This window comes from Cnephaeus nilssonii (genome assembly GCF_951640355.1).
Source record: "Cnephaeus nilssonii genome assembly, chromosome: 5".
Classification (NCBI taxonomy): Eukaryota; Metazoa; Chordata; class Mammalia; order Chiroptera; family Vespertilionidae; genus Cnephaeus; species Cnephaeus nilssonii.
In genome coordinates, this window is record NC_137076.1 from 18,338,441 (window position 1) to 18,458,124 (window position 119,684).

Sequence of the window (119,684 nt, forward strand, 5' to 3'; positions counted from 1 at the left end):
CAATGGACTTTGACAACTTCAACAAGTCCCGTGACCTCCTGAAGCCTTTGTCTTCCATGGATAAAGTGGGCTCTTTGTGAGGGTCACATAATTGTAATAACAGGTAACATGCCGAAACCGGTTTGGCTCAGTGGATAGAGCGTCGGCCTGCGGACTGAGAGGTCCCGGGTTTGATTCCGATCAAGGGCATGTACCTTGGTTGCGGGCACGTCCCCAGTGTGGGGTGTGCAGGAGGCGGCTGATCGATGTTTCTCTCTCATCGATGTTTCTAACTCTCTGTCTCTCTCCCTTCCTCTCTGTAAAAAAATCAATAAAATATATTTAAAAACAAAACAAAACAGGTAACATTTGAGGAAAGCATGTCCTGAGCTCGGCACTGAGATACACGCCCAAAGTACAAATCAACTTTGCCTCTTCCTTCTTCCATTTCACAGATGTAGAAACTGAGGTCCACAGAGGGGGTGACTCCAAGTCCCCCATGTTATGCTGTTCAGGGTCCTTGCCTTGGTGGCCCACCCTAAACCCCAAGAGGAGGGTGGGAGAACGTCTTTAGGGCCCCTTGGAACATTTAGTTCTTGTGGCCCCTTAGGGTGACTCTCAGGGCCTTAGTTTGCCTTCCGTTAAGGGGAGAAAGTTGCCTGCTCCACCTCCCTCACAGAACTGGAGAGGAGCTGTCCCCTAAGCTTGCCTAGTGAGTTCCAGCCTCAGGGCTGTTCCCTCACTCTCCCTGCGGCCAATTCCTCCTCCTCCTTCAGGTTCCTGCTCAAATGTCACTTCTCCAGAGAGGTCTTTCCTAAACTCCCTGGTCAAAGTCACCCTCCCTCCCTCCCTCCCTCCATTCATTCATTCATTCCTGTCATACCATAATAGACACCTACTGTGTCACAGGTGTAGGTACTCTCAGAGCTCATAGATGGCTAATGGATAAACACATCAACATAATCATTTCTGATGTGTCAGGAAAGAAAGATATGATAGGAAGCGACAGGGTGCAATAGGAACCTCTGGAAGGAGATGGTGGTGTTGATCAACCTGAAGGGGATGCGAGAGCAAGGGGAGGGGACAGCTGGGGGGAAAGTGCTCTAGGCACAGGGAACAGCAGGTGCAAAGGCCCTGAGGCCGGATCGCACCTGGAACCAGTGGAGGAGTGTCTGACTGGAGGAGAAAGATGAGATGGGGGTAACTGGTGGGGACTTTGTGGGACCTGGGTTTCAGGGAGGAGTTTGGACTTTGCTGAGTGGGGCGGGACCTGGGGGGGGGAGGCGGTTGGGGGTGCTTCTCGCCATCCAGCTCTGTCTCTTCTGCCAGACAGGAGACCACCCCAAACACAAAGCTCCCCTCCCCCGGTCAACCATCTCTAGAGCCAAATGCTGATTCTTAGTAAGAAAGGCCTTGTGTTATTTTTATGTTAAAATGCAAATTTGTCTGGGCAGAAGCTGTTGCACATTGTTGTGGTGTTTTCCCCTGAGGAAAAAGCAGGTATTTCCAAGTGCCACCCACACACGAAGCGGAAAGCAGGAGGGTCAGGGAGCCAAGTGGCCTCACACGTCCTCGCTCCCACTGGGTGCCTGGACCAGCCACACCAGAGCTGGGACCCTACTGCCATCTTTGTGTGCGGGGAACCTGGGGTGGAATTATTTATTTATGTATTTATTTCCTGATTTTTCACAATTCTCTGCAGTGGGTTTGTGATACTCTTGCAGTCTAAGTGGGGGAGATGGACAAAAATGTTACCCGTAAGTAAAACAGATTTCCCAGATGCAAGCAGAGCAGGAGGGACATTCTGCACTTCCAGGGCGCTGGGGGCAGGCGGGGATTGAGGGGGCGGCCTCCAGGCGCAAAGTTATTCTGGTTTCTCCTGCCTCCGCAGCTGGAGAGCTTTTTATAAACAGGACGAGACTCTCCCCATTCCCCGCCTCCTGGGGGCAATTAGGGGAATGAGGATTCTCCTGGGGACCGGAGGGAGTTGGGGCAGGGACCTGGAATGAGGGCCAGGTGTCTTTCTCCCTCCCCCCGCAATTCTGACTCCCCTCGCCTCAATATTTGGGGGGAGGGGGCGATGGAGCATCTCAGCCCCCAGAGTCTCACTGAGTCTTGTTTCCCCAGGATGGAGGGGGGCTCTCTCCGGCCCTGTCTTTAACTCAGGAACCAGGGAGGGGAGAAGCCTCTTCCAGCCCCGCGTCTGCATTGCTGGGCGTCTAAGCCTCGCTGGTACCCTCCTTGCTTCCGGCTCTTTTATCAGTAGGCTTTGCAGGTTTGGGGGCCGGGCAGTTTCTCTGCCCTACTTCTGCTTTTTCTTAGAATTTTTCTCTGAAAAGTGGGGGTCAGGCAGGAGTGGGGTTATTGGAGCGTCCATCAGCCCCTTTCCTTTTTCTGGGAATTGGTGGGGTGACTCTATTGGTCCCTGTTTCTTATTTCATCTCAGCAACAGGGTGGTGCACCTATCAGCCCAGCCCACGTTGGGGTCTTTCATCTCTGAAAATGGATGGGGTCTCTCAACTCTTATTTCCGCTTTTTCTTCTTTTCTACTTTTTTGAACCCTATAAATAGGAGGTATGGAGCAGCTCTCGACCTCTGTTTCTCTTTTCTAAGATTGGAAATGGGGGGAGGGGGGGGTTGACAAGAGAACACAGCTTCCGGGTCTGGGTAGGGGCCGCCAGAGTGTCCCACCTGGGGTGAGCGGTGGTGGGGAAGGGAAACGCCCCAAAACACCCAGACCCCCTCAAGGCCTCGGCCTCGTCACCGACGACTCGGGAGCCACTAAGGGACAGGAGGAGGACGATAATAATCACTGATTGGCTAATCGGCCCGTCGCTCGAATGCTTAAGCCAGTTAGAGGTCGCTGCGCAGCCCCGCCTCCATGACACTTACAAGAAGCGGAGCCGGAAGGCGATTCCGCCCCTCCTGTTACGTTCCCGCCCGCTACTGGGTGCGCACACTGGGCCCCGCCCCATTTGTGCGTCAATCTGTGCCAGAGTCCCGCCCCTTCTAGCTCTGAGGGCGTCAGTGGGCCACCTCTTCCAGCGCGGCTCCGCCCCAGGATGGCGTCACGGTCGTATCTGCATGTGAGGCCCCGCCCCGCTCTTTGCAGGACGTCACCGCAGACTGCAGGGGCTCAAGCTGCTGCCGCGCAGCCCTCCATCCTCGCACGGGAGGCTCATCACCGCCACTGCCAAAAAAGTCGCCGTTGTTGTGGTCGTCACCGCATCGGTGCAGGGCAAGGTGAGCTCCTGGGAGGCCTGGTGCGCTCCCGCTGAAAACATCTAAATAAACTTCATTTGGATGATGGACTGGCAGGGTTAGGGGACGAGGTTGGTGGGGGTTAAATAGAAGGAGGATGAGGTAGTCGCAGGCCTGGGGAGGAATAGGGCCCTGGCTCCCCTCACCTGGCCTACCCTCATCCTTCTCACCCCCGCCTCTGCGGCGGAGGGGGAGGGGAGGCGAGTGCCTTGCGGGAAACTGCGTGCGCGTGCGCGGGGTGTGCACACGCGTGTGCGCGCCCGCCTGTGTGGGCGGGTCTGTATGCACCCTTGCATGTACTGACTATGCTCGTGTGACTCCGTGTGGGTCCTGACCCAAATATGTCCTTGTTGCACGCTTGTGGAGAGAAACGCATGGATTGTGCGTGTGCGTGCACGGCTGTGTGCATACGTACAGGGGAATGCGTGCCTGTGTGGGTTACGTACATGCACCTGCATGTGTGAAGGGCGCCGTGTGCACGCATGGGTTTGCACCTTTGTATATGCATGCCGGTGTGCAGACAGGTGTCTGCGTCTCTGTTCTGTGTTCCACCCTCATGTGCACGCACATTTACCGGTGTATGCCCTGTTGTGTGCACGTGAGTGTGTGCACGCTTCACCCCTATCACGTGATGCAGCTGCCTCAGCTTGAGCTCCCCCAGCCTGGAATTGGGGCTGCAGATTTGCATCCAGGCGGACTGTCCAGGTGTGCCCGCTTTGGGTTCTGAGGAACATAAATGATAGATGCGGGGCGGGGCCGGCCGCAGTTACCCCCTCCGGGCACAGCCATAGGGTGTAGGGTTACAGCCTGACCTGGGGCACAGGTCTACTGGAGGGGGCTGGAGGGGTGTCCCCATCCCGGCTTCTCTGAACTCCTTTCTGAAATACACTCCCCTTCCCCCACCTTTCAAGGTCACATCAGGCCCTCTGCCCTGGGTTCCACAGTTAGTTGTACTGGGGCTTCTGGTGGAATGCTAGTTCCTCTCTGTGGCTCTAGAATTTTCTCCATCCTGGTCCTGGGCCTGGGGATGGCAGAGGACCCCTCACACTAGCCTGTGCCCCACATTCCCAGATGGCGTCAGCCACAGACTCTCGCTATGGACAGAAGGAGTCCTCGGACCAGAATTTTGACTACATGTTCAAGATCCTTATCATTGGTAACAGCAGTGTGGGCAAGACATCATTCCTCTTCCGCTATGCAGACGACTCCTTCACACCCGCCTTTGTCAGCACTGTGGGCATAGACTTCAAGGTCAAGACTATCTACCGCAATGACAAGAGGATCAAGCTGCAGATCTGGGTGGGTCCAGCTGGGGGGCTCCTAGCTCCATCACTCTCCCTCCCTTCCCGGAAAAACAGCCCCAGCTTTGCCTATCTCTTTCATTCATTCACACAACTGGGCATTTACCATGTGCCTACAGTGTACCAAAGGCACGAGAGAGTCCCTCCTCTTCCATTGGAGCTTAAATAGTGCTCTCCAGGGCTGAGGGATGAGCCAGTGCTGGGTTCTTCCGACATATCTTCCTGATATCTGCAGGAGCATCACTGGGCTGGGTGCCTCAGTTTCCTTATCTGCAAGTCCTTCAGTGAGTCTGTTTGAGGTTTCACCAGATGTTGGCCCCCAACCTCACTGCCTGGGACAGGCACCTCCCCATGGTCACCTGGCTGCCTCCCACAACCCCACAGAGATCTGAAGGAGCTTCCATGGGCTCCCACCTCACACCGGGTAAACCCCAACCCCACCCTGGCATAGGAGACCCTGCCTGGTCATTCCCTGTGCTACCTCCACCCTGTCTCCCCCCATTGCTGCCTCTGCTTCATTATTCCTCAGACTCACGGAGCAGTCCCACGTCAGCATCTTTGGCCTGGCTGTGCTCTCTCTTCCTTCAGGTTTTTAAACCCTGCCCCGGCCCACACTTTACTTTCCTCCTCAGTCCTTTCCGCCCTCTGACATAGTATACATTTTCTCCCATGTGTTTATTTTCTGTTTCCTGCATTGAGCTGTCAGTCCCACAAGGGCAGTGATTTTTATCTACTTTTACAGCTGTGCCCCAGTGCCCAATGTGGTATATGGCACAGGGCAGTGCGCTGTACACGTGCAGTGATGAATGAGGGGACAATTCTGCAGGTGCTGGACTCTATAGGATGAATGAGCACCACATTCTTGGTGCAGGTGGCTGGCTGGCTCTCCCTGGCCCCCTGTGCCTCTGGGCAAGCTCTGGGTCTTGCGAGAGCTGGACCGGACTGTCTCAGAGCTCATTTCCACTGAAGAACTTGCATGTGGGTCCTCTCTGACCCTGTCTCTTCTTCCTCAGGACACAGCAGGGCAAGAGCGGTACCGAACCATCACCACAGCCTACTATCGGGGTGCCATGGGCTTCATCCTCATGTATGACATCACCAACGAGGAGTCCTTCAACGCTGTGCAGGACTGGTGAGCACCCCTTCACCCCCTCTCTCAGACTGTCTTCTGAGCTGGGTTTGTTGCAAAGCCTGGGGGGTAGGCGGATGAGGGATCCCCAGTCCCCTGGCAGATATGTAAATAACAATATTGGGGGCCCAGACTTGCTGTCAATCTATAATCATTAAAACAGCAGGTCTGTTCCTGTGATACCTCCACCCTGTTCTGTCTCCCTCCACTGCTGCCTCTGCCTCATTATCCCTCAAACTGTCTTCTGAGGAATAACAAGGCTCAAAGTAACAGGGGGCGGTGGGGAGATTTCAGGTGGAAAAATGAAACTAAACATATAGAAAAAAATCTGAGGGGCTGGGGGGAGAACAGAAAATATAAGGACAGTTAACACAGGTTAAAGGACTTAAACATTTACATTTCTGCCCAGAAGTAATGATAAATTTTAAGAAAATTTCTGATTTTGCTGAGGAGAGAGAAATTGTCTCTGGGGGCAGGGATCTGGGAAGGTGAAGGATTTTGAAGATCAGGGAACTGCTGAAACAGACACCCACAGACAGCAGTGTTTCTGGCAGGACAAAGGCTGGAGGAGAAACCGAACCTGCCAGGTTCAAGGGAAATGAGGAGCTGAGGGCTGGAGAGGGGTGAAGGAGTGGGGCTCAGGTCCTCCAAGCCCTAACCTGCCCATTGCCTTCTCCTCCAGGTCAACCCAGATCAAGACCTACTCGTGGGATAATGCCCAGGTGCTGCTGGTGGGGAACAAGTGTGACATGGAGGATGAGCGAGTGGTGTCATCCGAACGCGGTCGGCAGCTGGCCGACCACCTTGGTGAGTGCCCGGAGGGGCTGGACACCTTCAGGCTAGAAAAGGGATGCTGAAACCCTGAGGGGAAGGGACACACCCAAGGTCTCTCAGCAAAGCCAGATGAGGTCTGGATGCAAATCCAATCTACCCTTTCAGCAAACTGGCCTTGACCCAGGAACCACGTAAGGTGGGTCTTGGTAGATTTATGTTCACTACGCAGGGGGTTACTGATTCATTCTGACACTTTCGCTGCCCAGCCTCATGCAGGGTGTTGCTGGGCCTCCAGCTTTGTGGAATGTAAGGACTAGGGCTGGGGAAGCCCAGTGGGGATTGCCTCAAAGGCTTCGTGGAGGAAGGACATTGCGCCTTTAAGGGCGGTCCTTTAGGCAGAGGAAACAACTTGGGCAAAGGCCAGAGTGGGAAAGACCCTATGCATTTTGGCAAATACTTTTACACAGTTGCAACATGAGGCTAGTTGGGATGAAATGTGGCCAATGATGCAGGGTCTGACCACATGCTGAAGAGCTGGGCTCTTCCTAGGGCAATAGGGAGCCACAGAATGTGAGCAGGAACAGGCATGGCTGGATTTGAATGTCAGGGACAGTGTATGGGACTGGGCCAGGTGGTGGGTCTTACCAGGGAGTTTTATGTGTTTTTTATTTTATTTTTATTTTAGAGAGATAGAGAAACAGCACTTTGTTGCCACTTATTCATTGGTTGTTTCTTGTATGTGCCCTGACTGGGGATCAAGCCCACAACTTTGGCATATCAGGACGACACTCTAACCATTGAGCTAACCAGCCAGGGCCAAGAAAGGGACAGTTTTAGGGTGAAGAACGGAGTGCAGAAAACACAGCACTGACCCAGTTAAATGTTACTTCCCCATGTTACTTGCCAGTGCCTTTATGGTGCAGCAGGCACTAGGAACCTCCAGTTATTTCTGACCTCAGGGAGGGTCTTTGGGAGTGGGGGCCCAAGGTCTTCACCCCTTTCTTCCCTGACCACAGGGTTTGAGTTCTTTGAGGCAAGTGCCAAGGACAACATTAATGTCAAGCAGACCTTTGAGCGCCTGGTGGACGTCATCTGTGAGAAGATGTCCGAGTCACTGGACACAGCTGACCCTGCTGTCACAGGCGCCAAGCAGGGCCCACAGCTCACGGACCAGCAGGCGCCCCCACACCAGGACTGCGCCTGCTGAGAGCTGGCCCACCCACCCCCGCCCTGCTCTCCCCAACCACCAGGCCCCTCCTGACCATGGGCACAAGACCCAGCCCCGACTTAGCCCTAGCCCGTCACCCTTATTTATTATTGTAGCTATTTATTTATTTATTGGCGATATCCCCTGGGGGCTTGGCACCACCACCCCCTGCACCCCACCCTGTACATACAGCCCTGTCTCTGCTCTGCTGTGGCGTGTTGTTGCCCCGCGAACTCACCACTCATCCTCTCCTCCAGACCCGACCTTTTTAAAAATTCACCCCATCTATAGTTCTCAGTTTTGAAGAGGGGGCCAGGTGACACCTGAGGGCAGGGTGGCCAGGTGATGTAAGGCAGCCAGGTCTGTCAGCCCCTTGGCCACAGTGGGATCTTGGCATGGACCACAGGATGGGTCAGAGCCTGACAATGGCCCCCTGGCTCCTGGCCCCGAGTTTTACCTTTTTATTTTTAAGCGGGGGCTGCAGCGGTCACTCACGAACCTGGGAATACCCCCCCAGATCTGACGTCACGAGTGTCAAATGTGCTCCCAGTTCTCCCAGGAGATGTCATGACAACACTCCACACACCCAATAAAGCGGATGGACGATGCTATGTCTACGAGTGCTGCCTGCCAGCGCTGGTTCTGCTCATCTGTGAGACTTTAAATTACAGAGAGAATGCAATGCAGTTTCCACAGCCCACACTCAGAACATGACCCTGGTGCTGCCCAGCTCCAGATCCTGGGGGCTAGCTCCAGGCGAGGCCCTGCTGAGTGGACAGGCAATGCCCCCAGGGCTCAGAGCCCAGCCCAGTAGTGTTGTGTTTTTTTTAATATATATTTTTTATTGATTTTTTTACAGAGAGGAAGGGAGAGGGATAGAGAGAAACATCAATGAGAGAGAAACATCGATCAGTTGCCTCCTGCACACCCCCTACTGGGTATGTGCCTGCAACCAAGGTACATGCTCTTGACCCGAATCGAACCTGGGACCCTTGAGTCCAAAGGCCGACGCTCTATCCACTGAGCCAAACCAGTTCGTTTTGAGGGCTTGGGACTGGCTGGGTGGCTGGGGCCCAGTGCTAAAGGTGGGACATCCTGGTCATAGAGGCTCCCAGTGAGAAGACCTGGGGGATGACTGTCCCTCTTCATGGTTATGTTCCAGGTGGGAAGACTAGGCCTGGTAGTGGGCTTGGAAGGGGCAGCCCAGCCAGATGCCCAGGAGGGGAAGTGGGGCTGGAATTCAGCCCAGGACCCTGCCCTGCTTTGGGCCCATCCCCCTTCCCACCCAGGTGGGTGGTCAGCTGGAATCCGTTTTGCCTCATCTGGCATCTAGTCGAGAGGGTGGGGCAACTCAGTCCGCACCGAGCCACTCATGCTGGGGTGTCAGGGGGCCTGGGATCTGTCCACACGCCATTCATCCCTTCCTTCAGGCTCCTCACCAAGCCCTCCACTGGGGGTTGGAGTCAGCCTCTCTGAGAAGATGAGGCAGGGACCTGGCTCAGGTCCTGGTAGACAGCCGAGAGGGGCTCGGGCTTCACCCTGCTGGTGATCAGCTTCCCGCCTGCCAACCATGGGGTGCGGACTGTCAAGGGCACAGGAGGCCCTCACCCTGGAGGGGAGCGGTACTGCCATTTGGGGCTCACATGTGTGGCCCCTGAGAAGTTTCCTGGGCGCCCGGTCTGACCACTGCGTTCACCCGGTACTTCAGATAGGAAAGGTATGTGTCCCAGCCCAGTGTCAGGCCATTGATGTAGGTGACTCGGAACTGGGGGGGCACAAAGAGGAAGTTCACCAGCTGCGCAGCAGGCCACACGCACCAATCAGCCTGTGGGGAGGGACAGAGTGGTAAAGGGTGGGGCCAGGAAGCTGCGGGGGGAGGACAATGAACGGGGGTGGGGTGGGGTGGGGGTGGGGCTTAGGGTAACATGCCCACCTTGTAGAATTCCCAGAACTTGTCCCGAAGCTCCTGGCAGCTCTCTTCCAGGGACTGGCCCTCCAGGCTGCCAATACCTGGGGAAGAGATGAGTGTCAGAGGTCAGGGAGTCCAGATGATGGAGCCCAAGGGGAAGGACCCCGGAGAGACACAATGTCCCAGGCAGAGGAACCTGACATTTAAAGGCCTGTACAGCAGTGTGGTAAGTTGGAGAAACACAGTGAGGGAGACAGGTGCATCTGAGGGACAGAGACACACCCCTCCTGATGCTCAGGCTGTTTTATTACCTGTCCTTCACAGATGAGGAAACTAAGCCTGTGGGGTGGGGAATAGGTGAGGACTTTCTTCCTAGAGGCAAAGGCTGGGGTGACTGACCCATCAAACCCCAGTCTCAGCTCTTCTTCCTTCAGGTTATTCCTCTACCTGCTGACTCCTTCAAGTTTCAGCTGAGTTCCTCTCCTCTGGGAACCCCTTCCAACCCTTCCCCTCAGGGCAGCCCCATCAGACACTGTCCTCATCCCTCCTACACTTAGTACCACTTCTGTGCTTCTGCGTTCACACCTGCCCCCACTAGGTCCTGTCCGGTGACCCAGCCTCCAGTCCGGGACCACCCACCACGGGAGGTGCATCAGCAATGTACCTCGGCACCCTCCTTAACACAAGGCTGGCTCTGCCCCTCCTGACCTATGAGGGTTTGCAAAGCTCAAGCTTATGGGGCTCCTTACCCAAGAAGTACCAGACACCCAGCAGGGGAGAGGCCACCAGCTGGTCGACGAGGACCTTCCTGAGGACGTTTGGAAGTCCACGGAGGCCAGACGCAGGGAGCAGGCGGTCCAGCCAGAGGTACCAGTAGTGTAGGAAGGGGCCCATGCTGCAGCCCACAGCAAACATGCTCACTGAGGGCAGTCCAAGAGTGGGGGGCAGGTCAGTACCTTAAACCTCCCAATCCACTCTCTCCCTGGGTAAGCCCAACGCCCTTCCAGAGACCACCCAGATATTCTCCCACTGCCAGGCACCATTCCAGGGGCCGCTTTTACATCTCACCTCATCCCTTCACCACCCTGCGAGAGGATTCTACCATCGCCCCTATTTCCAGAGGAGGAAACCGAAGCACAGCAGAAAGGGAAATCTGAGGCCAGGGCACACTCCCAGGCTGCCGGGGTCCAGCCACCATGTGTCCTTGACTACCCCGGGTGCAACTTCCCAGGCTGAGTGCTCAATCCCTCAAGGCAGGGGGGAGGGAAGCAGACGAAGGGGTGGGCGGGGATGAGACCCGAAGGGTGGGAGTGGATGGACACCTTCCAAGCTGGAGGAAATGGATACTGGGGAAGGGATGGGGCAGAGGCCCGGGTGGGAGGAAACCGAGAACCCCGAGTGGGAGGGGAGACCCGGATAGGGGCTGTCAGGTTATAGGGTGCTTGAGATCAAGGGTCCTGCCGGGGACTCGGCCCACGGATTAGGGGTCATGGCCCGCGGGTACGGTCCAGGGGTTTCCAAATCTGAGGTCGGGTCAAAGGTTCCCTGGGGTCAAGGACTAGCAGCATCGGCCTCCTCACCTGAGCGCCGTGGGTCGAACTTCTGGCCGGGCCGGGCGCGGATCTCCCAGGACTGGCGCGCGCCGTCGCCAGCCGCCATGAGAACGCCACAACCCAGCGTGTTAGTGAAGAGTAGCGCACGGCCTTGGAACATGGGCTGCCCCGCTGCCCACAGGCCACGCAGCCAGCGCCAGCCACCCGACGCCATCGCGCGCGGGGATCCAGGAACCGGCGCTCCGGGCCAGCCTGCCCGTTGCGACCAATCGTGCGCCCCGGCTGCGCCCGGGATGTGCTGACGGCTCGGCGCTCCACTTTGCCCGCCCTGAGAGATGTTATCCAATAAAAGACTGACATCCTATCCCTTGGCCAATCCCTAAACGAAGACACGCATAGCCGTATGGACCAATCACAAGCGTCGCACCACACCACGCTTGCCAATTGCTGACATATCACTCGCGTTTCCCCGCCCCTTTCTGCACTGGCCTAAGGGTAACCATCGTCACACTCTTACCATCTCAGACCGCACTGACCAATCTCAGGCCACCATTACGCCTGTCGTCCCACCTCTCGCATTGAGATGGCCAATCTTAGACAGTTATCACGCTCTATGGTTTTTAGCCCTCCCTATTTCCAGAGTCTCGCGAGATTCCTGAGCAGGAATGCAGACCAGTGGCCATGTCAGCTACCGGGGCGGAAGTCTAATCCCACAAAGACTCACGGTATTGGAGGTGGGGCTACAGTTCCACTACGCACGCAGCCGTGTGGGAGCCTCAGGTCCCGAACTTGACCTTGGTCTTGACTTTTAGCTGGGCTTCTGACCTTAGTTCCACAATAATAATGGAAGTGTTAGGCACTGTTCCAAGCACATTACGTGAAGTAACTTATTTGGCAGCAACTCTGCTGCTGCACAAATAATTATATACCCATGTTACTTCCCGTGTTACTGTAAGGGAAAATGTGAGTTTCAACGGAAACCTATGCGTTCACCTACAGGAATAGGATGTCACAAACTGCAGCCTGCGGGCCAAATCCTGTCACTGCCTCTTTTTGTGAAGCCCACGAACTAAGAATGTTTCTCATATTTTTGCATTGGTCAGGGAAAAATCAAAATAATATGGGGCATGTGAAAATTACATGAAATTCAAACTTCTGTGCCCATTCGTTTCTGTGTTGTTTACTGTCATTACAATGAGGAGTTGTAACAAAGACTTTGGCCTGTAAAAACTATAAACTATTTATTATATGGCACTTTATAAAAAAAAAATAGCCTTTCAGCATATTCTGGTTCTGATTCTATGGAAACTTTTGTTAACGTAAAAACATTCAAACCTGTAAAGAATTTTTATGAGTTTATTTGAGCCAAACTGTCGACAATGAGGAAGCAGAGCCTCAACGGATTGAGATAATGCTCCAGAGAGTGGCAGGTTTTTTTCATCTATTTTATACACTGCAATCAAAGGAGGGGACATAGATGAGTTACATGAAATCCATTGGTGATAGATTAGAGAGGTGGGAGAAAGCAAAGGGGGGCGGGTACCTCTGGGATTGGATGAAAAGTAAAATGATAGACACATACTTAGGTGGGTGCAGATAGATAACAGTCAACAATTAACATGATAACAAAAACAATGAAGGAATTTGTGGTATCTGTCCTGGTGCCCAGGCACATTAGATCGTGCCCCAAGAGCTCCAGAAAAAGGGAAGTTACAAGTTACGCAGACATTTCAAGGATATATTGTCATAGATGCAAAAAGACAGATAGGCTCAGTTAAGGTAAAGCTTGACCTTGCCAGTGAAGATACCGGCCTAGGAGGTGACTACCCACCATAACTGCTTTTATTCATTTTTTAAATATATTTTTATTTATTTCAGAGAGGAAAGGAGAGGGAGAGATAGAAACATCAATGATGAGAGAGAATCATTGATCGGCTGCCTCCTGCATGCCCTACACTGGGGATCGAGCCGGGAACCCAGGCATGTGCCCTTGACCAGAATTGAACCTGGGACCCTTTAGTCCGCAGGCCAATGCTCTATCCACTGAGCCAAACCAGCCAGAGCCATAACTGCTTTTAGTTAAAGTTTAATTTCAGACCATCCTTTGTGGTTACTTTAGGTCTTTGAGTTTGCAAGCCCACCATGCAGGTCTTCCCTGAGCTGCTTGTCAGGTCAGCATGTGGCCCCTTTCGTCCACACCTTTTTATAAACTGTAGTTATAACTGATAACTGCAAAAAATAATTTTTGCCTATGGACATGCAAATGAATTCTGCCAGGTGGAAAGACATTCTCCCCCAATTATTTTTGCCTTACTTTGCATATTCATTTTAATATTGCTGATATGTTTGTTCTTTGGAACTCCTTTAAAATGGTGTTAACACCTGACCATTTGTCCTCATTAATAATAAGTTAACAATTTTTAACACATGCTCATTTTTACATCTGTGTGAGAGTCATGATTTTACCTTTTTTGGCAAAATTATCCTTCAGCAATTATTGCTGTCAAGTACCTCAGCCTGGTATTACAGACTTTAGATTTTACTGCATCTTGGTGGAAATCTTCCAACATGGTTTAAAATGTCAAATTTTTGTTCACAGGACAGTCAGGTAAACTTCATCAACAACCACATTCAAGAAACCAAGTTTCACTTTGGGGAGCTGATGTTTACAAAATCTTCTGTTAACGTAAAAAAACAACATTGAAACCTGTAAAGAATTTTTGTGAGTTTATTTGAGCCAAACTGTCGACATATGCAGGGAAGCAGAACCTCAACGAATTGAGATAATGCTCCGGAGAATGGCGGGTTACATTTGTATTTATATATTGCAGTCAAAGGAGGGATGTAGGTGGGTTACCTGAAATTCATTGGTGGTAGATTAAGGAGGTGGGATAAAGCAAATCGGGGGGGGGGGGGGGGGGGGGAGAGAACCCTGGGATTGGATAAAAAGTAAAATGATGGACACATACTTAGGTGGGTGCAGGGACAATTAACATGATAATGAAGGAATTTGTGGTATCTGTCCTGGCACCCAGACACATTAGGTTGTGCCCCAAGGGGTCCAGAAAAAGGGAAGTTACCAGTTACCCAGACATTTCAAGGTATGTTATCATAGATGCAAAAAGGAAGATAAGCTCAGTTAAGACCGGCCTAGGACATAACTGCCCACCATAACTGCTTTTAGTTAAAGTTTAATTTCAGACCATCCTTTGTGGTTCCTTTAGATCTGAGTTTGCAAGACCGCCATGCAGGCCTCCCCTGCACTTGTCAGGTCAGCATGTGGCCTCTTTCGTCCACACTTCACAGGAAAACTGATTCATAACTGCCTTGCAGGTTCAGTCTCACAGGTGGATCCTGGCCCACCATGAACCTTGTAATATTTGAGGGATGTAAGAAATAGGCCTCTGTGACCCATCTTCAGCATAGTCAACGTGTGATGGAAACGGTTACTGAATTTCCCCAGGGCAAACAGAATGTAGGGAGGAGGGAAGGGGTATAAGAACAAAGAACTGTGTACATGAGCCAGCGTCATGGTGGAAATCCCCAAAGCGCTGCCTCAGCTGGACCGGGGTAAGTGGAGACAACTAGAAAAGGCCTCAGCCCATTTTAAAAAATAACCCAGTAAGACCTAGGCGATGTGTGAGGAAACTGTAAACCCCATAGTGCTCAGCCAATGAGGAACCGGAGGAGGGACTCTCGCACCTTGGGGATAAGTAGGCTGTGATCCCTACTCCATGTGTGCCTGTGCAACCGAGGGACACCGCTCCGGAGAACGTATTAAAGACCTCATTTCGCCATACTTCTGTCTCCTAGTTCATTATTTTAAGTTGGACAGGTGAACATTTCTCACAGGGGCTATCAAGAAGAAAGAAGCCTAGCCTGGCCAGCGTGGCTCAGTGGTTGAGCGTCAGCCTGTGAACCAGAAGGTCATGGTTCTAGGTTCTATTCCTGGTCAGGGCACATGCCTGGGTTGCAGGCTCGGTCTCCAGGAGGGGGCATGCAGGAGGCAGCTGATGTTGATTCTTTCTCATCGATGTTTCTATCTTTTTCTCCGTCTCCCTTCCTCTTTCTGAAATCCACTTAAAAAAGAGAAGAAAGTAGCCCTGGCTGGGTAGCTCAGTTGATTAGAGCGTTATCCCAAAACACATAGGTTATGGGTTCTATCCCCAGTGAGGACACATACAAGAATCAACCAGTGAACACATAAATAAGTGGAACAAATCAATGTTATTTTTTCTCTCTCTCTCTAACCAATAAAATAATTAAAAAAAAAAAAAAGAATTTGCGCCCTAACCGGTTTGGCTCAGTGGATAGGTTGTCGGCCTGCGGACTCAAGGGTCCCAGGTTCGATTCCGGTCAAGGGCATGTACCTTGGTTGTGGGCACATCCCCAGAAGGGGGTGTGCAGGAGGCAGCTGATGGATGTTTCTCATCAATGTTTCTAACTCCCTATCCCTCTCCCTTCCTCTCTGTAAAAAAAACAATAAAATATATATTTTTAATTTTAATTTTATTTTTCTATATTTTATTGATTTTTTTTACTGGGAGGAAGGAAGAGGGATAGAGAGTTAGAAACATCGATGAGAGAGAAACATCCATCAGCTGCCTCCTGCACACTCCCCACTGGATATGTGCCCACAACCAAGGTACATGCCCTTGACCGGAATCGAACCTGGGACCCTTGAGTCCGCAGGCCGACGCTCTATCCACTGAGCCAAACCGGTTTCGGCAATATATATATATATATATATATATATATATATATATATATATATATATTTAAAAAGAATTTGCCAAGAAGCATAGATATTGCAAGGTTAAACCTGGTCCGGTTTCTCATTTTTAGCCAATGATAGAGGCTTTTCAAAGTCCAACCTGAGATTCCTTACCGAAACTTCCAGCAAAGCAAACTGAATGCCTGCTGCATCCTGGTAAATTATCAGGACAAATCTAATTAGATCTGCCAAGGAAGTTTTCTTTGATAATCTTTTATTAATATATATTTTTATTGATTTCAGAGAGGAAGGGAGAGGGGATAGAAACATCAATGATGAGAGGGAATCATTGATTGCCTGCCTCCTGCACGCCCCCTACTGGGGATTGAGCTCACAACGGGAGCACATGCCCTGACCAGGAATGGAACTCTGATCTGGCTCGTAGGTTGACACTCAACCACTGAGTGACACCGGCTGGACATTATTCTTTTTAACAAAAGGGGCAACACAAATATTATTCGACCATAAAAAATAGAAGGCAACCTTGCTATTTCTGACAATATGGGGGAACCTGGAGGATACTATGCTGAGTGAAATAAGTCAGAGGACAAATATTGTATGATTTTATTTATATGTGGAATCTAAAAAAGTAAAACTCATAGAAACAAAAGAACAGCAGTTGTCACAGGGCGGGGGAAATGGAAGTATATTGTCACAACATCTAGAAGGGTTTATTAAACTAGTTTCAATGTAGCACCATTCTCAGTGGTAGATTCTTGATCTTGGGGTAAAATGTTGAGTCTGGACTTGATGGAATGTGTAAGTTATCTGGATGATGAGCTATAGCTGCTGAGTCAGGGATCACAAAAATGAAGGCGGGTGGGAGCTCATTCTTCCATCAGCTCCCTCCAAGGGCAACAGCTGTCACTTGAAGCAGACGTCCCTGTGGGAGCTGGCCTGGAACGGGCAGCCATCTGGCTTCTCACCCTGGGGGAGACGGTCGTGAGTTGGGGGCCTGAAAGAGACCCTACCCCCACCTGATGACTCCCTCTGGCTTACCTGGTACAACTGGCACACGATGGGTAGGAGCTGGCTCATGTCTTTCAAAGGTTTCTGCACAAAGCAAGACAGGAGGTCACAAGTGCTACCTGCCCTGACCAACCCATGCCAGGCCCACAAGGGGTTGCAAATGGCCCCAAGTCTGGCCCCTGCCTCCCAGTCTTCCAGACTGGTGGGTACATCCATCACCCTGGTCCCTGCCCCAGGGCCAACCTGAGGGCCACAAGATTCTTACCCCATTGACGAGGACCCAAGGCACATACTCATGGGGCGGCTGCAGAGCGTCTGTAAGTTGGGCATTCATGTGCAAGAGCTGTGTGCCGCGGTCCCCCATGGCACACTCCATGATGGCATCTGGGGACTCCTTCGGGGCATAGATCTGTAGGCACTGAGGGCAGAGGAGGGCCAGTGAGCCTTAGCTATCTCCTTGTTATCTCCCCAACAGTCCCCCGTGGGCCCCCCCCCAAGCCAAGTGTCTGTTTCCTCATTGGCAAGAAGGGACAGTTGGGTCCACAACAATGGAACAATGCATGTAAACAGCAGGTGCTTCATACATGCCTGAGTGGAGGCCCCTGAGGCAGAAGCTCAGGCTGCTCCTGAGTCCACTATGACCAGACCTTCAGCCCCTGACTCCGACATGTTCTCAGAGCTTGTATCTGTGCGGTTCCCTCTAGCGGGAACACCCAGCCTCCAGCTTCCTCAGCATCTCCTCAGGGCTCCCCCCTCCTCTGTGCTCCCCTAGCCCCAGTACGGTTCCACAGGGCTGGGGTGCCTCAGGGTGAGTCCTCCCGGGTGGCCTGAATATTTGATGAGTGAATAAATGATCAGGGCAGGTGAGTCATTCCTTTGGGAGCTCTTTTTCGTAACTTTCCAGGGAGGTGGGCGGGCCCGTCTGGTCATCCCCACACCCCAGCGGAGGGTCATCCTCCGTGTCCCTGCACATTCCTGTTCCTGGAAGCCCAGCTCAGAGGCTCCTCCTACAGAAAGCACTCCCTCAGCTACCCGGGCCCCAGGAGGTCTTCCTTCCCTTGATTCACAGATTGAGGCTTAGAAAGGAAACAGCATTTCCCTGGGGCCATACAGAGAGTGGCTGTTGGGGACAGGACTTGAACCTGGGTTCCCTGAGTGTAGGGAAGGCCAGGGTCCCCCAGCCCAGGCCAAGTAAGGGTATCACTCACTGGCTTCAGGTTGCTCTCCATGTCATCAATTTCCTCTAAGCAGACAATGGTTAGGAAGGCTGCGCTCCACTCCAGCTGGTCCAACAGGCAGGCCTAGGGGTGGGCAGGCAAAGGCCTGAGAAGGGCCCAGAGCATGCCAAGACCGCTCTGGTAATAACCATGGGCCCCCGTTAACAAAGCAATGAATGGAGACACATCGGCAGGGGAGAGAGCTGGTTCCAATCCCCCTCCGAGCCTGGATTTTACCTTCATTACCCCCTGAAGCCTCCCAGGCCTCCGTGTCCCCCACATGGGACTCTGGGGGCTGCTCACCTCCACCTTGTTAAACTTGCACTCCTCCTCTCCATGCTGGCAGGTAAACTCCCACTTGCCGCTGACATTCTGTTCCTGCAAGGCAGTGAGGTGAGTACTGGCCAGCCCACCACGGGTGTCTCCCAATCCTGGCCCCGTGCCTCAGGTTCCCCGGCGCCCATGTACCTTGGCGTTTCCATAGGGCACCAGAGTGACATTGAGGATCTCATAGACCATCAGCCATGTTGGGAACAGCTCTCGGACCAGGAAGGACCTGCAGCCACCGCACAGTGCCTCGTAGTAGAGACTCACGTTGACAGGTGGTGCGGGGGACTTTCCAAGGGGCACCTGTGGGCACAGGTAGCCAGCCTGTGCAGGAGGGAGGGGTATGGAGTAAGTGTAGCTCTGCTTGGTTCTCTCGCAGAAAGGGAGATGCAAACAGTAAGCGCCCCATCCTGAGCGCACTCTAGCCTCTAAGGCTTTACTGCGCCCTTAAATCTGTTTGGCTGCAAAACAGACTTGTATACCGAAGGCAACTAATTCATGCACAGCTCTTGCTTTTCTCCAGGTGAGGTGAAACCTCTGGCCCAGGGGAACCGTTTACCGTAAGGACTCAAGGCAAGCACATTTCTGGCCCCTGACCTCAATCCTGCCTTCCCCGAGGTGCATACCGCAGGAGACTAATGGATGCTCATTTGTTGCCACTTCATGCCCAGAGCCTTGGCCCTACACCTGCTCTGACTCCTCTTCCTCTCCAGGGGCCCACTGAACCCCTCCCACGTCCACTGCGGAGGTGGCACCTAATAAGTGCTGACTTCCGGCTTCAGCCGAGGCGGGGCGGGGGGCGCAGGCACCTAGGGTTGTGAGCAAGTCGCCCAGCCTCCGAGGCGTGTGTTGTCTGGGCACCAGAAACACGGGGAGCTCTTCCTTGGCCGAAGTGCATCCAATAGGGATGCGGGTGCCAGGGGCAGGCTGGTCTGGGCTTCCCCTGGCCTCCAAGAGGAGACCCCGATTCCCACCCCAGAATACACAGGTGTTCAGTGCACCCTCGGGCGGGGCGGGCGGGGACGGAGTGGGGACCGCCGAGCGTCTCAGCCAGAGACAGGAAAGCGAAAGTACTCCGAGCGCGGCCGCAGAGCCTGGAATTACACGGGGGGATTTCGGCACTCACGGGGCGAGTCCCCTCCAGATCGCGGGCTGCCGGGCCAGGTCTAGGGAGGAGGCGAGCCGCCCGCCCGCCGCCCGCCCGCCGAGCTGCCGTCCCTACCTTGCAGGGGGCCGCCCCCTTAAGGAGTGTGTCCAGCGGGGACGCGCGCGCCACCGCGGGGACCTGGAGCAGCAGCCCCAGCAGGAACGGCAGGAGTGGCGACCAGGCCATCACGGCGTGGGCACAGGCGCGGCGACAGGAGCAGTCCGGGGGAGGGAGCAGCCTTTAACCCGGTCGTGGCCCTGCCCCTAGGCCGGACCCGCCTCCCGGGGCCCACGCCCCTCGGGGCCGGGCTGGCGTCTCTGGTGTCTGCAATTCCCTGGGGTCTCCCCCTTTCCAACCTGCCCCTGCCCCCACCCCGCCAGGTGCTGGGACAGCAATCACTCGGCCATCCGGCCGCTCAGCGATTCGCCTCACCCTCACCCCAGCCCCGCAGTCTGCCCAGCCCAGGGACGTGAAGCTGGGATCAAGCTCCTGGAGCGCACGGGGTGGGGGTGGGGCTTCAGAGACTGACACAGAGAGGGAGAGGAAGGGTCTTCTCGCCCCAGAGCCCTTTGGGGCAGCTAGGGTGGTCTAGCCCCCTGCCCTGGCCCGGGCATCCCTGCACTAGGGCGGGCAGGGGAAGGTGGGCGCGACTCCCTCCCTGGGAGTGGGCGCTGCCTGCACAGCCCGGGACCTTTCCCTAGCCTGGCTCAAGACCCCCGTTACTCCTAACCCTTGGGCCCTGCCCCTCACCCCTGCCCCAGCCCAGATACAGTCCCGAGGGGCTGACTCAGACTTGGCCACAGCTGGGCCAGAAAGCAGAAGCCAGAGCAGTGGGGCCGCTCACTTCTCTTGGCCCCCACCCTGACGCGAGGGGGTGGGAGGAAGCTGGTGGTCATTCTTCCCAAGGGCAGGGGTTTGAGGGGGAGGGGCGGCGGCGTGCATCCCGACTCTCAGCTCCCGTGGGGTTGGAGCAGTAATTTCCGAACCCTGTACTATGTCCATGGGGCGGGGGTTGGGGATGCCCATGTAGGACCCAAACCAGCAGTCAGCCAGACCAGGTTAGCCCCAGGACTGTGCTGGGCACCTCAAGTGATGGAGCCTCAGTTTCCCAGTCTATAAACTGGGAGAAGAGGGAGGTTTGGGGAATGAAGCCACCACGGAAGACTCAGAGGCAGAGGGAGAGTTGCCTGGGGTGGGGGTGGGGCAGCTGGGCGGTGCCCCTGGGAGACACGGGACAGCAGTGAAGGCACAGAGTAACCCTGCTGAAGGGCTGGGAGCTGGGAGGACTGGGACAATGACTGAGATGGTCACACTTCGCAAGGTCTCACATTCCAGTCGTGACAAGGAATCAGACCTCACAGGAGGAAACGCCCACAACCTGGCCTGGAATACAGCCAGCGCCCCAAGGCCACAGCTCCCACAGCCCGCGTCCCCCTCCAGGCTGGGGAAGCTCCGGCCTGCACACACAGGCTCACAGCCACAGGCTGGGAGCCAGGCTGTGCCTGAAGTCCCCATGGCTGGATGAGCCGCCCATACCATCCCTTTGGACCCGTAACAAAGCCCATGTCCTTCCTGAAGTCTCTGCAAAATGAAGCAACACAACGTTGGGAGCTAGTCGGGTGCTCTCTGTGCTGGGCGGGATGGAAGAAATAGAGAAATACAATTGTCAGGCTTATAGGGCAATACAATCCTTAATGGCCATCGGTAAGCTTCCCGCCTCAGGAGAACAAAAGCCCAGAAGTCAGGCCACACAAGGACTGGAAACTGTCCTGAAGGCCCTGACTGTACACCTGCATTCCAAACCCTCCAGCTCAGCCCCCAAACCTACTGATGACAAGTTTCCCACCAGCGACTGCATATAAAGATGAAACTCGAGCTACTGGGCGCTGCCATCATGGACCCCGTGTCCCCTTGGCTCAGCGCTGTGCAGCCCTTCCCTTTGGATATTTCGTCCCCAACCCCTTCCCTTAAATAATTTCAGTTTTCCTTAGTCACCATCGGAGATGGCTATTTAGCCTGCCCACGTGCACCACCCACCATGCTCGCCTTTCAGTAACTGCTTACAATTCTGGATGGACTCACACACATAAGCCCAGCTCACATGGAAGAACTCCTTGGGTGGCGTGGTAGGGGTTGTGACTATTGACCGCACGTGGCAACGGGGAAGTTGCACATCAGGGTATGGCCGGTGGCCGAGTGCTGGGACTCAAACCTAGGGCGCCAGTAAAGAGCTGGGTTGGAGTCTGGGGTCCCCTGATCAAGCCAGAGTTCAGGGTTTGAACCTCTCTGCTGTGTGACCTTGGTCAGGTCTCTCAACTTCTCTGGACATAAGCAGCTACACTGAGGGGTGGGGGCTGGGGTTGTGGGCCCTCACGGGCAGCCCGAGTTAAACCCAAGCCCACCTCTGTGTGACCACGTGAATGCCAGGGCCCCCCGCGGCCCTGGGGCAGCCCCGCCAATAACAGAAGCACCCACGGAGTTCAATGTTTTATATCCACATCAGTGTCAACGTACCATACAAAACCCACCTGCCAGCCTCGCTGGGCAGGCAGGGGGGGTGGGTGTCCATGGCAGCATAGAAAACCGGGGTTCTTGTCCCAAAAGAGGAGAAAATGGGTTTACAGTCAAGGAAACAAAATCAGAACCCAACATGATCAAGAAGAAGCCTTGTCGCTGCATCGAGCGGAGGTGCTGTGGGCAGCGGTGCGTCTCGGCTGGCCCAGCAGGACCTGCAGCAGCCTCGGTTCCCGGGAAGCCTGGCGTCAGATAGGGCCCAGCTCTTGAGGTTATTTTTAATCATTTTGCTTTTGGGGGAGGAGGGCTTCTGGGCAGCAGCTCCATGTGGGGGTAACCGGTGCGGGTTTCACTTCAGGGTTTGGAGGGGGAAGTTGCGTCTGTGGGGCTTCGGGACCCGCCCGGCCCCAAATGTCACAGCTGAGGTTCTTGGAAGTGGCCCAGCGAAGTTCCTTCCTGCCTTCTTCCTGCCCTGACCCCAGGTCTATGGCTTAAAAATCAGGGCACCAGGCTGGGGCTGAGCACCCCAGGGGCCTTTGTAAACATGGCAGGCACAGGCAGGGGGAGCTTGGGGGGACCCGAGGAACTGGTGGGGGCAGCCAGAGCCAGGGGAGGGCAGTGCCCATGGGGCAAGGGGGCATGGGGTGGAGGAGGTATGCTCCTCTAACAGAGACTTAGAGAGACAGAAAGGACAGAGATGGGGATAGAAAGAGTGACAGGAAGAGAGAGACTCAGAGAAAGCAAGCGAGAGAGATTGAGACAGAGAAAGATTCACAAAGAAGAGAGACAGACAGACAGAAAGATGGAGTCCTGCTCTGTATGAGTCAGCGGGCGGTGGGGGGGGGCCCGGGGCCCGGGGCCCGCACGGGGTGTGCCAGTGTGACGGTGAGGGCGTCGTTGTGTTGCACGAGGGAGGTGTGCTGGTAGTGCAGCACCAGCTCCTTCAGGGACCCGTACAGGTTGTAGGGCTCCGCAAAGCCCAGGCCGGTGGCCGTGCGGTAGATGACACAGTGCTTGGTATCGCCGTCCACCCTGTGGTGTGAGCAGACAGGCGGTCAGGCGGGCACCTCCGGGGCTCCCCCAGCCGCTCCCTCACTTCTCAGACCCTGTCCTGGTCCAGACCCCAACATCTCTGGCCTGGACAGTGTCCCAGCTTCCTCCCCTGTCCCCAGGAATCCCTTCTTCCTGTGGCAGCCACGGGGATCTTCTTCCCAACTGTCTTCCCCAAGTCTAGCGCACAGTAGGTGCTCCAGAAGAGCTCCTGGAAGGAACAGGTGGCTCCTCCACCCCCACAGGCACTCACACCACAGAGCAGGCGTAGCAGCCCCGCTGGCTGCTCTCACGGATGAGGAAGGTCCCATCCCGCTTGCCGTTCAGCATTTCCTCAGCCTGCGTGCGGTTGATCTTGCCCACATACCAGGTCCGTTCCTCATGGTGGGGGAGGTCATCCTCGTCCTCCATCAGTGCATACTGGCTGTGGGGGAGGTGGGGAGGGGCGCTGGTCACGTACCCGACAGCCTCCTCTGAGGCCCCCTGCCACCCGGACCACACTCCCTTCCTGGTGACCTCCTCCTCGTTTGGCAAAACCCACCCAAAATGGCCCTTCTCCTGGGAAGCCCTCCCTGCCACCCTTCGTGTGGTCACTCACTCTTCAGTCTCATTTTTGATTCCCAACCACTCGTTGATTTTCTTCTGCCGGGCGCCTTTCTGGGTGAGCCAGCTGGGAGGAAAGGGAAAGGTGGGTGGTGCAGCAGAGGCAGGGCCAGGCCCCAGGGGTCCAGTCCAGTCCAGCCTGCCCCCAGGCAAGGGCTGACCAAGGAGGGTGGGTTTGGGTGCAATACCACCGGTTGCCACAAGGGGCCAGCCTGAAGGTGGAAGAGCCTGGCTGGCTCGGCCAGGAAACCCCCTATTTATTCTGTTTCTGTTAACCCTTGTGGAGCCACCCCGCAGGGTCATATCACCACCAGAAACTCCGTCTTAGGGGCTGCACACAATGCTGTTGGCCTTCGCACGCACAGCGCAGTTATCTGTTCTGCGTCTCAGTTTTCCTAGCTGGAAAGGGGAAAGTTTACAAAGGACTTGGAGACGACAAAATATGTGCGTGCAGGGTTGCTCAGCACAGTGCCTAGCATACAGCAGGTGCAGGTAAGCATCTAAGGCCCAGGTGGGAAGAGAGCCCTTGTCAAGGTCCTCATAATGGGGTCACAGGCAAGCGTAGGGCACTCACACCAGGTACTGGTCTCGGATCTTGCGCAGCTGCATGAGGTCTGGCTTCAGGCTGTTCATGCGCTTATCGATCTCCCGGTTGTCCAAGGCCTGCGTCCGCAGCTCCTGCTCCAGCTTCGTGCGGCTTTCGTGGATCTCCGCGATGCGAGACTTGAGCCGTTCTGAGTTCAGCAGGATCCTGGGGGAGGAGTGGCTCAGAGGCCGTGGACGGCTCCCAGCCTCTAAGCCTTTGCACATGCTGTTTCCCTGATTTCTCCTCTGGTGAACTCCTATTCAGCCTTCAAAGCCCATTTCAACTGACCCTCCCTCCCCCTGGAATCCCAGCTGCCCCCTCTACTTCTTTTCTTTTCCCACTTGCATTGCACTAGATAGGGTGGGGCAGGGCAGGACTCACCTCTGCATCTCTTTTTCATTGCCCTCACGCCGGAAGCGCTCCAGATACTCCTTGCTGCACTTCTCTTGAGTCTGGCCCTGCTCTTCGAAGATCTTGATGGTTTCATTGAAGGCCTCGATTGCGGTGCGCTTCATCTGCAGTTCCTGGAGGAGGGGGTGAATCTTAGCATCATCTGGGACTCCCCGCAAGTCCCGCATGAGGGAGATGGCAGATCCCAATTCTTTGTTCAAGCTGTTCCATCCACTAGGCATGTCATTCCTCTAGTTCTTACGGCACCAGACGAACTCCTATTCAACCTTCAATGCCCCATTTCCCCAAACATACTCCTCTTTTATAACCTCCTTTGGGTGCCTTACAAACACCTAGACTTGTTAGCACTGATGATAATTAATGATAAATCTAGTTGCTACCGTTCAAGCGGTTCCTTCTCAGAGTAAATGCTGTACCAAGCATTTCCCGTGCACCATTTCATAGAGCCTGCCAACAGCCCCCTACAAAGTCAGAAATGTTAATGGGGAAGCTAAGACTCAGGGAGCCTAAGTCTTGTCCAAGTCACGATGTTCCTAACAGATCCCAGGCAGGCATCTTGTCCACTCAGAGCCTCAGCAGACGCATCAGTACAAAGAGGACAAGAAAGAAATCCTTCAGGGACCACAGGGGAAGTAAGCCATTCTCAGCCCGAGAGGGACATTTGATCTGAGTAAGCTGCATCTCAACTTGCCAAAGGAGTTTTTCAACACAGTTCCAGAGTGAGAAAGCCTCCCCTTCCCTGTTTTAGAAGATGCTGTTCTTTAATGTGACCTCCTGACTGTCTGTCTAATCCCTCAGATTCCTGTCATCACTATAAATAACCTCTAGGTTGAAGGGGACGGAGAAGGAATTAAAACACACAGTTCCAGTTTACAGATGGGGAAACTGAGGTACTGAGAGATGCACAGGTGAACCGAGACATCTCTCATGTCCTAGCCCAGCTGCTCCTAAGAGGCTGACTGGCATCATCTCATTTGTTCTTAAAAAAAAAAAAAAAAAAAAAAAAGAATAAAAACACATACGCCCTAGCTGGTTTGGCTTAGTGAATAGAGCGTCAGCCTGCAGAATGAAGGGTCCTAGGTTCAATTCTGGTCAAAGGCACATGCCCGGGTTGCAGGCTCGATCCTCAGTAGGGAGCATGCAGGAGGCAGCCGATCAATGATTCTCTCATCATTGATGTTTCTATCTCTCTTTCTCTCTCCCTCTCCCTTCCTCTCTGAAATCAATAAAAGCATATTAAAAAACAAAGAACACCACATACATTTATTTCTATGTTGTTTTTAGGGCAGCTCCTGGTGCTAAGTGACTGCTTCGTGACCTGGAAGTAGTTGTCTGTCCCCATGGCCTTGCCACTGGCCTCCATGCCTCGTCTCCCCATGTGCGCAGGCCCGAGGTACCTGGGAGGTTCGTGTGTACTCCTCGTAGAGCTGGTCGTACTCGCGGCTCTTGTCCTGGTACTGCTGGTGGTAGACTTTGAGCTGGGCACCCACTGCCTCCACGCTATCTTCCTTGACAATCTGGTCCTGAGGACACCCAGGGTGACCAGTGAGGCCACCTGGGCCATTCAGGCCCGGGGCCACCCTCTCTGGCTCCTGCCCAGGCCCCAGACCTGCTGGTACTTGGACACGGGGTACAGGAGCCGTGTGTCCAGTTTGGCATTGTACTGGGCCAGTGACTCATGGCGGTAGTGGGTGATGAGGTCCACGACGGAGCAGAAGGTGAGCGGCTCTGAGAAGCCGTAATGCCCGTCACGGTGGAAGACCTTAATCAGCTTGTTGTTTCCACCTTTCCTAGGGGTGGGTAAGAGGGGGTGTCACCATCCAGGAGGACCCCAAGCCTGACTTCCAGGTTTCCTGGCCCTGACACAGCACATGGCCTCCTCCCACCTCACCCCAGTAGTCCCCAGAGGGGCAGGCCCCCACCTAAGGGTCAGGGTATACTCTCCCTGGATCTTGCTGGAGGCATCTCGGACCAGGAAGGTGCCATCAGGTGTGTCCCGGAGTTTGTCATTCACCTCCTCCCTGTGGGGACACCCAGGATTGGGGCCTCCCATTGGAGACCCTGTCCTCCAGGCCTTGCCTACCACATGACCCCACCCCACAACCCTACCTGGAAATGTCACCCCAGTACCACTCAGCATCCTGCAGGGAGGGCTGGCTCCCCCCATTAGCCAGCCCTGCTGGGGCGGGCTTTACTTTAGGCGGTTTAGGTGGCAGAGCTGGAGGACAGGAAAACACACACAATGAACACCAATTCTGTGCTGTGCTCAGCTCCCCCTGCTACCAAACCTGCTGATGCTGGCGGGGCCTGGAGTCTTCACTCACGGCCCTCCAACAGTAAGAGAGGGTGATACAAAAAGGGGGTCACCTGGGGGTGCGACCTCCTGCTCCTCCAGGTGCTCCTGAAGCAACTTCTCCAAAAGCAGGGCTGGGAAGTCGGGGTTGGGCTCAGTCCTGGGGGAGGGGAGGGGAGTGAGCAGGTAGGGGTATCTGCACACGCGTGTGCACATGGTCCTGGATGTGCTTGCACACCTGCGTGAGTACACATGAAGGCTGGGAAGCAGGGCTGATGACGCAGGCAGGTGTGGGAAGCCAACTGCGGCTTCTGAATGTGCAGTAAGCGCTCAATAAATACCCCGGACCTGAAGGAGTCCAGCACCTCGAAGGGAAGGTACAGGCACCACCCAGGTGCCTCTCCTCGGGTCCAGGCCCCAAGTCCTCTGGAGGGGTCTTCCTGAAGCCCAGGTTCACCCCTTATTATCCTTCCTACCACCCCAATCACAGCAGCTGTGCTTGCTACCCCCTTCCCTCCCACCCCCGTCTCGGGCCCTTCCTCCACCTAAACCCGCCCACTCGCCCCGTCCCTTCCCAGGCCCCGCCCCCACAGGCGCAGGCTGCTCACCCGACAGGTGCGACCCCTGGTGGCGGCGAGGGAGGCGCACGCAGCAGCAGAGGCCCGAACGCAACGCCCAGGGCTCGCACAGCAGGACCCGGGGCTGGGGCGCGCCGGGCCACCCGGCTCAGGTGCTGGAGCAGGAAGCGCAGCGTGAGCGCGTGGTGCAGTGGCAGCGTCGGGGGCTCAAGAGTTGGCCCCACGGGCCCCGCGGCCTCTGCGGACAGACAGCAAAGCGGGATGAGCTGGGCTTTCACGCTCCGGCCCCTCCGTGCGCAGGGTTCCCCACAAGGCTCACCTCGCAGGGCGCGGCAGGCCTCTGCAGCGGCTTCCAGCGGCACAAGGGGCGCAGGCAGTGCCAGGAGGAAGCCCTTGATGCCATCGGCCAGGGCTGCCGAGTCCCACTGCTCTAGGTCGCTCAGGGACCAGTCTGTGGGTGCAGGAGGGCGATGTCTGTGGGGCTGTTGGGGTCGACTCCCTGTCCCCCCACCCGTTGAAGCACTCCCTCACCTGTGCATGGGGGCGGCAGCTCAGGCCTGTAGAGGGATTCGCTGTCTAGACCTGGTGGGGGAGGAGTGAGACGTCTGTCAAATGCTGCTCTGATCCCTTATAGAGGTGGGGTGTGGCTACTCAACCTCCCAGAGATAAAAGCAGGGGTAGGGGAGGGGGATGGGGGCAGAGGACACCGCACATGCAAGGGCGGTCCCATCTCCCCTGGGAGTCATTCCTTCCCCAGTTCAACAAGGAGGCCCGGGGCATCTGGCCTCAGCCTTCTCCCATGCAGAGTGAGCCCAGCAGCCCTGTTAAGGGGTGAGTCGTCCATCACCAGAATTAAGCAAGCAGAATGCAGGGGTTGCATCAAGGCCCAGGCTCACCTGTCCGCTCAATGGCCTCCACAAGCTTTACCAGCAGCGGGGGAGCCACATCAGGTGGGGAGAACTGCTCAGGTAGGTCAGGGAGCGTGAGGCCTGGCAGGAGGGGACAGCATGTTGGCAGGATCCCCAGAAGGACCCCAGCCCCCTTCTTGGCCTGCTGCACCTCAGCGGGGGCAGCTCCGGGCAGGGCCCAGCTCAGGCAAGGGCCTGGCATCTGGACCACTAGCCCGGGCAAGCCAGGGGCCCTGTGGCTGAGGGTGGGAGGACCAAGTTAGTGGCAAACCATTTTCTGGGTCAAGATAGTCGCACCACCTCAGACCGAGCGTAGCAGTTTGATTAGTGTCCCCCCAAAATGATGTCCACATCCTGATCCCCAGTACCTGTGACTGTGACCTTACTTGGAAATAGGGTCTTTGCAGATATAATTAAGGGAAGGATTTTGAGATGAGATCATCTTGGGTTTAGAGCCCTAAATGCAATGACTGGTAGCTATAAGAAGAGAGCCACGTGCCCAGGCCAGTGTGGCTCAGTTGGTTCGAGGGTCAACCGGAACGTTGTGGGTTCGATTCCTCGTCAGGGCACATACCTAGGTTGTGGGTTCAATTCCTGGGTGGGATGCATACGGGAGGCAACCCATTGGTGTGTCTTTCTCACATGGATGTTTCTCCCTTTCCCTTCCTCTCTCTCTAAAATCAATTAAAAAAGAAGAAGAAGAAGAAGAAGAGAAGCCATGTTACAACAGAGGCAGAGACTGGGGTAACGTGGCGGCCATAAGCTAAGGATGTTTGGAGCCACCAGAAGCTGGAAGAGGCAGAAAAGATCCTCCACGTGGAGTGTGGCCCTGCTCACACTTGATCTTGGACTTCTGACCTCCAGAACCATGAGAAAATACACTCCTGTGGTCTGAAGCCACCTGGTTTGTGGGAGTTTGTGGCCCCGGAAACTCACACAACAAGTTTCAGCCCCTGCCACTGCTCACTGTGCAACCTCACGCCCGGGAACCACGTTCTCCGTGCCTCAGTTTCCTCAACCGAGAAACTGGCATTACCTCTTCCTTTTCAGTGGAAGGACAACGTGGTGGGCAGAGTCTAAAAAGAAAATATCCCCATCTACGTCAGAACACCTCACTCCAAAGACATTCCTCTACTTTCTAAGTCATGTTGCCTTGAAAAAGTTATCTCCCCGTTTTAAAAATGCTGAAATCAAACTCCCCCCCCCCACCCCCCACCCAGGGAAGGGGGCCTCCCTGGCCCAGCCCCTTCAGGCTCTGAGCTCCCCAGGGGGCCCTTTGTCTCCACAGCTCCGCCTGCATGGACACCATTGGATGCGGTTCTGGCCCTCGGCAGGGACGCCCTGGCACACAACAGGGGCAAGCAGGGGCCTGTGGGGCCTCGCTGAGTGATGGGCCAGGTGGTGCCTCAAGCTGGAGGAAGGCCCAGCTACAGTGAAAAAGCCCGAAAGATTTAAAAAAAAAAAAAAGTGAAAGAACAAGGGGCGAGAAGGTGGGGCTGCCACGGTTCTGTGACCAGTTTGTGACAGGGGGAGGGAGGGCCCATCAGAACAGCCATCACCCCGTTTTATGGACGAGGACCTGAGGCTCAGAGAGGGAGCAACCTCACCGTGGGTGTACAGCCCCGTGACACTGGGGTGCTGCACGCGGCACCCTGCATGGGATGGGATGGAGGAAACAACGCAGCCCCAGCATGCTCCCCAGGGGGGGTGGTCCCAGGATCCCGGTGGGGCAGGGTCTGAAGGCACAGAGAGACCAGTTCTCCCTGTTTCCAGATGAGGAAACTGAGGTTTGGAGAGGCCCCTCCCCACCAAGGCACCCAGCCTGGAAAATCTGGAGGGCAGGGCTACCGCCCTGAGCGGGGATGTGTGTGGGGGCTGGACCTGGGCCAGGCAGGGGAGGGAGGCGGCTGTTACCAGGGAGAGAGGCAGATTCTGGCTGGGAGCCCGGATGGGGCCACCTCCTGCTCTTCCAGGCCGACACAGGGCCCAGGCCCAGGCCCTGGAGACACCAGATGCTGCAAGTCCCAAGCCAGCACCACTCTGCCTGGGTGCCCCCATTCCCCCCTCTGTGGGCATCAGTGTCCCTCTGGCACAAAACCAGACAGGCCCTGGGTGGGGGCCATGGTGCGTCCCAGGACCTTCGCCTTCACTGGGTGGTCCCGAAAGAGTGACCTGACTCCCATGCACCTCAGTCTCCCCATCTGTACGTGGGCTCCCCCGGGCTGCTGTGGGGCTAGAGCAGACCATGCTGGGCACTCAGCACCCATCCATCTCTTCCCCACACCGGAGCCTTGATTTCCATGGTAGAACTCACCCCCCCGCCCCCGGCCCAGCATACAGCAAGTTCAACATATGCTCAGTGCCCATGAGTCTCTACCCCAGCACGCCCTTGAGAAGGGGGTGGCTGAGGGTCTTTCGGGAGGGTGTGCTGTCCTCACACGGCACCTGCTGTATGGCCTCCATGGAGCGTCCACCCTTTCCTGGTTTCATGGCTCCCTTCATTTCGAAACCAGGTAAAATCAGGGCAACAAAGGGGGTGCCTCAAGGAACCCTGGCTACAAACCATAGAATGAAGCCAAATTGAGCCTCTGAATGCTACTAAAAACTCCCCACTGTCTTCAAAATGAATCCCAGGACGTCCTCGAAGCACGGCCCCCGTTCCCTGAACCCATTACATTCCCACCTCATGGACTGTCCTGTTAGGCACATTGCCTAGAGCCCTTCACCCCAGCTCCTTCCTTACAGCCTTTGTTGTCAGCTAATCACAATCTTTTCATTTCTTGAACCAGGCTCATGCGGGCGGGGCCAGGCCTGTGTCTACCCCCGTGTTCCCAATACTGTGAGCTGCGTCTAGCCCTTGACAGCAGCGTAGCCAACACTTGTCAACTGACTAAACGTCCTTATTCCTTCCCTGGAAGAGGCACCATTGCTTACTGAAGAGGAAAATGAGGGTCTAAGGGGACTCCCCCCCCCCCCCATCCCTGACAGAGTCCCTGCCTACGGCTCACCTGGCTCAGGGGGCCCCTCTTGGGGCCTGGCAGGCAGTGGGCGGGGGCCGCGGGGGCGAGGGCCAGGCCGGGCCAGGGTCACGGGCCCCAGGAACTCCACGTAGGTACCAGGGAAGTCACCGCGCTGCCGAGTTCGCTCATTGAGGCCAGGTATCCAGCCCACGTTCTGCGGGCAGCGCTCGCTGCCCTCGGCCACACCCAGCCCCTGCAGGGCTGCCCGGCTTACCACCAGCACGTCACCGGGCAGCAGTTCCAGGTCCTCTGGCCGCTCCCGGCGGAACGGGTACAGTGCACGATATTGGAAGCCCTCAGCGCCAGCCATGGTGGGCGGGGAGGGTCTGTAAGGTCAGGTGGCTGCTCGGGGCCCCAGTGGCCCCATCAGCTGGGTGGGGGCCAGGTGGGTCCACTGGGTTGGCTTGAGGTGCTCAGACCTCTATTTCCGGCAAGAAGTTACAGGTGACTATAGGGGATGCTCATGCCTTGTTTTCTGTCATTATTCCATAACCCTTACAAGGGCCACTCGTTGCTCCGCCCATCATTCACCAACCGGTGGGAGGGGATCGCCAGTGTGTTCTCTGGTCATTCAGTTGTTGCGAAGCCCCTCAATCCGAAGGGCTGGACTGGGCCTGGCCACTCACTCTCTCACGTGGTAGGCCATAGGCGCCCGAGGCTGGCGGTTCTTCCAGCTGTGCCACATGAGGGGCCCGAGGGCACAGGCTGTCACCATGCTCGGCAGGGGACCGGGGGATGCTGACCTAGGGGGAGACAGGCAAGGCAGGGGCAAGGCCGCATAAGCCCAGTCGGACTCCTCCCACCCCCAACCCAGAGATAGGCCCAAATCCCGGGCTGGAATCCCCTGACTCACTTGGTACCCTTGGGCTATTTCCTGTCCCTCTCTGGGCCTCAGTTTCCCCAGCTGAAAAGTGGGTGCAATAATAGCTGTTCCTTGGGGTACCTGCCCCAGATGTACTGTATGCTGGGTAAACAAGCTTTGTTAGAGATGGGAAAACTGAGGCTAAGGGCGGGCAGGTCTTTGTCCTGCCAGGAAGCCACTACTCAAAACCCCAGATCTGCCTAACTTCAAGGCCCAGGATGGATGAGAGAAGGTGGCAGCCACATGGCCAGCTGGTTAGACTCAGAGGTGGTAATGCTCAGGGAGCTGGGGAGCTGAGGAGGGATCGGGCCAGCGGCGCACAGGAGGCAGTAGGGGCACAAAGAGGTAGGGAAGGAGGTCCCAGCAGATTACTCACCCCACCTTCCCACAGGCAAAGGGGTCTCTGATCTCTGCAAAGGAGACAGGAACAGATGAACAGGAGTCCTGGCTGACTCAGCGCAGGGCCCACAGTAGGTGCTCAGAACATAAGCAGGTCGGTGGGAGGCTGAGAAGACCTTAGCCCCAGGGTGAACGGTGGGTGGCAGGAGGGCATCGCGGCTGCCAATGGAGAGGCTGCTGTTTGCAGGGTGATGACCAACCCCCAGGAGTCCCCAGTCTCAGGGAGACAGAGCTCAGCAAACACACATTCCCAGTCTCAGCTCGGCAGGTTCAGTCCTTCTGAGAGGTTGGGTGTGTGTGGGGGTGCTTTTCTAGAGGGCAGGTCCCCACTAAAGACAGAAGCAGGCACTGGCCACATGCAAAGGCTTGAAAGTGGGAAGTTGCTTGGATGGCTCTAAGAAAGTCACGGACCACGCAGGACCTCTGCCCGGCAGAGGGTGAGAGGGTAGGAGCATTATTATTATTATTCCTCCTCCTCCTCCTCCTCCTCCTCCTCCTCCTCCTCCTCCTCCTCCTCCTCCACCACCACCACCACCACCACCACCACCGAGAGCCCTAGGAGGTGCGGAAAAGAGAGCAGAGGCTCCACATTCCGGGGGCCCCCCAATTTACCCGCTCCCTGGCCCCTGTATCCCCATGCTACAGGTGGGGAAACAGGTCCAGAGAGGGGACGTTTAGAAAACCGCCTGGATTCGCTTGTCTGCACTCGTTTGCACACGCCCGGTGTGCGCACCGGGGACCAAGGCTCCCCTAATCCAAGAGGCGGGGTAGCGGAGCCAGGCCTGGCTGGAAGCAGGGCCTGCGTGCTCGTGAGTGTCCAGACGCACACTCAGGCCTGCGCGGACCCCCGGAAGTGGAGCCGAATCCCGACCCTCATACCTCACTAGGCTCACATAATGCCTGGAGCCCCTCATTTCTGCTTGACGCCCCACTCCCAGCAGGGCCTCCCTCCGTTCCTGGCCAAGGCTCCAGTCCCTTATCTTTGCCTGGAGGCCCCCGATCCGCCCCCTCCGTGCGGGTGGCTGCACGGCTGCCAGGTTGAGTCCGAGGCCTCCCGCTTTCTGTGGTCTCCCCAGGTCCGAGGCGCCCGCATTTGCACGCACCCCCAGCCCCGCCTGTCACGCCGGCCGGCCCGGACTTACTGGTCGTGGCCACTAACGCCGACGCCGAGTCGGCCGTAACGCAGAGCCGAGCCTGACCCGTGGCTCCACCACGGTCGCCGTCAGCGCCACCGCGGGATCCCCGCCTCCGCCGCCGCGGTTCCGAATGACCCGGCCCACCCCCGGCGGAAATGGCCGAGCACATTCGGGTCGGGCGGGAGAAGGGAGGCTGAGGAGGAGCCGGGAGACGTCGGAGTGCTTCCGGAAAGAGCCGAACATACTCCCGCGGGACTGGAGAAGGTAGGTAGGGTGTCCCCGAGATGCTCAACATTTCCGGAAACAGCCGAGCGCGGTCGGGTCATGTGAGCGATCCGGAGCGCAGCCTGGGTTTTGGGACACCCGAGCGATTCTGGAAATAGCCGAGCGCAGTTGGGCCAGACGACTAATCCCGAGACTGGGCTCAGCTAGGCTCGCCTGAGCTTAGACGTCCCCGAGTGACCCCGGAAATGGCTGAGCATAATCGGGCCAGATGAGTGATCCTGAGGCCGGTTCGGCTGAGCTTAGACACCGAGCGGTTCGGGAACTGGCCCAGAGAGCTCCAGTAGGACTGGCGACGAGGCTGCGCCCCGAGACCGCGGGGTTTCTGGAAAGAACCTAGCGTCCTCGGTCCCAAATGAGGCCCTAGGAGTTCAGAACCAGAGACGGCCAACCAGGTTCTGGAAATTGCCTAAGAATGGACTGCTCTAGAGTGGGTGATGGGGCCCCGAGCTCGGGAAACAGGAGCCGGCGGAGACCGGAAGAAGCTACTACAGAAAGCTGTGATCTGAAGAGCCGGGGTTTGGAGGCGTTTCCATGGCAACCCAGAGCGTCTGGAAGCAGCTGAACCAACTCAGGCCCGGCTTGCGCGAGAACACGCCCTACACCAGACCAAATGCAGACAACTGTTTTCTGGAAGTGGCCGAAGACGCTCGGAAACGGGGGCGTAGCCAAAGGTTTTTGACCCTGAGTAGAGCTCAGTAAGTAACTGACGCATTTGGCAGAGCTGGGTTTGGGTGGAGATGGGGTAATTTTAGGGCACAGCCCAAGCGAGTATAAAAAGGACACAGAGCCCTAGCTGGTTTGGCTCAGTGGATAGAGCTTTGGCCTGCAACAGAAGGTTCCCCGGTTCGGCTGCAGTCAAGGGCACATGCCCGGGTTTCGGGCTGCATCTCCACTGTGGGGGGGTGTGAGGCAGCCAATCAATGGTTCTCTCTCATCACTGATGTTTCTCTCTCTCCCTTCCTCTCTGAAATCAATAAAAATATATATTTTTTAAAAAGGATACAGAAATGATTTATTAACAGAGCTCAGGGCCCCGAACGGGTGTCTGAATGAAACTTTTAAGGGCAGAGCCCAGGATGGGTACTCACACGGAGAGGGCAGCAGGAGGCCAGGATCAGAGGAGCCATCAGAAGGAATCTGTGAACTCCTACGCAGCATTCAAAACCCACTTTAAAGGACTTGGAGCCCAGGGTCTGTTTTCAGCCCGCCTCCACCCCTCTTCCCTTACTCATTTTGGGCCCCTGGTCACAAATCCAGACATTGGACCTCCTCTTTGTCAATGTGGGCTTTATTCACTGTCAGCTCCGTGATGGAAGGAAGAAGCAAGTCATGCATAGCCCCGGTCTAGCTCCAACACTTAGGCAGTGCTGGGGGAGGGGCAGGAGGATGCAGAGCAGGCTGCAGTATCCGGGGAAAATGCCTGAAACCATGTGGGGCACAGCGATCTTGCCAGCCACCTCCAAATGGGAAACAGGCTCTGAGATGCCCCCATGGGTCACACAGCAACATGGGCTGGAGTCAGCCGTATCTGACATCAGGCTGCATTCAAGCTCCCTTGCTGACAAGGCCCACAGCAGGGCCTGGCGGCATGACTCTCACCAAGCAATTGTGGGACAAGTCTCTGCCCCTCATCAGGCCTCCGTTGTCTGTCTGTAAATGGGGGTGACGACGCCAGCTCCAGCCTTCTTAAGGCTGGCTGAGGGACAAGACATGAGTAAAAGACCTTGGCACGTAGTAGGTGCTTAATAAAGTTACTGGGATTAGTTTTGTAAACACGAGGAAACTCAGGCACAGAGTGGAGCAACCCTTTTCCCAGAGCCAAACAGTGAAGCCAAGATTCACACTCAGACTTCACTACCCCCCATTTGGGTTTTCGACTCCATTTCATCCCAGGGAGGCTCTGACACGTTGAGGGAACTGTCAGAGGGTGTTTCAGACACATCATGTTCTAGTGCTCACCTTGATCCGCATCAAACATGTGAAATCTTGTCCAGGGTGGACACTCTGCCCTGGCAGTGCCCTCTGAGGCCTTCGCCTCCTAAGGCATTAGTGTCCCCCAGTGGAGTGGATGACCCCTCTGCCTAGATGTGGTGAACTCCTACTCACCAATGAAAGCCCCAGTTCCCACATCCCCTAAGCCCAAAGGACTACAGGCAGACTCTAGCCAGGCTGGTCTACAGATGGAGGCTGGATGGTGGGAAGCAGCCTTCAGCATCCAGATCATCATGGGGATGATTCTGTTTCGTGGTGGAGGGGAATCAATTAGACTCTCCAAGTCACAACCAAATTGGGCCCAAACAAGCGTCCCCATCGGTGAGTCTTAGATCAGGGATGGGATCAAGTAAAACACAAAAAAACTTTAAAAACAAACAAAAAATGTTAAAAATACAGAAAAACGAGAAAACACGAACACATGGGACTTGTCCAAAGTGCTTCCTGCAGAGGCCCAGAGGCAGGGTCTGCAAATGGGGTCCGAGCTGCCAGGGGTAGGAGCCTGGCAGCTCCATCTGGCCACCGCTGACCAAAAGCAATGCATTAGGTATGCTCTCCCTCCCGGGAGCACGCCTGCCCCTTCCCCTCCTCCTCTTCCCCCCAAACAAGTCACCTTTACCTTTCTCTCCCAAAGGCCCTTCTTTTCTTCTGTAACTTGTTCCCTGAGCCCCTTTCTTTCAAGGGCCTTTCTAAACTTTCTGTAACTTTCTAAACTTTCTCTTATACTTAAAAAAAAAAAGTAATAAATTACTCACAGGGATTTGCTGCTATTTACAGTGCCACCCTCATCTCCTATTCCTGCCCTACAGCCCCTGACCGATGGCACCAAAACATGCAGGTGCTTGACTCCACCTTCCAGCAACAAGACTGGTGCTTCCTGCCTTCTGGAGTCACAGGCTGGTGGCTTCGTCTCCGTCCAGGTGTCACTTGACTGGAAAAACCTTGCACAAAAAACGCACAACTTCCAGGCCAGCGTGAGGCCAGGTGGGAGGGATCAGTCCTTTTCGGCGGGTCCCAGGGCTCCGGGAACAGCCTCAGCGCCCTCGACGGCAATCTGAGGCATCACACCAGGCAGCCTGGCGGCCTCCTCGAGTGGCTCGTCAAAGCTCACCTCCTGCACAGCCTCCTGCTTCTTGAAAGAGTCACGGCGCTCAGACAGGTGCAACCTTCGCATGACTACCAGCTCGGAGTCTGGCCCGCGGTTGCGACGCCCCAACTCCCCCTCCAGCCGCTCACCTGCACCCAGCTTCTCCGCCGACTGGCCCCGGCGCAACCTTGGGGACCGGGTGGGCGCGGGCAGGGGTGAGGGTGAGCGGGGTGGAGGTGCAGGCACAGGCGGGCAAGCCAGTGGGGAAGGTGGGATGCTGCTGGTAGACTTGCGGCGGCCGGCCTTGGGACGGGGAGGCCCGAGCTTGGCGGCCAGGCCATGAAGGGAGCTGGGGCGGGTGTGGCCAGCAGTGGCTGGAGAGGCAGGGCTGCTGGAGCTTGGAGATGCATTGGGTGGAGACGCGGTATCTGTGGATGACAGGTAAAGGTCAGGCCATGGCCCTCAAGTCCCTACCCTGAGGGACTTGACACCTGGAACTGACTGCACATGCCAAAGCCCACATTGTACAAGTGACCATTTAGCCTGCTTTTCCCGCCTCTTGTTTGCACAGGCTGTTCCCGTGGCTTAGATCTGGTGAACAATTCCTGCTCATGCATCAAAGCCCTAGTTCTTTTTTATTAATTCACTAGAGGCCCAGCGCGTGCACAGGTGGGGTCCTTCTGGGTGGCCTGCAGGGATCGGGCCGAAACCCGCAATCCAACACCACCTGCAGCTCCTACCTGCTGCTCCCGCTCATCCAGGCCCCATTGTGCCTGCCAAGGGCTCGCGCTGCTGCAATAGCAGCAGCAGCAGCGCTCGCCAGCCCTGCATCTGGCGCCCTCCCAAGGGGAGTGGCCTGCGGGATGGGGCAGAAACCGGCTCTCTGACATCCCCCAAGGGTCCTGGATTGTGAGAGGGCGAAGGCCAGTTTGAGGGACCGCACCAGTACACAATCGGGCCGGGGAGGGACCACGGGAGGGCTCCAGGGCATGTCCGGCACATCTTGCTCATTCCTGATCGGCCAGACCCCAGCAGCAAGCTAACCTACAGGTCAGAGCATCTGCCTCCTGGTGGTAGCATATTACGCTTTGATTGGCTGTTTTGCCATTCGGTCTATTTGCATATTACCCTTTTATTATATAGGATTTTTTTTTTCTTTTTTAGAGAGGGAGAGAGAGAGAGAGAGAAACATTGATGTGAGAGTGAAACATCAATTGGCTCCCTCCTGCATGCCCCCTACCGGGGATTGAGCCTGCAACCCAGGCATGTGCCCTGACTGGGAATTGAACTGGCAATCTTTCAGTGCACCAGACAACATCCAACCAACAGAGCCACACCAGCCACGGCCAAAGCCCTAGCTCTTATTCACCCACTTCTCATTTGATGACTCGTTACTCACTGGGCTAAAAATGCCCATTCACAGCCCATCTGTCCACTGGTCCCCAGAGTTATCCAACAAGGGCCCTCCTCCTTGCCGGTGCTCACTTCTCCACTCCCAGGCCTCAGCCCCAGAGGATGCTTGGTCTTAGGAAGGCAGAGATGACACAGATAACCCCTGCCCCACAAGGTAAGGGGGGGGTGGGCAGAGGGAGAGAAGTAGTTGGGATCCCCAGGGGGGCAAGGAGGGCTTCCTGGAGGCATCCCCTGCCTCTCCTCAGCCTCTCAGAGTCCGGGGGCCCTCACCATCCTTTCCCACACCAAAACGAGCTTTCCATGCCCTTTGGGGCCCACATACTCTCTGTGGTTCCCTACTGCCCACCAATTTAAGCCCAGCTCTTAGGCCTGACTCATCCTGCAATGTCCTCTCTTCGGCCTCCCCCAGCTTTCACATCCCTCCAGTCTAGACCCTTTTACTCATGATGTTCCCTCTGCTGAGCACACACTTCCCTGTCCCTGCACCTGTCTCTGCCCACCTCCAGGTTGCCTCTTAGACTCCAGGCAATTGGAAAGGCTCTTCTGATCATCTGCTTCCTACATCATGTCATTCCACCTTCCCATCTCTGCCTGCTCCCTCCTCCCCCGCTGGTCCTGGGTGCACCCACCTGCCAGGGCATCAGAAGCGGGGCTGCGGCAGGGCATGGTGGGGCTGGGGGAAAGGCTGTGGGTGGGTGAGCCTGGGAGGCTCTCGCTGGACGACAAGGAGTGGTGGAGGCCGGATGAGAAGCTGCGGCTTGTGTGCAACACCGACGACTGTTTCGAGATCTTCTTGAAGAGCGACTTCCGCCTGTGGGTGAAAACCCCAGGTGCTCTGGTACCCCTGCCCTCAGCGGGAGCTTCCTGACTGCTACACCCCAGTGCCCCCCGCCCCCTGCCCCAGCTGATACAGGCTCCCCCCGCACACGCCCTGGCTCTCACCGGTCCTGTGTCTCACGCCGGCGGCTCCGCTTGCTCCTGCGTGCCATGCGGCCTTTGGCCACGTTCTTCCGGGCGGGGCCCACCCTGATGGACGTGTTTTCCAGGGCTGTGGTCCGAAGGGTGATCTTGTTGCTGCTCTGCAGGAACGATGGCAAGGGGTCTTCTGGGAGCCTCCATCCCGTGAGCACCCCCACCCACTCATCTCCTATTTATCCTTCAAAGTCCCAGATCCCATCCAGCCACGTCTCGTCTGATCTACCATTCACTGGGCCAAAAATACATGCCCACTGTCTGTGCCCATCCAATGAGCTGTCCATCTATATGCTGGTTCCAGGAGCTACTCAACCTGGGGCCTACCTCCTCCCGTGACCCCACCCCCAGGCCTGAGCTCCCGAGGACCTCTGTCTGATGGAGGCAGAGATGGCACAGACCCCACGGGATCAGCAAGGGCTTCTGGGAGGAGGGGCTCTGGGGGTGAGGTTAGGAGCCAAAGAAGAAAGCAGATTCTAGTCCGAGGGGAGGGTGAGTGCAAGGCCTGGGCTTGGGAAGAGCAGTGTGGGTAAGGGAGACTCAGCAGCAGAGGCCAAGGGGAGGTGGGGATCCTGGGAGCCCTGAGGGAGGACAGCGGGTGGGGGTCTTGGGCGTCCTGACAGCAGCGGGGGTGGCACCTTCAGCAGCAGCTCCACGACGTCCATGTGGACCAGCCCCAGGACCGACTCCCCGTTGACGTGGGTAATGAGGTCTCCAGCTCGCAGGCCCGCCTCGTGGGCAGGACTCCCCTCCTCCACGCTCTAGGGGGAGACGATAGGGTCAGCAGTCCAACAGCCGGAGACACCAGCAAGCTGCTGCCTCTCACGCTGCCTCAGTTCTCCTGACCTGTGGAGAAGGGATGTGCCAAGCCCTGGACCGGGGGGAGGGAGGACAACCCGCCCACTGTGCACTTGCTAGCACGAGCCATAAGCGTCATGCTCACCGAGGGTCTCTGTCTCGCTGTCCAGCCTGTCCTTCTTGCCCAACCCTCTCCCTATAACTGACAGGGATGGCAAAGACCCAGGAGGCATCAGCTCTCCGTCCTGGGCCCCCAGACCTCACAGACTAGAGAACGCACCTTGCCAGGGCACAGCCAGCCCCAAACAGAGTCAAGCTGTCCCCACCCTACCCCCAAGACAACTCACCCAGACAACGTGGTGCACAGTGTAGACATCACTGTCGCCCATGTAGACACGGATGGCCCTCAGGCTGAAGCCGTACTTCTTGCCAGAACAGTGGATGACAATGGGGGGGCGCAGGCTGCCACACACGGGGGACGGGTCTCGGCTGGGAGAGGAGTCACGCGATGACGGGTTCGAGGACAGTGAGCGTGGGGAGAGGGGGCTCATGAGGGGGCCGCCGCTGCCATCATCTGCAGGGATGAGGGTTAGGGTGTGGGTCCCTCCCTTGTGGCACCTCCTAACGGTGCCTTCCCCTCCCATCAGGCTGACCCCTCTGGCTGCTTCACTGCTGCTCCCATGTCCCAATGCCAGGCCTCGGCACATGCAGCGCCCTCTGCCAGGAATGCCAGTCTCTCGGGTCTCCCTGTTTCTAACCCCCTCTCCTGGGGCTCAGGCCAAATATCACCCTTAAGGACCCTCCAGCTCCTGACACCCCAGCCAGAGAAGACCCTACTCCATGACTAAAATGGGAACAGACAGACAAGCAAAGGCAGGGCAGGGCCACGGACATTACCGGCCGTGATGATGAGCGACAGGGCGGACACGGAGGCTGACTTGGGCATGCAGCCCCCGCTGGAGGCGGCCCTGGGCTTCTCGGGGGCCAGGTCTTTGGGGCCCCTGAGGCGGTGGCCCCGGCTGGCATCCAGGGCCCGTGGCGTAGAGTGTCGGGCACCAGTGCTGTTGCTCCGTAGGCGCGTCTGACTGAGGGCGGTGGGGTCGGCTGGGAGGTTAGCAGGGTGAGAGGGTCAAGGTCGACCGACGTGGACATGGTGCAGCCTCCTGGCTTTTGCTCGGGCAGCTCCCTCTTCCTGTGCACCCTTCCCACATGCCTCTCCCTAGAAAGCGCCACTCTTCAAGTTCTCTCTTCCAGGAAGCCTGTCCCCCCTCATCTGACGCCGATCTCCCCCTCTTAGAGCTCCCTCGCCCCATCCCTCTCTCCAGTCCCATCCTGACCCGATGACCTAGAGGCTCCTGGGGGGCCGAGCTGAGGCCCAAGGCTTCTCCAGAACCTTGGCCTCTCCTATCTTAAATGTTCTCGGAAGAACATCTCATCCTTCAAAACCCATCTCAAACAGTCCTTCCTCTGGGAAACATTCCATGATACCACTCCTTCCACCCTGGGCCCCACCTACCAGAGAGGCCCGAGGGCTTGGGCACCACTGGGGTGGCTGCTGGGGGCAGATCAGGCTCCCCCAGGACGAAGACAGGTCTCTTGGGGCCCACAGGCCCGGGGCCAGCTCCCTCGTCCTCCGATGAGAAGGCAAACTTGGGCATCGTATCCAGGCTGATGGTGCTCATGAGAGATGGGCTGGGTCCCCGCTCAGGCTGGGAAGAGGATGAATAGCAGGAAGAACCTGAGGATGTCCAGGACCTCAGCCTGAGCAGGAAAGAGTCCAAGTCACGCTTGTCAGACGCCCTCACCCCAGGACACCCAGTCACCCCCAGCCATCACATCTTACTAGTAACGCTTAGCCTAGAGCCAGGGGCACTTTGTAAATACACGGTGAGTTCCCTTTGCCTGCTCCATTCTCTGTGTCTACCTAGGGAACTCCTATTCACCTTTTAAAACCCACTTTCCAATGCCCATCCTCTAGCAGACATGGATTATTTCTGCCGAGTCTGGACTTTGAAGGATGAAAAGGGTGTTCTGGGCCGAGGGAACAGTGCAAGCGAAGCCTAGCAGTGTGATGGCGCTTTATGTTCAGTGGGGTTAGGAGTGCAAAGCCAAGGGGCTGACGATAGGAGCTAGGTTGGCAGAAGTCTGACAGGTTGGCCAATATGTTTGACCCTTTTCAACTGGGCCGCTAGGAAGCTCTTTCCAATGTTAGATTTTGTGGCTCCACCTCCCATAAGGCGTGGAGGCTAGATACGCTTATACTGCCCAGCCCACCTACCGGACCTCAGTGCTCAGCTGGCGGCCATACTCCCCTTCACTGCGTTCCCATCCTTCCTCCCGGTCCTCACTGAAACTTCGTTCAGTGAAGGGGAGGGTGGGCTGCACAGCCAGGAACTCCGAGCTGCTGTAGACCTGGGAAGTAATAAATAACAGCAATGAACACGGAGGCAGGAGCTGCATCCGCTCTCTACATGCCCAGTGTTTTTCTGTGATTCACTTTATTAAATCCTTACTCAGCATGTCCCTAAAGGTAGCAGACTCTATAGCCCACTGTACTGGTGGGAAACTGAGGCTCAGAGGGACCCAGACACCAAGGGGGCCACAGCTGGGGTTTCTGTTGATGATCAGGACAACCTGCCCGGGGCCCAGGCCCACAAGAGATGCAGAGGAGTTTTTGAGCAAATTATAAACAAAGGAAGGAACTTAAGTTAAGCTTGTGACATTATAAAGTGACACGCATCCCGGCCGGCGTGGCTCAGTGGTTGAGCGCCGACCTGTGAACCAGGAGGTCACAGTTCAATTCGGGCACATGCCCGGGTTGTGGGCTCGATTCCCAGTGAAGGGCATGCAGGAGGCAGCCAATCAATGATTCTCTCTCATCATTGATGTTTCTTTTTCTCCCTCTCCCTTCCTCTCTGAAACCAATCTACATATATAAAAGCCTAATATGTAAAGTGTTCCCTCAGGAATTCAATGGACTGGGAGTTCGATCACTCACTATGACGTGTGCTGACCACTAGTGGGTGGTGTGGAATGAAGGAAGGCCCCGACCGGCAGCTGGCAGCCACTGGGGACCCTACCCATGCACAAATTTTGTGCACTGGGCCTCTAGTAAATATATATATGTGTATATACACTGAGTGGCCAGATTATTATGATCTCTGAACGCATAATAATCTGGCCACTCAGTATATATATTAAGAGGCCCGGTGCATGAATTTGTGCATGGGTGGGGTCCGGCCCAGTCCGGGACATGGGCAGTTGGCTGGCCTGCCTGCTGGTTGAACTGCTGGTTGAGGGGACAATTTGCATATTAGCCCTTTATTATATAGGATATACACTGAGTGGCCAGATTATTATGTGTTCGGAGATCATAATAATCTGGCCACTCAATGTATTTTTAAATCCTAACTAATAATAGACAAATATGCAAATTGACCATACCTCTAACACACCCACAAGCCATGCCCACCATCCAATCAGAGCTAGTATGCAAATTAACTCAACCAAGATGGCTACAGCCACAGAGAGCAAGGTTTCCTAGGTAACAGAGGAAGCCAAGCTTTCCACCTGCCCTTGCCAGGCCTAAGCCTCCACTCAAGCTACAAAGTTTCAATTATAGAAGGTAAACAAATTCAAACAAATGGCGGCAGGATAGAGCTTGAGAGAGCAGGCCAGCGTTGCCGGCGGCAACAGGGGAAGCAAAGCTTTCCGCACACCCTGGCCGGGCCCACCCACTTAAGGCAACAAAGTTTCAATTATAACCCCAACACAAATGGCTGCCGGCCTCGGAGGGAGCCCCAGGCTTGGCTCTGCTCCAGGCTACAAAGTTTCAATTGTAGAAGGAAAATAAATTCCAGATACCAGGGCCTCCGCTTGGGTTGCCAGGGGGCGTGGCTGGCCTGCAAACCACCACAGGCCCCTCGCTCAGGCCGCCCCACACCCCAAGGGAACCCCCACCTGATCCAGGATGCCCTTCAGGGCAAACCAGCTGGCCCCCACCCCTGTAACAGGCCTCTATCCTATCTAATAAAAGAGTAATATGCAGATTGATCATCACTGCAACACACAATATAGCTGCCCCTATGTGGTCAGAGATCCTGCCCCCAAGTGGACACAAGATGGCCACCACAAGATGGCCAGCAGGAGAGGGCAGTTGGGAGGCACCCGGCCTGCAAGGGCGGGCAGTTGAGAGGGACCAAGCCTGCAGGGGAGGGCAGATAGGGGTGACCAGGCCGGCAGAGGAGGGAAGTTGGGGGCATACAGGCTGGCAGCAGAGTGGTTAGGGGGTGATCAGGCTGGCAGGCAGAAGCGGTTAGGGGCAATCAGGAAGGCAGGCAGGCAAGCAGTTGGGAGCCAGCAGTCCTGGATTGTGAGAGGGATGTCCGACTGCCCGTTTAGGCCCGATCCCGGTGGATCGGACCCCTTGAGGGCTGTCCAGTCGGACATCCCTCAAGGGGTCCCATATTGGAGAGGGTACAGGCTGGGCTGAGGGACAACCCTCCTCCGTGCACGAATTTCATGCACCGGGCCTCTAGTTTTACCATAATAAAAAAATGCAAACAAACAAACATCCTGAGTACTAGCTCCATCCAGGGCCCGGGCCTCACCTTGCTGAACCGGTGCGAGCAGGATGAGAACTGGGGGATCTCCGTGGATGACTCCTCATCGTTGGTTTCATCGTCCTCAGAGCCCAGGTGCCGGTACCGTTCTGAGCGCGCTGCAGGAGGGAGAGGCACGGCCAGCCCACGTCAAGGGGCTGTGAGGGTCGTGGGATGACGTGGAGAGGGTGGGGCAGGGGCACCAAGTGGGACTATGCCCTGTGTGTTTAGGGACAAGGGCTGGGGGCAGAGTGCATATCTGGGCGTCCCTCCTAGCTGTGTCCATGAAGCTGTGGGACCATGGGTGGGAGCTCTTGTGTCTGAGGGTTCGTGTCTTCACCCTTGAGATAGGTCACCCAGAATTCGGAAAATGGTGCACCTCCAACGTAAAGTACGTTCCCTGTCTTACAGAGGAAGGAACAGACACTCAGAGAGGACTCGGCATGCCCGAGATCATACAGCACGTTCCGGAAGAGGCGCTGGAAGCCAAGGGCGTTGGCTGTGTTTGGCCGAAGCCCTGAGCGGGACAAGCCCCCTACAGCAGCTCGGCAAGGTGCCCACCCGGTGCGACACGCTGGGCTCCATGCTGGAAGGCCGACCTGCTGGAAGACCCCGCGCAAGGATCTGCCACATTAGTGCTTTGCTGTCCTCTCCCACAACTTGAGGGGGTGCTGCACCCCCTGAACCCAGAACAGGAAACCCCAGCCAGGAGGCTGCTGGCAGACCTGCCCCGGTGTCTCGGGAAGTTCGGAAGTTGGAAGCTCTAGGCCCAGGGTGAGGGGACACACCCCGCTTGTACTCACTGTCGAAGTAGCTGGTGTCGTCCTCGGCTTCCAGCTGTGGCACGAACTCGGCCTTGTGGCGCAGAAGCCCTGCCCAGTCCAATGTCCGGAAGAAGGGGTGCTGCTTGACCTCATGGGTGCCACCTGCAGACATGCCAGCTGAGCACTGTGGGCCCTACCCCAAACTTCCCAACACAGAACCAGAAAGATGGGACGGGGGAGCCGGCCGCCGTTTAAGAGCCCCGAGAGGAAGAGCTGGGGCTTGAACCCAGGCCCTGCTCTTCCTTCTGGTGGGTTCTGAGACCCCACCGCCCGTAGAAACCCCAGAGCCTTGGAAGGGCTTCCTTCCTGGGCCGTTCCCACGTTTCTACTCCCTGGAGTAGAGCTGACTGCGTGAAGGCGTCCTGTTCCCCAACCTCAGCCCCACTGTTCTCTCCAGGGCCAAGCTGCATTAGGAACATGACCCAGTGGCCATGTTAATGGGTGGCTGCACCCGTCTCCAACAGTTCCTTAACCATCCACTAGGGCCGTGGTTGGCAAACTGCGGCTCTCGAGCCACATGCGGCTCTTTGGCCCCTTGAGTGTGGCTCTTCCACAAAATACCACGGCCTGGGCGAGTCTATTTTGAAGAAGTGGCATTAGAAGAAGTTTAAGTTTAAAAAATTTGGCTCTCAAAAGAAATTTCAGTCGTTGTACTGTTGATATTTGGCTCTGTTGACTGATGAGTTTGCCCACCACTGCACTAGGGGACTGTGGGATCCACTGGGCTGAGGACCTTAGGACACGGCCCCCGGTGATCTTGCAGGCTCACATACTCACTCAGCCTCAGTGTTCTCCCCCTGCACCGGAACCAGCTACCTGCTCTTCCTTCAAGGTCTTGTGCTAATTCTTGGCAAACGCCTATGCATCCTTCAAAACCCCAGCTCCAAGTCCCTCTCCTCCATGCAGCCTGTCGAGTAGTTCTTATTGACCCCAGCCTCCACACATACCAGTGCCAAGACGGTCCAGGGGGCTCTGCCGAAGGAGCCTGGTGATGAGGTCCTGGGCATCGGCTGGAAGGGCCTCCTCCCCCTCTGGCCACATGATCTCATCTAAAATAAAGGGAGGGAGGGAGGGGGTTGGGATGGTCCTGCCTCGAATCTCCCCTCACTCACTGTGCTCCAGGCCATTAGCCTCCTCCGCCCCTTCCACACACCAGGCTTGGTGCCACCTCCCAGCCTCTGCTCTGGCTGTGCTTCTGTCCAGAGCACCTTCCCCTCTTCCACGCGCAGCTCCCTCTCACACCTTCAGGGCTTTGCTCACGGGTCCTCTGGGGCCTCCACAGCTCTCTACTTAATGCAGCACCCCCAGCACCCTGCCCCCTCTCCTTTCTGCGTCTTCTCCTTCTTGGCATCTAATTGCTCCATAATTTGCTTATTTATCTTGCTAACTTGCCTACCAGACAGTGAGTGCCAGAAGAGCTGTCCATATTGTCCCCAGTGTCCAGCTGGGGCCAGGCATACCACAGGTGTATGGCCCATACCTGGGGCGGCCCCCCTCTCTCACACAGGGGGGCATACTGCTGCCCTGAGCCCCAGTGTTGCAGAGACTCAAACCCGTGGCCCCCGGACGGGGGTGGGGTGGGGGGAGAACGTACCACTGACCACCTGGCCAAAGAGTTCCTCGGGGGTGTCTCCGAAGAAGGGCACACAGCCCACCAGGAACTCATAGAGGACGACGCCCATGGCCCACCAGTCCACCGGCTTGCCGTAGCCCTGGCGGAAGATCACTTCAGGTGCGATGTACTCGGGCGTCCCGCACACCTGGGATAGGCGGAACGGGGAACTGAGGATGGCCCCGGCCCGAGAGAAACCCCACAGAGACAGGGAGCCGGGGCCAGGCGGGGAATAGGGGTGGGTAGAAGTACAGGGGGCAGTTCATTTCCTCCTTTTTTACTGCCAAGTCTCCACATGTCCTGGGGTCAGGCCCCAGGTGGAGGGGGCCCAACACTCAGGGGCGCCTGCCCACCCACCTGCTTGTCCATGAACTCCCTGGTGTCCTTCTCAATGTGGCCCTCGTAGAGGTTGGTGGCCATGCTCATGAGCCCGATCTTGGACAGGCCGAAGTCGGTCAGCTTGATGTGGCCCAGCGAGGTGATAAGCAGGCTGCGGGTGGGCAGGCGGACGGCTCAGGGCTAGGGGCCCAGCGGCCCTTGCACTTGGCTCCACCCAGGATGGGCCAGAGCCCCCGGGGGATTAAAAAATCCTTCCGGTGCACAGCCACATTATCAGAAGGACCAGCGGGTTTCAGACAGTATTACAAATCTGGCAAACGTCTCTGTGCACCTATAGGGTACATTCGGTGTTGCTATTGAGCACCTTCTGTATACTTTGCTGTGCAAAACTAAATTTCCTGGGAATCACAGCATCTTCCAACTGCGTGTTAAACCATCTCCTGAACACCTGCTGGGGGCGGGGGGTATCTAGTGTATTTTTGTAAACACATCCATTACTGTAACAAATTAAATACTTTGCAAGCACCTATTGTTTACATTCCATGTTGAAAATTGAGCCCGGCCAGTGCAGCTCAGTGGTTGAGCATCAACCTATGAACTAGGTCACAGTTCAATTCCCAGTCAGGGCACATGCCTGGGTTTCTGGCTCGATCCCCTGGGGCGGGGGAGGGGAGAGAGGGTGTGTGTGTGCAGGAGGCAGCCAATCCATGATTCTCTCTCATTACAGATGTTTTCTATCTCTCCCTCTCCCTTTCTCTCCAAAATCAATAAAAATATGTTTACAGAAAAGAAAACTGAATATATCTCAAGCACCTGATGCACACAGAAATATATCTGTGCAACTCATGAGTGGATCCATTTCTTTTTAAATATATTTTTATTGATTTCAGAGAGGAAGGGAGATGAGAAAACGATAGAAACATCAATGATGAGAGAGAATCATTGATCCGCTGCCTCCTGCACGCCCCCCACTGGGGATCGAACCCACAACCCAGGCATGTGCCCTTGACCAGTATCGAACCTGAGACCCTTCAGTCCACAGGCTGACGCTCTATCCACTGAGCCAAACCGGCTGGGGCTGTATCCATTTTTTAAAAACTTGCACATCTAGCCCTGGCCGGGTGGCTCGGTTGGTTTAAGTGTCATCCTGTACACCAAGCATGTCAAACTCGCCACTCACAACGAATATTTTTGCGGCCCAGACAATATAATGGTATGTAAGAAACATTTGAATAAAAATTTCATAACTTAATTTTTACAATTCTGTTATACATAATTATTAATAACAACTACAACGTTCGCTAATGACCGATTACTATAATCGTGTTGCATTCATTTCCCTTACACGCAGGTGCACCATTTCTCTCCACTTACACTAGCAGCGAATATTTTAGCAGCCAATTGCCACGTCATTAGTCTTGTACTGACTTGTTTGGTGTGTGCAACAGGAAATACTTTGCTTTCGGAGAACAAGAAAAATAGGTTTATTTGCGTTACGCTTATTAATTTGTGTAATTATTCAGTGTCTGGTAAGTTAATGTTCAAGAAAAAAATATTAATTTTTATTAAAATGTTCTATTATTTTATGTTAACGATTACTCATTTATTTTAGCCCTTTATATTCAGCATGTCTCTATTGAAATAAACCTACGTTTCTATGAAAATTGAAGCTTTTTTTTTTTTTTTTTTTTGCGGCCCACATAAACTTAAACTTCGTTTGTTTGGCCCGTGTTAGCCTTTGAGTTTAGACATGCTTGCTGTATACCCAAAGACAGTGGTTTCGATCTCCAGTTAGGGCGCATAAGGGAGGCAACCGATCTATGTTTCTCTCTTACCTCGATCTTTCTCTCTCTCTCCCCCTCTTGTTCTCTCTCCTTTCCTCTCTCTAAAAAATAAAAAAATAAAAAATCAATAAAACATATCCTTGGGTAAGGATGAAAAAAAAAAAAAAAACACAAAGAAACTTGTACACCTACCATGTATACTGCTGTTTGTTTGCTTGCTTAAATAGAGAAATGATTTGCTAAATGATCGAATCCCATGCTCCATCTTTATAGTCACATTTTCATGTACCTCCTAGAAACCTCTGCTGCTTAAAAATAAATTTCTGTAGAACTCACTGTATATACCCAAGGTGTTGGATGAACCATCTACTTGGCACCACGTGTTTACCTCAACTCTGTAAAAAACAATTCTGCGCACTTGTTATATGTATTCGCTGTTTTTTTAAAAATAAGGTTGTTTCTTGAGCAACCACTGTGTGCAACAGCTGCGTAAAAAACACTTGGTGTAGCTCTCAGGTGCAGCCACATGCTCCGACACCAAGGCCGTGCTAAGACTACCAAAATTTCCTGAGCTCCTACGGGCACACTGTCTATAAAAAAACGTTCATTTTGTAAATATATACATAAATATAATTGATTTCCGAGAGGAACATCAATGATAAGAGAGAATCCCTGATCGGCTGCTTCCTGCATGCCCCCCACTGGGGACTGAGCCTGCAACCCAGGTATGTGCCCTGACGGGGTATCGAACCATGATTTCCTGGTACATAGGTCAACGCTCAACCACTGAGCCACGCTGGCCGGGCAAAAACGTTCATTTCTTGAACGCTGACTATATCTGCTATTAAAAAAATTTTTTTTTCTTCTTATAAATGAAATGATACAATGCCTGGGATTTCCTGGAAAGGGGCAGGCTCTCCGTTGGGGTCTGGCCTGAGACACTCGGCAGAAGACCCCATCCCACCCCACCCCAGGATGATCTCAAAGAGGCCTGTTGGGCCCTAACTGGTTTGCTCAGTGGGTAGAGCACCGGCCTGCAGACTCAAGGGTCCCAGGTTCGATTCCAGTCAAGGGAATGTACCTTGGTTGCGGGCACATACCCAGTAGGGAGTGTGCAGGAGGCAGCTGATCGATGTTTCTCTCTCTCATCGATGTTTCTAACTCTCTATCCCTCTCCCTTCCTCTCTGTAAAAAATCAATAAAATATATTAAATAAAAAAAAAAAAGAGGCCTGTTGGGCACAAAGCTTCCTTAGAGCATTGAACACAGGCCAGGTATACAGCAGGTGCCAAATACATATCTGCTTTGTTTTCTAAACCACTCGCAAATTACAAGGTGCTCTGAAATCAGACAGGGCTCTTACCACTTACGTTCACACCTCCACATAGCAAGTACCTAAGAAACATGTGGTTCTTGCCTCATATCCAGAGGGCACTCAATATATGGGTGGCCTTTTCCTCTGTACACAGCAGGTGCTCAATTGCAGGGGAGAGTGCTTTGAAAATTATGTAGGGACTACAAAGCATGAAGGATTATTCACATTCACGCTCATGTCTCCCAGCCACCCAGAGAGAAAATGGCACACAGTAGGTGCTTACTAAATGCTAGAATAAAACAAATATCCCAAATAAAACCAATAAACATGGTCTCTTCCTTTCTTTCCTGAACTAAAACACAACACGTGCTCAAGACACGCACAGTCCCTTTCTTCACATATAAGGTCTTGCAACGTGCATGTTCCTTTTCCCTGTATATAGCTGGCGCCTCATAAGTGCATGTTCTTTCCCCTTGTGCAGTAGCAGCTCTGAGTGCATGATCCCTTCCCATGTACAGTTCTGCATCCTAAGTGCACATTCCCTCCCCTTTCCTGGCACCACCTCCTAAGTGCAGTCCTTTCCCTGTATACAACAAGTGCCTATTAAGTAACTGCTCTCCTCTGTACACACCAGATGCTCAAGATGTGCAAGTTCCCTGCCTTCCTGACAGTAGGGGCCCCATGTTGCCAACAGAATCCAGATAGGTGGGGCTCCTGAGCAGCCCCAGATGCCACTGATGCCCCGCCCCTCTGCATGGCTCCAAACCCCACCCCCAGCCCTCCGGGGACCCGCCCTGAGGCCTCAGCAGCTTACTTGTCAGGCTTGAGGTCTCTGTGCACAATGCCATAATTGTGCAGGTACTCGAGCGCCAGCACCGTCTCTGCGAAGTACATGCGGGCCATGTCCACGGGCAGCGGGCCCATGTTCTTCAAAAGCGTGGCGCAGTCACCGCCTGCAAGGGGCAGACGTGCTCAGAGGCATGGTCTCTACAGCCCTGCCCAACGCCTCTGTAACGCCCCGCCTGGTGCATAAGGCCCCCAGTGGGTCCCGAATCCGAGTGGGGAACCAGATGGGGGTTTGGGGAGGACAGACCCTGCCTCCTGATTTTCCCCGGACAGAGGAGCAGCTGTCAAGTGCGCAGTTTTCCCCTGTACACAGCTGGTGCCCCAAAGCGCATGCTCTCTCCTTGCCTGGCAGCACCTTGGTGCCTGTTCATGCACTTACCTGAAGGCACTGCTCCATCCTGAACTGCAAACCTGAAGCGTAACTCCTCACCCTGACCCTCCCCTGTTCCTCCAGCCTCCAGGCCTCTGTGCACCAGTCTCCCCTGCAAGGATGTACATCTTTCCCCTCTCCTCCAGGGGTCCCACCCTAACACTCTTCTTTGGGCTCCCCCTGCCCTGATCCCCCATCTTAGACTGAGGGCCTCCAAGGCAGGCTGGGACCCCCTGGAGGACAGGACAGATCCCAACCTGGCCCAAGGAAGGCCTTTCTCCCGGGTAGAGGGAGCTCCCTGCTGCTGGAGGCATGCCAGCCCCGGGGACCGCACCTTCCACGTACTCCATGACCATGCAGAGGTGGCGCCGGGTCTCAAAGGAGCAGAACATGCTGACCACAAAGGGGTTCTCGGCGAAGGTGAGGATGTCGCGCTCCACGAAGACCTGCTGGATCTGGTTGCGCAGGATCAGGTTCTGCTTGTTGATCTTCTTGATGGCGAAGCGCTGGCGAGTGTCCCGGTGCCGCACCAGGTAGACGGCCCTGGGAGGAAGGCCGGGCTGGCTGAGGCCTGCGCGCGAGGCCCTGGCAGGCACAGGGAACCAACCTGGGCCTAGCACCCAATCTGCTGGGCTCTCCATCTGGGACACCTTTCTCCACACCTGGCCCCTCTCCCAAAGCAGCCACCATAGGTTTACGCTGCCCCCCGTGGTGTCCTACACATGAACCAGACGTGGCCCTGGTGTACTGGCCCTCAGAGTATTTATTCATTCCCAGCAGGCTGAGACCCATTACACAGAATCCAAATGAGCACATCTTTAGCCATGTGGTGCCTGCTGGCTTTATATACCTGATGAAACTGTACCCAACGGCTCCCAGACACAGATAAACCCTGGGATTGTAAGGAACCTACACCTGCTGTTGCTGCCCTTCGGGGCTCTCTGACCCAAAGACTCCCCACATGGCCACTGGCGCCCTCTCCCATCTTGCTCTGATGGTCTCATGCTGTCAGGGACTCCCCACTCCCACCCCTCTGCAAATCTGTCCAAGTGGCAAATAATGCTCACTGCATGCTACTGCCACCATGTGGTCATCTTTTTTCCTGACCAGAACCCCCTACACCTGATCAAGGATGAGGACATTCAAGGCCATGCCCGCTGAGTTGCATCTCCATATCCCTCTGCAGGCCTCCGTTTCCCTGCCTGTAGACTCAGGGGCTGCTGGGCCTTAGCCATCTCTGTGGGCATCTGAGAAATGGGTTTATGGGGGACCTGAGGACTCACCCATAGGCCCCGTTGCTAATGAGCTTGATGGTCTCGAAGTCACTCTCACATGGCTTCCTCCGTGACGGGCCAACCAGGGCGCGGCTCTGTGGGACAAGAAGGGCTCAGGGTCCTGACTCCCTGAGGAGTGGTTTGGGCTCCTCCGGCCCCCAAGTCCCGGTGCCTGATGCCACTTTCTCTCGCATCTAAACTTCTCCAACTCAGTGTCCAAGTTTCTGAGCTTTGGCTCAAGATGTGCCCTTTACCCAGAAAACTCCTACACATCCTTCAAAACCTTTCCAGTGCCCCCTCCAGCCCTGCCCAACCTACACAGCACAGCAATCTAACTTCCCCCACCTTCCCCGCATAGTCACAGGCATTTATTAAGCACCCGTCATGCAAAAACTTCTGCAAACCCAGCCCCCCCCCCCCCCCCCACCGCAGCTGCCTGGAAAGAACAAGACAGGTGTGGGGACCCAAAACTCTGTGCCTCACCTCCAGGGACTCAGGTGCTGGGGGCTGTCCTTTGTCATCAAGGTGACTCAGAGGCACCATCTCTGCAAGACAAGGGAGGAGCCTTGAACGGGGCCTCTACACCTTGCCTGTCACCCAGACTTCCTGAGGCCCCCCAAGGCTCATCTGGGGCTAGGGATGGGGAGCTTCCCCTGCCCAGCCCCCATGATACTGCCAACGGGCCCTTCCCGTGTCCAAGTCTGAGCGAAGCTCAGGAGGCTGGACTAAACAACGGAGGAACTGTCTAGAAGGACTAGCAGGCAGCCCAAGCTCCAGCTCCTCAGCTTTCATCAAACCCTGGCTCCAAACTTTGGACCAGTTTACACCAGTTGTGACACGGGCTCCTAAAAACCTCCTAGCTCAGGGCGTGGCCAAGCGGGAGGAGCCCCCTTACAGTCCCGCCCCAGGTCTTGGCAAAAGGCTGGTCACGGTGAGTGGCCCATGAATTGTGAGCTGTGACCGTGGCAATGAAGTCTCACGGTCCCGGAGTTCGTCTGGAATGGGGCGGTGGAGCGTCAGGGGTGAGAGACCTGGCTCAAATGCAGCCCCTTCCACTCTCAGCGGGCCCCCCAAGGTATTGGGGAGGTGTTCTGCCCCCACAGCCTCAGCCGCCACCTGCCTCACCACTTCCTACACCCTCTGACAGCAGCCCCCCCCCCCCCCCAGCGCTACCTGAGTTATTGTCACTGGACAGACAGGAAGCCAGCTTCAGCCACAAGCCCAGTCCACCAGTGGTCTGGCCTCGGGCACACCTGTGTCTGATCCCCTGCTCTACCTCGTCTGCCTAGAGCCTCAGTCTTCCCAGCTTTAAATGGGGACAATGGCAGCTCAGTCCCATGTTAGCACAGCAATAACGCTAGGTGAACACTGGCCACTGAAACCAGGCCCTGCCAACCCCCTTGCCTCCAGCCAGCTCCCCTTCCCTCAGCTATACCCCTCTCCGCTGCTCTTCCGACATGCCAGGCATCATCCCACCTCCGGGCCTTTGTAGTCCCCCTGCCTAGCTCCCCCTTTTCCTCTCCCAGATCTGCATCTGGTCACCTCTCCATCCTCAGCCTGAACATCACCTCTTCCCAGAGCCTGCCCTGACCACCCCAGGACAGGCCATCCCCAGTTCCATCTTGGCTCCCCTATCCTGGCCGTTGGGGGGAGTTCTTGTCTGCAGGTGGCCTGAACTGACTCTGAGTCCACCCCCGGGGCCGCCGTCAGATGAGACTGGAAACAGGCTTTGTGAACTTGCAGGACGATGTCAATGTCAATGCCAGTGGTGGTCCCTGGTGCCCTGGCCCATTTCAACGTGGCATTTGAGAACACAGAGGTCCCAAGGCCCTGGAAGGTCAGGGGCCCAATGTGCAGCCACCTGACCCTGGAATCTCGGGTCCTTTCCCCATAGCGGGTCCCCTAGGTGACCACAGGCAGGAAACAGAGAGACAAGGATAATATGACTACACCCCCTCCTCTCCTCTGTCTCCTTCACCTCCCTGCCCCACGTCAGCTCACCCTCCAGAGGGTCCTTAGCCAGGCCCAGCTGCCCAATGATGTACCGCGGCAGGTCCGTCTTGATGCCCTGGCCCTCTCGAGCCTGGCCCTCGGCGGCCTCCAGCAGGTGGTAGAATTCTTCAGGGTCAAACTCCTGGGGGTGCAGAGCTCTGGTCAGCCAAGGCTTGGTCTCTCCTCCAGGCCTTTGCAAATGCTGTTTTCTCTGACCTGTGGTTCCAACTTGTCCCTGGGGTCCCCTCCTACCGGAAGCCCACCCCAGGCCGGCAGCCTCTCCAGGCCCTACACCATGAGAACGGTGTCTTGTCTCTTGGGGGCCTGGTCTGAGCTCTGCTAGACCTCTGCGTTGAGGAGACTCACGAGGCACTCAAGGAGCCTTGCTGGTCGTGAGATGATGATCAGGAGCTTCCGGACCAGCTGGACAATGACGCCGACCTCCTCACTGTCCGAGCGCTCGTGGGCCTGGAGGCAGGTGGGCGGGGCATCACTCACAGGCCCTTGTCCCTGTCCCCGCCCTACCTGGGGACCCCCAGCCCCACACACACATCCTGCAGCAGCCTCTCCAGCTTCTCTTGCATCTCCAGGAAGTAGCGGGAGGTGACAAGGGCCTCTCCAGACTTGGCCAGGCAGTCGCGGGCCAGCTCAACAATCTGGTGGTGGATGAAGCCCAGGACGCCATCGGCCAGTGCCAGCTGGGCACCGGGCGAGAAGGCAGCGAGGAACTCCTGCAGACGGCTCTCCATCTGGGCCGTGGCCTGGCGGGGGGAGACGGGTGACCTGGTCATTGGACGGGACTGGGGAACAAGACACGCAGTCGGAGGGCAGGAGAGACAGTGGGGAGAGAGGTGACCATGAAGCTGATGGGGTCGGAGGACTGGGGGAGCATCCGAGACCCAGAGGGAAAACAGGAATGGACAGATGTGGGGACACAGCCAAGACAGAGGACGCCTGTCTGTCAGTCACAGAGGGGCAGCACGTGGAGGGGTGTTGGGGCCCATCCAGCACAGGGCACTGCCCACCTTTGGGAACCTCTCCCGGTACACATGATTCATCATGACGATCTCATTGTCGAAGGTTCCTGTGGTGCGTCCGGGGCTGAAGGGGGGTGATGAGCAGCTTGTGACATAGGACCTGAGACCCAGCCCAGGGGAAGGGGGCTGAGCCAGGCTAGGGCAGGGTCGAGGCCAGAAGGGAGGAGGAGCCATGTTTTAATCCAAAAGCCAGCCCAGGGAGGTGCCAGGGCATGGGCTAGAGGTCAAAGCCCACCTGAGGCTACGGGAGCGGGGTCGAAGGCGGGGTGAGCGACCGCCACCCTCCTCATCGGCCACACTCTCTGAGCTGCGGAAATGCTTGGACAGGAAACGCAGTTCGTCCGGCGTCGGCTGGAAAGGAAGCTGGTGGAGATGCTCCCGGGAGGACGAGCTCGACTGGGAGGAGGGTGTCAGAGTCACGGGCTGATGGTCAGCCCCACAGCCAGGACCCCAGCACTACCCCTCAAGGCCCAGAATGCCCGGCTCCTATCCCTTAATACCCCAGCCTTGATGCCCCCCTCCTCCAACAAGTCCTCTCTGCCTGTTCCCCACGGCAGCGCCAAGATCCCCTCTGGCCAGGCCCCGTGAGAATTTGTGTACCCTAGGGGAGCCCCGGGGCTAAGGCCGGGTCCTCTCAGGGTCCCCCACATCGCCTAGAACAGTGGTCGGCAAACCGCGGCTCATGAGCCACATGCGGCTCTTTGGCCCCTTGAGTGTGGCTCTTCTACAAAGTACCACGGCCTGGGCGAGTCTATTTTGAAGAAGTGGCGTTAGAAGAAGTTTAAGTTTAAAAAATTTGGCTCTCAAAAGAAATTTCAATCGTTGTACTGTTGATATTTGGCTCTGTTGACTCATGAGTTTGCCGACCACTGGCCTAGAACACAGCACAGAGGCAGCGGCCAGGAACCTGCTGACGGCGCGGCTATCTGACCCCTTGTAAAACACAGAGATGCCCCCTCCAACCCTGCACCCGCTGTCTGCCCGCCAAGGCGGGACTGGAGGTACCGAGACGGTGGAGCTGGGTGTGTTGGTGCCATAGCCAGAGGACGGGAGGGATGCGAGGGACCACCTTCTGCCGTCAGCCCTGGAAAGGAGAACCAGGATTGGAAGGAAGACAGGGCCCCTGTGGCTTGTGGGGACAAGGGCAAACGCTGTGGCTGCCAGCTTCTGGCCCCATGGGAGGGAGGGCTCTCTGAGGCCGAGAACAGCAAGTCCGGGTGGCCAAGTCCACTAGGTTTCTCCCTCGTCCTTTAGACATCTCCTCCAGAAGTCCTCCCTGACGCCAGCAGCCAGTGCCCACCTTCCCCCCGTCCCCCCCCCCCCACCCCGCCACGCAAAGCTGCCACCTCTCGGAGTTGTACCTCCTGGGGTACATGCTGGCTGCCTCCACCAGACTGAGGACTCCCCAAAAGCCAAAGGCCAGCCCCCAGCGGGCACTCAATAAAGGCTGAATGAATAAGTGACATGTAAAAGCCTGGCGCACGTGCCCTGGCTGGGGGAGCTCAGTTTGTTAGAGCGTCGTACCAATCCGCCAAGATTGCGGGTTCAATCCCTAATCGGGGCGCACATACAAGAAGCAACCAAGGAATGCATACATAAGTGGAACAACAAATTGATGTTTCTCTTCCCCACCCTCCTAAAATCAATCCGCAAATTAAAAAATAAAAGCCTGGCACATAACAGATCCTCCATGAACTCTTGTTAAACTCCTACTAAATGAGTAAATTGCTTTCACTCAATTAGTATTTCTTAGACCCGGGGGTGTCCCCTCTCACCCCCACCCCTAGAGCTCGTTGACATTACCTGTCTGTCCGAGAGATGTGGCTGCAGAAGACCGAGGCAGGGGCAGAAACCAGAGGGAGGGACCAACACAGGGCGGGGCCGGGGAGGGGAAAAGGCCAGTGAGGAGGCAAGTCCATCAAGCGCACACACCCTGCCTGTCCCCTCAGCCGTCATGAGGACACCATCCCCCAAAGCCAGGGACCACTCACCTCCGGGCAAAGGGGAAGTTGACAGCTGACACAGCCGAGAAGTTCCGGGGACTATCCAGGGGGCTGTTGCCTGCTGATCAGGAGGCCAGGGGAAACTGAGTCATCGGGGTGGAGAGAGGACCCAGCACCCACCCGCTGGCTCCCATGCTCACCAGTTGGGACTGACAACGGTGACAGGGGCCTGGACAGGGTCGGTGAGGGTGTTCCCACCACCAGGCTCTTACGGTTCCCACTGCGGCAGCTGTAGGGGCAGGTGGGGACAGGGTTAGGCGCTGGCCCGGCCTCTGGGCTCACACGCCCAGGCTGGAGCACACATGCAGCTGGCTTTGGGGCCGGATAGGAAACTGGGCACGACCACTCCTGTTCCGCCCCTAACTGGACTCCCCCATGGCCCTTCCTTGGAGGCCCAGTGGGAGTCATATTTGACAAATATTATTTTTATTATTTTTTAATATATTTTATTGTTTTTTAGAGAGGAAGGGAGACGGATAGAGAGTTAGAAACATCGATGAGAGAGAAACATCGATCAGCTGCCTCCTCCACACTCCCCACTGGGGATGTGCCCGCAACCAAGGCACATGCCCTTGACCCGAATCGAACCCGGGACCCTTCAATCCACAGGCTGATGCTCTATCCACTGAGCCAAACCGGTCAGGGCAGACAAATATTATTATTATTAAATCTGCTATTACTGTTGTTATCAGTGGTGGCATGAAGCACTTTCCGGCCTCCTGGTGGTCACTGCACACAGCCAGGAGCTCCTGGCCTGACTTCCCGGGCTTTGGTGTTCACACTCACACCCCCACCCCTTTCCCACGCTGTGGCCACTGTCAGGAGCTCTGGGAAATAAGGCAGAGGGTGGAGAGGACCCTGGAGCCTACAGGTGGGTTAAGGCAGGCCCCCACCCCAATCCATGCACTGTTTCCCAGGGCCACTGCCCCATCTCTTGGCAACATTCCTCCCCAAGACCCCCCCAAAATGCCAGCCTGACTCTTAAAAACCCTAAAGTCACTGGGCCGCCGTAGCTCAGTGGTTGAGCATCAATCTATGAACTAGGAGGTTATGGTTTGATTCCCGGTTAGGGCACATGCCAGTGTGGGGTGTGCAGGAGGCAGCCGATCAACGATTCTCTCTCATCATTGATGTTTCTATCTTTCTCTCCCTCTCTCTCCCTCTCTGAAATCAATAAAAAATATTTAAAACAAAACAAAAACCTAGAGTCAGGATCTTGTGCAGTTGTGCCCTGTCTTCTGTTCTGCCAACACATTTCCTTCCTTCCTTCCATCCCAGCTCCTCTGGCCCCCAGCCCCCAGCTCAGGCCGAGCCCACCTGTACCTTGTGCCCTGGCCCCAGTGCCCACCCTGACAGAGGGAAGTTGGGAACAACATTGTCACCAGCCACCGCCCCCCCCCCCCCCCCAACTCCCCCAGAACAGTCGCCCGGCAACAGCTCTACTTGTTCAGCAAGTGCATCAGCCCACACAGCCCAGCTGCCAACGCAGCTCAGCCACAGCACTCTGCACAGGGAGGGAGAAGAAACCTCAGGCTTCACAGGGCCAGGAATGGGGTCCCAGGGAGAAGGCACAGTGCAGGACAAGGCGTGGGGAAGCGTGGTCAGCCACTAATCCAGGCGACAAGAAAAGGCGTGGGGGCTGGTGTTTAGATCCAGCCTGCCCATAGCTGTTCCTCTGAGCCTCAGTTTCCCCATCTGTACACCAGGCAAGGTGCTGGGAAGATGTGATAAAACCAATGCACCAAGCTCAGCTTTGGGCCAGCGCTGGGTAAACGGTGGTGGGTACACGTAGTACTGTTGGCTTGCGGGGCCTGGTGCATTGTCAGAGGGCAGGTCATGCCTCCCCAGATAATCAAGTCACCATTTGTCAATTCCAACAGGCCAGGAGGTGGGAGAGACCAGATGTACCCATTTCCCAGCCTGGGAAACTGAGGCCATAGATCAACAGCCACAGGGATAGTCTTCTAGACTTGAGGTGCAGGAGCAAAAGTGAAACCCACAGGTTCCTGCAAAACTTCCTGCCCACCCCCACCTCACACACAAACCAGGTCCCACATCCTCTCCCTGCCCCTCACCTGGTTCCTTCCCCCCACCTCCACTCCCATCATTTGTCACTTTCAACAGCATTTGGGAAAAATACTTGGCAGCCTACCGCTTCCTCTCAGGCGGGGTCTTCTTGAAAACAGCCTAATTGGAGATGCCAGTGGGGAAGTGGGCCCGATCTGCTCACTTTCTGAGCGTCTATTGAGTGCTGACCATTTGCACGGCCCTCCCCGGAGAAGGCCCAGGACCCTGAAGTTCAATCATCACCCATGTGGCTCCACAGAGGATGAGAATATGGGAGAAAACAGGCGCCTGAGGCCAATTCCTGCACCCAACCCCTGAGGTGCTCATAAGCCCTCTATGGCTCTCCAGGGTCTGGGAGAAGAGCCTAAACCCTTGGACTTGGCACTCAAGGTTCCCCCGCCCAGCCTCTGCCTGTCGCACCCCTTTGGGAAATGTCCCATCCCAGCACGGATGAGACACCCAAGCACAGAGAGATAAAGGAACGGGTGGAGGTCACACAGCCTGGCAGTGGCTGAGCTGGCATGTGAATCTAGGTCCGGTAGAGCCCACAGCCCTCGCTTAGTCTCTGGTTTTCAGAAGGGGAAACTGAGGCTCCAAGTCAGGCCAGGCTTTGTTCCAGGTTAAACCCAGCGGTTGGCGCTCCTGACACACGCTCGCCAGCCGCGTGCTGTAAATGTTTGTTTGTGAATCAACATTTCTAGCTGGGCCCCAGGGAGAGATCGGCGTCAGTTTTTCCAAGAAGCACCTCCCCAGTTCGGCCCGGGACGAGGGCCCTGGGTTCGAATCCTGTCTCAGCTCACTGCTGCCTCATTAGTACCCCAGCTGCGACCCGGACTGGCACACACTCACCCCAGTGCGGGGAACGAGGAACCCAACAAGGGTGCCTGGGACACCTGCGGATGCCTCGGCCCCAGAGCGTCCTTCTCCGTCCCCCTACCGTCGCGCACAGTGGCCTCGCCACGCCGCCCAGACACACTCCTGGCAACGAGTGTCTATTCCGCCGGCCGCCGCGCTTCGCCCCGCGTCCCCCCTACCTCTTGGAGCGCTGCAGCAGCGCGCCCTTGGCCAAGCGGCTCCGGTGGCCGGGAGCCGCCACCGCCGTCCAGTAGCTGGGGTCAGACATGCTGCTTCTTCCCTTTGTGCCGCCCGAGGCCCGGGAGGCGCGTGGGCGCAGCCGGCGGCGGCCGGGGGCAAGCCGCCGCGGCGGGATCGGCTCCAGGAGCCCGGCAGCGCAGGGAGGGCATAGGGTGGGGGGGCCGCCGCGGGGCCAGGGTGGGGTGGCGAGGAGGAAGCGCGCGCCCGGGGACCCCGCCCAGCGGGGCCTGTCGGGGGCGGGGTGAGCGAGGCGGAAGCTGTGCCGCCGGCCCCGCGTGCAGCCGGGTGGGCGGAGTGTTGCGAGGGCCGCGGGCGGAGGGGCGGGGCGTTGCCTGGGCCGTGCGGGGAAAGGTCCGGCCGTTGCTAGGATGGGAGCGGCGGGGGCGGGGCGTTGGCGGTACTTGGAGGTTGGGCCTCGGAACATGGCTCTTTTCCCATAAAATGTAATTCTGATCCCCGCCCGCCCTTTCCTTCTCTCCCGCGGCGCGAACCCCTTCAGCTCCGTGCGACACTCGCGGCCCATCCAGCGGCCCGGCCGGGCTCATGCTACCACGCCTACGCTGGCTCCACGCTTTGGAATCCCCTTCGTGTCTGGCAAAATCCAGCGTCCCCTCCTCCAGGAAGCCTTCCCTTAAGTCTCTCGGCTTTTGTCTTCCCCAGGCTTGGGCTCCTTGGGCTTCCAGTACTGGACTGGCACAGAGGGGTTGCTTAGCAAACTGAGGTCAGGGCTTCTGACATGCTATGCTCTGCCTGTCTATGTGACAGAAAAGACCATCAGCCTGTTTTTTTGCAAGTCGCAGTCTTATCAACTATAAAATGGGAGGAAAACAGGCTGACAAGATGATTACACGGATTACGTGTAAATGTGGCCTCAGGCTAACTTCCAGGCCTCCGTTTCCCCATCGACACATATCCCTCGTGGGAATGGAAAGAATTGGAAGCACAGGAAGTGACCGTTACCCGGCTGGGGGTGTACAGTACGTCATGTTCGCTATGGAAGGAGAAATGTCTCATACAGTAGGCAGTAAAGGAACGCTTCCTCCTCTCATGACAGTCCCAGTAAGTCAGGGTCAACATCACTCTGAGGGCGGCCCCTTCACAGGCAACATGACACTTTGGTAACTGGCCCAGCGCTGACGCGGCCACCAGATCACGTATCTGAGAAGGGAGACTGAGGTAGAGGGGGCATGCTGCTGCCTAGTGTGTAGCCCTAACCTGCTCGTCTCTCTTGCGACTGGTTTTTCTTCTCAGGTCTTTCTCAGGCTCCCCACCCTGTCCCCTCATGTCCATGTCACACTCAGTGGCCCACCTTGTCCAGATGGCTATTGGGTATCTCCCCAGGAATGCTCTCCAGGTTCACCAGACCAAGCCATGGGGAGCAGGAGCTGTTGCGGGCAAGGGGAGTGTAGCCCTGTCCATGAGCTGTCTACACCCCTCTCAGTCCCATACTCTGTGTGGCTTCCAAGTGCCCTGGGTAGAAAATCCAAATTCTTTCTGTCCTTGGCATTCAGGGCCCCAGAGAGAACACTCCTCTGACAATGCTGTTCCTGCCTAGAACAGCCTCTGTTGCCCCCTTGTCTGTGAGGGCCCAACTCAGGACCTTCTTTAACTCCTCTTACCACCACCACCACCACCACCACCACCACCACAGGCAGTGCCCTCCCAATTGCTTCCCTTTTGTCCATGCCACAAGCATTAACTGAGCACCTGGTGTATACCTGGCTTGCCCTGAAGGTATAGAATGGCCAGGACAGATCCAGGTCTGGCCCTCCAGGTTGCTCCCAGACCTCTGGGAGAGAGAATAACCCAACAGCCACACAAGAAAACATGGAGATAACACCCAGGATGGGATCTGGATGAGAGAAATAGACGGGTGTAATGGCTGTAACCAGAGCTGGGGCACCCTTAAGTAGGGGGTGTTCAAGGAAGGCTTCCTTCTCTGTGGGCTTGATGGATACTTGAAAGACGAAGAAAAGAGGAAATGGGGGAAATAAGGCTCTGGGCAGAAAGGACGGCAAGTGCAAGGCGCTGAGGCTGTGCTAGCTCACGTGCTGGCCATTCAGGAAGCCGCTTGGCTAGAGCAGGGTGAGTGATGAGGAGATGGAGGAGGAGGAGGCAAGGACTTCCAAGAGGCCGGACCCAAGAAGCCCTGAGGCTGAGGGGACAAATGGGGGCCTGTTTCTAGGGTGTTTAGAGGCAAAGACCCATGTCCTTAAATGGCCCAAGGCAATGAGGATCTGCTGCCCCCTGGTGGCGAGTGAGGCAGTCCCGAGACTTCTCCATTTCCTCCTGCTAAAACCGGTTGGTCTCAACAAGTCAGAACTGACTGTCAGTTCTGGCCTAACACTGTCTCCCAGGTGCCCCTGGACAACGTAATCTGAGGTCCTATGCCTCTGAGATCCTGAGTTTCCTCCTTTGCTAAATGGGGGCTACAGCAGTCCCTGCCTCTGGACACCCGAAATGGTCCAGAACCACCATCACCTACCCAGATGTTGACCTAGCCACCTCCCTGCCTCTGCCATCTCCATTCCTGTCCTCTGTCCCAGAAGACCTTTCTTCCCCTTAAGACAGCCACAGAGGCTTTGAAAATCTCAGTTCTGCCCCAGGACCTTTGCACATGCAATTCCCTCTGCCTAGTGGTTCCTCCCCTAGCCTGTCCACACCTTAGCTCAAACATACCCTCCTCGGAGAGGCCCCTGTCTGAATGTATCTTGTTTGTCCACCCACTTGTTCATTGCCCACTTCCTGAGCCCCGTGAGTGAGGGACTGTGTTCATTTTGTTCACAGCTATATCCTTAGCACCCGGCACACAGTAGGTGCCTAACAAATGCTGTTGACTAAATGAAGGTAGCTGCCTATTGCCCAGTACCCAGTACGGTTTCCAAATTGTTCTCTCTTCTCCCCATTAAAGGCCTGTGGGAAGAGCCTGGGCAGCTCATTCACACTAAGGTGCAAAGGACTGATGGGCCACCAAATTCTAGACACCACTGACACTCACATCGGTCCCCGCCCTGAGCTGTACGAGGAGCCCATGATAACGCCGGTATTCTGTCCTGTACTGGGGCAAGACGCTGGGCCCCATCGGTCACAGAGCGGGGCTCAAACCCCTGACAGACTCTGGTGGCCATGCTGGCCCTGGTGCTTAGCCCCCAGACATACTGAACCAAGAGAACTGGTGTTTCCTCTCGGAGCCTAAGTTTCCTCAGTTGGGAAACAGGGTCAGGAAGGGTGCCTCCCTCCAAGAGTTGCGGAGGGAACTTAAGGCTGGTGCTCGGTCAAGCTGGATTTTTTTCTGCCTACACCTCTTTACCTGGTCAAGTTCAGTGGCTGGGGCTGTAATGGTGAACTCTTCCCTGAGGTCACAGCCTGGGAGCCAGGCTGGTTCAGCAGGGAGGGTTCTGAGCAGGCTGGGAACCCAGCACCTGTCTCAGGACCTTGGGCAACAAACAGCTCAAGTTCTGGCCTCACCTTGGCCACCTGTCTGGGGACCTGCTGGCTATGACTGAAAATGTAATTTCCCCATCAGGACCCTCGTGTGGTTCACAGCGCCATTTAATGGAGGGGTAAACTGAGGCCCAGAAGGCGAGGTCAGCAGCCCACAGTACCTTGGGGAGGGAGCTGGGTTTGGGGAGTTTCCAAGGCTTGGGGGTACCAGGGCCTGTCTGAGCCCTACCCTGCTAGCTGTCACTTACCTCCAGGGGTGCAGTCCCAGGGAGGGGCTGCAGGGGCTGCAGGGGCTGCTGGGGCTCAGCAAGGACGGGCTCTGGCTACTCGGAGACAGACTGCAAAGAAAGAGGCCGGGACGGTGAACCTGGCCGCGGCCCCCGTGTGTGGCCCAATCCAAAGGCCGGACCGGGGCTGCGGTTCTCCAGGAAAAGGAAGGGGCCCAAGGCCCGGGATTCTGGGTCTCCTGCAGGCCTCGAGGGCGGGGCCAGACCGGTCACCCAGGAAAGCTCCTTGGAGGCAGCGGTGCGACTCTGAACGACTTGGATAGAGACGCAGGGGACGGGTGGTGGTCAGCCTGCCCCTCCCCCCTGATTCTCCCTTCCCCAGCCACTCACTCGAGGGTCAGCGCCGGGATGTGCAGCTTGTCCCTTCGGGACTTCATGGCGAGGCCGGGCCGCGTCTACACGGTCGGGTACCAACGCCCCCCTCCGTGGTCCCCAAACCCTGCTCGTGGCGTGATCCCACAGGGACCGACAGATGCGGACGTGGGGACAGCACACCAGGCAGACGCGGCGTGAGGGCTGGGCCGCAGGGGGTGTGGGGGGCGGGCTCTCTCCGCCTCAGGGCGGGACTCGGAGCCCCGCACCTGCGCGCAGGCCCTGCCCAGCGGCGGTAGCGATTGGGGTGCGGGCCAGAGCGGCGGGTGTCATTCCCTCGTGGGACGGGACATCGGGACTGCCATTCCTAGGCCCGCGGACAACCCGGAGGGACAGGAAAGGCTGTCACCGCATCCCCAGACCGCATCTTCCTCCCCCGCCTGGCCCCGCCCCCTCCCGGCCCCGGCGCTTTCCCAGCTCTCGGGGGTCTTCGGGACCCACGATCCGAGCAGGTCCCGCCCCTATCCTCCAGCCCCGGCATTGGCGCCCCCTGGCGGCGGGTCTCGGCCTCTGTGCGCACACTCCAGGCCCCGGCCCCGCCTCCAGGCCAGTGCTCCGCGGGTCCCTAGGCCGCGAACTCTCGTCCCGCCCCACATTCAGATCCGACTTTGGCCCCACCCGCCCTTCCTCTGAGAAGCCGTCCTACAAGGCCCCGAAGGAGGGGGTCGTCTGTGGCTCTGGCCCCCTTGAATCTCTGGGTGGACCCAGTCCGGCCCACCGCAGGTGGCAGAGACTAGACAACCCTTAGGGAGTCTTTGCTCCGGTCCTGCCCGTGGTGCGGGACTTTGCCCTCCGTGGTTCGGACTGATTCACTGTCCACCACCCCACCCCCAGCCTGGGCAAAGGCTACTATCGGGGCAATGTGCAAGACCCAGCCCCTACTGGGGCCATCAGGCTCTCCCCGCCAGCTGCATTAGCCCCAGTCCAAGGAGAGCAGATGGTCAGGGCTTGAGGGCCACTCTGTACTCGTCCCCACCAAGATTTCAAACTGTCATCAAACACCCGGACCTCTCCTTTCTTTTCTCCCTCCACCTCCCCTGTGCTCACTCCAGCTACCCCTGTCTCCAAGCTGTTCTTCCAATGCCAAACTGGTGCACACCTCAGGACCTTCGTCCATGCTCTTCCCTCTGCCTGAAATGCTGTTCCCCTTGGACTTTTTCCCTGGCCTCTTGCTCCTGTTCCAGATTTAGGCTCAAATGCCACTTCCTTCAAGGCTACAGCCGCCCCGCAGTCCCTCGGTTTGTCTCTGTTTCATTTCTCCCCTTCATCACATCGCTTCACCATCCCTCTCCCCAAGAGAGTGAGAGCTGCAGGGGCAGGGTCCAGCAATGGCTAGTCCTGTGTCCCTTGTGCCTGGACCAGGGCCTGGCACACAGGAGGGGCTCCAAAAAAGTTTAAGTGAATGACTTCACTGGTGGGCAATTTGTACTCCCAACATGGCTGAATACAACCTCCAAAGAGGGGGTGTCTGCACTCCGGCACCTCCAGACCATCCACACAAGGTAAACCCCTCCCCTCCAGGCTTTGGTTTCCCCATCTGTTAACTAGCAACAGTACTGAACAAAATGTTCTTTGAACTTTTGGGGATCCAGAAACACCAACCTACAGGAACACTTATGTGACCCTGAAGGATACAATTTTCTTACCCATGTTCCCTGAAAGAGCTCCCCATCATGGGAGGCATGTAAGCTGCTTCCAGGACATTGGATGGTAATTCTCTGAGAATCTGGACTCTGGATGCCAGAGAGGTTTGCCCCCTTCGGAGCTGGGTGCCTTTGAGCCAGTGATGCAATGTACACCTCCATTTCCTCATTTGCAAACTAGCCTGGGCCTCCCAGCCTGTGGTGAGGCCTAGGGAGGCACTTGTGAATTACTTTGCAAACACCAGGAGTAGGATCAAGGTGAGAGAAGCTTTGTTGTAATTATTAAATAAATTCACAATTTGGAGGCTGCAGCTGAAATGTCTGTGCCCAGCACCACAGGGCCCCCACCCAGCCAACCGTCCCCAGGGAAACTCACCCCCGTCCGCGGCGAGGCAGGCTCAGTTCCTTCTGAAAGAAGATGAAAATGGGTCATTTCCGGAGAGACAAGCCCTTCTCATCCCTGGCCCTCCACCCACCTCACACCCCAGTAGCCCCATGCTCACCCTGCCCCAGCCTATGCCTTCTCTCTGCTTTCCCCTCATCCTGGGCTCAGCTCTGCCTCAGAACCTTGGCACCAGCTGTGCCCTCCGCCAGGATCACTCTCCCTCCGGTGCTACTTAATTGCAGCTCAATCATCTCTTCCTCCTGAAAGCTCCTCTGGACTCCCAATCTACCTCCTTGCCCAGCTCACACCCTATTTGTATGACAAATAACTCCATTATTTAAGATAAATTAGTTACATTTTAAAAGAGGTATGTCAATAGTGGCTAAATACTAACAATCTACTGAGGAAAGAGAGGTTCCTGAGTCAGCCTCACCCCGCCCCTCTCAGATCTGACAGCCATTCCTCCTTCACCCCCTGCAGAGCCTCTTCAGGTTTGGGTCCTGGGCCCTGGGGGGAAGCAGGGCACTGACCAGTGACTCACTACTCAAGACCCTTTTAGAGCTCAGCAAGCTGACCTGCCTAACCCTGGGTGCCCTCACACATGCAGGGCAAAAAAGCCCTGTGCTTGGGGTCCATTGTGACCCCCCCGGAGTCCACCCTCAACTGTGGCTCACCCTAGGGGGTTTTTAAATTCTGAAAAGACCATGTAGCACAAGTTTAGAATCTGGGAACACTGAGACCTGGGTTATCTGCTCTCTCCTGGCTGTGGGACCTAGAACAAGTGACTTGTACTCCGTGCTTAAGTTCTCTCTTCTGCAATTTGGAGATAACATCAGGAGGGTTCCGGGGTAAACCAGCCATTATTATTTTTATTACTGCTGTGTGTTGTTGCGCTCAGCAAGAGTTTCCACAGACTATCAGAATAACTAGTAAATTTTACATTTATCGAGGTGCCTACTGCGCATCAAGAGCAGGGTCCGTTTTGTTGTTGTTGTTGTTTGTTGGTTTTTTTACAGGCAGAGAAACTGAGGCGCAGAGGGAAGCCAGCCGCCCACGCCTCTAGGCTGAGAAAGCGGAGAATCCAGGTCTCTGGACACCTCCCACCCCCCGCCCCCCTCTCCCCCCACACACACACACAGAACACGCTGGGGCGGTCGAGTCCCGGACACATTACTATTTTTACCTAAGGTGGGCTGGGGGCTGCCCACGTCCAGAGTAGAGCGTTCGCTGTGGCAACCAGTGACGTCATTAGCCCCCCGCCCGCAGCCAATTGGAGGGGGCCGGAGGCTGCCAGGCGCGGGGCAGCCCCGCGGGAGAAGTTGGCAGGGTTTCCCCGGCCGGGGAAGCGGAGGGTCGGTGGGGTGTCACCTGTAGCCAGGCTACTTTGAGCTCAGAAAACCGAGCCACTCAAGGTGGGAGGAGGCTGACCTGCCCCCCTGAGGTCTCCGGCTGCTTCAATACCTCTGGGGACGGAGAGCTCGCTGGGATCTGAACCAGGGGTACCCGCGGCATCCTTCTCTATCCCAGCCATTTCCTTCCAAAGCCCCCGACAGCCCTGGGTTCCCAGTCCGGCTACCCCCCATCTGTCTGGGCTGTGTGACCCCCGCCAAGCAAATCACCCCTCTGTGCCTCCGTTTCCTCTTTTGGAAAACGGCCCAGTTACCTAGGGTCCTGAGAGGAATCAAGGAGCAAGCTCAGGGGTGGCTTCTATGAATCGGAGTCAAGACAATTTTGTGAGGTTAATAATAACCACAATTTATGAATGTGCGTCCAAAACACGAAAAGATGTGAGGTGGCAGAGAGAGGTAAGGGGAAGATGAGCAGCCCCCCTGCCCCTTCACTTCCCCTCCAAAGGCTTGGCCTACACAGAACTCTCCAGGCACCACCCCCAAACCTTGGCTCCCTGCATCATCTGCTTCGGCCCTCAGGCCCCTGTGTGTGTGTGTGTGTGTGTGTGTGTATATATATATATATATATATATATATATATATATTTTATTGACTTCAGAGAGGAAAGGAGAGGGAGAGTTAGATAGAAACATCAATGATGAGAGAATCATTGATCAGCTGCCTCCTGCACGCCCCCTACTGGGGACTGAGCCTGAAACCCAGGCATGTGCCCTTGACCGGAATCGAACCCTGGACCCTTTAGTCTGCAGGCCGAGGCTCTATCCACTGAGCCAAACCGGCTAGGGCCTCAGTCCCCTCTCGACTGGCTGTTCCCCCCAGAGTGGAGTGGCTCCTGCCTAGAGGGGAGTAGGAAGGGGACCATGATTCCCTGGAACTGCCTTTTAAAAATAATATTTGCAGCCCAAGCTGGTTTGGCTCAGTGGATAGAGTGCCGGCCTTCAGACTGAAGGGTCCGGGGTTTGATTCCGGTCAAGGGCACATGCCCGGGTTTCGGGCTCGATCCCCAGTAGGGAGCATGCAGGAGGCAGCCGATCAATGATTCTCTCTCATCACTGATGTTTCTATCTCTCTCCCTCTGCCTTCCTCTCTGAAATCAATAAAGATATATTTTTTAAAACAATATTTACAGCATCTTCTTCTGTGCTTGGCTGGGCTTGGCCATGCTGCCTCCCCTCCAGAAGTCTCAGCTCCACCCTGAGGAATCCCCAGTCTGGAGGAGACAGAGCAGGACACAGGTGCCCCACATGGAGGCATTAGAGGGGACCCAGAGGGAGAGGTGGGGCTGGAGTGAGGGGGGAGGGTGTCCGGCTGGGCCAGCAGGCTAGTGGGAAACAGTAGGGTGGAGGTGTGACAGCAAGGTGGGCACCACGCCGCATGGGAAGTTCTCAGCTGGAGCCGAGTGGGAGAGATGTCATCAGGGACCACATGGGAGAAGCACCGGGGCTTCCGGAGAGACAGGAAGTGGAACCGGGCCTTGAGGAAGCGGGATGGATCTTCCCGCAGGAGCGGAGACAAAATCCAGACACAGGCTCTACTGCCCCTGGATACTCTGTTTGGGGATCTGGTGTTTTAAAATTTTGTCGTTTGCCAAGTGGGAGATGATGGAAAAATAGTCATGGTCGTAATAACGGCTCGTGGTAATGGGCTCCTAGAAATGCTACACAGACGTCTGAATTCACCCAAACCGGGAGGGTCCCGTCTCCACTCCTCCCCTGACCCACAGCCAACACAAGCTGGTGGCCTGCAAACTGGTGGCCCCATAACTGGGGGCCCATGGGCCAGTGTGGGGTTGGTTTGGAGGAGAAGCAGGACCTGCCTGGATTTAAATCCCGATTCTGTCACCTACTTGATGTGACACCTCAACCGTGGCTACATTTCTCTGAGCCTCCATTTCCCCTTTTGAAACATGGGACTCATCAGGGGACGGTGCTTCCTCACAGTGGAACAGGCCCCCACTTCCTGACGTTAGCAGCGCCCCCACTCGCCTACCAGAAGGCTGTTTCTCTATTTTAAGAGGCCGCGGGCGGGGCTCGAGTCTAACTGGGGCTTCAGGCGGAGCCTGTCCCCTCACAATACCCCACTGCTCACCAGTCCCGCCCCACCCTCTCCTCTCGCCCCCCACTCCAGTCTCTGGCCTCCGCCTACCCTTCTGCTCCCCACCCCCACCACGCCCTGGCGGGGCGGGGGAGGGGGATTCTGCCCCGCAGCAATGCCCGCGCGCTCCCAACCCCCCCCCACCCCCCCAACGCACCGCTCCTCGTCACCTTCAGGAGTTCGCAGTCCTGGGAATCCTGTCCCGCAGCAGCCTGGGTTCCGGGGCCGCCTTCCCCCTTCTTTGCCAGCCTCAGTGCCCGCCACCCTCCATCCTTTCTAATTCTAGCTGCCCTCAGCTTCTCTCATTTTCCCCAATATCCTGCCTCCTCTGCCCCAAGGCCACCAGCAACGCTTGGTCAGTCGCCATGTCCCGGTGTGCCTGAGCGCCCCCCATCGCAGCGGACCACCGCGCAGGGTCGTGCTGCTCTGGCTGGAGGTCCAGGAGGAGGGGACCAGAGGTGCGGGGCGTCCCGCCGCCTCTGCAGAGCCGGGCACACAGAAGGCGCTCAGTAAATGTGTGTCGGGTCGATGACGAATTCCAGGTTCCCCACCTGCAACCTGGTGGCTCCAAAAGAGCGCGGTGTAAGCCCTTAGGAAATGGGCAGATCCTCCGACTCCCCACCGAGCTCCAAGAAGCTGCCGCCGGGGTTCGAACCTAGGCCTCGGTGCAGCCTCCTGAATACCAGCCCCGGGCAAAAAAGGGGAGCTCTTAGGGCTCACAGGGAAACCGAGGCGCCAAGAGGCAAGGGTGCCTTCGGCAGCCCACCTCGCACAGAGCTGATAGAACCAGTGTCTGAGAGAGCTGGGTAAGGACTCCGAGTCAAATCCCCGCTGGGCGACCTCGGCTTAGTGACTTCCCCAGCCTCAGTTTCCTCATCTGACAAATGGGCACCTGGACAGCCCCAACCTCCCTGGCTTGCCTTCGGGGTGAGCTGAGGCAGGCGCAAGGTGGCAAGTTTGAATACCCCTTAATTAATATTAGTGTATCACTCTAATGGGATTAACACAACGATGAACATATGGTGAGCGCTCCTGGGCTGCTGTTGCTCATATTATTATTAGAGCCGCTGGTGGGGGAAGGCGAATCTCTCAGCCCCTTTCTCTCAGGCTATAGCGCTTGCAGCCTCAGTTTCTCCATATGTCAAAGGAGACCTATCCCCTTCCCCACCAGGCGAGCACCTTGGAGAAGCAGTTGGGCAAGAGGGAGAGATCAGAGCGCGCCCCGCCCTCTGCCTCAGTTTCCCCTGGCCCGCCGAAGCCCCGCCCCCGTCCCCAGGCCAGGTCCGCTCGGCCGCGCGCCCGCCCGCGCAGGGGCCTCACCTGGAGCCCTCGGCGCCGCAGGAGGCTCGGCTCGTCCATGGCTCGCCAGTCTCTGCATCGGACACGCCCTCCGCTCCGCCCCAGCGCGCGAGGCCCCGCCATTGATCCAGGCGGTCAGCTGACGCGGACTGACCCCGCCCCTCCCGGGGAGCCCTCCTTGGAGGCCCCACCCCATTGGGCGAGCCGGCCCTGCCCTTCCAGGCCCCGCCCCATCCTGAGCCCAGAAGTAAACATTTTTCAATGAATCCTTCTAGAAAGAAGGGAACATTATCATCCCCATTTTGCAGATGAGGGAGCTGCGGGCCCAAGAGGTTAATCTGTGTGCCCCGGGGTAGGGTGAGGGGAGGCACTCACCTTCGTGCAAAATTTAAAGCTCTCCCCAAACTCAATATTTTTAAAAATTGAAACTAATACAATTATGCATGATCTACAAAATATCAACATTTTAAATAAAGACAGGATCAAGCTCTGCCCTTGCACCACCCTGCCTCTTTTGCCTCACCCTAATCCTGATCCTAGTCCCAATGAAATTTTATTTATAAGAACAGGCAGCCACTGTAGTTTTGCCAGTTTCTTTTCTTTTTTTAAAATCTTCGCCCAAAGACATGTTTTTGTTTTTTTTTTAACTTATTTTTGAGAGAGAGGAAGGGAGAGGGAGAGAGAAACATCAATGTGAAAGAGAAACATGGATCGGTTGCCTTGGGCAAGCATGGAACCTGGGATGGAACCCTGAACCCAGGTATGTGCCCTGACTGGGAATCGAACTTGCGACCCTTCCGTGCAGGGGCGGACGCTCCATCCAATGGAGCCACACTGGCCAGGGCTGCCAGCTTCTTTTTTGAGGATGGTTGCCTTTGAAGAGTGCCAAACTGGATATCTGGCTAAGTGCCTTATGAGAACCACCACCTACAAGTATCTGACGATCATTGTTCAGCCCCGCTTTGCAGAAGGAAAACTAAGGCTGGGAAAAGCCTAAAGTCCCAAGATAGCATCCATGTTCTCTGTTTTACTGGGACTCCCACGGTCTCTGCAGCTGCAGGCTCCCTCACAGTGAGCTGCCCCATGTTGGACCTGGTCATTAGAATATGTCAGGCTGAAGGGGACCTTCCAGAAGGGCACCCACCCAATTGCCTGTGCGGTTCTGTAGGACTCACCAAATTATGGTGACCAGATTGGGCAAGTAAAAATACAGGACTCCCAGGCAAAACGTGTTCTCATCCACATTTTTAAATTAACATAATTTTAATCCTGTATTTTAATTCACATACCATAAAATTCTCCTTCTAAACTGCACGGTTTTGCCTGGCGGGCGTGGCTCAGGGGTTGAGCATCGAACTGTGAACCAGGAGGTCACAGTTCAATTCCTGGTCAGGCCCCTACCCAGTTGTGGGCTTGATCCCCAGTGTGGGGCATTCAGGAGGCAGCCAATCAATGATTCTCTCTCATCATTGATGTTTCTCTCTCCCTCCTCCTTCCTCTCTGAAATATATTTTAAAAAATAAAGTATACAGTTTGGAGATTTTTAGCAATTCACGGTTGTGCAACTATCACCACTATTTAATTCCAGAACGTATTTGTCACCCACAAAAGAAACCCTGCACCCATGAGCAGTCACTCCCCATTCCTCCTCCCCCAGCCTCTGGCAACCACCAATGTGCTTTCTGTTTCTATGGATTTGCTTGCTCTGGACATTTCATATAAATGGGATCATGCAACACGTGGCCTTTGGTGTCTGGCTTCTTTTACGTAACACAATGTTTTCAAGATTCATCTTCGTTGTAGCAAATGCCAGTACTTCATTCCTTTCTAAGGCCTAGTGATACTTGTACCACTTCTTGTTTATCCATTCATCTGTTAATAGACATTCGGGTTGTTTCCACTTTTTAGTGCTGCTATGAACATTCATAGACAAGTTGTTGTGGGGGACATTGCTTTCCATTCTTCTAGGTGTATACCTAGGAGTGGATTTCTGGGTCATATGGTAACTCTATATTTAACTTTTTCAAAAACTACCAGACTGTTTTCCAAAGCAGTCTGTGTTCCCTCAAAATTCTTATGTTGAAATCCTCACCCCCCAGGACCTCAGAATGTGACTGTATAAGGAGAAAGCACCTTTAAAGAATGTGTTAAAGTAAAATGAGGTCATGTGGGTATATCCTAATCCAATATGACTGGTGTCTTCATAAGGAGAGGCGATTAGGATACGGACATGCACAGAGCGATGACCATGTGAAGATACAGAGAGAAGTCGGCCATCCACAAGCCCAGGAGAGAAACTCCAGAAGAAACCAAACCTCCTGACACGTTGATCTTGAACTTCTAGCCTCCAGGAAGAGATTTCTGTTGTTAAAGCCACTCAGACTGTGAAACTTTATGTCAGCCCCAGCAAACTAAGTCAGCCCAGCAGTTAAATTTAATTTTAGATAAACAATGAATACTTTTTCAGTATATGTCCCATGCAATACTCGGGGCACTGTTAGGCTGAAAAGTTATGTGCTGTTTATCTGAAATTCTAATTTAACTGGGCATCCTGTGTTTTATCTGGCAACCCTACACTAACTGGACTTCAGGTTGTGGCTTGCATATCCCCGGTGATGGGAAGCTCATGTCCTATAATGGCCAATTGTTCCGTTTCCGGCTAGTTCTGCTTTAAAATTCTCCTGTCGCCCAGCGGTGTGGCTCAGTGGTTGAGCACCGTCCCATGAACCAGGAGATTCCTGGTCAGGCACATGCCCAGGTTTCGGGATAGATCAGCAGCAGGGGGTGTGCGAGAGGCAGCCAATCAATGATTCTCCCTCATCACTGATGTTTCTATCTCTCTCTCCCTCTTCCTTCCCCTCTCTGAAATCAATAAAAATAGTTTTTAAAATAAAATAAGCCCTAGCCGGTTTGGCTCAGTGGATAGAGCATCAGCCTGCGGACTGAAGGGTCCCAGGTTCGATTCCGGTCAAGGGCACATGCCCGGGTTGCGAGCTTGATCCCATTGTGAAGTGTACAGGAGGCAGCCAATCAATGATTCTCTCTCATCATTGATGTTTCTATCTCTCCCTCTCCCTTCCTCTCTGAAATCAATAAAAACATATATTTTTTAAAAACATATTTTATTGATTTTTTACAGAGAGGAAGGGAGAGAGATAGAGAGCTAGAAACATCGATGAGAGAGAAACATCGACCAGTTGCCTCCTGCACACCCCCTACGGGGGATGTGCCCGCAACCAAGGTACATGCCCTTGACCAGAATCGAACCTGGGACCTTTCAGTCCGCAGGCCGACGCTCTATCCACTGAGCCAAACCGGTTTCAGCTAAAAACATATTTTTAAAAATAAAATAAAAAATGAAATAAAATAAAAAGCTCTCCTGTAGTCCAGGCTGGGGTGGACATGTGACCTAGAGTCTTTATTCACTTCATACACTGTGATTAATTTAAGGTGGACATGTGACTTAGCTCAGCCAATCAGAGTCTTCCCTGGGACTTAGTCTGGAATCTGGGGAAAAGAGATGTTTCCTGAACTGGAGGTGGTTGGGCTGGACAAATGGTGAGCTGCTGGATGAGGAGCCACCAGAGAGGTCTCAAATTCCCCTGCTTTATCTGGGTAACTCCTACACAGAACTCCTTCCAAAGTGACCCCTTCAAATGTCAAGCAGGAAAAAAAAAAAAATGTCCAGCAGGGAGCACTTATTGACTGACTGACTGAATGCAATTTTTCCATGGTGAACACCTATGCATCCTTCAAAATCCATTTCAGCCCTTTGTCTCATGTACTGAAAGGTTGCCGGTTCTATTCCCAGTCAGGGCACATGCCCAGGTTTCAGGCTCAATTCCCAGTAAGGTATGTGCAGGAGGCAGCCGATCAATGAGTTTCTATCTCATCCATGTTTCTCTCTCTCTCCCCCTCACCCTTCCTCTCTCTCTAAAACAAAACAAAACACAATAAAACACATTTTAAAAATCCACTTCAAATTCTCTTTAAGAAACACCAGGGAACATTTATTAAGAAAATATTTTTTTGCGAACTTTTACACATCCATCAAAACCCTACTCAGATGTCTCCATGGGGGCATCAGGAACTGTGACTGTTGAATGAAAGAATGATTTTTTTTCTTGGTAACCTTCTATGTGTTCTTTAAAACATCCTCAAATGATCCTTTGCAGGCATCAGAAAATCTTGGTTGAGTGAGTGAAAAATGTTCTTACTGGTAAATTATACCTACTAATATGAAAGTTAAATAAATTGATAGATTTTTCTCCTTGCAAATTCCTTCTCGTCCTTCAACATCCTCCTTAGATGCCCCTCTGGGGCATGAGGGTTTCTTGGAGGTAAGTAAGCTCAACCCTCCTCAGAGTGAAGGTTACTCTCTCGGGGAAGAAAACGGAAGCCAAGGGGGTAGGGAAGTTCTGTGGTTCCTCTGATTTCCGGAGGTGGGGAGATGCCTGTAACCTGATCCTTCCTGACTTCCCCTCCCCCTAGTTTGTGGGGCATCTGAAAGTGGGGCAGCCCCGAGGGTATATCCCAGCAGTGTTTCTGGGGCACCTGGGAGGAACCAAGTTCTTAGGGGCTTCCTGGCGCCGGCAGCAGGCAGGCCAAGGGAGGTGGGGTGTGTGCAAAGACTTGGAAGGTGGGCTGTGGTGAACCTCCGGGTAAACCTTACACTGTGACCTCGATAAGGGTAGAAACATCACCTCACGTGTGGCTAGGGGTCTGCCCACAAACCCACCATGGCTCCCCAGTGCCTTGGGAGAAAGCCCAGCCCATCAATCCGTGACTCCAGGCCCTGGCCCGCCTCACCCCCTTCATCTTGCCCCCTTTGTCCAGCTCTCTCCCCACTCTACCTCTCTTTCTCTCTCAATGTTTTTCCAGGAGCTGCTCTGGTGTTGGGGTGATGGGAAAGAGGTATGACAAAAGCAAAGCCGGTAGGGAGGGAAGGTCCCAAAACAATCATCCTGGTTCTCTCTCGGACAGCATCCTCTTTATCTTTCTTGCAACCCATTGTGCAGATGGGAAAGCTGAGTCCCGGAAGGGTCAACCTTGATGGGGAGGGATGTAGGAGGGGGGTAGCTCTGGGGCATGCGCTTTACTCTTGAAGGGGCAAAGCTCAGCCCCACTGTTGGGCTCTGTCTTTCCATTTCTTCACTTCCAGCCCAGGCTTCGAGTGGTCAGGGCATCTCTGGGCTCAGTTTCCCCATCTGTGAAATGGGGCACACGATGGCATCTCCTGGGGGTGGGGTGGGGAGGTGTCTCGGGATTGTCAGGAGGGGGTCCATGTGTTTGCCTGTGTCTCCAACCATCTCTTCCATCTTTTTTATGTTTCTCTCAATCCCTGTCTCCATCTCTGTATCTGCCCTTCCCCCAGGCCTCACACATCAGTTCTTGAGATCCACCCCGCCGCCTGGGCCCCACTGCACTGCTGGTGACACTGTATGGGGTCACAGGGTCCTCGTCCCTACTGTGCCAGGCCCGGAACACTGCCTCTTTGTTCCCATGGCTCTGACCTCACGGCCTGCCGGACGCCTGACCCGGGCTGGCCCAGCCGGCCCTCGGGACCGAGATCCTCAGAAAAGGGGCCTCCTTTCTGCCCACCTGGGCCTCAGTTTCCCCAGATGCTCTCCCCCAGCAGAGACCCTCCCCCTGCTCCTCAGTCCCACTGGGCTTCGGGAACATTTTTTTTTTTTTAGCTGAAAATCACATAACATGAATCAAACCATTTTAAAATGCATAATTCAGTGGCATTTAGCACATTCACTATGTTGTGCAACAAGCACCTCTGCCTAGTTCCAGAACATTGCGTCACCCCAAAGAATACCCCACCCCATGAGCATTCGGGGATGCTCCCTCCCCCAGCCCTGGACTAGCACTCATCTACTTTCTGTCTGTGGATTTGCCTGTTCTGGTCATTTCATACCAATGGAATCATACCTGTGGCTTTCGTGCCTGGCTTCTGTCACGCAGTGCCGTGTTTTTGAGGTTTACCCATGTTGTAGCATGAATCTTCTCCTTGGACATTCGGGTCTTTGTTGACAGTGGGGAGCAAGGGTGAACCCCTGAGACCCCCAGAGGTCAAGAAACAGACACAGAAGAAAGACTAATTTGAATCTAGAAGAAGCAAGGAGACTCTTTGGAGCGGAGACCCCGGATGCCCTGAGGCTGGAGTTTGGGAAATGGGGAGGTCAGCGTTTGGGGGGGCTCCGTGTACAGCAAACAATTTGTTGGGGGAGCGACCTGAGACATCCCATGACACTGGACCCCCATGCAGCTCCTGAGGCCCAGAGGTTGTCCGGAGAGGGCTAGAGACCTGGCCAAGGACACAGAGCCCCAGGCCACCCCGGGGACTAGCACTTGGTGTCCAGCTTGGGTCTGGGGCCGGCAGAACAGAACCCCAGACCAGGAACCCGGGTCTGACTTGCCGACAAAGTGGGTTGTGGCGGCATGAGGCCACGGCCACCACTGAGCTGACTTCCTGGGTTTCTCTTTCATTTTGACTCCCCCGGGAGGGGCCAGGACACTTAATTTTTTTTTTTTTAACCTTTTTACTCTTCTTTCTTGCTCAGCTTCAAAGTGTTCTGGGGTGAGGGCAGGGCAGTTGGGGTCTCACTGGCAGCGCAAAAGCTCTTCGGAGGCCACAGGCCCTGCGTGGACCGATGGGGTGGCGAGTGGCCAGGCTGGTCCCTCTCCTCTTCTTGCTCCCCCGGCAGTGCGGTGAGTTTCCACTCTTGTCTTGAGCGCGGGGGGGGGGGGGGGGGGGGGCGGTGGCGTGTGTGGAGGGTCAAGGTCCTGGTCTGGGCTGGCGCTTTTCTTTCTCTGTTACATGGATGATCAGGGATCACGACTTTTGGGGTCAGACTTGGGCATCTCCCGTTTCAGTCTTGATTTTTGTCTCATGTAGAATGGGCTGGATGTTTGAGTCTTTCCCATCTCCCATAGTTCAATGAGAAATCGCCAAGGAAGGGATAATGAGCAAGTATGTATATGATAGATATGCCTAACATAGTATTATGTAGAATCGGTGGGAAGGGGCCCAACCTCCTGTGGATGACTGGGTTTGGACACTTTTTTGTTTTGTTATATATTTTTATTGATTTCAGAATGGAAGAGAGAAGGAGAGAGATAGAAACACCAATGATGAGAGGGAATCATTGATTGGCTGCCTCCTGCATGCCCCACACTGGGGATGGAGCCCACAACTCAGGCATGCGCCCTGACCAGGAATCAAACTGTGATCTCCTGGTTCATAAGTCAACGCTCAACCACTAAGTCATGCCAGCAGGGCTGGGTTTGGACTCTTATTCCAGCTCTGCTATTGCTGCTGTGTGACCTCAGGCAACTTTTTGCCTCTCTGTGCCTCAGTTTCCCTCTCTGTATACTGGGGATTAGCAAGGTTTCAGGGCTTCTGGGTGTCAGACAGGGCTGAAGACCAGGGGACCCTGGATTGCTTTGGAGGAGCAGCCTGAGAGATGGATGGGTGGATGGGTGGGTAGGGAGATGGATGGATAAATGGATGGATGGATGGATGGATGGATGGATGGATGGATGGATGGATGGGTAGACAGTTGGGTGGATGGATGCATGCATGGATGGGTGGATGGGTGGATGGGTGGGTAGGGAGATGGAAGGATAAATGAATGGATGGATGGGTGGATGGATGGATGAATGGATGGATGGATGGATGGATGGATGGATGGATGGATGGATGGATAAATGGATGGATGGATGGATGGATGGATGGATGGATGGATGGATGGATGGATCGATGGATGGATGGATCGATGGATGGGTAGAGAGTTGGGTGGATGGATGCATGCATGGATGGGTGGATGGGTGGATAGAGGAATAGATGGATGGGTGGATGAGTGGGTGGGTGGGAGCATAGATGGAAAAGCAGGTAAGGGGGTGGATGGCCACTTGGCCACACCCGGGCTGACCCCCTCTCCCCAAGCAGTGAAAGGCTGAGACTGTCATTATCTCTTCATTGTCTTTACAGCCGAAGCCTGTGGTACCAGCAGGTGCAGTTTTCAGGACCCGACATATCAGAACGCAGACTCAGGTTGGGGCAGTCTCCCATTGGGGTCGTGCTGGGCTCTGGCTGACAAATCCCTAGCAGCCCTTCCCTCACTCCCCCTGCCCAGCCCGAGACTCGGACCCACCGGGGGTCTTGGGAGCTCCTGCCTGCCAGCCTGCCAGCCTGCCAGCCTGCCAGCCTGTCCTCACCAAGCTTCAGTGTCCTGGAGCAGTCACCCTCTCTGAGCCTGTCTCCTCCCTGGCAGGGTCGCAGGGCTGGCGTCTGCATCGGTTCAGATGGATCCGCATGTGGGGCAGAGTATCTGTTGCATATTTTGAATTTTTGGTCCCCTCCCCGGCAGGCACTGCTGGAATATTTAGGCTTGCAATGCACCCCGCTAGGGTTCTGCCGCTGAGCAGGTGTGCCATCCATTCTTTTGTTCAAGAAATATTTACGGAGCACATACTGTGTGCACACACAGTCCTAGACATGAAGGAATCAGCTGCTAGCCCAGTCGCCCTCCGAGGGCCACAGCCTCATGCGGGAGGTAGACAACAGGTCAATAAATGCATATACTGCCTACAGTGACCGGCACAGAGCTGGCTGAGGGATGGAGGGGGACGGGCTGCTTCCAGTTGGCTGGTTGCGGGGGAGGTGACACTGAAGGGAAAACTGGAATGTCAAGATCTGGGGGAAGGGCACAGCACGTGCAAAGGCCCTGAGGTGGGAGTGAGCCTGGGGTGTCTGAGGGCCCATGAGGAGGCTGGTGTGGCTGGAGCAGGGGGAGCAGCGGAGATGGCAGGAGGCAGGAGTGAAAGCCCAGGAGGGTGCTGGGAGCTCGCTGTTCAGACTGTGGAGACACCGGATTGCATAAATGTCACAAAGACTCATCTTGAGGGTGTGTCGGCACAGAGACTCCTCCCCTACTCTGTCTGTTCTCAAACCTCCAGGATTTCCTCCAGGCTCAGCCACAGGCCCCAGAGACCTGAGCTGCTACCGGACATTTGGTGCCTGTTACGAATGCTCCTGGGAGTATGAGGGTCCCGCGGCTGGAGTCAGCCACTTCCTGAGGTGCTGGTGAGGACCCCTCCCCAGGCCCCAAGCCCTCACCCACATCCTGCTCTGGCTCCTGCCCCGCTGCTCCTGCCCTTAGATGCGTGATCGCAGCCCAGGGCTGGTCCTTGTCGCTTCCTGGGCCTCAGTTTCTCTTGTGAGCAGGGAGGGTGGGGAGCTCTGTGTTGTGAGGGGTCAGCTTGGGTGGGCATCCAAACTGGGCAGCAATCAGGGTCCCTCTAGTCCTTCTTTCATCCTCACCCTCTCACTCATTTGTTTGTTCATCCATCCACTCACCCATCAATTCATTTTTTCCTTCTCTTTGTGAAAGCTCATGTTGGGAGACCTGGGGTCCCTCAAGCCCCTCGATCCCAGGCTGATCTCCAAGGAGCCCCAGGCTTGGGACGGGGAGTCAAAGGGGCAGAGAAGGATGCAGGGATGTGCTGTCTGCTGTCTGCTGGGCTGAGACATTTCTGGGATCCACTAGGACCCCAGCGTCAGCATCCACACCCTCCTCCCCGCAGCCTCAGGCCCGGGCACTGTTGCTACTTCTCTGCGGGCTCGGCCACCAAGCTGGAGTTCTCCGAACAGGACGGTGTACCTGTGCTCGACAATGTCACTCTCTGGGTGGAATCCTGGGCCGCCAACCGGACAGAGAAGTCGCCCAAGGTCACCTTGATCCTATACAGCTCTGGTTAGCACCCGTTCTCCTCCCCCTCTTCCTGGCGCCCTTTCCTCACACCGAGATGCCTGTGGTCCCCAAGCCTAGACCTGGGGGGAGTCTGGGGCCCTGGCAAAGGGCTTGGAAATTCCAGCCACTTACACATCAAACACTGTTGCGTGACTTGGCAGAGCTTTTCATGGCTCCCTGACCCTGACCCTGACCCTGACCCTAATCCTGACCCTGACCCTACCCTGACCCTGACCCTGACCCTGACCCAACTGCTGGACACTCAAGTTGCTTTTGGTTTCTCCCTGACACTGTAATGGTGCCAGGACCCTGTTGGATTTTTTAACTTTTTTTTTTTTATGAGTCAACAACATGCATTTATTTATTTTAAAAAATAAATTTTTATTGATTTTAGAGAGGAAGGGAGAGGGAGAGAGAAACATCAATGATGAGAAGAAAAAAGAAAGAGACATCAATAATGAGAGAGAATCATTGATCGGCTGCCTCTGGCACGCCCCCTACTGGGGATTGAGCCTGCAACCTGGGCATGTGCCCTGATGGGGAATCAACCGGTGACCTCCTGGTTCATGGGTCAACGCTCAACCACTGAGCCACGCCAGCCGGGCAACAACATGCATTTAGCATAGAGTTGTGGAGCTGCTGCTGTGTACCACCCTGAGCCATAGGGGCCATAGGCAAGGCCAACAGAAGTCGCAGCCTAGGGCTGGGACTAGAATGAGGCCAGCAAGGGCACCACCTTGGGTACAACATTTTAAAAAATATATATTTTATTGATTTATTACAGAGAGGAAGGGAGAGGGGTAGAGAGTTAGAAACATCGATGAGAGAGAAACATCGATCAGCTGCCTCCTGCACACCCCCTCCTGGGGATGTGCCCGCAACCAAGGTACATGCCCTTGACTGGAATCAAACCTGGGACCCTTGAGTCCGAAGGCCGACGCTCTATCCACTGAGCCAAACCAGTTAGGGTTTGGGTACAACATTTTAAGGGGGTGCCAAAAAATCCTCAGTGGTGAATAGAAACAACGCTGTAACGCAATCTTTTTAAAAACCAAAATTAATGTAAAGTTCCATGATGAACACAATATCAACATTTTAGATAAAGACAGGATCCAACCCTGTATTTGTACAACCTTGCCCCGCTTGCCTCACCCTAATCCTGGCCCTGCCTCTGCCTTCATGGAGCCCAGATGGGAGATGGATGAGTTGTGATTAACACACATGATGAGATACTGCTGGGAGGTCGAGGTGTTGCCTCCAGCTCAAGCTGAGTCCTGAAGGGGAAATGAATCCAGCAGGAAGAAAGGTTAGAAGTGTGTTCCAGGTGGAGACGTGTGCCACAGCAAGTGCAAAGGCCCTGGGGTAGAATCGGGTATGGCACGATGATGGATGTCTCTCCTTAGGTCAGGCTCCTTGAAGTGGGCCTAAAAAACTAGTAAGATTTCCCTCCAGAAAACAGAATCAATTACCCTCTTGTGAGCAAATGGCTATCTCACCACAGCCTTGTCAGCGATGGGTGTTAATATTGTAAAGATTTCTTCACTAACAGGATGCCGTGTATAAATTTTGACTCCTTGACTCCTAGAATTCTAGGCTTAGGCTGCAAGGGTGTCCCTGATTCGTGTTTGGGGGACTTGGTGGGCTACCCTGGGCTGGGCGAGGTGTGGGCAGATTTTCTGGAATGTCGGGGACCAACAGCTCACACAGATGTCGGCTTCCCCTCCCCAACCCCCGCCTCGGCTTCCAGTTAAATACGACCCGCCGCCAGAGGACATCCAAGTGTCCCTCTTAGCAGGGCAGCTGCACCTGCAGTGGGACACCCCAGCCCGCCAGGATGGCGCCGAGGTGCAGGTCCGGCGCCGGACACCTGACAGTCCGTGGAAGCTGGTGAGTTTGCTTCCCAGGTCAGGGGTGGGCACAGGCCTCTTCCAGGGCACTTTCTCCCTTAAGTCGGTGCCGTCATCTCTACATCCGGTACCCCTCCCGCCCGGCCTCCACTCTCGCCCTGTGTGTAGCCTCTGAGGTTTCTCTGCCCAGCAGCTCTGATGGTGACCTCCCTGTTCACACCCCCTCGGCGGCTCCCTAATGCCTCCGGGAGGCATCCTTGTCCTCGGCCAGCCCTAGGGGCCCGCACCTGCCTCCCGTGTACTCTGGCACCCTCCTGAAAGGCCTCATCATCTACGTCTGCCCTGGATTCCCAGCCTCCTTGCCTTTGCACGTGGAGTTTCCTCCACTTGCTTGACCCCCTCTCCACATGAGCACGTGAATCCGGCCTGCCTTAGGAATCCAGCCCCAGGGCACCTCTTCCAGGAACTGCCCTTCCACACATTCCTCCTCTTCCTCCTCCTCCTCCTCCTCCTCCTCCTCCTCCTCCTCCTCCTCCTCCTTCTCTCTCTCTCTCTCTCTCTCTCTCTCTCTCTCTCTCTCTCTCTCTCTCCATCTCTCTCTCTCTCTCTCCCCCTCCCTCCCTCCCTCCCTTCCTTCTTTTTTAAAAATTGAGATGTGCTTTGGCTGGTGTAGCTCAGTTGTTAGAATGCTATCCCATGCACTGAAGGGTTGTGGGTTCGATTCTCGGTCAAGGCACATACCCAGGTTGCAGGTTGGATCCCCGTTCAGGGAGTATGTGTGATGTTTTTCTCTCACAATGATATTTCTCTCTCCTTCTCCCTTCCTCTCTCTCTCTCTCTCTCTCTCTCTCTCTCTCTCTCTCTCTCTCTTAATTCTCATTGATAAGAGAGAGGGAGAGAGAGAGAGAGAGAGAGAGAGAGAATTGATATATAGCATTATATTAGTTTCAGGTGTATAACATAATGATTCAATATTTGTACATATTGCAAAATGATCACCACAACAGATCTAGTTAACTTCTGACACGATACATAGTTACAGATTTTCTTTTCCTTGTGATGAGAACTTGTAAGGTCTACTCTCCTAGCAACTTCCAAACAGGCAATACAGTATTATCAGCTCTAGTCACCATGCTGTACACCACATCTCCATGACGACTTAGCTTGTAACTGGAAGTTTGTATCTTTTGACCATCTTCCACCATTGGTCCTACCCCCCGCCCCTGATTCTCTGGCAACCACTTATCTGTTCTCTGTATCCGTGAATTTGGTTTTCTATTTTGTGTTTTTCAGGTTCCACACATAAATGAGATCATATGGTTTTGTCTTTCTCTGTCTAATTTATCTCACTTAGTACAATGCCCTCAAGTTTTGTCACAAATGGCAAGATTTCCTTATTTTTTTATGGCTGACTAATATTCCATTGTAGGTACATCTACCACTTTTTCTTTACTCATTTGTCGATCGATAGATGTCTCGTTGTTTCCATGTCTTGGTTATTGTAAATGATGCTGCAATGGACACAGAGGTGCATGTCTTTTTGAGTTAGTGTTTTGTTTCCGTCGGATAAATACCCAAAAGTGGAATTTCTGGCCCGTATGGTAGTTCTGTTTCTATTTTATTTATTTTTAAAAAATACATTTTATTGATTTTTTACAGAGAGGAAGGGAGAGGGATAGAGAGTTAGAAACATCGATGAGAGAGAAACATCGATCAGCTACCTCCTGCACACCCCCCACTGGGGATGTGCCTGCAACCAAGGTACATGCCCTTGACCGGAATCGAACCTGGGACCCTTCAGTCCGCAGGCCGACGCTCTATCCACTGAGCCAAACCGGTCAGGGCTGGTAGTTCTGTTTTTAATTCTTTGATGAACGCCCACACTATTTTCCATTGTGGCCGCATCAATTTACAAGCCCATCAACAGTGCACCCGGGTCCCCTTGATCTCCACATTCTCGCCAGCATTTGTTATCTCTCGTCGCTTAACCATTTTAACAGGTGTGATATGCAATGTGGCTTTGATTTGCATTTCCCTGGTGATTAGTGATGTTGAGCATATGTTCATGCACCGGCTGGCCATCTGTGTGTCTGCTTTGGACCTCCATTCATTCTTCAGCTTCTGTCTGTTCCCTGCTCTGTAGCCCCCCTGCCCCAGCCAGATAAGCCTGCACCTGCAAGAAACCTCAGCCCAGACCCAGTCCCCCAGGAGCCCCAAGTTTGAGGGAGACAGAGACCCTCAGCCTCTGAATTGTGGCCAGTCTCCTCTTCCCTCAGCCTGGGAGCATCCCGAGGGTCCCAGGGAGTTGCCTCAGCTTCAGCCCCATCTTCCCTCCAAATGTTGTGTCCCTCCTGAGCCTCAGTTTCCCCATCAGATGTCTAGGTTTGGATCAATCGGCAGCAGGTGACATGGGACCCTGATGGGGAGGGACCTCTCTCTGTTTTATCTCCAGACCCCATAAGCACACTCTGCAGTAGGCCCCTCAGACCCCTTTGTAGGTGAGGAAACTGAGGCGCGGGGTGCCAGGAACCTCCCAGGGTCCCCAGGGAGTGTGGGGCAGGGCTTTTCTGATCCCCAGCGCTACAGACAGATAGGTTTTGCCTCCTAAAATATTTCTTTTAGGAAATTATAAAATAAATTTTGTCTCCTAAAACAATTCTTTTATAAATGTTTAACATTGGGATCATCTTAGATTTTCAGAAAAGTTAAAAATAAATACAAGGAGCTCCCACAGAACCTTTGCCCAGCTTCCCTCCGTACATCCCTGACTACGATGCACAGGGCACGTGACTATGAACCAGACTCCGAAGGTTATTGGATGCTACTCATTTTCCCGAGAATGTCTTCTCTCTGCTCTTGGATCCATTCCGGGGTTTCCTACTGCCCTTAGCAAAATCATATTTTTAAGTAAGATGTTAATAATAAATGAATAATATTTTTACTAATAATGTTAGAGCCAGGATTTTTCAGCACCAAAATGTAAAACAATATATAAATATGGTCTTGTCCTAGGGTGACTGTGGACATCAGGACGATGCTGGCATTGGTGAGAATAAGAATAGTAACAGCAACAGCCGCAGCAAATTATCATTAATCAAGCACCTACTGTGTGCCAGACAAGTGCTAAGTTCTTTGTATACCTATTGGTCTGCCCTGTGGTTCTGTATTGGATTAGTCCCGTTTTACAGGTGAGAAAACAAAGGCTGCGGGGGGAGAGGGGGCGGTGAGAAGCCATAGGCCAAAGTCACATTACAAGGGGTGGCCTGGCTGGGACTCGAACCAGGGACAGAGAAAGAAGTAGATGATCCTTGAGGCCACAGGACAGGTCATGGCCTGTTCCTGCCATATCCTCAGGGCCTGGCACACAGTCGGCTCTTAGTGCGTGTATACAATTGGCACCCAATAAGTGCATGCACACAGTTGGCACTCAATAAGTGCACAATGGCTAAGTGACCAGTGCCATGCCCACTGCACCCCCAAATGTGGGACAGCCCCGTGGTCTGATATTTGATCTCTTTTCCCCAGAGTCATGCCTCTGCCCGCTGGAGACAAACGAAGCCCAGGAGCTCCAGCTCCGGCGCCGGCAGCTTGGGCCAGGCGCCCTGCAAGGTCCCTGGAGCAGCTGGAGCAGCCCCGTGTGCGCCCCCCCTGGTGAGAGGGCCAGAGCCACAGGAATAGGGGCAGCGTGAGGAATACGGCAGCGGGCGTTAGAACTAAGGCAGCAGGCGTTAGAAACAAGATGGCAGGTGTTTGAAATGAGGCAGGAGGAGACATTAGTGAACGTCATGAACAGGGGGCAGTGAGCGGGTTTCCCGTTGCCCGTTGTAAGTTGTGGTGAATCCATAATCTAAAAAGAAAACATTTATCAGTCTTCTTCTCCTTCCGGTTTGGTTGGTTTGTGTCTTTTCAAGTCGCACGAGGAATAGACAGGTGAAGGGGCTGTGTCAGGAAGATACGTTCCCAAATCACACGGGCAGCTGGAGCCCGGGCAGCTCGGGAGAGGAGATGTGCCCCCCCCGCCCCCACCACCGCCCAACCCCCCGCAGGGGGCGGGGAGGGAGGGTGGGATGGGGGTGACTGCCAACATTTGTCCCCGGCCCTGCCATGGGGGCTTCCTCCTTCCCAATGGCATATCTGCTGGGAAAGAACTCTTAAGAATTGCTTTCTGATTTTCATTTAAGTTGTGGTAAAGAACACACACCATCAAACGCACCGTTTCACACATTTCGCTCATCGCATTAAGTATATTCATGTTGTGGAACGTCAGTCCCCCATCTGTGTCTCCTGGGAGGGAAGGGGAAGGGCTCAGGTGCCCTCCGAGGTTTGCAGGAGGTTGTGAGGAAGGACAACCCCTGCCTCCGGCGTCACTGTCTCACTGTCTCGTGACAGAACCGCCTCCACCGCCCAAGGTGATGCTCTCGGTGAAGCCGCTTGGCCAGGACGGGAGGAGGCAGGTGACCCTGCAGAGGCAGGTAATGAGGGCTCTTGCAGGGCTGTGTGTGCAGTGCCCGGGGAGAAGGAGACGAGAGACTGGCGGGGGGCGGGGGGCGGGGGAGTCGGTTTACAAGTGGGAGATGGAGGGACAAGTGGGAGATGGAAGGAGACAAGACGTGGAGGTGGCAGGGACGGGGAGGAAGGTGGGGTTAACTCGGAAGGTATTGGGGAACCCTGGAGGGGGGGTATGTGTGCGGAGGGAGCTGGCTGGACTCAGGTGTTCATAGGCTCCCTCTGGTGGCCACCAGGGGAACAGATTGTGGGGGCCTCCTGTGGACACTGGAAGGCCAGGAAGGGGTCAATCATGTTGGTCTGTGTGGGAGATCATTTTTTTAAAAATCCCCCAAACAACCCATTTATTACGGACAGTCTAATTAAGCCCATTTTACAGAGAAGGAAACTAAGGCACAGAGGGAAAACGTCTTACCTGCCCCGGCTGGTGTGGCTCTGTTGGAGTGCCGTCCCATACACGGAAAAGTTGTGGGTTCGATTCCCGGTCAGGGCACACACCTAGGTTTTGGGTTCAATCCCCGGTTGGGGTGCACATGGGAGGCAATCGACTGATGTTTCTGTCTCACACGGATGTTTCTCTCCCCCTTCCCCTCTCTCTAAAATCAGTAAACATATCCGTGGGCGAGGACTAAAAATCTAGCTCTAATCGCCTGAGTCAGGGGCAAAAGCATGACAGATGTCACCATGCCTGACTCAGCCGGGTCCCCAGGGGGCCGTCACAATAAGTCTACACGGAGACTCCTTTGCTTCCAGGGTTTCCTCTCATTTGAATCCCTTTTCTCAGGAAAAATTTCCAGGGTCGAGGTCACTGGGTCCAAAAATGGAAACACTCCTCTCCTGGCTCTCAGCGGGTTTTTCCACATTACCCCCCCCCCCCCCACCAACCCAATCCAAACAAACAAAACCAGCGTGCATTGGATGTGAATGCCTTGCTGGCATCGAGGTTTGTTATTTGTAACATGTTGGCATATGTCACAGGCTGCGGCCCATGGACGAGTCTGTGTTCATGGGCTCTGCCCTGATGTTGGCCCACGAGGACAATGAACGTGTTCAGATCCCCACCAGCCGTCTCTCCCACTCCTGACAGCTGTCCCGGCTCCAGCTCCCCGAAGGCTGCCGTGGGCCCAAGTCTGGCGCCAAGGTGACCTACGAGCTCCACCTGCACATGCTGTCCTGTGCGTGCAAGCCCCAGGCAACGAGGACCCTGCGCCTGCAAAAATCACTCCACCTCTCGGGGGCTGCCTACAACCTGACTGTCGTCTCCAGGAACCGCTTTGGCCCCGGCCCCAACCAGTCGTGGCACATTCCGGCCCACACACACACAGGTGACTCCTCCGGCCGGGGCGGGCCGGGCCGGGCCCCTGGGAGGGAGCACCTGCTCTGAGCCTCAGCTGGACTAGGCAGAGGGGGATGAGGCACAAGCGTTTAAGGGGGTGTCTAACTTAGGGGTGTGTCAAAAGTCAGTAATCAAGATACATAATATTATAATGCAATATATATATATTTTTAATATATATTTTATTGATTTTCCACAGAGAGGAAGGGAGAGGGATAGAGAGTTAGAAACATTGATCAGCTGCCTCCTGCACACACCCCCACTGGGGGACGCGCCCGCAACCAAGGCACTTGCCCCTGACCGGAATCGAACCCGGAACACCTCAGTCCGCAGGCCGACGCTCTATCCACTGAGCCAAATCAGTTTCGGCATAATGCAATATTTTTTAAAAATTCTCATCGGCAAACTACAGCCCAGGCTAACTGTCCGTTTTTTTTTTGTTTTTGTTTTTTAAATATATTTTATTGATTTTTCACAGAGAGGAAGGGAAAGGGATAGAGAGCTAGAAACATCGATGAGAGAGAGACATCGACCAGCTGCCTCCTGCACACCCCCCACCGGGGGGGATGTGCCCGCAACCATTGTACATGCCCTTGACCGGAATCGAACCTGGGACCCTCCAGTCCGCAGACCGACGCTCTACCCACTGAGCCAAACCGGTTTTGGCTAACTGTCCGTTTTTTAAATCAAGTTTTATGGGGACAAGGGCTGGGGTCAGGATGTGGTGAATGAGTCAGGGTCATGTGAGTACAGGGTTGATTCTATCTTCATTTAAAATCTTGATATTTTGTTTTATATGTATACATATATACATATATATACCATCTATATGTATAAAAACCTAAGTGACCGTTTGACTGGTAGCTATGACATGCACTGACCACCAGGGGGTAGACACTCTGACCGGTAGGTTAGCTTGCTGCTGGGGTCCGGCTGATGGGGACTGGGCGAGACGGGCCAGACATGCCCTGGAGCCCTCCTGCGGTCCCTCCCCAGTTTCAGCCTGATCCCGCAGGCCAGGCCAAGGGACCCCACTGGTGCACAAATCCGTGCTCCAGGCCTCTAGTATATATATAAATATATGCATGTATTTATATATAAAATTAAAAAAATCAAGATTTATATTGCCCTGGCTCAGTTGGTTGGAGTGTCATCCCATACACCAAAAGGCTGCAGGTTCGATTCCTGGTCAGGGCAAATACCTGGGTTGCAGGTTTGATCCCTGGTTGGGGCAGGAATCAACCAATGCATGTTTCTCTCTCTCTCTCTTTTTTTTCTTTATATATATATATATTGATTTCAGAGAGGAAGGGAGAGGGAGAGAGAGATAGAAACACCAATGATGAGAGAGAATCATTGATTGGCTGCCTCCTGCACAACCTGAACTGGGGATCAAGCCCACAACCTGGGCATATGCCCTGACCAGGAAACGAACTGGTAACCTCTTGGTTCCTGGATCGACACTCAACCGCTGAGCTACACCCGGCTGGGTGGATGTTTCTCTCTCTCTCAAAAAAAAAATAAAAAAAATAAAAAAATAAAAAAAATAAATGAAAACATATCCTTAGGTGAGGGTAAACAAAATTAAGACACACACACACACACACACACACACACACACACACACACACATATATATATATATATATATATATATATATATATATTAGTATATATACTGTATATCCTATATAATAAAGATGTAATATGCAAATTAACCCTCACGCCCTCACAATATGGCTGCCTATGACCAGGACGGCAGCAGGGTTAGTGAGGGACAACCAAACGACTGAACAAGCAGGCTGCGTGGGATGACCAAGCTGGCAGGGGGGAGCATATGGGGGCAATTAGGCTGGTGGGGGGGCAGTAAGGGGCGACTAGGCTGGCGGGGGGGGGGCAGTTAGGGGCAACCAGGCCAGCAGAGGGGGGCAGTTAGGGGCGACCAGGCCAGCACGCAGAGGCAGTGAGGGGCGATCAGGCCGGTGGGGGTGGGGGGGCAGTTAGGGACAACCAGGCAGGCAGGCAGGTGAGCAATTAGGAGCCAGCGGTCCAGGATTATGAGAGGGATGTCTGACTGCCGGTTTAGGCTCAATCCCTGGATTGGGCCTAAACTGGCAGTCGGACATCCCTCAAGGGGCCCCACATTGGAGAGGGTACAGGCTGGGCTGAGGGGACACCCCCCCCCCCGTGCACGCATTTCGTGCACTGGGCCTCTAATATATATATATATTTGAGGTGAAATTCACATAGCAAAATTAACCATTTTAACATGTGCCATCCAGTGGCATTTAGTGCATTCACAATGTTGTGCAACCACCACCTCTAATTCCAGGACATTTCCACCCCCCAAAAAGAAACTACATCCCATTGGCAGTGGCTCCCCGTCCCTCCTCCCCAGCCCCTGGCAACCACTAATCTACTTTCTGTCGCCATGGGTCTGCCTGGTTTGGACATTTCATGTAGATGGAATCGCATACCAGGTGGCCTTTGTGCTGCCTCCTCACGCTCAGCACGATGTCTCCCGGTGCATCCCCAGGTCGCGCGTCGGTGCGGCTGAGCAATGCTCCGCTGTGTGGGTGGGCCACCTGTTGTTTGTCTGCTTACCCGCTGACCAACATTTGGCTGTTTCCACCTTTCAGTGGCTATGAATAGTGCTCATCACATATTTTTGCATTCATTTTGATTTTTAAAAAAGATTGCGTTAGGACAGTGTTTATCTTGATGACTGAGCTCTCCTCCTTTCCTCCTTAAATGTCATGCCGGAGGCGAGTGCCTCGCTCGGCTCAGCCTGGCCCTGACCCTGGCCCTGGGCCTGTAGAGAGCACTCAACAACCCTGTGAGGGCAGGGCTGCTGCAATGATGCCCGTTTCAGAGCTGAGACAACCGAGGCTCAGGCAGGTGAAGTCACTTGCCAGGGTGGCACAGCAGTGAGTCTGCCAGCTCCTGGCCTGGTTTGGGCCACGGCCTTGCTGTGTGACCTTGGGTTGGTGACTCTCCCTCTCTGAGCCTCAGTTTCTATGTGATTGGGGTAATCATGGTCCCATTTCGTGTAGCAAAGTGGTGCCTGTAAAGTACTTGGCACTGGCCTGGGGGGCACAGTTGGTGCTTGGAAGCAGCACTCGCCTCTCTGAGGTTGCTGCAGGTTTGCCGCTCTGTTGACTAATGCATTTGCCGACCACTGCTCTAGGGGATGGGAGCGATGCACCCAGGGGACTGAGTGGGTGTGTCCTTGGCCTCTGAGATCTGCTCCTGCCCCACCCCCCACTGGGTGAGGTGGGTGGGGGCTGGCCAGGCATCTGCTGGAGCAGGAGACGCCCCCCAGGCTGGTGCAGGGAGTCCGTCAGCCCAGGTAGCACTGCTGGGAGTGTCAACTCATTCAAACAGCCTCTGTCCCCTCTGTGCCCAGCCTCCCACTCGGCAGCCCCCAGCGTGAGGAGACAGAGGTACAGACACTCTGGGCCCCGTGGGGTAGAGCTGGGCAAGAGGGGGCGGGGCTCCAGGAGCTTGGTGGGCGGGCAGAGTGAGGCGGCTGTCCTGAGGTGCCCACTGTCTCCTTGCAGAACCAGGAGCTCTGAACATCAGTGCCGGAGCCCACGGGACCACTATGCGTTGGCCGGCCCGGGCCCCGGGCCTCACATACTGCATTGAGTGGCAGCCCCAGGGCCAGGACGAGAGCCCTGCCTGCTACAACCTGACCATGCCCAGAGACCCGGATTCTTCTGGAACTGGTACCAGGGTGGGGGCTGCCCTCTGCCTGCCTCCTCCGCGAGAGCTCCCGGGCAGCTCAGTCCTGCGGGGGCTGCGCATGGAGGGTGTCTGAGGCCTGGAGAGTCTGGCCACTTGCTTGAATGACACCACGGTGGGGAGAGGCCGAGCCGAGCCTCCCCACCCCCCATGCAGGCTGGAGCCTCCCGCTGGGAACCTGGGGCGGTGACCGGGCTCAGCCCTGGGCAGGTGGCGCCCAGGCGGCTAATGAGTCTCACATTCCAGGGTGTTTCTTAAACATTCACCCTCATCTGGGAAGGTGGCAGCTGGCAAGATGCTGGTGACAAAGCAATGAGGCCTCTGGAGGGAAAGAGAGGGTGCCCTGTGGCCCAGGCAGCCTTTGGCTCCCCCACTTCCTGCCCTGGGCCTGGCTGGGGCCACGGGAAGCTTTAGCCTCAACCGGCCCCTCCAAGAGCTCCCAGCCTGGGGAGGAAGAGCGGGACATAGAGACTGCCCGTGGGGTAATGGCTGGGCTGGCGGGGCTGGGACATAGAGACTCTGCCCGTGGGGTAATGGCTGGGCTGGCGGGGCTGGGACATAGAGACTCTGCCCGTGGGGTAATGGCTGGGCTGGCGGGGCTGGGACATAGAGACTCTGCCCGTGGGGTAATGGCTGGGCTGGCGGGGCTGGGACATAGAGACTCTGCCCGTGGGGTAATGGCTGGGCTGGCGGGGCTGGGACATAGAGACTCTGCCCGTGGGGTAATGGCTGGGCTGGCGGGGCTGGGACATAGAGACTCTGCCCGTGGGGTAATGGCTGGGCTAGAGGGGTTCGGGTGGGTTGGGGAGCGTAGGGAGGGACCCTGGAGGAGGGGACATTGGGGCAAAGGCTGTGGAGTAGGAGTCGGAGTAGGAGCTCCTGGCAGAGGGCACAGCCGGTGCAAGGTGCAGAGGTGGGAACACACTGCTGACTGGCCTGGCCCTTGCTAATCCTTCCAGCAACCCTCCACTGGAGCCAGGCTTTCGGGGCGCTGGGGCCGAGGGGGTGCTACCGCATCACCATCTTTTCCTCTGCACGGCCCAAGAACCTCACCTCGTGGTCCACGGTCTTGTCCGCCTACCACTTCGGGGGCAATGGTGAGTGGCCCAGGCTGGCAGGGTGGTCTCCCCGGAGACTCAGCAGCGGCCGTAGGAGCCAGGGGGAGGAATAGCATTTAGAGTTACCCGCTGCGTGTCGGCCCGGGCCCAAGCCGGACGTGTGGCGCGAGCTCAGTCCCCTCCTAAGACACCGAGAGGCGTTGCCCCATTTTATAGATAAGAGCACGGAGCTCAGAGAAGGGAGAGAAGAGTGGTGGAGCTGGGAGCCTGCGGCCAAGGTGACCTGGCCGTGCTGGGAAGGAAGTGCGTGGCCGGGGCTCTGGGGGCTGACCGTGGCCACGATGCTGCTTGCAGCCTCGGAGGCTGGGAGCCCACAGCACGTTTCGGTGAAGATGCTCAGCCGGGACTCGGTGTCTGTGGCCTGGACGCCGTCGCTGCTGAGCCCCTGCCCCGGCGTCCTGGAGAAGTATGTTGTACGCTATCGGGACGAGGACAGCACCCAGGTGACCGGTATGCGGGGCAGCGCAGGCCTGGCTGGGGGGCAAGGGGTCTGGGCTTGAGGCCTGCCTCGCGACGTGACCCTGGGCACCGCCCTGCCCCTCTCTGGGCCTTCGTTCTCCAATCGCACAAGGTACTTGGACTCAGGGGTCTTGGCTGCCCCAGAGAGGGCCCAGGGGGCATTGGCCCAGTGCTCACAATGTGCCGGGTGTTTGAATGGCAGCCCCTCACTCATAGCAGCGACTCCACTCCCGTTGGGTGTGACAGCCCAGCCGGTGGGACCAGGGACACCCCACTGCCCGAGCCCAGCCTCCTGGAAGTAAAGGGGGTCCCTGGACCCGTGGTTGCCTCCCCCTGCAGAGCTGCCCGTGAACCCCACAGAGACCCAGGTCGCCCTTGTTGGCCTAAGGCCTGGCACAGCCTACAGCGTGCAGGTGCGAGCAGACACTGCCACCCTGACCGGCGTCTGGAGCCAGCCCCAGCACTTCCACACAGGTGAGTGGGGGCCGGGGGCAGGGCCCAGGTATTTCCCAGCATGCACTGCCCCGTTCCACATGAGTCCGCGAGCAGCCCTGCCCTCCATGCATCCCCTTCAGGAGAAAGTCCCGGCCTGATCTGCTCCCACCGCCTCCACCCACCTCATCTCCTACAGCTTCCCCTTTGAACCCTCTCTCACACTCCTGTGGCCTTGCCCAGGAGGGCCCCTCAGATGCCTGGAATGTTTGTTTTCTTTGTTGTCAAACTCCAATGCAAAAGCTTCTTCCTCCAGGAAGCCTTCTGTGCTTTCCTCCGGGCACCCTCCAGCTGTGACTGCCCCTCTTCCCCACCTGACACCTTGGGACTGGGTGGGGGTGTCTGTGGCTGGCTCTGCCTCCTCCAGCTGGTATGTGGGCAGCACAGGAATGCATATGAATGAATGAGTGTCTTTCTCATCACAAAGTGTGGGAGGTGGGCTCCATTGTCTCGGGGATTGTCGCCGTGAGAGATTTGGAGACTAAATGATCCCTGTTCCTGCCACGGACCCTGCCTGCGGTCCTCGCAGTGAAACCCGGACAGAACCAATAGTCCGTCTCAGTGTGGTGTGGGCGTCTCGGGCCCAGGGGCGCTACAGAGCACTTCCTGTGTGCGAGGCCTTCATCCCACCGTCACGGGCCAGGAGACCCCCTGGACTCCCCCTTCACAGATGAGGAAACTGAGGCATGGTGGGGCTGGCGGTGTGCCAGGGTCAGCAGGGAGGCGATGGAGAGCCTGACCCACCCGGCTCCCTCCCTGACCAGAGGCAGGAGGCACCCCTCCCCCAACCCAAGCTCTCTCACCCCCAAGGTGTCCAGCTTCCGGAGTTGTCCATCATCTTCGCCTCTCTGGGCAGCTTCGTCAGCATCCTCCTCCTGGGCGTCCTTGGGTACTTCAGTCTGAACAGGTAATTCACAACCTCTCCCTGACACGATCCCCCCACAACAGCTACAGCCACAGTAACAGTAACAGCAATAACCGCTCACTCCAAGTAGAGAGTTGTGCTCACACGGGAAAGCTGAGGTCTAGATGGTCAGGGCAAGCAGCAGGGGGGGCAGAGCTAGGTGTGACCCCGGGTCTGTCAGACTCCTGCCCTGCCCTGCCCTCCCAATCCACACCCTCACTGCCTTTGTAACCTAATGAAGACAAAAATGTAAGTCAGAACCACACAACAGTAAGAATAGACAGGGTCCTGGGCTGGGGGTTCTGCCTCAGGAGCACTGGATGGGGAGTCTGGCCATTCAGCTCCGCCCTGCACGGCAGCGTCTCCAGGCTCAGAGGATCTCCCCGATCGGCTCCCCTCTCTCTCCAGGGCTTTGCCACTCCTGTGCCCGCCCCTGCCCACACCCAGTGCCAGCACCGCTGTTGAGTTTCCTGGCAGCCAGGGGAAGCAGGTAAGGGCTCCTTCTGTAATTCTAGGTCCTGTTTGTGCGTCTATACTCTGGGCAAGGGCTCTGCTGAGGAATTAGCTCATTTTATTCTCCTCCAGCTCACTAAGTCAGGGACTCCAACAACCTGTCCTATTTCACAGATGGGAAAGCAGAGGCCCAAAGAGAAACCTCCTGTGGGCCATTTCCTAACAGCAGATGCACCTCAGAGTGACTTGGACCAAAAGGGAACCTAAGGGGAAGAAAAAAAAAATCCCAGGGTGGGGGCTTCAGGCATGGCGGGATCCAGGAACTATGGCTTCATCTTTCCCTGCTGCTGTCCTCCCTACACACTTCTCTCCCAGGCAGGCTCCGTCTTCCCCCGTGGGAGAGAATGTCCATTTCCCCCATTGACCGGAGCAAAACTCTCAGGGCCATCACTGATTGGCTCAGCATGGGTCACGTGCCCCATCCCTGAGCCTCCAGCGCGCCAGGAGGCTGGAGTGCTCTGATTGGCTGGGCCAGAGTTACATGCCCAATCACATCACCTATGAGGAAAGCAGGCGCAATTTCCCAAAGAGAAGTGGGAGTCATTCCAGTGGATCTTCAATCGGTCCTCCAGTTTTAGAGAATGAAGCCAGTGGGGACCTGGCCCACCCCGTATGTGGGTGGGAAACAGAGCCCTGCCCACAGCCTCGCCCTGTCCTCCCTCCCCAGGCTTGGCAGTGGGCCAGCCCGGAGGACTTCCAGAAGGAGGAGGAAGAGTCCCTGAGAGAGGCCCTGGTGGTGACCATGCCGTGCGGAAAAGGCGAGGCGGCTGACCTGCACACACCCGGCCCTCTCCAGGACAAGACGGAGCTGCCTTGGGGCGCCCGTGAGCCAGCCCTGGACGCAGACCTGTCCTTGGAGGACAGGAGACAGGTGCAAGGACACCCCGAGGCCGGGGCTCTGGAGCCCAGCGGGCAGGACAGTCGGGAGGACAGCGCTGCCCAGGCGGCTGGACGGTCCCTGCTCCTGGGAGATCAAACGCAGAGTCCCCGGTCTGACGGCCCTCGGGGGAAGAGGGAATGTCCACCTCATCTTATGGACAGGACAGAGAGACTGACGATGGAAATCATGGCAGCTGCTGATTAAATGCTCACTGCATACCCAGCCTGTTCTCTTCAGACACTCGCATGATGCCCGAGGCACATCGCTGTCCTATTTTACTATTTTACAGACGTAACAACGGAGGCAAGTGGCTTCCGTGAAGCCACACAGCACGGTGGGAGTCAAACTCCAGCTAAGTGACCCGTACCCCACTTCCCCCTCCCAGGTTCTGCCACCATCGCCCCTCTCCCCACTCTGTCCAGCACCTGTTGCCACATGTCCTGTGAGGGGGACCCTAAAAACCTCCATGAAACAGAAGTGGCTACGCCAGGCTGGGCTTGACATTACGGGGCAGGGGCAGGCACTGCCATTGGCCTGTTGGGGTGGAGTAGACTGGAGAGTGGCCCCGGGGAGGCGAAGCTGATCCCAGGGTCCTGGGCTGGGGGTTCTGTCTCAGGAGCACTGGATGGGGAGTCTGGCCACTCAGCCCCGCCCTGCACGGCAGGGTCTCCAGGCTCAGAGGATCTAGGTGAGGGGAAAAGAAGGGGGCCTCCAACATTCTGGGGGAGGTGATGGCCCCTTTCTACCCTCAGTCTCCTCCCCTGTAGGATGGGAGTGAAGATAACATAGACCTCATGGAGCTGTTGGGGGAGTCTAAGCCTTAACAAATGAGCCTTCTCTTGGGCTCTTGGGATTTCCCCCTCCCCCCTCATCTGAAGCAGGAATTTCCGCTCAAAATCTCAATAGGAGGCCGATAATTAAGTCTTGATTCATTCATTCCACATGCATTTAAGCTTTTCTGGTTCCTCCAAGAGCACCCCGCGCATTCCCACGATGGCCACCAGGTGGCGGCAGCAGCGCGCGTGTCTCTCAGATGCGGTCTGCCCCTCCTCCTCCCACCTCCCACGGAGTTTGCAAAACAGACTTTTCCGGTTTAAAAGATGGAAACTCACAACTACTGAATTTTATGGCAAAAGAAGATGAGGCCAGTGGGTGAGGAACACCAGGAAGCCGGTAAAACTGGGAGGCAGGAGGTTCCGGTCCTGCCCATTTGAGGGGCCACAGTTTCCCATCTATGCATCTAGATGGGGGACACAGAGGCCTTAGCCCCTGTGCTCCAGTTACACGTGGCTGTTCACTGTTCCCTCCTTGGATGCCCCACCTCCCAGCTTTTGCACAAGCCTGCCCTCCACCAGGCATGCATTCACTGGAGGGACCCCCTCCTCATTCCTTAGGGCTGGGCTCCATCCTGAGAAGGTGGCTCAGACAGGAAAGGATGCTGGCTCAGCAGCCTCATGAAAAAGACCAGAGCGGCCTGACTCCCCTCAAGTCTAGAACCCTCCATCCCCAATCCCCACAGTGGAGCCTCCGTGTCGGCAGTCTCAGTCTTGGGCCTACCCAGTAGCACAGGACCCAGTTTGGCCATAAACTTACCCCCAGGCACAGCCCTCTGGGTCCAAGGGGCAGGAATTAGACGTTTATTGAGCACCGCCTACAACCCCTGCTGAAGGGAATGGGAAATGAACACCCTACTTCCATGGGGGAAGGCTGAGCCTCCCTCAGAGAGAAGCTGCAGGGAGGACAGTGGTACAGAAAGATGGGTCCCTAGTCCCTGGATCTAGCCATGCCTGAAGCCCATCACCCTAGGATTTTTTTCATCAGGTTCCCTTTTTGTTGAAGCTACCCTGAGTTCTGTTTCTGCTGTGAAGAAAAGACCCACAAGACCCCTGTCTGGGCCTCTGCTTGCCCGTCTGTTTAATAGGAAGGAGTCCAGAACACTGGTTGTGGTCCCTACCTTAATGGGTTGGGCAACCCTGCTTAGCAGAGCCCTGATTCAGTATTTATTCTTGAGCACCTGCTGTATACTCATTAACCTAGGCCAGTGGTCGGCAAACTCATTAGTCAACAGAGCCAAATATCAATAGAACAACGATTGAAATTTCTTTTGAGAGGCAAATTTTTTAAACTTCTTCTAACGCCACTTCTTCAAAATAGACTCGCCCAGGCCGTGGTATTTTGTGGAAGAGCCACACTCAAGGGGCCAAAGAGCCGCATGTGGCTCGCGAGCCGCAGTTTGCCAACCACGGACCTAGGCTCTTCTGAGTGTTGATCCTTCTTCAGCTCCTCCCAGCAGCTCCAGAGTCACAGCTGTGGTAGACTTCTGCATTTCCCAGCTGCATTCATTCATTGATTCAGGAAGTCAGTGTTGAGCACCTACTGTATACCAAGTCCTGTTCTGCACAGTGCCCATCATGAGGGGCTCCTGGTTGGGTGGGGAAGGCAGATGCTAACCTAATCATCACACAGAGTTATAATCAACCTTAGAAGAGTGATAAGTAAAAACATGAAGAATGGGCATGAGGGAGGCTTCCTGAAAGAGGTGGTGGAGGACCAAGATGGTGAAGAGAGGCCAGAACAGCACGATCAAAGGCCCTGAGGCAGGTGTGGCTGTGAAATGGGTGAGGGGGAGACAGAGGTCGCAGCTCCTGGGCTGGGGGGCCGATGGGTTTATTCTTAGTGGGGGTGGGACTGTCCTGGAGCAGGGGAATCGAGACTGGGTTTGTGACTTGTCCAGATTCTCCCTGCTGTGTTCAGTCTGGAGCAGGTGACTCAGCTTTGCTGGCCTTGGTGTTCTGGCTGTGAAATGGGTACGGCGACCACTCCAGAGCCCTGCCCCCTGCCCACCTCCTCTGCTCTGCCTCTCTCTGTCTGGGGCTGTCTCTTTCACCATGGTTCCCACCGTGAGTCAGGGAGCTGTCTCCCTCAGGGAGACAGGCTGCCTCAGTTTACCTCCCCGGATACTCCCCTCCTCTGTCTCTCTTGTGGCTTCTGGGTTTGGTCAGATACAGGCTGTCTCTGCCTCTGCCCTGGAGCCAGGATGAGGCTGGGTGCCAGCGGCCTCTGGAGACCAGGGGCTGCGGAAGGTGACGTAGACCAGCCCCAGCCTGGCCTCTCGCACTTCCCGGCCTGCGTCCCCCGATGCCAGGAACGCCCTCCCCCAACGGGCGCCTTTGTCTGCCCCCCCCCCTTTGTGTGCGCGTGCCTTTAAGAATATATATATTCACATACCATGGATGTCATCCTTTTAAAGTGAACAGTTCAGTGGCATCTAGTACATCCACAATGTTGTGCAACCATCACCTCTGTCTAGTTCCAGAACATTCCAACATCGCAAAGGAGACCCCATCACCATGAGCAGTCACTTCCCATCCCTCTCCCCCAAGCCCCTGATCTGCTTCCTGTCTCTACGGATTTGCCTTTCTAGCCATTTTATAAATGGGATCACACACTGTGTGGCCTTTAAAAAAAGTTTTTATTGATTTTAGAGAGAGAGGAAGGGTGAGGGAGAGAGAGAAGCATCAATGTTTCCCACATGCACCCCAACTGAGGATGGAACCCCAAGCCCAGGTATGTCCCCTGACCGGGAATCAAACCAGCAACCTTTTGGTGTTTGGGACGACGTTCAACCAACGAAGCCTCACCAGCCAGGGCCTTGGCATGATTTATTTGAGGTTCATCCATGTGGTAGCGTGTGTCGGTGCTTCATTCCTTGCATGGCTGAGTAACATTCCCCTGTGTATTCTCCACCCATTTGCCGATGGACCTCTCGGCAGCGGTGACTGGTGCTGCTGTGAACACTGTACAAGTTTCGGGGTGAACGCGTTTTCACTCCTGTTGGCCTCTGCCTGGGAGTGGACCCGCCGGGTCCTATGGTGAGTCTATTTCACTGACGGGGGAACCTCCAGGTTGTTTTCCAGAGCGGCTGCACCTTCACCTTCCATCGCCCCGGAACTCCGGCTTCTCACCGGCATCAGCAGGTCTTTTCCGAGTCCAGCCTTCCCCGTGGGTGTGGGGTGGCCTCCCCGGGTTGAATTGCATCCCCCTGCCTACTGATGGCACTGAGCACCTCCCCCCTGCGCGTCTGCCATTTGTGTATCCTCTGGATAAATGGCTACTCGAATCCTTTGCTCATTTTTCATCGGGTTATTTATCTTTTTTTAAAAAAAATATATTTTATTGATTTTTTACAGAGAGGAAAGGAGAGGGATAGAGAGCTAGAAACATCGATAGAGAAACATCGACCAGCTGCCTCCTGCACACCCCCCACCGGGGATGTGCCCGCAACCAATGTACATGCCCTTGACCGGAATCGAACCTGGGACCCTTCAGTCCGCAGACCAACGCTCTATCCACTGAGCCAAACCGGTTTCGGCTATTTATCTTTTTATGAACGAGTTATGAGTTCTTTATTATGAATCCCTTATCACATATATGATTTGCAAGTATTTTCTCCCGTGCGGAGGGCTATCTTCTCATCCTCCTAAGAGTGTCTTTTGTCGAAGAAAAGTTGTAAATTTGATAGCGTCCAACTTATGTGTTTTCCTCTGGTCGCTTGAGTTTTAGGGTCACCGCTAAGAATTTCCCTGGTCTCTGCAGGCAGCGCCCCTGTCCTCCCGCTAGCCCGCCTGAACCTGAGCCATCCCGCGGAGGTTGGGGTGTCTGGGCTCCGCGGAGGTTGGGGTGTCTGGGGCCCGCGGAGGCTGGGGTGTCTGGGGCCCGCGGAGGCTGGGTGTGGGGCGCCAGCTCTGTCCTGCCCCCGGAGGCTCTGGGGCAGCACCGCGCAGCCTCCATCAATGTTTGATGACGGGGCGCAGAGCCCTGGCAGGGCCGTGGGAAACCGCGCCGAGCCACCCGCCCCGGGTCGGAGCCAGCGCCCGGCCTGCGCCTCCGGTGGCCCCGCGCGGAGGCCGCGCCCACGCGGGGCCCCACTTTCCAGGAGGAGAAACCGGAGCCGGGGGCGCGGGGGCGGCGCCTCCCCCCTCCCCGTCCCGGGGTCGGAACAACTCAGACGCAGGTCGCTGTCCCCGCCCCGGCCTGGAACAGCTCCGGCTCCGGTCCAGTCCCGGGCCCACCCCGCCGGCCAGAACCGCCGCTCCCGCGGCCCCGGGCGGTTCCTGCTGAAACCAAAACACCAGGAGGCGGGAGGGCGGGGCGGGGCGGCTTCTCTGCTCTCCCTCTTCCTGGGGTGGGGGGTGGGGGTGGGGTGTCAGCTCTGGGGCAGGTCCTGGCTCTGCCTTCAGCGAGCCTCGGTTTCCCTATGGGAGAAATGGGGGTGTTTAACCTCCTTGAGGGCAGGAGAGCTGAGAGGGAGCCAGGACAGGGAGCCCACCATAGGAAGCTGCTGCTAATGTCCTCCAAAATATTAGAGCCTGCTTTGTTCAGGGGGCGGGGAGCCATTCCACCCTGGTTCAGCCCACTGGGGGCTGGTCCTGCACCCTCAGATTGTCTAGGTGGGGGTCCTGTGTCTCCCTTGATTGACGGTCTCTCTGTCTGTCTTTTTGTCTCTACTCTGTCTCTCCCAGTCTCTCTCTGTGTCTCTGTCTCTTCTCTCTCCATCTCTTTGTCTCTCAGTCTCTGTTTCTCACTGCCTCTGTCTCTCCCTCAGCCCTGCTCCCAGACTAGCCCTCCGGCCGCGTCAGCCAGGCCTGGCCAGTGTCTTTGGCCCAAGCCTCCTGCAACGAACCCAGATTCTAATCTCCCCGCAACTTTCCCCAGTGGAGCCAGCCCAGGCAGCCTGGGGTCCTCAAACCACATAGAATTTCTTTCTAACCCTGGCAGCCCAGCAGCTCAACACCCACTCTTCCCACACAGGGTTCCCCACCCTGCAGGTTTTCGATGGGACCCTGAGGCCTAGACAGTATCGTGAAGACCCATCCCTGGCCACCCTGGCTCAGCCTCCGGGCCCAGGTTCTCTGCTGCCTTCCGCCTCCTGTCCCCGGGGCCTGCCCATGAGCAGTGGGCACAGATGCCACAGGGACCGGCTGGGCGGTGACACCCACCTCCTGGCGCTGGTTTCCCAGCTGCCAGCCTGGCACTTGGCCCAGGCCGAGTCCCAGTGACATTGATGGCTACCTGGTGCCAGCCGGGAATGGGGACCAGAGGGTGGGGTTCGAGGCAGGGCCAACGGTCAGGAAACTCCATAGTGTCCCCACCTTCCCTGGCTTTCATCATGGTGGGGGGCAGGGAGGGAACCTCAAGGCTTCTCAGGCTGAGGGTCCCTTCTTGAAAAAGCTCCCCAGACTCCTGAGGACCCCCCCCCCCCCAAAAAAAAAAGCTTTGGATACCTCCCTCTGGCCTGGCCTTAACTTTACAAAACTATGTCAGGCCCGGACCCCCCCAAGCTGGGACATCAGCCCACACAAAGCAGGCCCCGAAAGTGACAGGGGAGGAATAAACAAATGAGCAAGCAAAGGTGTGACATGCAGAAAGGTGAGGTCATAAAATCCAAAACCCCAGTTCTTAGCCACCTGGGGGCTCCCGCCCCAGCCCCCATCTGAAGCCGGGAACTGAGCAGTACATCCCAGGGTGGGATGTGGGATGACCTGAGTCCCCACAGGCACAGCGCGGCCAGGAACCGGCTCAGGAGCCCGAGATCCGGGGTTCCAACCCTCCTCTGCCATCCGCCGACCTGGATGACTGCTTCCCCTCCCCGAGCCTCAGTTTCCCCATCTGTAAAACAGACTTGGTGCCCGTGTCTCTGGGTTGCTGGGGAAGTGAAGGAATCTGTGTGAAGCCAGGTCAGGCCTCCTGTCAACCGTGAGCGGTCAGCCTCCTCGCTCTGACAAGGGTTTAAATCATAGAGATAAAGTCAGAGAGACAGAGGGTGGTGGCAGCATCAGGAGGGAGCTGACTGCCCTGAGGACTCAGGGGAGACCCCGAGACGCCCCCCTTATTTTGGCCGCCTGTCCCTTTGGCCGCGCTGTTACCCTGGTCCCCAGAGCCTCAGGGTTCCTTCCATGAATTGGGACCAAACAGGTGTCCTGACTCTCTTCTCCATCCTGCCCATCCACTAGTGCCATTTCCCCAAATCCAGCCTTCTCGCACCTGATCCAGCCCCAACGTCATCCCTGGGACCAGTGCAGGCACTGCCTCCCTGGTCTTCTCGCTTCTGTTCTCATCCCCCACAGACTCATCTCTCCGTGGTCGCTGCAGTCAGACGCGTTCTTCCCCTCTTCAGAACCCCCCATGGCTCCCACCTCCATCAGGGCAAAAGCCAAAGTCCTCCCCTTGACTACAAGGTCCTGCTGGTCTTGCTGCTCTTACTTCCTTCCCCCTCCCATTGCTCCACTCAAAGCTCCTCCAAGACAGGCACTCTCCTGCCTCAGGGCCTTTGCACAGGCTGTGACTCTGCCTGGGACCATTTTCACAAAATGCATCTCTCACCTCCTTCAAGTCTCAGCTCAAATGTCATACCTGCCTACCTGCCCTTTCTTCCTCTCCTGCCACCAGGAATCTGTGTTTTGTCCTAAGCAGTGTCAAATCAATGTACTCAAAATAGCCACCCTGATAAGAAGAGTCATTTACCTGGGCTGAGGGCTAGAGACACAACTGGGGACAACTGAGATATAGCCATGCTGTTGTGGGAGTCATGGTCTGGGGCAGGGAGGGAGTTGGACAGTATGAATAACATGGGACACATGGCCAGATGTGGCAGAAAGAGAGTTTTTCCAGACTGGGCAGCTACCGAGGGCTGCCTGGAAGAGGTGGCATTGGGACTGAGGCCCTGAGGAGGCAGTGGAGGGAGATGATGTGTGTGTGGGGGGGTGGGCAACAGGCCTGGACCTCGTGGGGTCTTGGGGGCCATGAGGAGGGCCTTGGTCTTCACCTTCAGAGCAGTAGGGCACCCCGGGAAGGTCTCAAGGTGGGTGATAAGGTTTGATACGTGTCTCAAAGGGAAGGCATGACCCCATGTGGCCAGTCTGGTGGCCATGTATTTCCCACCAGTTCACAGACGGAGAAACTGAGGCTCAGAAAGGTGAAGCCAGGTACACAACCAGCAGCCTGTGATTCCCCCGCCCCCCCCCCCCCATGGGGCCCAGCTGCAGATGGGGAAACTGAGTTTTTATCAGGTATCATCAACTCTACTTTATAGGCCAGGTGCTGTCTCTCCTCGAGCCTCCTGGGAGTGGAGTCAGCCCCCCTACACCCCCCTCTGCCACCTCTGGCCGTGTGTCTCTCTGGTTATCATACTGTGCGCCCGGGGTCCCCTCCCCCACACCGCCTTACTGGGGGACTTTCTCACAGGAAGGAAATAGCACAGCCAGTTTCACAAGTGGGTGGCCAAAGCCACAGGCTCTGGTTTTGGTTTGCAAATAGCATCCAGCTCCAACTGCCTGCAGCAGCCCTGGGAGGCTTGCTGGGCCAGGAGCCTGCTGTCCAGTCAGGGAGGGCACCCGGGCCCAGGGGTGGTCAGGACCTGGGGCAGGAGGTGCACTGAGCCCTCGTCCCCACTCAGCCTTCATCACTTCAGTCCACAGCTGATGCTTGCTTCATGCTTTGCTGAATTAGCACATTTTTTAAATTCAGAATTTTAAAAATTTTAGTTTTTCTGGAATTAGCACATTTTATTCTCCCAGTGAGCATATATTAAGTGCCTACTGTGTACCAGGTATTTCCTCATTTAATCATTCCAATAGTGTTGTAAGTTAACTAGAGGCCCAGTGCACGAATTCATGCATGGGTGGGGTCCGGCCGGCCCGCCCCAATGGGGGCTGATCAGGCAGGGGTGGCATGGGGGGAGGGGACGCAGGAGGTTGGCCAGCTGGCCCCGCCCCCGATTGGGGTAGGGGGGGCCAATCGGGGCCAGGCCAGCCGGGGGAGGGGCCACTGGAGGTTGGGGGAGATGATCGGGGCCCCGATCAAGCGGGTTGGCTGCCGCAGTGCACGTCATAATGACCGTCATTCTGGTTGTTCTGGTCGTTCTGTCATTCCAGTTGCTGGGCTTTTATCTATACTAATAAAAGGGTAATATGCTAATTAGACAGGGTTGACCTGACCGGACATCATGTTGTTCAGTCCTCCTTCCAAGCACAGTGGTGGGGGCCAAGGCAGAGGCAGTTAGGGGCAATCAGGCCAGCAGGGGAGGGCAGTTAGGAGCAATCAGGCCAGCAGGCAGAGGGGTTAGGAGCAATCAGGCAGGCAGGCAGGTGAGCGGTTAGGAGCCAGCAGTCCTGGATTGCGAGAGGGATGTCCGACTGCCGGACATCCCCCAAGGGGTCTCGGATTGGAGAGGGTACAGGCCGGGCTAAGGGATCCTCCTCCCCCGTGCATGAATTTCGTGCACTGGGCCTCTAGTATATATAGATGAGTGAGTTTTCCTGAGGCTGTTGTAACAAATGACTATAACCTGGTGCTTAAAACAACAAAAAATTTTCTCTCCCAGTTGAGGGACCAGAAGTCTGGAATCAAGGTGGATCCTGCTGGAGGCACCTGTGAGGGGAAGTCTGTCCCAGGCCTCTCTCCCAGTCTCTGGGGGCTGCCAGCAACCCTTGGCTTGTGGCCTCATCACTCCAATCTCTGCCTCTGTCTCCAAATGGCCTCCTTCCTGACTCTCATTGTCTCCTTTTCTTTCTCTTAGAAGAATACCTGTCACTGGATTTAGGATCACTATAATCCAAGATGATCTTTTCTTACGATCTGTAACTAAGTACATCTGCTGTGACCCTTTAAGTTCATGTTCTAAGGTTCTGGGTAGACAGATCTTGGAGGGGGCCACAATTCATGCCGCCCCTGGCTGGTATCATTAGCTCCACTTTACAGACAGGAAACAGAGGCACAGAGAGGTCAAGTCACTGACCTGAAGGGCGAGGACTTAAACCCAGTTGTCTGGAGCCTGGATTTACTCAAGTCACTGCTCCTCCTGTGTGCCAGGTACTTGGGACGCAGAGGGGAACAAGAATTGTAGCATCAGGAATGTGGCCTTTGAACCTCAGGCTGCTGGATGCTCCATGCATTAGAGTATGATCTTAGGATCAAGGGTCTCCCAAAAGACATGTCCACTTGGAACCTGTGATTGTGACCTTATTTGGAAATAGGGTCTTGCAGAGGTCATTAAGGTAAAGATCTTAAGGTAAGAGCATCCTGAATTTAGGGCCCTAAATGCAGTGACAAATGTCATTAAGACAGGAGAAAGGAAAGGGAGACCTGAGGTAGAGGAGAAGGCCAGGTGACGACAGGGTAGAGATGGGGGGTTGGTGGGTGCTGCTACAAGCCAAGAACCGCTAAGGATCCCCAGAAGCCAGAGAGAGGCCTGGGTGGACTCTCCCCCCTGAGCATCCGGAAGGAGCCAGCCCTGTTCACACCCCTGTTCACACCTGGATCTCCGACTTCTGGCCTCCAGAGCTGCAGGAGGATAACTTTTTGTTGTTTTGAGCCACCCAGTTTGTGGCCCTTTGTTTTGGCAGCTCCCAGGACACTCCCACACTCCCTCCCATCCCATATCGTGGTCCCCTGCCCTCCCACCGCTCCAGCCCAGAGAGGGCAGTGGTTACACCCAGGCACTCCGGCCAGGAGGAGGGAGGCATGCATTTCTCCTTTGGGCATTTGAGGGGGATGTGGGTTGTGGACTCTAATGTGCTCAGAGACTCCAGATGCTTTTCAAAGTAACCATCCACCCTTCCCCAGCCACGCGTGAGTGTCTTGTGAATCTGTGACTTGGGAAACACGGTATTGTTGGATTTGGGAGGTTTTGCCAATCAAAGGCATCTAATTGGTGTTTCAATTTGCATCTTTCTTATTTCCAATTGGTGCTAAACATCTCGCTGCACGTGTTTCCTTCTCTGGATGAGTTAGAAGGACTCTTTATATATATTTGCTATGATTCGACTGTCAGTCTAGCTCAGTGGTCGGCAAACTCATTAGTCAACAGAGCCAAATATCAACAGTACAATGATTGAAATTTCTTTTGAGAGCTGAAAACCGACTTCCGTGCATGGGCCACGAAGTTTCAATCGCATTGTATTGCGCGCCCGCACGTGGTATTTTGTGGAAGAGCCACACTCAAGGGGCCAAAGAGCCGCATGTGGCTTGCGAGCCGCGGTTTGCCGACTATTGCCCTAACTTGTAACTTGCCTTTTAATTTTCTTCAAGGTGCCTTTTTTTGTTTTTGTTAATCCTCACCTAATAATATTTTTTTCCCATTGATTTTTAGAGAAAGTGCAAGGGAGGGGGAGAGACAGCTAGAGAGAAGCATTGACGTGAGAGAGACACATCAACTGGCTGCCTCCCGGCTGGGCAAAAATATGTTTTTATTGATTTTAGAGAGAGGGAGAGAGAGAAACATGAATGAGAGGGAACCATTAATCAGCTGCCTCCTGCACACCCCCTCCTGGGGATCAAGTCCCAAACTGGGCATGTGCTCTGACAGGGAATCAAACAGGTGACCTTTTGGTGCACGGGACAACATTCAACCAACTGAGCACACCAGCCAATATCTCTATATATAAAAGCCAAGCAACCAGAATGACTGGAACAACCAGTTGCTATGACATGCACTGTGGCCCTGCGGCCCCTCCCCCTGGCTGGCCAGCTGCCCGAATCCCCACCCCTCCCACCCCTGCCAGTGGCCTGATGGGCCCCCATTGGGGGCACCGGCCAGACCCCACCTGTGCACAGATTTGTGCACCGGGCCTCTAGTTTTCTTATATAGATTATGCCTGTTGGCTCTTGTGTGGGGTCTTGTTTTCTGATCCTTAGATTGCCTACATTTTCTACCAAGACATTCAAGCTTTATTTATTTTATTATATTTTATTTTTAAAGATATTTCTATTGATATTTTACAGAGAGGAAGGGAGAGGGATAGAGAGTCAGAAACACCGATGAGTTGCCTCCTGCACGCCCCCTCTTGGGGGATCGAGCCCACCACCAAGATACATGCCCCTGACCAGAATCAAACCCAGAACCCTTCCGTCTGAGGGCCAACGCTCTATCCACTGAGCCAAACCGGTCAGGGCTCAAGCTTTATTTTATTATATTTTTGCATATAACCCCTTTACCCACTTGAAATCGAGTTTTGTGTATGATGTGACATAGGATCCAATTTAATTGTTTTCAACATGGACTCTCACTCCCAGATCCTTTTATGAGATCATCTCCCTTTCCCACTGCTGGGTCAGACCCTCTCCGTCTCGGAGCAAAATTCCTTACCTGAATCCAGTGTCTGTGGATTTAATTCCGATCCATTGGTCTGGTGCCAATGTCCCTCTGAGTCAGTTACAGGCTTTGCAATGGGTCCCGTATCTGGTAGGATCAGCAGCACCACCCTGTTCCTCAGAAATGTCCTGACTGTTTGTAACCTCTGCTCTTCCATGCAAATGTTGGAATCATCTTATCAAATTGCAGGAAGAAAATTAACACCTTCTTGTGGCTTTGACTGGGATTGTGTTAAGACATCAGATGGGGAGAATCAGTATCGTGGAGCCTCCTCCACCTCCCTGTCCATGAATATGGTAAACCCACCACCTCTGCTGCTTCCTGAGTATCTCTGAATACTGTGTCTGTTTCCCTGAAGGGCTGAGCGTACCACTGGCCTCTTTCCGCCTCTTTCCTGAGGTGGGGTAGCTTCTGTTTCACCAGGTCATTCTTTCCCCACCCCGTTCCTTGTTCCAGCCGGAGGTTTGTCCTGAGGTTTGGGATGGACCCACTTTCCCACAGCTGGCGTCTCCCCTGCCTGGTTTGGCCTGTGCATCACGTTCATTGTAAGCCCCTGGCTTCCCTGCCCTCTCTGTTCCTGCTTCTGATGGACCTTGTGGTTCAGGGATTTTCCCTGGTGAGATGGTGGGTTTCTCCAGATCCGATCATTTGGGTTTCAGCCCGTTTCCACAGGGACAACAATGACCAGGCCAGTGCCAGCCCCCCAGTCTCAGGGAATGGAGTAAAACCCCAGTTGCCCTAAAACCTCAGGCCGCCACTTCTCCCTCCCCGCGCCTTCCCTCCCTCAGCATCCCCGGGGAGGCGGCTCCTGGAGGCGGTGTGGACTGCAGGTGCCCCTCCCGGGGTGAGAGGGGCAGTCCCTGTTCCAGCCCAGTTGCCGGCAGGGCTGTGGGTGTGTACGGCGTGTTCCCACAATGGCATGGGGAAGCCAGGAGCAGAATTCCCCATGAGGTCAGCCCCACGTGCCCAGAGGTCATTTTAAAACAGCGGATGTCATGGATGTTTTCAAACGTGCCCTGCGGCCAAGAACACACCGTGACCCGTGGTTCACAGGACCCAGTTCACAGGACCCAGCGGGCGCTGACCTCGTGCCCATGACACCCTCTCCCCTGGACCTTACTAGGTTCCTGCTAATCCCAAGGTCGACGGAGACCCGAGATGCTTCTCACAGGACCAGCCAGCTGCAAACCCCGAGTCACCCCTGCAGCCCATAGGAAGTGGTTTCCTTTCACTCTCAGCACCCAGGCCCCCACCTAGGGTCCCGCCTCTTCCTGTCCATCCTCAGGGCCCACAGGTCACGGCCTTGGAGGCTGCAGGTTGGCTGTTCTGGGCCTCAGTTTCCCCACCTGTATGCAAGAGAGGCCCCCGTCTGAATGGGGGCCAGGGAGGGGTCCATGGGCCAGATTTGGGGCCCGGGAATTTTTTCTGCTTCTCCGTGTCTCTTTATTTCTCCTACTGTCTCCCCGTCTCTCTGTCTCTCTGACCATCTCTGTGTCTGTCTCCCTCTGTGCCGTTTCTGTCCCTCCACTGTCTCTCTGTCTCTCTGTCTGTCTCCTATTTCTCTCTCTCAGTGTCTCCCTCTGTCTCCCACTGTCTGTCTCTCTCACAGGAAGATCGGGGTCCCTGTCTGGTCTCCCCCCGCCCTCTGCACCTACCCCCAGGCCTCTAGTCCGAGTGGGATGAGCCACGTTGAACCTCCAGGGAATGGTTGATGGGCTGGACTTGCAGACGAGGCCTGGCCCCTTGTCTGACTCTGTTCATCCCCGCACCCCAGCGGCCGTGCTGCTGAGCTCCCCAGGGGTGTCCCAGGTCCCCTTGCTGAGCCATAAACTCCCCCATTGGTCATCCTGAGTCCAACGTGGGTGACCAGGGACTCCAGGGTGTCAAGACACTGGTGTGGGTTCCTCACCACCCCCAAGATTGTTCCAGAGTAGTAGCCCCGGATTGAACCTGTCGAGGCAGCCGTGCCCTGGAGCGTGGCCTGGACAGCCGCTGCCTCCCCGGGTGGCCCCAGTGGAGCATTTGGACAATGACTTACCTTGGCACACAACAAGGCAACAGCCGGGAGCGAAAGATACCAAACCAGCTCAGGGTCTACCTATCCTAGCCCGCTAGCAGCTACTGCAACACCAGGTCCCCACCTCCGGCCACAGCAGGGGCTGTCACCACCATGGACAGACAGGGAAACTGAGGCAGCGTCTGTGTGTACATCCGGGATGCTATAATACCTCCACCTCTAAATGGGCTGTTTCACCTTTTTTCTTTATTTATATACCATTTCATACATCGTATATTCATATTTACACAATTTGAAATACAGATGTGTTTTATTTTTTTACTTTCTTATCTTTTTATTTTTTCATCCTCAACCAGAGGGTATGCTTTTATTGTTGTTGTTGTTTTGAGAGAGAGAAACATGGATGTGAGAGAGAAACATCGATCTGTTGCCTCACATATGTGCCCCGACTGGGAATTGAACCCACAACCTTTTGGTGTACGGGATGACGCTCCAACCAGCGGAGCCACCTGGCCAAGGCCTGATGTGTTTTCCTTAGAAATGAGAAAAAGAGCATTCACAGGCAGCCTGGACATTGGCGTACAGAGTACGAGATCCCTTTCATCCTTCCAGAGCCACAATCAAAAGCAGGAGTTTCCAAAACAGAAGAGCACATAGAAAGCACTTAGCTGTTGCTCTTATGTTGCCTTTTCCCCACAGTCTCAAAATAAAACACCCTAGAACAGTGATTTTCAACCAGTGTGCCGTGGCTGAGAGAGGAAGGGGGAGGATGGGAACATGGGTGTTTCTCATTGGCTGCCTCCTGTACACTCCCTGTGGGGGATCAACCCTGAAACCCGGGCATGTGCCCTGACCGGGGAATCAAACCCGGGACTTCTTGGTTCATAGGTCCACGCTCAACCGCTGAGCCACACCGGCCGGGCATGCTGCAAGGATTTTTAAAACATGCAATCTGACTATTTAGTCAGGGGCACTGACCTCTTTTCCCTTAGATTGTCAAGTGAAAAATGACAACAGCCAACACAACAATAGTCGTGTTGATTCATTCACAATTCCAGTGTGAATGAATCAAAATTATACCTATCATATTGTCAGATCAGCAAAAAATGTATCTTTGTGTGTGCCGCAGAATTTTAGTAATTAGTTTATGTGTACCATGAGATGAAAAAGATTGCAAATGGCTGTCCTAGAACTTTTTTTTAAGATCCGGTCGGTCAGAGTATAACTCACACGAAACAAGAGTACATTTGGATGTGTTTGCATCCAGTCCTGGAACTGTTAACCCAGCGATAATGTTCCCATCATCCAGAAAGTTCCACTGTGGCCCCTGGGCAGCCAATCCCCTCCCTCACCCCAAGCATCGTGATGAATCCAGTGAGTTACAGATTCCATGGGCAGGGGGCTGGGGTCGCCTCCTGCCACAGCCCCCCAAGGGCCTGGGGGCGGGTCCGCCCACCTCCCTCTGCAGCTGGCCGAAGTACCACCATTGTGCGGCCAGTGCTACTGAGGTTAGAGACAAATGGACCCCATTCTGGCCTGGGGCTCTGGGCCTCCTCCATCTTCTCACCTCAAAAGTGAAAGAAAGATGGGCATTGTGACAGACTGTTTGTGTCCCCCCAAATTTCATAACCTGAAACCCTGATCCCCGTGTGACGTGTTTGGAGGCGGGGCCCCTGGGAGGCGATGCCGTCACGAGGTGGAGTCCCAGGATGGAATTAGCGTCCTAATGAGAGAGACGCACACCGTGCCTGTGCCCTGGCTGCTATGTGAGCACACAGAGCAGCATCCAGATCTGGAAGAAAGAAACGAAATGGCTGCTGTTTAAGTCACGCAGCCTTCGGTGTTTTGAACTAAGACCCGCATCCTGGGTTCACCACAAGCTCTCGGCCAGCAGCTCATCCTCCTGAGCCTCAGTTTCCCCGAGATACTTATGGAACGAGCCTGCTGGGGCTTTTTTTAAAAAAATATATATTTTATTGATTTTTTACAGAGAGGAAGAGAGAGGGATAGAGAGCTAGAAACATCGATGAGAGAGAAACATCGATCAGCTGCCTCTTGCACACCTCCTACTGGGGATGTGCCCACAACCAAGGTACATGCCCTTGACCGGAATCGAACCTGGGACCCTTGAGTCCGCAGGCCGATGCTCTATCCACTGAGCCAAACTGGTTTCGGCTGCTAGGGCTTTTGTAGCTGTTAAATGAGATCTCTTCCGGCAAGTCCCGGCTGGGCGCTCACAGGCTCTGGCGGCCATCATGTGCTTGCTCTGTGCCACCTCAGCCCTGGTTTTTGGTCCCGAGCGTTTCCAGGTGGGCATCCCAAAGCTCTTCTCTTTGCCTCCTGACCCCGCCCAGCAGCCCATGGCCACATCCCATGCCCTCTGCTCTGTGTCCCCCCAAACCCGCCCTCCCCCACCGAGGTGGCCATGGCAACACGGGTTGGAGGGAGCACTGGGCAGGCAGGCGACTTGGGAAATTCCAGGGCCGGGTGGTGCCAGGCGCTGTTTGTCTCGCCCCCGCCTGGGCTGAGGATGTGCTGGGGCTTTTGTCTTTTGTCCTGTGGGCGATCGAGAACACTTCTTCCTGTCCGACTTGCCAGGCAGCCCTGGCACCCAAACGTAGCCTGGTGCACGATCTGCTGGAGCCTGCACACTGTCAAGGGGAGCTGGGGGTGGTACAGGAACAGCCCCTGAACCCTCTGACTGGCACTTGCTGCCCCCTGTTTATACTTACAAACCTCCTCTTCCATGTCCCTGTCAGGTGTCACCTCCACCAGGAAGCCCTCCTGGGCCACATGCAGGGGTCCTGGCACTGGGAACAGGGCGGCTGGTTCCCTTTGGCAGGTCTCATCCAAGTTATAATCTTGTGTTTATGGTGATGACTGGGTTAATAGGCATCTCCCCTGTTGGTGGGGAGCTGGGGCAGGCAGGGGTAGAGGTACCTGGCACACAGTAGTATTCAATAAAGAGTGGTAGGATCAATCACTGAATTCAATAACTACTGATTCCCATCTATCACTCACTCAACCATTCTTGACGGAGCAGGCTGGGCTCGGGTGCTGGGCACAGGCTGTGAATGAAGGAAGCAGGTCCCCGCCTCCTGCGGAGCCCAGAGGCTCTTGCTGAGGGTCCAGTGAAATTCTTCAATAAGGTGTCAACTTGTCACACCAGCCCTGCTGCTGTTCACCAGAGACAGGTGATGCATTTAGGAGCCAATCACCAGACCTTACTTGGGCCAGGCGTTCCCATGCGGGGAAAGGCAGGGATGAGGAACCTCAGGCCTCGGAGACATCGGTACTTTCTCTGAGCCTGGGCTGGGGCCCCCTCGGGATCTTCATCACTTCCCTTGGGCGCTTCAGCCTAGGGGGGGGGGGCGGGGGGGGAGCAGGGGCTCAGAATTAGCAAATAAACATCTAGGCCCTCAGTTGACTTTAAATTTCACATAAACAACCAATACATTTTATTTTATCTATTTATTTATTTTAAAAAAATGTTTTTTTTATTGATTTCACAGGTGAAGGGAGAGGGACAGAGAGATAGAAACATCAATGATGAGAGAGAACCATGGATCAGCTGCCTCCTGCACGCCCCCCACTGGGGATCGAGCTTGCAACCCAGACATGTGCCCTGACCGGGAATTGAACCGTGACCTCCAGGTTCCTAGGTGGATGCTCAACCACTGGGCCATGCCAGCCGGGCCAACCAAATACATTTTAAAAGTATAAGTATATCCCAAATGTTGCATGAAATACACTAACACAATTTTTTTTATTGTTGACCTGAAATGCAAAGTTAACTGAGTATCCTGTATTCCATCTGGCAACCCTGGTACGTCATCCTGCCCATTTTACAGATCAGGAAGAGGAGGCCCAGAGAGGTTACGTGCTGTGCCCCAGGTGGCACAGCCAGGGATGAAGAGAGGGAGGATAGAAGCCAGACCATGGGACCCAACGCCGTTAGCATTCGATTTCTGCCTCCAAACAGCCCAGGACTGGTCTGAGGTTCCTGAGTGAGCAAAAGCCCCCCCTCTCCCCGGGTTGGGAGCCCCTTCCTCATTCTCCTGCCGAGGCGGCTGCAGCAGAGGGGTTCCAGGACCAGGGCTCTGGGGAACCGGCAGGCGAGCTCATTCCATGGACTATCTGGACTCTGGCGCCTGGCACAGGGCGGCCAGTCCCCTGTAAACAGCTGGTCTTGTGTCACTGTAAACAGCTGGTCTGGAGCTGTTGTCACAGCGCCCAAGTCTAGGTGTGACTGCCCTGTGACTCGATACCCTGCCACCAGCCCCGTCACTGGATACTTGGTAAACAGCGTCGGAGAATTGGGCAGAGGTGCCCTGCCTGGCCAGTGAGGTGCAGGGCCAGGGGCTGGTCACACTGCAGTCCAGGTCCTGACCCCCCTCAGCGGTCAATGCTTGCTTTGTTCGGATGCTAAAAATAAACATGGGTCCCGATACCTGTTCCTTGTCAATGGTCCCCCTTCGTCATCCACCTGCCCTAATATTTCTCAGCTGGCTACCTGGAAGGCCTTTTAACAGCATTTGACTCTCCGATTCTTCGTAACAATGAATCTTGATACTTCGATACCTCACCCAGGGGCGGGCCAACTACAGCTCGGCTCATGACCTAGAAATGGCTCCCACACTTTTAAATGACTGAAAACAGACCAAAAGACAATGTATTGTGAGTTATCAAACTATAGGAAATTCAAAGTTCAGGGCCCACAAATAAAATTTTTTTTTAAATTATTTTTAAAAAATTCTCACCCCAGGAGTGAAGATATTTTTTTCCGCGAGAGTGGAAGGGGGGTGGGGGGAGGAGAGAGAGACACCCATCGATTGGTTGCCTCCTGCCCTCGCCCCAACTGGGGGCCAGGAATTGAACCTGCAACTGAGGTATGTGCCCTTGACCGGGAATCAAACCTGCGACCTTTCGGTCCTCGGACCGACGCTCGAACCCTTGAGCAAAACCAGCCAGGGCGACGAATAAAGTTTTATTGAAATCCAGCCATGCCCCCTCACTTGTGTGTTGTTCAGGGCTGCTTGCAAGTGAGCAGAGTGGAATAGTTACACTCAGAGACAGCACGGCCAGCGAAGCTTCCAATATTAATCATCTGGCGATTTATAGACAAAGCTGCTGATTCCTGTTCGAAGTTCTGGTCCGTGGTCAGTGGTCCACGGTGTGCATACCCTGTGCCAACAGCGAGCCCCTAGACACTGCGAGAGTCACATCCGCCCGACATGCTGACCTGCATGGTGCAGGGAACGTTTGGTCTCTGACGGCCGTCAATGTGCCTTGAAATCGTGTGAACAGTCAATACTGGGCACCCAACCAACCAAGACCAGACGCAAAGGGGCCTGAGAATTAGGCGGAGGGGGAAGGACGCTCTTGCCCTCTTGGGCAGCACCAGGAACTCTGAGCTGAAGAGCTGGACTTTCTCCCGAGGGACGTGGGGAGCTACGCCTGGAGTGGGAGCCGAGCATGGAAGCCGGGACAGGGCCTCTGTGACCTTGGACTTCCATCCATGCGGGGGGGGGGGGGGGTGCAGAATAGGGGACTCTCTAGGCCTGGAGTCTGGGGGGAACAGTGCTCCCGACCGTGATGGGAGGGTTTCCTGGGAGAGGTCATGGATGGATAACGGGTGGGGCCGTCTGTTCCCCCACCACTACCCCAAACACCAAACAGGCTCCGGGGGAGGGCAGCAGCAAGGATTTGGGGGCCAGGGGTGAGGCAGGGGTCCTCTCCCGTGGGGCGCATGCTCTAGGTTCCTGCCATCTCATCTGTTGTGGTGCGTTCATTGCGCTCTCACTGTGGCTCTGCCCTGAGAGCGCCCTTTGCAGAGGGAGGCAGAGGGCAGCGGTGAACCCATCAATATAGTCTAGCTATGAATTCTAGAAGCACCAGGGAGGAGCTGAGAGAGAAACTGGGCCAGCTTTGGCCAGGGAAGCTGATGGGCCTCTGAGGAGGGGACGTTTGGACTTGGACCTGAAAAAGGAGAAGGTGAGGGCTTGTGGGGAGTGAAGGAAGGGCTATCTGGGCAGAAGGAACAGCATGTGCAAAGGCCCTGAGGTAGGACTGAACCTGTTGTGATGGAGGCTGTGGGGGCTGGGCCACATGGGACCTCATGGCCTCTGGGAGGGTGTGTAAGGGACCTGAGCCTCGTTTCACAGTCCCCATGGCTGCCCTGGTTGGGGCACTGAGACACCAGCAAAAAACTTCCACTGCACTGCCTGGGCCTTAGAAGGTCTGGTCCATGCCACCGGTGAACCAGCCTGGCACGGGGCTGACGTGAGCCGAGGTCAGAAGGGCCACTGGCATGAGCAGGAAAGTTCCCAAAACACACGGGCCTCTGGGTCAAGTGGAATGTCTTGTCTGCCTTTCTAAACCACAGAGCTTGGCAGGGCCTGAGGCTGATACGCCAGCAGGAGGCACCTCCTGGGGTTAAGCCTGGCAGGGGCACCTGGGCCAGATCCAGAGAGTCTGCGTGTGGAAAACATGGTCTCATGTTGCTGGCTGGGTGTTGCTGGACTCCCGAGAGGCCTCAGCCCTGGCAGCCAGATACAGATGCCCTCAGGCCCTGGGGTCAGGACTGGGTCAGAGAAAGGGGGGTATAAGAGGTGAGGTTTTGAAGGATGAATAGAAGTTTGCCAGCAAGATAAAAGGCATCCAGGAACGTGTAGGAGGCTCCCGTTTGGCCTCATCTGGCCTCCATGGCTGAGGGACCCCAGACTGTCCCTGACCCACACGTGTTTTTCCCAACTGGACAAGGAAAAGGCTCTGAGGTCAGACCAGCCCAGGTCTGAATCCAGGCTTTTCCACTTTCTGGGTGACTCTGGGCAAGTGAGGCCACACTAAGATTGGTCCTGGTTTACGGAAGAATAAACTGAGGCTCCACTCATCTTAGGTGCTGACGAAGTCAAAGCTAGGGCCTGTGGTGTAGACTGGGGGCAGGGCAGGGGGCGGCGAGAATCATGAGGGGGGTGACTCATGCAAGGCCTTTATTCTGAGGCCTGAGAGACGGAGAGGAGGGGAGGGGGGGAGCAGCCCGGCCAGTGGGCATAGCAGGTGCAAATGCCCTGAGGCCAGAACCTATTTGGGAGCCTCAAGGAGGGGAGTGGGCTGGAGGCCGGTGAGCAGTGGGAGAGGGCAGGTGGGAGGAAGGAGGTGGGGCCACACAGAGCCTTGGGGACCGAGAGGACCCGTGTGGGTTTGGAGCAGGGAAAAGATGGAATCTGGAGTGACCAATGGCAGCTGAATCAGGGTGGCCCTGGGGGTGGCTCCCATCGGCCAGCACCGGGCAGTCCAAACCAGCCCATGCCAGCACAGGCCGGCACACACCGCTACCCACTGCTGACAGACAGACACCCTGCCAGCATCAAACCCAGGCTTGCCACATTGCATGTAGCAACTCACGT

At 55.4% G+C, this 119,684-nt stretch overlaps 6 protein-coding genes across 29 annotated transcripts; 2 read left to right on the forward strand and 4 right to left on the reverse strand.

Moving 5' to 3' along the window:
* Nucleotides 1–3,100: 3,100 nt before the first annotated feature.
* RAB3A (RAB3A, member RAS oncogene family) lies at nucleotides 3,101–8,262 on the forward strand. Its single transcript, XM_079772338.1, has 5 exons — nucleotides 3,101–3,222; nucleotides 4,312–4,539; nucleotides 5,555–5,673; nucleotides 6,353–6,477; nucleotides 7,461–8,262. The coding sequence occupies exons 2-5, from the start codon at nucleotides 4,312–4,314 to the stop codon at nucleotides 7,649–7,651; spliced, it is 663 nt and encodes a 220-aa protein (XP_079628464.1). The 5' UTR covers nucleotides 3,101–3,222; the 3' UTR covers nucleotides 7,652–8,262.
* A 198-nt stretch (nucleotides 8,263–8,460) lies between these two features.
* On the reverse strand, nucleotides 8,461–11,444 carry MPV17L2 (MPV17 mitochondrial inner membrane protein like 2). The gene is made up of 4 exons (XM_079772339.1): nucleotides 11,141–11,444; nucleotides 10,310–10,480; nucleotides 9,585–9,661; nucleotides 8,461–9,476 (listed from the first exon to the last, which is right to left on the reverse strand). The coding sequence occupies exons 1-4, from the start codon at nucleotides 11,325–11,327 to the stop codon at nucleotides 9,291–9,293; spliced, it is 621 nt and encodes a 206-aa protein (XP_079628465.1). The 5' UTR covers nucleotides 11,328–11,444; the 3' UTR covers nucleotides 8,461–9,290.
* A 4,990-nt stretch (nucleotides 11,445–16,434) lies between these two features.
* IFI30 (IFI30 lysosomal thiol reductase) lies at nucleotides 16,435–19,788 on the reverse strand. Its single transcript, XM_079772665.1, has 7 exons — nucleotides 19,623–19,788; nucleotides 18,542–18,724; nucleotides 18,377–18,451; nucleotides 18,065–18,157; nucleotides 17,122–17,274; nucleotides 16,887–16,940; nucleotides 16,435–16,814 (listed from the first exon to the last, which is right to left on the reverse strand). Exons 1-7 carry the CDS (start codon nucleotides 19,731–19,733, stop codon nucleotides 16,752–16,754), a joined length of 732 nt encoding a protein of 243 aa, XP_079628791.1. The 5' UTR covers nucleotides 19,734–19,788; the 3' UTR covers nucleotides 16,435–16,751.
* Nucleotides 19,789–22,021: 2,233 nt separating this feature from the next.
* PIK3R2 (phosphoinositide-3-kinase regulatory subunit 2) lies at nucleotides 22,022–31,820 on the reverse strand (the record flags this gene model as incomplete). Its single annotated transcript, XM_079772240.1, has 15 exons — nucleotides 22,022–23,093; nucleotides 23,365–23,535; nucleotides 23,710–23,781; nucleotides 24,289–24,465; nucleotides 24,682–24,824; nucleotides 26,109–26,234; nucleotides 26,321–26,501; nucleotides 26,634–26,732; nucleotides 26,821–26,929; nucleotides 27,079–27,164; nucleotides 27,613–27,820; nucleotides 27,902–28,033; nucleotides 28,114–28,164; nucleotides 28,479–28,571; nucleotides 31,499–31,820. The coding sequence occupies 15 exons, from the start codon at nucleotides 31,818–31,820 to the stop codon at nucleotides 22,886–22,888; spliced, it is 2,178 nt and encodes a 725-aa protein (XP_079628366.1). The 3' UTR covers nucleotides 22,022–22,885.
* Nucleotides 31,821–34,143: 2,323 nt separating this feature from the next.
* MAST3 (microtubule associated serine/threonine kinase 3) lies at nucleotides 34,144–72,625 on the reverse strand. Of its 20 annotated transcripts, none has more exons than XM_079772222.1 (29): nucleotides 72,569–72,625; nucleotides 67,736–67,767; nucleotides 65,306–65,395; nucleotides 58,592–58,680; nucleotides 58,440–58,509; nucleotides 58,252–58,272; nucleotides 57,454–57,532; nucleotides 56,684–56,844; nucleotides 56,437–56,512; nucleotides 55,963–56,172; nucleotides 55,778–55,879; nucleotides 55,421–55,553; nucleotides 53,903–53,964; nucleotides 53,429–53,514; nucleotides 52,480–52,688; nucleotides 51,744–51,882; nucleotides 47,849–47,981; nucleotides 47,474–47,639; nucleotides 46,827–46,928; nucleotides 45,859–45,981; nucleotides 45,065–45,174; nucleotides 42,733–42,866; nucleotides 41,971–42,215; nucleotides 41,352–41,558; nucleotides 40,802–41,028; nucleotides 40,295–40,417; nucleotides 39,627–39,763; nucleotides 39,314–39,495; nucleotides 34,144–37,699 (listed from the first exon to the last, which is right to left on the reverse strand). In XM_079772222.1, exons 1-29 carry the CDS (start codon nucleotides 72,605–72,607, stop codon nucleotides 37,179–37,181), a joined length of 4,008 nt encoding a protein of 1,335 aa, XP_079628348.1. In that variant the 5' UTR covers nucleotides 72,608–72,625; the 3' UTR covers nucleotides 34,144–37,178. The 20 variants fall into 20 exon arrangements, with proteins under 20 accessions (XP_079628348.1, XP_079628346.1, XP_079628347.1 ...); XM_079772220.1 differs by having other exon boundaries at nucleotides 58,440–58,512; XM_079772221.1 differs by lacking the exon at nucleotides 72,569–72,625 and adding an exon at nucleotides 67,863–67,979 and having other exon boundaries at nucleotides 58,440–58,512.
* Nucleotides 72,626–79,191: 6,566 nt separating this feature from the next.
* IL12RB1 (interleukin 12 receptor subunit beta 1) lies at nucleotides 79,192–98,344 on the forward strand. 5 transcript variants are annotated; one of them, XM_079771950.1, is made up of 17 exons: nucleotides 79,192–79,264; nucleotides 80,547–80,609; nucleotides 81,515–81,641; nucleotides 82,142–82,311; nucleotides 84,101–84,195; nucleotides 87,168–87,201; nucleotides 87,681–87,806; nucleotides 88,545–88,627; nucleotides 89,041–89,133; nucleotides 89,749–89,986; nucleotides 93,558–93,725; nucleotides 94,701–94,838; nucleotides 95,154–95,309; nucleotides 95,658–95,792; nucleotides 96,621–96,717; nucleotides 97,123–97,204; nucleotides 97,895–98,344. In XM_079771950.1, exons 1-17 carry the CDS (start codon nucleotides 79,207–79,209, stop codon nucleotides 98,309–98,311), a joined length of 2,280 nt encoding a protein of 759 aa, XP_079628076.1. In that variant the 5' UTR covers nucleotides 79,192–79,206; the 3' UTR covers nucleotides 98,312–98,344. The 5 variants fall into 5 exon arrangements, with proteins under 5 accessions (XP_079628076.1, XP_079628077.1, XP_079628075.1 ...); XM_079771951.1 differs by having other exon boundaries at nucleotides 84,104–84,195; XM_079771949.1 differs by having other exon boundaries at nucleotides 81,515–81,635; nucleotides 84,056–84,195.
* The last annotated feature ends 21,340 nt before the right edge of the window (nucleotides 98,345–119,684 follow it).

Excerpts from the sequence above, each read along its gene's own strand:
- IFI30 (XM_079772665.1), bottom strand. The coding sequence starts at position 19,733 with ATGGCCTGGTCGCCACTCCTGCCGTTCCTGCTGGGGCTGCTGCTCCAG. Across the intron at positions 18,725-19,622 it reads AGGGGGCGGCCCCCTGCAAG|GCTGGCTACCTGTGCCCACA; the intron begins GTAGGGACGGCA and ends CCTCCTGCACAG. Across the intron at positions 18,452-18,541 it reads TGCCCTATGGAAACGCCAAG|GAACAGAATGTCAGCGGCAA; the intron begins GTACATGGGCGC and ends ACTGCCTTGCAG.
- IL12RB1 (XM_079771948.1), top strand. The coding sequence starts at position 79,207 with ATGGGGTGGCGAGTGGCCAGGCTGGTCCCTCTCCTCTTCTTGCTCCCC. Across the intron at positions 82,312-84,055 it reads CTTGATCCTATACAGCTCTG|TTAAATACGACCCGCCGCCA; the intron begins GTTAGCACCCGT and ends CTCGGCTTCCAG. Across the intron at positions 84,196-87,167 it reads CTGACAGTCCGTGGAAGCTG|GGTGACTGTGGACATCAGGA; the intron begins GTGAGTTTGCTT and ends GTCTTGTCCTAG.
- RAB3A (XM_079772338.1), top strand. The coding sequence starts at position 4,312 with ATGGCGTCAGCCACAGACTCTCGCTATGGACAGAAGGAGTCCTCGGAC. Across the intron at positions 4,540-5,554 it reads GGATCAAGCTGCAGATCTGG|GACACAGCAGGGCAAGAGCG; the intron begins GTGGGTCCAGCT and ends CTTCTTCCTCAG. Across the intron at positions 5,674-6,352 it reads TTCAACGCTGTGCAGGACTG|GTCAACCCAGATCAAGACCT; the intron begins GTGAGCACCCCT and ends CTTCTCCTCCAG.
- MPV17L2 (XM_079772339.1), bottom strand. The coding sequence starts at position 11,327 with ATGGCGTCGGGTGGCTGGCGCTGGCTGCGTGGCCTGTGGGCAGCGGGG. Across the intron at positions 10,481-11,140 it reads GTTCGACCCACGGCGCTCAG|TGAGCATGTTTGCTGTGGGC; the intron begins GTGAGGAGGCCG and ends GACTGCCCTCAG. Across the intron at positions 9,477-9,584 it reads AGTTCTGGGAATTCTACAAG|GCTGATTGGTGCGTGTGGCC; the intron begins GTGGGCATGTTA and ends CCCTCCCCACAG.
- MAST3 (XM_079772205.1), bottom strand. The coding sequence starts at position 62,136 with ATGGGCCGCGAGTGTCGCACGGAGCTGAAGGGGTTCGCGCCGCGGGAG. Across the intron at positions 57,533-58,251 it reads CACATCTCTCGGACAGACAG|GGCTGACGGCAGAAGGTGGT; the intron begins GTAATGTCAACG and ends TCTCCTTTCCAG. Across the intron at positions 56,513-56,683 it reads CCCCGCTCCCGTAGCCTCAG|CCCCGGACGCACCACAGGAA; the intron begins GTGGGCTTTGAC and ends ACCCCCCTTCAG.